This window comes from Hyperoodon ampullatus, assembly GCF_949752795.1.
Source record: "Hyperoodon ampullatus genome assembly, chromosome: 6".
Lineage (NCBI taxonomy): Eukaryota > Metazoa > Chordata > Mammalia > Artiodactyla > Ziphiidae > Hyperoodon > Hyperoodon ampullatus.
Genome location: NC_136919.1, coordinates 118,670,799 through 118,814,977, shown reverse-complemented (window position 1 = coordinate 118,814,977; position 144,179 = coordinate 118,670,799). Strand labels below are relative to the sequence as shown.

Here is a 144,179-nt window from a genome sequence, read left to right as displayed (position 1 = left end):
AGACCAGCATCAGGGAGTGTTATTAGAAGGTTTTAACGGTAAACCATTTTAGGCCACCATTGAACACGGCCTGAACCAGAGTGACTGCAGGAAGGAGAGAACTGATGAATTTTGGGAGATATTTAATAAATAGAATTCTAGAAGATGTGGAATGAAGGATATAGAAGAGTCAGGGATAGTCTCCAGGTTTCTAGCTTGACTAGATGTTTGATTGGTGGTGTCATTTCAAGCAACAAGCAATAGTAGAAGAGAAAACCTGAATGTGACTTTTGGAAGTGTTGATTTTGAGATGCCTTTGAGATACCCAAGAAGAAATGGCTAAACTGTATATAAAGTTCTCTCTGCAGCTCAACAGAGAGGTCTGGGCTAGTCTATAAGTGGTAACTGAGGCTATGGAAATAGATGAGCTTGCCTATGGAGTGTGTAATGATAAGAAAACAGGGCCTGGAGCAGAACTTTGAGGAACTTGAAAACTTTTATTAGAGGGCAAGAAGAAGCCTCCAAGAGACTAAGAAGAAAAACCAAAAGATGGAGGTGTCAAAGAAGCCAAGGAAGGAAGTGTTTCAAAAAAGAGGCATGATCCCTAACAAAAACTGTTGAGATATCAAACTGGAAGACTGAAATTTGTCCATGAATATTAGTTACACTGCAGAAAAGAGTTTTGGGGATTAGTAACAGTGTACACCAAATTTTAGTGGATTGGGGAGTCCATAAAAGGTCAGGAAATGGAGGTGAAAGCTGCCTATAGTCCATATTGCCTGTAGAGGACAGAAGAGATATACAGCAGAATCTAGATGAGAAAGTGAGGTTGGAGGAAGCTTTTTTCTTTTTCTTTTTAGATGTGAAATACTTCAGTGACTTTAAACACTAATGAGATGTAGGATTTATCTCTTATTAAGAAGCTTGAAAATGCCAAATATTCCTTTGCCAGCTTCCTTTAGAAACAGAGCATTGGCTGGCAGAGGTACCTGCCTCAAACTTTGAATTGGGAATTTGTGTCACAAACAACCAGAAAACATTCTTTGTTTTTGTTGTGTGTGTTTTTTTTTTTTTGATGTAGACCATTTTTAAAGTCTCTATTGGATTTATTACAATATTGTTTCTGTTTTATGTTTTGGTTTTTTGGCCACGAGGCATGTGGGATCTTAGCTCCCCGACCAGGGATTGAACCCGCACCCCCCTGCACTGGCAAGTTAAGTCTTAACCACCGGACCACCAGGGAAGTCCCCAGAAAGAACATTCTTAAGTAGAGAGGACCGTTGTAGCAAGATTAAGTTTCAGGGCAGCAACAAAAGTCAAGCAGCAGCATCACTGGTCTAGTGCCAGCAGTAGTAAGGAAGCAACAATAATGCTGTCATAACCAGACCAGACCTGAGGTGTGGTCCTGGCTGTGGTTCCTGCCGGGGAACAGCCCGCAACAGCTCTTCCCCTTGTACAAGGCTGGTTCTCTAGTCTTCCTAGAAATGCTGAGAACTTCCTAACATCCATTTTATAAATTTACTTTTAGTTTAAACAGCCAGAGTCAGTGTTTGTTGCTCCAACTAAGAAACCTGACTACTTGAGGAATTACAACAAAAGGCGATGTTTATGTCAATGTTATGTTGGCAAAACAGCTCCCCGAACACATTACCAGGAGATCTGGTTTGAAATAGTGATTGAGTTATTTAGCATCGTTCAGCAAGCAAATTCCAGCATTATGTAAGTACTTTCTGAAACAGGGCTGAAGAACAGACCCTGCCACTGATCTCCTATTTCATTAGTCCTGTGATTCTTTAAAATAGGGACAATTTTACCAAGAATTGAAAGACTCTCATTTCAAAACACATCAATAAGAGAAAGAAAAGAAAAAAGCCAAAGATTAGAAGAAAACATCTGAAAATCATGTATCTCATAAAAGATGTGTATCTAAAACACAAAAAGAACTTTCAACTCAATAGGAAAACAAACATCCTAATTATAAAATAGGCAAAATACCTGAATAAATATTTCACAAAAGAAGATATATGAAAGAGCAAAAAACACATGAAAAGCTGTTCAGTGTCATTAGCAAATTAGCACCACAATGAGATAATACTTCACTTCCAGAAGAATGGCTATAACCAAAAAGAAAATAACAAGTGCTGACAAAGATGTGAAGAAACTGCAACCCTAGTACATTGTTTGTGGGGCTGTAAAACAGCTTGGCAGTTTCTTAAAAAGTCAAACAAGAGAAATGAAAACACGTTCACACAAGTTGCATGCAAATATTCACATAAGCATTATTCATAATATCCTCCAATCTGGAAAAAACCCAAATATTCACCAGTTGGTGAATAAACAAACTGTATTATTTCTATACAATGAAATATTATTCAGTAATAAAAAGGAACAAAATACTGATACATACTACCCTATGGATCAAAATAAAAAATATTATGGTAAATCAAAGAGACCAGACACAAAAGACTATATACTGTATGATTACATCTACATGAAATGTCCAGAAAAGGCAAATCTGTAGTCACAAAAAATAGATTAGTGCTTGACTGGGGATGGGGACACGAATGGGAATTAAGTACAAAAGAGCATGAAAGATCTTACGGAGGTGATGAAAATGTTCTAAAAATTTGTTTATCCATTCATCAACTGATAGACATTTGGGCTGTTTCTACTTTTGTCTACTATGAATAATGCTGCTATGAACATCTGTTTACAAGGTTTTGTTTAATCACCTGTTTTCAGGTGATGTTTTGCATAAGTTGGCAAATTTACTAAAAGTCATTATATACACTTAATATAAGGGAATTTTATGCTACATAAACCATACCTCAATAAAAATTTTTTAAATTCCCATTTCCCATTTTTTGGTCTTCACAGCAGGCCACTCGGCACTGTAGGGTGAGGCCTCTGTGTATTGTTTGCAGGAGCAGTATTTCCTGTAAGAGAGCTTCCTAGTCTAGGAATGACTTCTAGTACACAGTATTTGTAATACTTGTATATTCTAGAACAGTCCTTCTCAAAATGTGGTCTGCAGACCAATACCAATCTATGTGTACTGTTAACTGTCTGAGACTGTCCATAACTAGGTAATTACAGAAGTTAAGAATATGTGTTTAGAAACTTTAACAGCAATTTCACAAAACAATATATCTGCTGAATCTGATAATAAAATATTTGGACTTGTATCTTATATTGTTTAGGTTATTTTTTTCCATTTCCAGCCATTCATTTTTACTGTATTTTCCATAACAATCAGTCAGCCAATGATTGGAAACTTAATGTTTAGACTTTTTCAGTGTGTACCACTTTTCCACTATCTTACAATTGGCCATCATACCTATCAGTGTAGGTCAAACTCAACATGCTTTCAAATTTTTTTTGTAAACATGCTTTCAAATGCTCCAACAACTCTGGTGGTATATTTATCAATGCCAAATTTTAAGGCCTTCTGTGTAACCCAGATTTTAATAGATGTTCATGTATCTTTCTGTTTTTATCAATATATTTTCGAGTTTATAATTAAAAAACAAAAATCTTCAAACTATATATATTTAATAAATGTACATTTTCTTCCCTTTCCCTCAACTAAAAAAGGCTTGAATTTAAAAAAATAACAAACCTAGTCTTAAAACTTCGATAAATTATGGTCCTAGGAAAGGTTCTATAAATCATTTTAAAATAAAAGTACAAACTAAACCAAAAACATGTTTCTATGCTCATTTGTAAATTAATGCAAAAATGCTATTTAAATCAATATAAACTAATATCTACACATTATATCAATACAACGTGATGCCCCAAATGTGTATCAATGAGTTAAATCAGGCAATATAATGACTACATATACTACTTAAGAGATCTCTAGGAGAAGAGCTTCATAATGTAAGGGTCAGCAAATGGTTGGAAGACTCAAGACAAAAGTAGAACAGTAGCTATACCTAAGATCCCAGAGTGAAGTTGAGCAGCCTGAAGGCTTCCTAAGACAACACAGTCAAATGCAGAGGCATAAAACAAATCAATGACTGAACAAATCATTTTTATACTACCTGGATGAGACTGTTTAGATAATGGATACTATACAATGAGGTAATAATGAAAACAAAAGAGAGATAAACTGAATTACTGTTAAAAATCTAGACCCATGTATAAAAAGGAAGTTATTCAAATCCCCTAAGTGCCCATCACAAATTTGCAGAATTTGAGCAAAGTCAATTAGAAAGTTTATTGTCTTTGATAACAGGTAGCACAATGGAGAGAGTGTGAAACAAGGAGATAAGTGACCTGAGTTCTACCTTGGCAATAAGACTTTAGAGGAGAACATCTTTATTCATTTCCTTATTGGACACAAATGATAAACCAGATTATTTCTGGTCCCTTCCTTTCAAGAATTCTACATTACAGCTTATTGATACAAGTACCAACAACGCAAGACATCATCACCACACACATGGAATAAATTGTCCTAAAATGTTTACTATGCCTCTTCTAAATTGAACCCTATGTATATGGTTCATTTGGAAAATAATCTTTCATTTAAAAGAAATTAATTTTCCCCCAAAATCCCACTTAATTATTTTCCAAATAATTCTGATAACTTAAAACATATTTGACTTAAAATTTACTATCTTTATCAGTTTGGAATTATTAGTTTGGTAATCCATTCAAAACTATCATCTTCAAGAAGTTTTTCCTAAGAATCTCATTATGCTTGAAAAGGGAGAGGAGATGGATACGCAAAGTTAAAAAACGTTTAGATATTGAGTACTTTATAAATGTAATGTATTTTATAAATGTCTTGTAAGACAATACATAAATATACAAAACATTTTTATACGATGAATTTTGTTTTTATATAAGCTTGAGGGGAAGAAACTGATAATTTTTAAAAATCTCATTAAGTAAGAGTTAAGCTCAGTTACGCTGCTCTAAGTAATCTCTTATCCTTCTCTTACAAGTTTTTCTCCATAAAGAAATCACCACCATTAGCAGAAAGTGCAGGAAAGAAGACCTAACATTTCCCCCCAACAACTACAGAAATAGTAATTAACAATCCTATGCTAATTCAGTTTAATCCTCTAGCTCTGAGATTAACCATCTATTCAGGCTATATTTCCCACTGGGTACTAGTGACTAATAATTCATTAGGGTATCTAAAATGCCAGTTTCTGGATTTCTCTGATTAATCTCTGATTAAATTCTAAATAACACCATTTTTATTAGGCAATGAGTCAGCTTGCACAAATTCATGTAACCAAAATTATGCATATATTCTGAAAATCCATATAATCAAAACTGAAAAAAGTGCTAGTAATGCAAAGATCAGAAATATATTAGAATCAAGTCTTTAATTAACTAGTAAAATTGAGATACTGAGTTCAAGTATTTTAAAGAAGTATAAGAAATGTTTTAGTAAAAGGCAAGAGACTGGCTGATGGAGTTTAATATGCAAAGGTCCAGATGAAGGTAATCTAGGAAGACAAAAGACAATCATGGAAGTTAGCCTGCTTAAAACAGAGATCTGTTAAATAGAGTAATGCCAGCTGGTGTTTGAAGCACAAAAAAATATGATTAAATATATTTCACGAGAGGGACTGCAACCCAGCAAAATGATTTAATAACTTCTAAATAGAAGAGGCTTCCTGATTATCCCAAATACCAAAGATCACTGAAATCCTACCACTAAAGCATATAAATCAAGAGTGAAGACCATTATTCTCTTTCAAAGGCTACTACTGGTATCGCCTCTTCCAGCTCTCCTCCATCACGTCCTTATAAATCCAACCAATTGGCGGCAAGACAAACGCAATTGTAATATAACGTTATAATATGCTCATAGGTTTTTTTGTCTGTCTACTTTTGCTGTGTATGTGTGTGGTTTTTGTTTTGGTTTTCTGGGGTTTTTTTGGCCTGTTTAAGAATTAGTTTTCAGTGAACTTACTTTGAAAACAATTCTTTTTGATAAACAAAAAGATTCTTCAGTTTCTTACTGCTCATATAGAAGCTCTTAGCCAACATACAATTAACCATCACAATCAACCAACACCTTCTAGATTCCCCTTCTAAAACAAACTGACATGGGATACTAAAGGCTAATATCTCACATACTCCTCTGTGTGCCAACCAAGAGTAGGTTGGTTTGCTCCCTCACCGTTTACATCAGTTGTTCTTGCAACTGTGGAATTTAATTATATCTTATCTAAACTAACAAAATATGAGTAGGAAGAATTGTTTCTGTAAAAATTAGGTTAAAAAAAAGATGGGATATTTTGGTATAATAAATGATTTACTTTAAAAAAGAAATGCTATTGAATTGGGTGGGCGTGAAACTACTGTAGACGTAGGGAAAATAATAAAATATTAAGATTTGACTCACAGATTATATAGTAAGTGTCTTTAAGGTCTACCTCCATTTAAAAGAAATCAAAACTTGAAATCATAAATAATACATTATGGGTATGGTTTATGCATGAAAATCTGATGCAGAGTCCCAGTCTGTGAATTCACGCACCCAGAAAAGATCTTGGCCGTAAAGGTTCCTTGACCCCAGCACTATGGACATTTTGGACTAGAGAATTCTTTGTCTGCAGGTGGGGGTGGAAAGCAACACTGTCCTGAGAATTGAAAGATGCTTAGCAGCCATCCTACCAGTGGTTTCTCTACCACCCACTTGATGGCAACAGCAGCACCCCTGCCCAGATCTGACAATCAGAAGTGTCTCCAAACACTGCTAAATATCCTCAGGGGGTAAAATCATCCCAATGGAGACCCACAACCCTATATCAAATGGTTGATAAATACATGTATATTTATATTTTTTCATTAAAGTGAAATGTATAAGTAATCAGCTTTTAATGATTTTTACTATAGCCAATTTTTTTGATTAATTGATCAACTACTAGGTGAAATTAATGGCTTCTCTATACTTAACAGGAAGAAAGAAAAACAATCCTTGAATTGGTAAAGTGCCAAATAAGATAGCTTTACTTTATATATGATGATAGTCCCATTTCTTCCACATCTTTTCTGAGATCAAGACAGAAGCACCGAATTACTGAATTAGTCAGACCAGGGAGAGGAAAAGGAGGCAGCAGCAGCAAAGGGAAAAAAAGAAATTTAAGAAACAATTTCCAAATGGTTGGAAGAGCAGCATGAGGAAAAAGCTTATTATCTCTTGACTACGTAGTCCTATTATTGCAACATTTACTGCAGGCCTATCGACTACCAGTCAAAGAGGTTCCTATACATAAACTCCAGAACGCTTAAATGTCTACTATTAGATGAAGTGGTTATGGCAAATTATGATTCACTAATTTATGATGTTCAAAAAAAATAAGGTGAGTAATGACAACATTATATGTTGTTAAATAAAAAATAAGTTGGTTAATTAACTATACTCCAATATAAAATAAAAATTTTAAAAAAACAGTAACTCTAACATCTATCAAATAAGTTGTTTTACCTTTTAGAATATTAAATATTTATTTTGTCATGTAATGGGATAACATATATCCATGTCAAATATAGCAAAGTTACCTAATGACATTAAAAAAAAAGTTGGAGTATGATAAAATCATGTGTAGACAGTTGGAAATATGATTTGTACATACAGAGAAAATGATTTAACAGTAAAACAAATTATTAACAGCATTTATCCCTGATGTTTTGTATTTTCCATAATTGCCACAACAATATTTCCTTCATACATATTATTCTAGAACGTTGTCACTCCCCCTATCAAGAGGTAGACTCTGTCTGTGTTCCCAGCTCTTGAACTTGGGCAGGCCAGCATGACTGCCTGGATAAGTAACATTGTGTGGTTTCCAAGGCTAGGTCATAAAAAGTGATATGCTTAGCTTTCTTTCTCTTTTGGGACACCTGCCTTTGGAGCCAGCCCTGGGATACCATGTAAGAAATCCAACTATCCTGAAGCCACCATACTGGAGAGACCACATACTGGAGAGACTGAGAGAGGTGCCTAAGAAGCTGCAGCTATCTCAGCCTTCAGTTGTGTGAGTTCTCCCAACTTGGGCATCAGACACATGGGTGATCTAGCCTTCACATAACTCCAGACGAGAGAGCCCACGTGAGAACCACTTAACTGAGGCAACTCCCAGAACCCTGAAAGAGGATAATAAAATGATTATTGCTGTTTTAAACTACTATGGTTTAGGAAGGTTTGTTATGACCAATAGACAGGAACCAAGGTAGAATGCGTTGGGAAGAAGAGGGGGAAGCTACACTTGTTATTTTATACATACTTTTCCATTGCTTAGATTTTTTTCTATATAATAACTTCATAAATGCAATCTTTAAGTCCCTAGATCTCCCACTGCTCTGGTAAAATAAAAGAGGGAAAAACTGAGCTTATCCCCAGAAGACAGTGAACCTAAAATTCCTACCTATCATCTACTCTGACCATTCTGAACCACTGTCATTACTACCAGCATTCTATAGCAAAAATATTTGTCAGGAACTTAGACTCAGCAATCTATTGAGTGCTAATTACTATTTTTAAGGGTGAGTCAGAGAAATTAGTGAATCAAGAATAACTCAGATATAGTACTGAGATCTTGTAACTCAGGATTGAGTCCTCCTTCTGATCCTATCAAAACCAAACTGTGAGCTTCCTAAAGTCTAGGCCTAGGTCTTACATAATATGTAATCAATATTGGTTGGATGAAGGAGACATAGTAAATGAACTATGAAAATTAAAGGGGGAGAGAAAAGAATGCAGAGAAGGATAAGCCAATAGGAGACACAAGGACTTTACACTTCAACTAGGAATCCAATTCATACACATGAAATGAAAACTAAAATATTTAAAATGTGACATACAAGTAAATACAAAAAATTATATAAACTAGTAACTGAGTATGTAAGTGCAGCTCATATACAGAGAAAATGACGGGTCCAAGTGTGACAAGGTTCACTGGACAATGTCTCCTCAGACAGAGAAGGCTTTAAGAAGAACATTTTTACTGGAAAGATAAGGATATAGCAACATATTAAATGGAGAAAGTAGCAAATACCAAGAAATAAAGGCTGAAAACATACAGCAGGAAGAAAGGTGATTTACCTGAATGCCATACAGAAAACATCTTTAAGAATAAGAAGATAGAATGCTGGTAAGGGAGGGAAAAAAATGTTAGAAAACCTTTAAAAAAAAAAGCACAAGGATAAAAAACTGAAATATAACACAATTCGAACTAAGGTGCTTCTTGAATGACTTGATGAAAAGTGTCTGATGAAAATTATTCTAACAGTACTGTGCAGCATGGAATAGAGCAGGGAAGAGGCAGGAAGGCCAGTTTTGCTGCTGCAATCATCTCAGCAAGAAGTGATGAGGAGGGCGACTACAGATGTAAAAAGGAAGAGAATGATCTAAGAGACATGATGGCGAAAGAATCAGCAGAACATTGCTGATAAATTAGATGGGGGAGGAGGGAGAGAGGTACGGAAACGAAAGTACTAAACGGGTGATTTAAAGGTTTTAAATGTAGGAACTCTAAGACCAGAGGTAAATTTTAACAAGAAAGGAAAAAGATGACGGAAGGAAGAAGACCTGGATAGAAGAAATTTTAACTAAAAGGAAATAGGCATTTGTGTCAAAGGCAACTAAGGCCTACAAAAGGATTGAGAAAAACAAATCAACAAACAAAAAATAAGTTAGCTAGGAAAGGTTTACTTCCAACATATGAGAATTCTATTTACAGGAGAGGAGTAAATACCTTAGACACAAAGGCAGAGCCAACTAATAATAAGATAATAAGGTGTGCCTTAATCTGTGCCAACCACTCTCCTAAGCACTTTACAATATTGCCTGATATGCTCACAACAATCCTATGATATGGGTACTTACATTTATCTCCAATTTACGGATGGAGAAACTGAGACATAGCAAGGTTTAATAAAGTTACAGAGTAAGTTGTGGAGGTCAGATGTGCACCTAAACAGTCTGGCTCCTAAGTCCATGTCCTCAACCAGCTCAATATTCTAGGATTAATTAAGACTCTGAGAAGACTGATGACAGACCCCCAAAAAAGTAAGTAATTAAATTTGTGAGGGCAAAGTTTCAAAATGGCATACTATGAAAAAATCTTGCTTAATGGATCCAGAAAACTAGAATAGGAGAGAATTTATTGGGGGAAAAAAAAGAAGGCAAGACTGCCTTAAGAGTTGAAATGTGAAAATATAAAAGTTTAAGAAAATGAACTGATGATATAACCATAAAAGACTCGATGCCTGGGCATAATATTGGGTTGGCCAAAAAGTTCGTTCAGGTTTTTCCATACGATCTTACTAACCATTAAGTATAACATCTAGAAAAACAGCCTTGCTTAACCAGAGCATATCCCATGGCACAATTTAGTGGTATAAACAGTTATAGAGGATGGATATGCAACGTTTAACATAATGCAGGCAAATGTCGGGGAGAAAACATTTCGAGTTTCAAACAGGTATTTAAGATTACCAAGCCCTCTACCACAAACCAAACACGTAGAAGGTTCTCAGTAGGTATTATGCTTGTCCGTGCATTTTCCAAATGTTCTGAGGACCACATTATCAGAGTTTTCTAGTATGTTTATAAAGGATGCATACTCCTAGGCCCATCTAAGATTTTAGGAATCTGGTGGTAGAGCTCAGCAAACTCAAATTTTAATACTCTTTCCAGGCAATTCTTTTGCACAAAAGTTGCACTGCCTTCCTTCCTCTGCTGCAGCCTGTGTTAGAAGTAAACACTCCACAACTGTTTCTCTCCTGTGGCTTTGTATTGACTCAGATCTTCTAGGTTCTTTCATTGCCTATGCTTGACTTGTGTTTATTTCTAAAATTTCAGTCCTGGTTTGGTAACATAATCAAGACTTGGTTCTGGAGTTATTAGCCCTGAAATCCATATCGACTTCAATACTGACATTGGGTGGGGGAGCTCTAGTTCTTTCCCCTGACATCATAGATTTTTTTTTTAAAAATCTTATTTATTTATTTATTATTTATTTTTGGCTGTGTCGGGTCTTAGTTGCAGCACGCAGGATCTCTAGTTGCAACATGCGGACTCTTAGTTGCGGCATGCATGCGGGATCTAGTTCCTCGACCAGGGATTGAACCCAGACCCCCTGCATTGGGAGCGTGGGATATAGCTCCCTATGCTATACAGTGGGACCTTGTTTATCTGTTTTATATACAGTAGTTTGTATCTGCTAATGCTGAACTCCTAATTTACCCCTCCCCCTCCCCTTCCCCCTTTGGTAACCATAAGTTTGCTTTCTATGTCTGTGAGTGTGTTTGTTTTGTAAATAAGTTCGTTTGTATCATATTTTAGATTCCACATAGAAGTGATATTATATGACATTTGCCTTTCTCTGTCTGACTTACTTCACTTAGTATGATAATCTCTAGGTCCATCATGTTGCTGCAAATGGCATTATTTCATTCTTTTTTATGGCTGAGTAATATTCCATTGTGATATATATATATATATATATATATATATATATATGTATATATGCATGCCACATCTTCTTTACCCATTCATCTGTCAATGGACATTTAGGTTGTTTCCACATCTTAGCTACTGTAAATAGTGCTGCTATGAACACTGTGGTGCATGCATCTTTTCGAAGTAGAGTTTTCTCTGCATATATGCCCAGGAGTGGGATTGCTGGATCATATGGCAACTCTATTTTTAGTTTTTGGAGGAACCTCCATAGTGTTTTCAATTCCCACCAACAGTGAAGAGGGGTTCCCTTTTCTCCACACCCTCTCCAGTATTCAACATGTCAACTGTTATGTTACCAGATCTGTGTTAAAGAAGATGCTCACTGCTACAGACTCAGCATCTGAATTCCTGTTTATTGCCCCGAAGTAGAAAGGCGCAAATGTCCTGTCTTTGTCCTGATTTACCGCAAAAGCTTATCAAGGATTGAAGACATTTTCTAATCACTATGCAGACAGAGTCTGTGAGAATGCTCCAGTTTCTGGAATTGTGAAGGAGTGAGTTCTTCTAAGATGTCTTTTGACCCCAACGATGGGACAAATGGTGGCCAAAAAGCTGTCTATTGATATGACGTGGAACTGAAAAGAGAGCGTCTTTATTCAACAGGGATGCCTCATGATAGCAGCAATTAGGATCTTGAAAGAAGGGCTTCTAGGTACTTTCATGCTTTAGCAGATCTGTGATTCAGATTGTAGAAGCTGAAGCCATGTCTCTAGTGTTCCCTCTGGTTCTCTTTCCTTAATCCTGGCTAGTTCTGTAGTCCTACTGTGTCATCGTTCTGGCTGGCCTGAGGTGGCTAACATAAAAAGCTAACCTAAATTATACTGGGAGACTTCTGCCATTTCCTGAAAATTATTTGATCCTTGAAGGATGACATTCAATTCACCTTTGTATCCCAGAGTACCTACACATGCACTGCTAGTCTTGACATATTTAACTGAATGCCCTGTTCAATCCCCACAAAAGAATCCTCCTCATGTAGAGCACACAAAGGCATTAGCTTTATATGAAAGGTGACTTCCTCCTGCATCCTACTCACCAAGGTCATGGAATAGGAACAGACATCTAACTCATGGTCATGCAATACATTCAGATTTCTCTCTCGCCAACGGAACTAAAAGAAACACACTGTCACCACTAGGAGGTAAGCTTTAGCTGAAGGAAAGATCAGTTCAAGTCAGCAATATGGCCAACCAAATCCACGTGCAAGTCAAAGTTATGGAGAAGCAGAAACCAAGAAAAACGATAGCAAGGCAAATAGAAGTGGAAGGGAGAAGCGGGAAAGGTACATGAAGCAGACCTGTAAAGAGAAGGCAAGACGAGAAACCATATATCCCCAGAATGAGAGGCAGAGGGAGACTAGCTTCTCAGATCCTGACAGTTCTCCCATTTGCACAAGGTCTAGTTGTTCTTTATCAACCGAAAAGAGCTGGATCCCTACAACAACCTCTCCTTGAAGCCAAACAATTCCCGATTAAAGCACTGTTTTTTTTAGAATGTACACCAAGATATACAAAAAGCTGGCAACAGATAAATCCAAAGAGAAAAAAAAATTGTACCAGGAAGAAAGTGAAATCTCAGATAGCCAGCAAGTTCTCTAAATATGAATTTTACTTATCAGGAAGAACCACCAATATTTACCATATTCTTATCAATGAAACAAATTAAAATTTAATTGATGTTTTCAAAGAAAATTATCAGTGTTGACAAAAAAATTGTCTCAAACCCAGAAGAGACAAAAACCACATGACATATCTTTTCTGTTAATATATTTGAAAATATTTTGTAAGCCTACTTAAAGCAGACCTTTGTTGTTTGAGGTCTGTAACAATCAGTAGTACGTTGGATTAATAGCCTCATCTTTGAAGACAGGCTTTATAACTCATACAGCTGATAAAGGGGAGGCAAAGGCCAGCCCTGTAACTAGCCTTTAACCTGACTGATGGTCCTTTCTTGTACCTAGACTAACAATAGTATCTTTACCATTTTTTTTCTTCTAAAGATATTTTCTCTGAAAACAGTCTTTGAACTGACTTTCTCTGAAGAGTATTCCCATATAACAAATCCCAAATAAAACCATAACATGAGTTCACAATAAATTAATCCAATAAGTTTGCTTCAACACTGTCAAAGACCAAACTAACGTCACAATACCTATAATTTTGTTTATCTAATACAGATTCTAGCGTATATCCTCTCTGGCAAGAAATATATCATTTAAGCCTTGAATTCATTTAAATCATACACATTCGATTTACAGACATTTTTAATATTATTGTTAACTTTTTACTAAAATGTTTAATAGGTACTAATATTGTAAATCTTCAATTAAGTAAAGCTTGCCAATTTTTAAATTCTCATAAGAAAGCTTAATTGGAATTTTCCATAAAAACTTTCAAGATCGGCCTCCCTGGTGGCACAGTGGTTAAGAATCCACCTGCCAATGCAGGGGACACGGGTTCGATCCCTGGTCCGGGAAGATCCCACATGTCACGGAGCAACTAAGCCTGTGCACCGCCACTACTGAGCCTGCGCTCTAGAGCCTGCAAGCCAGAACTACTGAGCCCACATGCCACAACTACTGAAGCCCATGAGCCTAGAGCCCATGCTCCTCAACAAGAGAAGCCACCGCAATGAGAAGCCCACGCACCGCAACGAAGAGTAGCCCCCGCTCATCACAACTAGAGAAAGCCCACGCGAAGCAACAAAGACCCAGTGCAGCCAAAAATTAATTAATTAATTTAAAAAAAAACTTTCAAGATGTGCCAAAAGAACTTCCAAACCACAAAAGGCAGAAGAGTGACGTTACTGACCCAATAATTGGTATCTTTCTCCTTATGCTGACAAAACAACGGAATTTATGAATAAGGGGAATTATTTAATCTCTGGGGTGATAAGAGTTCTGTGTCTTGATTGCGGTGGTGGTTACAGAATCCACACGTGATAAAATGGCAAAGAACTATACATACACAGAGTACCAATGCCAATTTCCTGGGTTTAATATTGCACTCAAGTTATGTGAGATGTAACCATTAGGGGAAACTGAGTGAAAGGTACAGGGCCCTCTCTACTATGTTTGCAACTGCCTGTGAATCCATAATTATTTAAAGATTCCACTTAAACGAGGTACCTAGAATAGTCAAATCCATACAGTCAGAAAGTACACTGGTAGATGCCAGGGCCGGGGTGTGGGGAGGGGGAATGGGGAGTTCGTGTTTAAAGGAGACAGAGTTTCAGTTTAGGAAGGTGAAAAGTCTGGGAGATGGATGACGGTAAGAGGTACACAACAATGTCAATGTGCGTGGTGCCACTGAACTGTAAAGTTAAATATGGTTAAAATAGTATGTTTTATATTATGTGACTTTTACCACAAGAAAAGAATATTTTAAAAAAGTAAATGAATAAGCAAACAATCTTTAGTTTAATTAATAACAAAAATACCACAAATATAAAAAAATTAACCTAAATACCCTGTTTAGTAGACTGGAAAACTGAGACCTAACCAGGTAATACACACCAACTTTCAAGGTCAATAACAGAGTAAAGGCACCTAATTGATATGCTGTTGACTAAGGAACATAAGATTAGAAGTAACCAATCACTTGCGGCCATTAACAATATCTTGTTTTACGGAAGATAATCAGGTCGGTTGATGCCTGGGTTGCATTAAAATGCAATCAGTATATATATATTTTTAACTATTATACTTTATTTAAAGGAAAAAACTTTTTCTGAGGGGAAAAAAATCTCAAAAGAAATTTATATTCAACCTTAGAACTTCCACGTTTGAAGGAATATGAGTGTTTTGAAGAGCATGACACAGTATTCCAAATAAGATCATTGCCATCTTTTCAAAGAGGTCTTCCTCAGACAACAAAGTGAACAGCAACTATTCTTGTCCCTAATGGTTCTAAACAGCTACAACGTAAAACTAAACACAGGCTATCTTTGACTCTAGAAAATGGATTTTCAACCAAATAAAGATAATATTCAGAATAGCTACTTTCAAGTTCCCCACGGTGAACAATTATGTTCCATGAAGGCAAATGTTGGCTAAATTAGTGGTTGCAAACTACAGTCATAATATAGCCTCCTACAAAAATTACATTCTAAAGTCTGAACTGATACCTTAGCTATCATCCTGCTTCCTCTACACAATCATTGTGGGTAACATTTATCCTTATGAGACTCAGTTTGGTAAAAACAGGGCACTCTTTCTCCTCCTTGAGAGGAATGAGACAAAAATGTAAATCACCGTATGTATATCATCTACCACTTTGGAAAATCAACTGGAGCGGTCGAGCCACCCAACCTCAAGTATAAACATCAGCATGTAAATAAAACTGATGTCTGTCTAAAGTGGCTTCCAGATCATATAATGCAACCATGCAATTGTTCCAATAGCGATGTAAAGAAAACACATTACCTGAAATGGAACAAGGATTCAGATTTGTGGGGGGAAAAAGTGAAAGAAGCTACACAAAGTTAATAGGTCTTCAATGAAGTCAGTGAGAAGATAAGAAAAGTCAGATTAACAAGGGGAAATCTAGGCTAGAAACGTAAGAATGTATTAACGGGGCTAAAAAGTTAATTTTAAAATTGTAGCCTGAATTAGGCAGCAATTTGACTAATATTACTTTTTACTTTGGGAGAAAAAAATAGAAGCCAGAGAATATGGAAGCATTCTTCACATAGCAATATACTTTAAAGTTCACAATTCTTTACTTTTGAAGACATTACTAACAACTGCAACTCTCACAGATTCACACCCAACCCTCCTTATCTATACTAAAGAGGCTTGTTGGGCCTACCAGCAGTTTGGCATGGCTAAGGCATAGGGTCTGGGATTGGTAATGATAAATTATAAGGCAGGAACCAGAACATAAACTATCTGGTATAACATGATAATTATATAGTTAACATTTACGATATGCCAAGAGCAGTCTAAGGACTCAACGTCATTCTAAGGGCTCACAATAATCCTATGAAATAAGGAGTATTTATTCCCTTTCAACAGATGAGAAAACGGAGGCCCAGACAGATTAAATCATTTGTCTAAGGTCACATAGCTAGTAAGTGGCAGAGCCAAGATTTGGACACAGGTGGAATGATAGTTTGGATTTATCTGAAAGGCTAAGGAGCCAATGAAGGATTATAAGCAAAGCAAGACCAATATTCAAATTCCCATTTTATTTTAGCAAGATCTATCAGGTAGGAGTGAATAACGACTAAGGAAGAAAACTGAAACCTCAAAATTAGTTAAGAGACTGACGAGGAAAGACAGAAATGATGAAGGCCTCAGTTAAGGGAATAGCAATAGAATGAAAATAATTGAATAGATATATACAGAGGATATAAAATCAACTTGACTTATGATTGGAAAAGGGAGAGTGAGGATGATTCCAAGGCTTCACTGACTAGGCCCAAGCCAACAGCTTCACATTTTGATCATACCATTACTTTATCAAAAGCAGAAAGGTTTAGTATTAAATCATCCTCATATCAGCAACAGCCACAGTATTTGACTTTCTCCTCTCTGAAAAATGCGACTAAATAACTTACAATTACTGCCACTTGGCAACTCCACACTAATTGTTTAATATGCATACAGTAAAGACAGCTATTAAATATTTTCAATAAATGACACGCAGACCATCACTGAACATAACATGGACAGAGAAGCTACAGAAAATCTGTGAAATTTAGCAAACGTTCTTATAATCAGCACTCTAAATTTAAGAAAAATCTAAATGCCCTTTAAATGGATTAGAATCATTTTACCACTTATAGGAAGAGGTCTGTAGACACCTCTTTTAAGATTCAAAAAAAGTAAAACTCATTACTTGAAAGTTAAATCGACTAGGTTCTTTTCTCCCCTTCTGTCTGTAAATGTAAACAAACAAAAAAAACCCCACTATCCTTATAGTCCAAGTCAAGGATCTGTAAAATACTACATTAGGATTATAATAACCACTGGAAAAACTTACTGCAACTTCAACCTTATTACCACTGTAAGGGTAAAACTATGCTAAAGCCAGGGCCTTCCAGTAACTAAATGCTCTTAGAAAGTGTCCAAAACAATGTATAGTAAATTTCCAATTTGTTTCATCTAAGATCAAGAAAAACAAGTTATCTAAAGTACTGGGTTATATTTAAATAGGCTCTAACTAAGAGTTTTACATCACATTATCACTCAGAAAAATCTATACTCTTTACTTAGGATGGGACCTAAGACCAGTAAGTCAGCTGGGGGATAGGGGGTGGGGAGAGGAAGTTGCACCTAGGAATTTAATCACATATTACTTAATATTATTTTCAGAAAATTTTAAATACCACTAGCTTTCTTTTTGAGAGAAACAGATTTTGGCAGAATCTGCTAAAATTATGGTTTGCAGTGATACTGAAAATCTCCATAGCTTCTATAACGTGGACAACATGTGGTGGTGCTTACTCTGGTTTCTAGCTTGAGCCGTTTTTTAGAGTCTCCTATTATTTGTGGTTCAGATTCCTTTTTTATGGGTTGCATGCCTGATATACACCACTATCATATAAAAACAAACATAAAGGTGCTTTATATATGTGAGTGCATATGTGAATGTACATACATGACACTTTAGACAAGCTGTGATTTCCACTCATAAACAACTTTTTTTATAAAGTTCTACTAAATTGAGAAGTAAAAGCCAACAGTTAAGAAAATAATCTAACCATACAGCAAAGGGAGCTGTAAAATTAATTCTGGAAGCCAAAAAAACCTAAATAAAGCAGGTACACAAAACAAACCCAACCTACTTTCACTGAGCATTTTTAAGTTTACCTACAAATGTTAACATTTTTTAAAAGTTGAGGAGTATACCAACTTTCATTTATGAAAAATGACACCCTAGAATAAATTTCTAATTCCCAAGAGAAATAAGTCAAGTTTAAAGATCTGCATACAAAAATAATAGAAGAGCTGCAAAGAAATGAATCGAAAAAGCAAACATGGTTTTACAGGAAACATGGAAGCTATCTGAAACATTAAAAGTGGAATGGACTTATTATCAATATAACAAACAAAAGATCCAAAATGAACAAATTAAGCATAAATACTCCCCATGTGTTTAACTTCTTCTGAAACAAGCAATGCCATACCAATCAATACTTGCCACAAATATTGCCATAAATTGGTCACTTCTATCTTTTTAAAAGATGAAACAATGAAAGGTTTGTTGAAATATATTTATAACTTACCAATACTGAGCTATTAAGTTTCTATTAGTGATGCTTCCACTAAGGATTTGTGCTAAAAAGACTGAAATCTATTCATACAGCAGTGAAAAATGAAGCATCACTAAAGACATTCAATATAAAGCTGACCCCTAAAGGCTCCTTGATGCACGTTTGCAACCACAGTATTCACAGTATGCAGTACACTAGCAACAGATTGGTTAAAAACAGTTTGGATTTTCAACCTCCCATTATACAGGCAACATTTTTAGAAGCAATCACATTAAATAAATATGTCTTTCACAGTTACAGGATGAAATTCTAAGCTTGACAGGCACCAATGCCCTGATTTTCTACTTTTTTCGTAAACCATATGACTTCCACATGCTGAGAACGTATTATGCTTTAACCTGCAGTAAAGGCTTTATAACATTTTAATGCTCAGTGCCTAAAATGCAACAGAAGCACCCCACCCCATCGAATGCAAGAAATATATCTGGTTTCAACCAAAACACTAGTCAGAAAAAGTTTAATGAACGCCTTTCCCAGTAACTAACTTTGCATTTCCGTAGAGGAAAACAAACAAAAAGCAAATCTGAGGCGAGGGTGGGTGGAAGAGAAAATCTTCTTATATTTTAATATTTTTCCAACTCTTAACAAACATTTTAGTCTTTTTATTTCTAAAATAATTATTGAACATTTTAAAACACTATGTCTAATAGAATATCTTTCAGCAGAAAAACACTCTATTATGCAGTTACACAGGATTTTTCTCCAGTTTTTGCAAAGTAATATTTCAGGCTAAAATAGAAGGTAAAAACAAATAATTCTGGAAATCCTAGTCTATAGCAAACTGAAACCTCAACTTTGTATCAACATATTGTATGTTCTAAATTTGAGATTTAGAAAACATCCATTTTTTTTTCTATTCAGGTCAATCTAAATATATATGCTACCTCATGTTTATAGACAGCTTATCTGTGAATGACCAACTGCAGAAATTTCAAATCAAAGGTTATAAAACATACCATAAAATTACACACTATGTGACTTTCAGTTTTTATGGTATCTAAGGTCCTTTACTGATAGGTTCAAGAATTGATAAGTTTGGATATGTAAATATGTAAATACATTAAATTCTCAGCAGTCGAAAGAGAAATTATGCCAAATCCTTTAGTTATTTAAAAGTCCATTACACTAAAAATCTGTGACAAAAGAATGGTTATTGAAAAACTTATATTTCAGACCGAAAGAAGGACAAATTATATTATCTTAAATCTCCTGGTGTAATGTTTTTAAATATTAAACACTGTGAGAAACAAGAGATGTTGCAATCCTCTTTCCTTTATAACTCCAACTGAAACTAGGAAGAAAAAAAAATCAGAATTCAAATTTGCCAAACTTGACTTATACACAGAATTCAACTATGTCTATCTTAGTTGTGCAATTTTAAAATAAGTTTAATGCAAAGCACTGCGATCTTGATGTGATAATTACCTGTGGAAGAAATGCAAAATAAAAACAAATACAGGTCCTTTTCATCGAATGATGCATTTTACAGCAAAACCACTAAAAGCACAACCACGTAGCACAAACTAAATAAACAGGCACAGGAGGCAGCATGTCCATCCAGGAAGAGAAATGTACCACGCCAAGAAAGAAAGGAAAGAAGGAGGGAAGGAAGGCAGACAGGCAGGCAGGCGGGCGGGCAGGCAGGCAGGCAGGGAGAGAAGACAGAGGTTTCTATACCTGCAGGATCCCAGAGAAATGAACTAGTCACATCATTCTCTCCTATATGATACGTAGGGTTTTTAAAGCTCCAGGGTAAATAAAAACAGCAACCACTCTATACCACCATTCAACTTTCCATAGTACAGAATCTTTAATGCCAACTGCATTCTCCCCTTCACTCACCCAGTGTTTCCTCTCTCTTCCATACCAGCTTTCAGACAAATGCGAGACAGAACAGGGTGGGGTAGGAGAAAAATACAAGCAGCGCCTTTCCGCTACTCCCCCCGCACCTCCAACAATTTCCAACAGTTCTTCCTACTACGAAAATAAGTCGCCCTATCTCAGGATACACAACAGTCATTCCGTGTCTTCAGTAGACACACAGAGACGCGTACACATGGCAGCACTCCCGAAGCCCCACCCCCAAGCCCCCGAATCTTAAGTACTGTTTAATCTATATTGAACGCGAAGACCACAGCGAGATCCCTACACCTACTGTTTCGGGGTGAGGGTGGGTGGAGGACTCCTTTCAAAGTAGCCCCAACAGTGTAACCAAAACACGGTTCCGGAATAAAATATTAAGAACACTTTTCCTTTCCCACCTAGCTGCCGACTTCAGGATGCAAAAAGCCATCTCCACACCCCCGCATCGCTCCAGGGCTCCTGCCCGGAGTTTGAGGTGGAGATGCGTCCCGGGAGGCGGGGAGGAGTGTGAGCGGGCGATGGGACACAAACGAGTCGCTCACCGCGGCCACCCTGCGCCGCGTCGCCAGCCCAGAGGTTCAGGACCCGCACCTCGCGCACGCCTCTCCGCCCAGGCCCAGCTAAAAGCTCCGACTCCGGCTCTCGAACTTCCTCTCCGGAGTCGTTTATTCAAGGCGAACACATCACCCAAGTACACGTCACCCAGTTTCAAACACAGTTCTGCACCCCAAACAAACCCACACACCTCAAATTCCCCTCACAGTTTCCCAAACTCCAAACATGAGACCCCACCTCCAGGATTCAAACCTTCCGCCCATCGGGGAGGCAACCAGGAGGAAAGAGTTGGGGAGCAACCGACGCCTTTCCATTACCGCCCCCACAAACTGCCCCACCCCAGACCCTGCGTCCGGGTCGCCCCCGTCGGAAGCCCCCCGCTTCCTCCCTCCACTCAGTCGGGCCGCTTAAGAGACCCATCCCCAGCCCACTCACTTTTTCCCCCAAACCCCTCCAAAAAAAAAAAAAAAGTGAAGAGAAAGAAGTGAGGAAAGAGACTTGAGATAGTCCGGCTTCCAAACCGCTCGACTCACCTCAGAATCCTTGCTGAGTTCTCTCCGCCCGGCACAGCCCCCTCCCCAACGTCCCGGTACGAAGGGCTGAGGTAGGGAGGAGGGGAAAGCGGGAGGGGGAGGGGTGTCTTCCGCGTGGGGCGCCCGTCGGGAGGGGACTGGGGAGGGGTTGAGGCCGGCGCAGGAAGAGGAGAAGGGGGAGGGGAGGCCCCTATCTCCCAGTCTCCCCCTGAAAACCTCCCTTGTCTCAATCACATCAGACTGACTGTCTTTGTCTGGCTGACAACCGCCATATTGATATCAACAGCCCCGCTCCCACCTGCTGCCGCCTGGCGGCCCTGGGAGTTGTAGTTCCTGCCTCCCTTGAGTAAAGGCGCCGGACCGGGCGTCCGGAGGCCCCAGGGAACTACAGCTCCCGGCAAGTCCCGCGCCCATCCGCCTTCCCACAGGGAGGAGGGGAAAGGGGCGCCAAAGCCGTAGGGACTACACATCCCAGAATACCATGGATCCCGGGCCCAGAATGGGGGACATGATATCATGCTGGGGTGGAGAGGGAGGATGAATTGGCGGCCGGGATGAATTTGAGCTGACGGAAGGAGGTATTCTGAGAGGAAAGGGAGGAAAAGGAAAGACGACCACAGTTCCCATGATGCACGGAGAGATGACTACATTTCCCATGATGCAGCGGGGGGGGGGCGGTGCGTAGCGAAGAAAGACTGCATGTCCCGCGATGCTCTCTGCAGGCCGGTGGCGGAGATTGAACCGGAAGACGCCTTCTGGGTCTGAGGAGTGGAGTGACTGGTTTTGAACAGCCAAAAGTCCAATATGAAACTGGTGAGTCTCCGCTCTTAGGTCAGAGGGCATATCCTTTTGGACTTCGTCGTTTCCACCTTGGGAAGGGAACCGTCGCAGAGGAGGGGTGTCAGTTAGGGACTAGAAAGTGGGGTGGATTAAGGAAAGCTACTGTTTGTTGCTGAGGAGTTTGAATCCCACCTCCCACCCCCGACCCCCCGTAACTGCCTGGTCTTATTCATTCCTTGGCGGGTCCCTTTGGTTAGATAAGAGATTGACTCTGTCACCTTTCTTCACATACAAACTAACATTGGGCTTAATGAACCAGGTTTGTTTCGCAGCCGCCACGTGAGTGTTATAATGGGTTAATTTCTTTCCACGAGATTGGCACTTGATAAGCGTTTCTTCCTACGGTTGTTGAGAAGGCTTTGGTTAACATATGAACAGAGTTTAGAAAATACTGGGCAGAGCGTAATCTCTTATTAAATTTTCCGTTATAGACTCCTAACTGCCCTTGCTGTGCAGAGAAGGACGAGGTCAGGGTGTGATCTTGGAGGATTTGAATCTTAAACCCTGTGTAAGATGGGCTGAAAGGAAGTGTTAAGGCGGTCCAGTCTAGAGCTGTAAGGGACTGCGTGAGCCAAGGTTAGATGGAGCATGCCAGGATACCTGGAAAAGTCTTTGCATCACAAAACTCAAACACTTGGCTTATAGGAAAGCTGCTCAGGCCTTTGTTTTGAGCCATTTTACTCTGTGCACACAGATTTAACTAGTTTACTCCAGCTGTATGGGATTAGTAATAGCATAATTAGAGTAGAGAAGCAGGTGTGAGATGCTGTTTCTCAACCTTTTAAAATTCATGTTCCTGCAGCCAAGTGTTGTCAGGCTTTACTTTCTGTAGTTTTTGTAGAAAAACAAAAGGTTTCTTTTCTTAATTATTTGAGCATGCTTTTGCAAAGTGCACGCGTACATACACACACACGCTACAGGCATATATACTCTGCACAGTGTCAGCTGTTTTCTGAGAAGTCAGAGAAAGTATTAAAAGTGGATTCAGGGCTTCCCTGGTGGCGCAGTGGTTGAGAGTCCGCCTTCCGATGCAGGGGACACGGGTTCGTGCCCCGGTCCGGGAGGATCCCATATGCCGCGGAGCGGCTGGGCCCATGAGCCATGGCCGCTGAGCCTGCACGTCCGGAGCCTGTGCTCCGCGACGGGAGAGGCCACAGCAGTGAGAGGCCCGCGTACCGCAAAAAAAAAAAAAAAAAAAAAAAGTGGATTCAACTCCAAAACTGTCTCTATCTACAGCTGCTTAGGTAAGGAGAAGGGCACAGATCAGTAAACGTTGAGAGTAACAATTTGCTCCTGGGTCAGATTTGGAAACATTTAAAAATGCAGAATTGAAAGTCACTACCCTTGCTCTAAAGAAGCATGCAATCTAATGAAGAAGATACAAAGGTAATGAAAAAGTTATAATTCACTGTGTTCATGTTCAGGGTTTGGGGATTGAGAGGATAATGAGGGTGCATGGGGAGTGTGAGACAGCTCCTTGGAAAGGTGACTCTTTAACTGATAAGAAGGGTGAGTAGGCTAGGACCTTCTTGAAGAGGGTTCAGTTTATAGAAGCAACAGAGCTTGGCACCAGAATGGTTGAAACACAGACCATGTTCCCTCAATAAAAGATAAATCACAATTGGTGTGCTTGGTGCAAAGGCAGGCAAGTGGGAAACAGTTTTTTTCCATAACAACTCATTTGCTGAGGGTATCAGAGAGTAGGGTTTAGTTTACATATACTTTGGTTTGCTTATAAACTCCTCCTGCTTATTTTATTTAGAGATGTGAAAACGTGGAAAAAAGTAGAAACTCACTTTTTTTCCTTTAAGAACCATAAAATGCCTCAGAGGAAGAGGAAGTATTGTCTATACTCCCTCCCTCTTTACTTGTCATCCACGTAGTACATAACTAAAAGTCATTTGGTAGTTGATGATTTGTAATGCAGAATATCTTTCAACACAGCAAAGTGGTTTCAAAAACATTAGCACATTAGCACTCAGTAAGTTAGACTTCTTTTTTTGTGTCATGCCTCCCATAGAGTTGGAATAAATCCTCCATGGCCTAAAAATTTTAACCTTGTTTACTGCATCAGAAATATGTAGTAAGCCATATTTTATATTTATATCATGAAACACAGAAATACATTTTATCAAGCACATTCTTGTTTTGGAGATGATGGCTTCTCCAAATATCCATCCCACGCCCAATGTATGACCACATCTTGTTGATTCTGCGGTTCTTGAACTGGTTTGTGTCTCTCCAGTCCCACTAATACTCTCTTTGTACGGGCTCTTTTCACTTGACACTTGGAATTCAACAAGGCCTTCTAACTGGTCTCCCTGCACTCAGTCTCAACACCCTCCAATCCATTCTCTACCCGGTGTCCCAGAAGTTGCTTGAAATTGCAGAGTTCCCTAAAACCCCTCAGTAGCTTCCTTTGCCCTTAGGATAAAGTCTTACAATTCTGGACTTACCTGGTCCTCCCAACTTCTCCAGCCCTCCTCTCTCTTGATCTCCTCATTCCAATTATATTGCACATCTTCCAGTTCCTTGAACTCCCCCTGCTCTCTTTTTTTTAATTAATTAATTTCGGCTGCACCAGGTCTTAGTTGCAGCATTCGGGATCTTTAGTTGCGGCATGTGGGATCTAGTTCCCTGGCCAGGGATCGAACCCGGGCCCCCTGCATTGGGAGTGCAGGGTCTTAGCCACTGTGCCGCCAGGGAAGTGCCCCCCACCCCACTCTCTTTTGCCTCTGGGACTTTAAATCTGTTCCATTGCCTCCACCTCTTTTTTGCCTGACTTATTTCTTCATATATTTCAGACCTCTGTTTAAATAGCACTTCTTCAAGGTTTCCTTGAATTAAGTACCCCTGTTATGTGCTTCCATGGCACACTTCCTTTTTTATGGCACTTGTAATTATTGGTTTTATGTCTGTCCTCCTTCTTGTGGACTCTTGAATTCCCAGGGCCCGAAGCATTGTGTGATGCCACTAAATAGTAGTTGAATAAATAATTCTTGAAAGATTGTCAAGGTCTGTTAATATTCTTGAGAAAAGATTAAGGGGTGAACTCAAAACATTACAATAAGCAATAACCATTGGAGTGAAAAAGAATGATTGCTGCCTTTTATGGAGCACTTACTGTGTGCCAGGCATTGTGCTAGGGAGGTACTTGCTATTTAGTGTCACATTTTATCCTTTGATCTAGATGATAGTGTTCCCATTTTATAGAAGAAAAACTGAGCCTTCAGGAGATGAAGTGGCTCGAAGTTACACAGATGAAAAGAGTGGTAGACCCAGGATCTGAACCCAAGATTCCTTCCTCCAAAGTCTGTTGCTTAATGAGGGCAGGGACTCTGGTGCTTTGCACAGGGACCAGCACATGCTGGGTTATCTCTCACAGAAACGAAGCCAGAATGCAGACTGAGAAAGTTCATTCAAGGATATTTTCTAAATTAGCTTTAAGTCTGAGTTTGGCTGAATTAAGATCTTAAGAAAGATTATTGGTAAGAAATTAAACTCTGGGTACTTCCTTGATCATCTAAAGGGCTCCATATCAGAGCATACCAGTTGAGTACCCAGGTTGGTGTCTATACTACCCAATCTAGCCTGTGTGATGCTATTTATAGTTCTCTAACCTTACCTATCACTGTCTTGGTGGCTTTTCACACACTCAAAGGAAGACGCTGGATGCCAATATAATGTAATCCTTGGATAGCTCCTTCTTAGAGAGATACCAGCTCAAAGGATTTTAATGACTGTCTATAATATCAGACAGCTTTATTTAACTAAGGAAAATTAATTGGCACGTTCAATTAATCAGAATAATTTTGAAAGGAACAGGAAAATTAGAAACGTGTCCTCTAAATTAGCACATTTTAGAACACGTTCTGCTTTTAGTATAGATTGAGCCTAATTGGGTGCACCCTGATGTCCTTCAGCAAAGGGTAGAAACTAGAATTCACCTGGGTCTTTACCAAAAGACCATGAGACAAAAAAAAAAAATACCGAATACATTGACAGAAATTGAATTTGAAACATCATGGCCAGGAATTTAGTCATTAAAATAGATGAAGGTTAAAGTGAATAAAATGATAAGAAGCAGTTCAAGAATGCATCGTGTGTCATACTTCCTATAGATAGTTCCAGTGATGGAGAGAATCTTCTAGTTTATTCAGTCAACAAAGATTTTATTATGCAACCACAGTATACCTTTGGCATTCAGAGTTTTAATACTTTCCATTCTAACTATTACATTTGACCCCAAAGATCGATGACAGGGAATTATTTGTAATTTTGCTGAGGCACATATTTGAATGTGCCTTTAAGATGAACGACAGCGGCTTCCCTGGTGGCGCAGTGGTTGAGAGTCCGCCTGCCGATGCAGGGGACACCGGTTCGTGCCCCGGTCCGGGAGGATCCCACATGCCGCAGAGCGGCTGGGCTCGTGAGCCATGACCGCTGAGCCTGCGCGTCCGGAGCCTGTGCTCCGCGATGGGAGAAGCCACCACAGTGAGAGGCCCGCGTACCGCAAAAAAAAAAAAAAAAAAAAAAAAGATAAATGACAATCCTTAGTGAATGAGCCTGATTGCCTCAGAATCCAGGGCTCTCTGCAGTTCTTGTGGCCCACTGTTAAAGGTCTGAAAGAAAGGTCACTTAAACACTTGTTACGTTATACTTTTTGAATTTGATGGAGGAAATTATATGCTGTAGTTTTATTTACAAATTTAAAGCCTCAAGAAGGCCTTGAGGTATATTCTTTGGTGGTCTATGCTCCTCTATGAAAATGCTGTTTCATTACTACTGGCTTTGGGGGGTGGCGGGGAGGCTCAAACTTTTAACTCACCATGTCTCTTAGGAGAACAGATGGAGCAAAGCAGTGGATTCATGGGCCGCTTCCAGCGGAGGACAAGTAAAGCACCAAGTGGAATTGTAGATTATAAAGAAAATATTGGCTTGAAAGGGGCAAATCCTGCTCCAAGGTCAATTTAACAAATCATTAGAAAGGGGTGTGGTTAATCCTCACCTTGGATCTGAGTGTGATGAATTCTTCCTGCAATTTTCAGACTTGCAGGATCCTTTTGGCTTCTTAGGCTTTGGATTAGGAACAGAAAATTTCTTGCTGTAAATTACAAACACTCACACTTTTACCAGGACTTAATTCACCTATTTCAGTACAGTTGTTAAAATGTCAACCTGATTTCACTATCTTTTCTGTGTTTCTCTTTGCTGGTTGATTAGAGTGCCCTCGTGTGTCTTTATGATTTAATATCATTTCAAGTTTTAGGAAGGTCACGTTTTATCATCACCACCTCAGTGTGATAGGTTTTTTCCCTTTAGAATGCTTTCCTCAAACCCTGAAAAGTGACATAAGGCCAAATCACATACATTGTTCAATAGTGCTCTCAGATAAAACCGGCTATTTTAGTCTTGGGCATTTCAAAGTCCTAATGGTTACCCTGAAGATTAAATCTTTTATACTTAAGGCAAAAAATATATATAGCAAGGTTTTTTTCAGTAACAGTTGACTTGAAAAGAAAATTTTATATTTGCATGCAATACATGTAGTCTGACATACGGAGCAAGCATGACAGCATTGCTGTTGCCTATAACTGCAGTAGCACATTTGTTTTGTGGCTGGCCTACTCTGCGTACTCAAATCCCTCTGCCATTTGCTCTGATGATCCGCAAAGTGTACTTGAAGGACAAGGGCCAAGAATGCATCATGGCCACAGGACTCAGTAAAACCTAGCATTCCAAATGGAAAGTTCTCTCCTGGCTTGCTGAATACCAGCAGAGGTCCAGGGGTAAACTGCTCTTCAGTCATCATCATCAATTTATTCATTCAACAGATCTTCCTGAACACCTGCCTCTTCTGTGCTATGCATTACCCAAGGTACTAGGCATGTTCCAGTGAAGAAAACAGATTTACTCTCTGCCTTTATGGAACGTAAAGTCCAGCGGGCTTACTGTGCAGTTCAAACAATATTACAGTGAACTTTCTGATGTAGTGATATTGTTGGGCCCTGGCTCAAGTAGTTTTTGAATATAATGCTTCAAAATGTATTTAATTGTATCCTAGAAGATGCCTTCTTAAAATTGTAACCGACATGGCCAATTTGCCCACTGGTTTACCATTGTACCAGTAATGTATGAGAATACGTTTCCCCACTCTTGCCAGGGATGCCATCTGTTTCTTTACTCTTACTATGTGTCTTACTAATGTAACCATCTTCTTTCATCAGTCCTCACACCCTCTTGTCTGTTAGACTTCGGCTATATTTAGTAAAAGGTCCTTACAGTAGTGATGTATGGATGTGGGAAAATGTACCAAAAAGAGGAGCAGATTTCTTCAGATAAAAAAGTGGTGCCGTGAGAATCTTTAAAAGGAATTTTTCAAAGAACCTCTGGTGTTGCTTTGAAAATGCTGATGCGTGGGAGCAGTAGTTGTTATTATAAGTATTACGGGGTCCGGCAGATTGGAGAGGCAGCTGGGTCAAGTGTGTGTAAATGGCAGAGGAGACCTCCATGCCCCCCAGAAAGGAAAGGGATGACCGGTGAGATGAAACTAGGAGTTGGCATATCAGGAAGGGCTAAGTCAGAAGGACAGATGTCAGAATTTGCGGAGATCCTGAGAAAAGGCAAGAATGCCAACAGAAGATGAGGGGGAATAGGAAAGACGTAGGAGAAAGGAGTTAGCTTGAAAGCCCCAAGGGGCTCGGTGATCAAGACTAACCTGTGGTGGGAATTTTACTGTGAGGAAAACAGGAAGTTTAAATTGCCCCTGATTGACCATATATCTGAAGGAAATGCCCTAAGGGTCTAAAACATTTTAATTTATTGAAAGCACAGCTGAATGAACTTTAGCTCTCTCAAGGATAGATAATCAGATAGATAATGTTCGAGAAAGCCATTCTTTAATAGGAATTGTAAAACTAACACCCTTTTTGCCCTTAAGGTGCAGTTTATTTTTCATCACTCATGCTTATGAATGGGGTGGGGGACCATGACTAATGAAAGGTCTTGCATAATCTATTCTTCAGATTTATGGCCTAAGCAGAGATTGGCTTTTCCTAAATATAGTATTTCTGCATTTTTCTATTCCAGTAAAATAGAGAAAGGCATAATTAGATGTTCTAATTTAATAAGTCTTCTTTCTCATATGTTTTTTCAGTGTATGAAAATACAGGTAAACAAGAAGTAGTATTAATAATGTAAAGGATATTATTATAATTGTTACTTTTTTTACATTTTTTAAATAGCTTTATTGAGGTAAAATTAACATACCACAAAACTCATACATTTAAAAGGTACATTGCAGTGACTTTTAGTAAATTTACAGAGTTATACAACAATCACCACAATCCAGTTTTAGAATATTTTCATTACTCCAAAAAGATCCCTTGTGCCCATTAGCAATCCCCATAACTACCTCCAGGCCCAGGCAACCACTAATCTATCTTCTGTCTTGTAGATTTGCCCTTTCTGGTCATTTCATATGAATTGATTCATGCAATATGCAGTCTTCTGTGTCTGACTTTTCATTTAGCATAATGTTTTTGAGGTTCATCCATGTTGTAGCATGTATTGCTCAGTAATATTCTATATGAATATGTCACATTTTGTTTATCCAGGTACCAGTTGATAGACATCTGGATTGTTTCCACTTTGGGACTATTAATATTGTGTGGACATAAGTTTTTATTTCTGATTTCTCCGTGTTTTCATTTCTTTGTCTTTCATGATTACACTGGCTAGAACCTCCAATACAAATTGAATAGAAGTGGTGCAAGCAATGGTGCCAGTCTTTTTTCCCCTTCCCAATCTTAGGGAGAAAGCATTTAGTCTTTCACCACTGAATACAATATGAGCTGTAGGTTTTTCATAGTTGCCCTTTATCAAGTTGATGATGTTCCCTTCTATTCCTGGTTTGTTGACCATTTTTATCATGAATGGGTCTTGGATTTTATCAAATGCTTTTCCTTTGTGTATCAAGATGATCATATGGTTTTTGTCCTTTATTAATATAGTATATTAACTTAGTTGAATTTTTAATGTTAAATCAATCTTGCATTTCAGGCATAATTCCCAGTTGGTCATGATGTAGAATCCTTTTTAGATATTGCTGGATTTAGTTTGCTGATATTTTGTTGACGATTTTTGCATCTCTATATATATATATATTCATGAGAGAAATTGGTCTGTAGTTTTCTTATGATGTCTTTATCTGGCTTTTGTATCAGTAATATTGTTCTCATAGAATGAGCTGGGAAATGTTCTCTCCTCTATATTCCAGAAGAGTATGTGTGAAGAATTGGTATTTCTCTTTAAATGTTTGATAGAATTCATCAGTGAAGCCATCTGGGCCTGGACTTTTCTGGGAAGATTTTTAAATGACTAAGTCAATTTCTTTACCTGCCATAGGTCTCTTCAGATTTTCTCTTTGTGCATTACATTTTTAAAAAATTGTGATAAAATGTACACAACATAAAATTTACTATTTTAACCATTTTTAAGTGTACAGTTCAGTGACATTACATTCACATTGTTGTGCAGCCATCACCACCATCCATTTCCAGACATCACTTAGCATAATATCATCAAGGTTCATCCATGTTGTAGCCTGCGTCAAAATTTCCTTCCTTTTTAAGGCTGAATAATATTCTATTTTATACCACATATGTTTTATACATTCATCTGTCAGTAGACACTTGGGTTGTTTCCACCTTTTGGTTGTTGTGACTAAAGCTGCTGTGAACATGGATGTACAAAAATCTGTTCAAGTTTCTGCTTTCAAATTTTTTTGGTATACACCCAGAAGTTGAAGTGCTGGATCATACAGTAATTCTAATTTAATTTTCTGAGGAACCAACATACTGTTTTCCATTTTTTACATTCCCACCAGCGATGCACAGGGGTTCTGATTTCTCCACATCTTCACCACTCGTCAACACTTGTCATTTTATCTTTGTTCGTTTAGATAATAGCTATCCTGATGGATGTGAAGTAGTATCTCAGTAAGGTTTTGATTTACATTTCCCTAATGATTGGTGATATTGAGCATCTTTTTGTGTTTCTTAAAATAGGTAATACATGCACATTGTTTAATTTAAAAAAATCTGTACACAAGTTTTAAAAAAAGAGAGAGAGAGAAGATCCTGTGCCACCTTTATGTTCCTCCTCAAGAGCAATCTCAGTTGTCAGTTTCTTGTGGATCCTTCAGAGATATTCCGGGGAAATATACACATGTGTATAATTTCCATCCCTTTTTTTGTTTTTTACATAAATGGTGAGATACTGCCCACACTAGTTTTGCATATTCCTCTTTCTTTTTTAAGTTAGAAATGCATCTTAGAGATCATTTCATGTCAAAATTTAGAACAGCTTCATTTTATAAAACACAGCATACCCACACCTAATTGAGTCTGCACTTAACAAGATCCTGGGTCATTTGTTTTCATGTTACTTTCATTCTAAACAATGAAATAGTTTCAGTACTCCTTTCAAAAATTTTTTTCTTTTTAATATTTGTAACAGACACTTTGTCTTTTCATTGTCTAAAGGAGGAGTTTAGAATCATGGATGTGAGGCTGGAAGGTAGAGTTCTCCTTCCTCCACATACATCCCTCCCAACCATTTGAGTATCATTCATTGTTACTTAAAGTTTAGGGCATGGTTTTTGTTGCTAATATAATACATAACATGTGAAATTAGTGTCAGCACGGCTCAAAAATATGTTCAAACTATTGCCAGAAAAAAAGTCAGTTGCACAGTGTTTTGTTATTTAGGTATACCGTAATTTATCTAACCAAACCTTCCTCTGTGAGCATGAGGTTGTTTCCAGTCTTTAGTGATTAGAAATCTCGTCGCATAGATAATCTCTTTTGTGAGCATTTTTGGAAGTATATCTGTAGGATATATGTCAAAGGGTACATGCATTTTTTATTTCATTTTATTGCCAAAATGCCCCCATCGCGACTTAGCAGATTACACTCTTGCCAGCAGCGTATCCCAACTCACCACTACCGTGTTATCATCAAGCTGTCTTATTTTTTTTTCCTGGGAAAGTGAAAAAAATGGTATGTCATTATACTTTTTTATGTTATTTTGTTCTCATTTTGTATAAGACGTGGAACATCTTTTCATATGTGTAGAAGAGCACCTATATTTCCATTTCCTTTTCATCTCTCTTCTCCCCTACTTGATCTATTAATACTACACTGCTAAACTATTTTACCTTCTGTAGCTCTAGAGTGTATTTTAATATCTTGTAGTACTTGTTACCACTCATTGTTCCTCACTTCAGAATTTTCCAGACTACTCTCCTTTATTTTTCATATAAAATTTAGAATTATTAATTTCCAGTAAAATCCTTTTCATATTTTGCTTGGAATCAGGTTAAATTTACAAAATTTAAGGAGAGAATTGACTTATTTCTTTCAACATATCATTGAGTCTATCTAAGAACAAGAAATGTCTTTTCCTTTATTTAAACCTTTTTTTAAGCATATCTTTTTGGTTGTTACTGTAATTGGAATCTTTTCCTACATTGTTTGCTTATAAGAAGGGTATTTCTTTTTTGCATTCTCTATACAGCCCTATGCTGAACTTTCTTATTTTAATATGTATTCATCTTTCCATTTAATTCTCTTAGGTTTTTAGGTGTATAACTTTGCAGATAATTTTTTTAACCTCATTTTTTTTTCCTGTGGTGTAATTACATTGGCTTATACTTCCAGAATAGTTTGGAACAGGAGTGGTGGTCGTAGACATCTGTGTTCTGTTTCTGATGTGAGTGGACATGATGCTTGAACTCAACATGGCACTGTTACATTGACTTCTGGCTTGAAATTTTTGTGTATTTTAATTTACATACTACAACTGCTTTCTTGCTCCAAAATTTTCTAGTCACTAAAAAAAAGTCAGATTCTTTCACATAGCCCAACAGTAAGTTATTTTCTAAGAGGAAGATCTATTTGTGTTTTATTGTTTGTTCTAGGGAGTTAATTATATCTTGCAAGCCCTTTCCAGACTTTTGAGAAAACAATGGTTTTTATAACTTAAAGTCTTAGGTGGTACGTAGCAGACTTGTAGAAGTAAAAGACTTCTATGACCTTAAAAGAAAATTGCAAGGTTTCCTTGGAAAACAGAACAGCCAGAAATAGTTTCTCTCTTTTTGTACTTAAGAGACAGGCCTGATAAAGGCAAGAAATATAAACAAATTGTCTGTTAAAATAAACATAATTACCACACCAAAAAAAAAAAAAATCGGTAGAAACAAAAAGGGATTCAGAGCCCTAGCCAGTGGCTTATTTATTTTAAACTCTATTTGAGTCAAGCTGCATAGATCCAATAGGAAGAAACTGTTGATGAACAACAGTGTGATAGTTAAAACTAACAGATAAGAGAAGCCATATCAAAAATCTATCGTTTGGCTCTAATTGTCTAGCCAATGAATGTTATTAAATGCCTATCTGGTACAAAACCTCCTCCGTGCTGTGGAGCAAACTAAAGATGAGTAAGACATAGACCTTACCTCTCAGTAACTCACTATTCAGCAAACCATAGGTAAGTGTACTGTGTATACTATTGATGTATGTGGCTGAGTGTATGTGGTTTTAGTGACAGACTGTGATAAAGGCAGTAGTAATATCAGGATTATGAAAGATGAATTCCAACCAGAGAATCAAAGTTTCCTAGAGAAGTAAAATTTGAGCTGGCCTTGGAAAGTACCTTGGCTGACAAATAACATCGGAGGAGGAACATGATGGTCTTATTCCAGGTAGACGGAACAGTTAAATTTAGAAGGATCTGGATTATATTCATAGTTCCTACCCTCTTCCCTACCACCACCCCCCCACAAAATAGTAGTAATAATAGTAGGAGTGAGAGGAAACTTTGAGAGGTGATGGATACGTTTATAAACTTGATGGTGGTGATGGTTTCATGGATGTATACTTATCCCCAAACTCAGCAACTTACTTACATTAAATACATCTTTTCACATGTCAGTCACACCTCAATAGAGTGGTTTTTAGAAAGATTTGGAAGTGAGGTGTTCAGTTTTCCCATAATGTGCATATACACTTTATATGTTTTTTGCTCTGTAGCAGTGTGTACAAAAATAGACACATTTCTGTCTTCTCATATTCTCCTAATTCATTACTTTAGAATATCAACATTTTTATTATATGTGTGTTGTTAACATCTGAAAGGTTTGTACGTGTGATTGGAGCTCTAGCTCACTGCAGTTGGGACCTTGCTGAGTGTATAAGGAATGAAAGTTAGAAAGGTAGATTGAAGCCACAGTGGTGGACTTGGAGTATAAGACTTAGCGGTTTGAGAAGTAACAAAATAAGGATTTTTTTTAAGAAAAAGTTTCAGGGAAGTTTAAGAATTTTTAAACACCTAGAGCCTTTAAATTCATCCCTTCTGAAACCTAGGACAAAGGAGTTTGAAGAACTGTATTTTACACACTTAAAAACTTTGGAATGTGAAATCAAAAAGTATGATTCATTGCAGTTACAGAAAATATTTTTAAAAGTGAAATATAATCAAAACAAGAAGCATTAGGGAGCTTAGCAAATGCATCAAAGTAAATCAAAGTCAGAATTACCTACTTAGGACAAGATTTTTCTAAGCACCTTACAAGGACCTCATAAACAGTAACAGAATTAATAAATACATCAAAAAGTGAAAGGGATCCAGAGAATCAGTGGGACCAGTTGTTGGGCACCATGTAAGAAGAGTGCCCAGATAGGAAAAAGGAGAGAACAGACACCCTCGTTTATTCCTTGACGTTCACCTTTACTGAGAAAGAGTTGGGGAGCCCCATTCCTGCAGACCTGCTAAATGCGTAGAATATTCTTGGTCACATCAACAGGTTGAGTAGAGAGAAATCACCAGAAAATGTGATGCTGTCCTCAGGGTATTTTTTAAATAACATTTTCAGATAGTAAAACTAACATAAATTTCAAGTGTGCATGCAGTTTGATGAATTTTTATCTAGTTACGCATCTGAGTGTGTTCTCTTTCGTGTCTGGCTTCTATAACTCAACATATTGTTGACCTGAAAGTTTTGAAGGATGAAATTGTTGCCTTGTTGGTTAAACTGTGTCACCCAGCTGTACATAGCAACCTGCTGGAGGACTGGCAAAGTGCCCATGGGATTACCATCTCCTTGGAGTGTTCTTGAGGGGACCCTGAGATATTCAGCCTGGCAAAACCTATTTCTGGGCTAGGCAAGCTACCGCCATTCAATGGGAGATGTCAGCTGAAACAACATGGTTTCTTTTATAAAGAAATCCATCCAACTAAACTATCAGAGTTCTTCAAAGGGACTAAATAAGAGAAAACTTGTTTCTTTAATTCACTTGAAGTTTTAGAATGCTTTTCTCAAAAAGCATTTTTCTCAAAACGATTTTCTCAAAATGCTTTTCTCAAAATGCTTTTCTCAAAAGTTTTAGAATGCTTTTCTCAAAAAGAACCAATACATACTCATAAATTTTTTTCTGAATATAATGGAAAGATATAAAGAAGAAAACAAAAATCACCTGTAATCTCACTACCTAGAGTAATCACTGTAACATTTTGGTATGTCATCTTTTATGATGGATGTGTGCACTGATATCCTGTAGTCGCTCTAAGGCTATAAATCTGTTAGGATCAGATTCAGCTCTGAGTGATAAGAAGCCTGAAGTGACCATGGCTGAACAGTTTAGATGCTTGTTTCTCTCTTACAAAGGAAGTCTGGGGGTAAAGAGTCCAGGTCTGTGACCATCAGAGACCCAGGGTCTTGTGCTAGCTTGCCGCCCCACCATCTTCAATATATGCCTTAGTTTGTGATCCAGTGTGAGTTGACCAGCTCAGGCCATCAGATCCTTTTTCTAGTCAGCAGGAAGGAGGAAGGGACAGGCAAAGGCATGCCCCTTCCCTTTGATTATTTCTCAGAGTTGTACACAGACTTCAATATATTCTTTGTGGCCAGAATTTAGTTACATGACTACAGTTAGTTGCAAGAGAGACTGGGAAATCTCTATTCCAGGTGGCCATAATTCCAGCTGAGATTTGGGGTCCTCCTGTGAAAGGGCAAAGGGGCATACAGATAATGAGACAACTTTCTGTTACAAGCCTTTCCATTTGGAATGTTCATGAGCTCATTTTGAACCTTTTTATAGTATTATGTTGTATGGATTTATTCTGCTATTGAACATTTTGGTTTCCATTCCCTACTATCCCACACAATACTGAAGAGAACATATTTTTATTTACATTTTTTTGCACCCATCTGGGTGTTTGCTTAGTGTCAATTCCTTAAGTAAAATTGCTATATAGGCACATGTTAAATTTTGATTCAGTATTGCTCTTCAGACGCTCTTTTCCTTTTCACTCAGCAGAGGTAAATGAGAGTTTCCATTTCCCCACATCCTCATGATCAGTTTCTTTATCCTGTGCGAGTGTGTGGAGAGGATCTTCTCTCAGTGTAGAGAGACCACCAGCAATGTTTGTTCCCAAGCCAACCCCTGTTTTCCCTCCCTGTCAACACTCCCACCCTTCGTGAGCTTCTGTTGGGGGGGGGTTGCTTTTTATGACGACTCTCTCCTTCTTTACTCATTTTCATGGAAAGCCGAGTCAGAGGACAGGATAAGCAAGAGGGAGCAGCCATAAGTGTCAGTTACCCAGCTGTGGGTGATGTTTAGCCACACTCCGACCAGAAAGTGGCTTCTCTGTGTTCACCATGCATGCTAGAGATTTGCTGCTCAAGTGGAAAATTATCCCTCTATTTTATCCAGCTGTGTAGTCAGTGTGACAGTGAGTGCAATTGGTACCTTTAACAGCCCTCCTGCAAGATAGAATCAAGAGACAAAGTGGAAGAAAGTGAAAGATTACCAAATAAAATTGAAATGTATTTATAGAAATCTCTGAGTGTTGGAGAGCCTGGCCCAAAATTCTTAGCAGGGGTAATAGTTCCAAATTAGGCAGATTTGGCTCAGTGGAAGCCGGTTTCACTCAGGATGCTGTGGTATCAGGCAGGGATTCTCCACAGAGTGTGCTTTCCCCTTCCCTGCCACACTAAGAATCTTCTTATACACCCTGTTAGGGCATGGCGTGTCTCCTAGCAAGCTATAGTTATCGATGGCGGTAAATATGTATAGTCAGGTGTGTAGGTGCAGAGAAAAGTTCACAAGCCTTGGAAGAGCTTGGTTCCTCATTTTTAAAAGAGGTATTTGGGCTAGATTATCTTAGAATTCCTTCCATCTTATAAATCATGTAATTTCTTATTTGCATAGAGCTAGTTGTAAAAGAACACAGTGGCATAGATACGTCTTGACTGGTTATATAAAAGACCAAAGAGTTTTGGTTGACCCAGTGAAATGATGGAATAATGAGAGACAATATTTTTGTGTTAAAAGAGAGCTTAGAAATAATCTAGTAGGGACTTCCCTGGCGGCCCAGTGGTTAAGAATCCGTGCTTCTACTGCAGGGGTAACAGGTTCTATCCCTGGTTGGGGAACTAAGATCCCGCATACCCCATGGTGCAGTGAAAGAAAGGAAGGGAGGGAGGGAGGGAGGAGGGTGGGAGGAAGGAAGGAAGGGAAAGGAAAGGAAGGAAGGAGAGGGGGGAGGGGGAGAGAGAGAGAAAGAGAGAGAAAGAGAAAGAATCTAGTCAAGTCTCTTCAGATGAAGAAATTTGAGGCCCAAAGAATTTAGGGATTCGTTTGGATTAACACTAATTTAGAGACAGAGTTAGAACTAATGCTTTATGACTAGGTTAAAGGAGATGTTGGATGCTATGGTGTACAGCTCAGCAGTAAGATCTGACTCTGGTTTATTTAAGCTAAAAATAAATTTTCACTTTGGAAAACAGTTCGGTAGTTTCTTAAAAGGTGAAACATATATAGCCTAGCAATTCCACTCTTAAATATTTACCCAAGGGAAATGAAATTGTATGCCTCTACAAAAATCTGTATGTGAATATTTATGGCAGCTTTATTCATAATTGTCAAAAACTGAAAACAACAACCCAAATATCCATCAGCTTGTGGATGTTATCAATAAACATCTATGGTACATCCATACAATGGAATACTTCTTAGCAATAAAAAGAAGTGGACTATTGATACATGCAACAACAAGGATGACTCTCAAAAGCATTATACTGGTAGCGTTCGAGATTTCCAGTTGCACTGCATCCTTGCCAGCACTCGTCAGTCTTTAGTTTTGATGCTTCTTGTAAGACTGTAGTGGTACCTCACTGTGGTTGTAATTGATATTTCTCTAAGGACTCATGTTTAGCATCTCTTCATTTGCCATCCATATGTCTTCTTCAGCGAATGCCTCCTCACATATTTTACCCATTTTTATTGCATTGTTTGTGCTGTTGTTGAGTTGTAAGAATTCTTTTTTTATAAAACAGATAAAAATGATACTTTATTAGTGTGAATTTATTTTCTAAGTTAAAAATCGTTACATTTATGTATCATAAAATCAATCAATGAGGAAGAATGAGGCTCTTCTGATAAACACAAAAATTTGAAATCAAGGGTCAGGGAACTACCTTCCTGTATTAACATTGAATTTATTTGTTTTTTTTTTTAAATAAATTTATTTATTTATTTTTGGCTGTGTTGGGTCTTTGTTGCTGTACGCAGGCTTTCTCTAGTTGTGGCGAGCGGGGGCTACTCGTTGTTGCAATGCAGTTGCTTCTCATTGCAGTGGCTTCTCGTTGCGGAGCACAGGCTCTAGGTGCTCGGGCTTCAGTAGTTGTGGCACACGGGCTCAGTAGTTGTGGCTCACGGGCTCTAGAATGCAGGCCCAGTAGTTGTGGCGCACGGGCTTAGTTGCTCCACGGTATGTGGGATCTTCCTGGACCAGGGCTCGAACCCGTGTCCCCTGCATTGGCAGGCAGATTCTTAACTGCTGCACCATGAGGGAAGCCCAATTTATTTGTTTTTTTACTTTGGCTGGAGTTGTAAGAATTCTTTTTAATTTTCTGTTTTCAAGTTCTTTATCAGATACGTGTTTTGTAAATATTTTCTCCCAATCTCTGAGTTACCTTTCGTTTTAAGGGTGTCTTTTGAAGAAGTTTTAAATTTTGATTAAGTTCAATTTATAGGTTTTCTTTTCATGTTCTTGTTCTTTATCTAATCTAAGAAATCTTTGCCTAACTTTCCCTCTTTTTTTCTAGAATTGCCCTATCCTATACAGTATCCTTCAGTTGCATGCGACTATTAAACAATAGAATTTAAAATTCTATTTTATTTTAATTAATTAAACTTTAAATTAAAAGCTGATACTTGATTCAGTTATTGAGGAAATTTTAAGCATGTTCAGAAGATCTAACTAGGGGCTTCCCTGATGGCGCAGTGGTTGAGAGTCCGCCTGCACATGCAGGGGACACGGGTTCGTGCCCCGGTCCGGAAGAATCCCACATGCCGCGGAGCAGCTGGACCCGTGAGCCATGGCCGCTGAGCCTGCGCGTCTGGAGCCTGTGCTCCGCAGTGGGAGAGGCCACAGCAGTGAGAGGCCTGCGTACCGCTAAAAAAAAAAAAAGATCTAACTAAAACTAAATTTTAAAAAGAAAACTTAAAATGACTTTATCATGGGACTTCCCTGATGGTCCAGTGGTTAAGATTCTGTGCTCCCAATGAAGGGGGCCCAGGTTCAATCCCTGGCCAGGGATCCCACATGCCACAACTAAGAGCCTGCATGCCGCAACTGAAAGATTCCCATATGCCACAACTAAAGATCCCGCATGCCGCAACTAAGACCCAGCGCAGCCAAATAAATAAATAAATTAATTAATTAATATTTTTTTTAAAGAAAAGTTAGGGACTTCCCAGGCAGCACAGTGGTTAAGAATCTGCCTGCCAATGCAGGGGACACGGGTTTGAGCCCTGATCCGGGAAGATCCCACATGCCACGGAGCAGTCAAGCCCGTGTGCCACAACGACTGAAGCCTGTGCTCTAGAGCCCGTGCTCCTCAACAAGAGAAGCCACGGCAATGAGAAGCCCGAGCACCGCAAGGAAGAGTAGCCCCCGGTCAACTAGAGAAAGCCCGTGCACAGCATTGAAGACCCATCGCAGCCAAAAATAAATGAATTAATTTTTTTTAAAAAAGTCAGTTCACTTACCCCACCTTAACAAGTCAAATTGTTGTTGTTGTTTTTTAAATGACTATCATTAGGAAATGGCACATTTTTTAAATGTTAAAATATACTAGCATACAACTTCTCAGGGATATGGAAAGGACTGTCGGCAGTCTTAATTAACTAACTGAATGCTCTCCCTTCTTGGTCTGTTCCAAGCTGTCTGTCTTAGAAGTAACCTAACAGGGGTTAGGTAGTGGTTCAACAGGGAAACAATATTGAGGGAGAAGTTAGAAAAGATGACTAGAAAAAACTATAGTCACTTTTATTGCTAAGATTCTTGGATTGTTTTTTCTATCCAACTATCCTATGCATATCAAATCTGTTGCTCTTAGTATAATACACTGTTATAGTTTTTCTTCTTTCTAACATATTAGTGGAATGATTTAAGAGAAAGTATTTGGAACTTGTACTCGTTTGAGTGCAAAATCAGTTTGTTATTAACTGGGTGACCTTGGGCCTTGACAACTGAATTGGTATCGATAGTATTTACTTCACTCAGTTTTGGGGTAAGAGCTAATTAAATATTGGATAGAAAATATTTGTTGATAATTCTTATTGTTAGTGAAGGTAATTCATACAATGGTATTTTCAATTCCTACTCCTTTCTAAGCAAGGGTCTACTTTTATTTTTAGAATTCCCTTTCAAGTGTCAGCTTTGATGTGTATTTTTATGAATATTTATGTTTTATAAATATAACTATCATTAATATAACATTTCTGGTAATTAGATAATTATCAATATCATTTGAAAATCTTCTCATAAAATTAAAAAGCTTTGCTGAATCTTGTTAGAGAAGTGTTTTGCCAAACTGCATAACACTAGAATGCATCAAGGAGTTTATTAAAGTTACTAACATAATATCAAAAATTTAGACAAAATCTAGAGTTATTTTTGTTTCCTTCCTTCCTCCAAGACAATATCTTGTTGAATCATGAGGTAGCAGTCTCACTTTATTTCATTTCCATTGCCATGTCAGTAGTTGTGTTGTTCACTTTGCATCAGGACAAATATAGTATCAAAATGAAAATCATGAACTATTATCATTAGTAGTTCCTTGAAAATTAGCAAGTATACCTAGCAAATGCTATACTAATACTAAAATATCCATTAAGATCTCTTAGATTTTATTTTTGTACCATGAGACTTTTGTCACAAGGAAAAGAGCACTACAAATTTTGACAATAGTAGGAAAGGTGTAGTTACATAATTCTAATGTCTGCGGAGAGGTGTCTCATAACCATACAGAAAAGACACTCTTGGCCTCATTACTAACATTAAATAGATGTTAATAGTTTACCTTTGTTTTTTTTTTTTTTTTAGATCAGATCTCCTTCCTCCCCTTTGTTTTTTTTTTTTTTTAAGATCAGATCTCCTTCCTCCCCTCCCTGCTTTTGACAGAAGTTGTATCTAAAGCTAAGATCCCCAACCTTTACTTTTCCTCCCTCTCCAGAGGTTACTACTTTCTTCAAGTTGACGTGTATCGTACCCATATATGCTTTTATTAGTTTAGTATATGTTAAGGTGTGTGTAATATTCAGTATTATTAGGTATTGCCAAATTATCCTCCAGAATGATGTACATTTTGACTACATATTTCCAATACATTGTATTATTAGTCTAATTTTAGCCTAACTAAATTGTCTTATTTAGCCTATCAATTATTGTCTTATTTTGCATGTCCTTGATTCTAATGATACTGAGTTCTTTATATCTTTATTTTTTGACCACTCTCGTTTTCCCATTCTGTTGGGTTTTTTTGGTTTTTGATTTTTTTCTTTTTGGTTGCGCCACGCAGCATGCCAGGGATCCAACCCATGCCCCCTGCAGTGGAAGCGTGGAGTCTTAACAACTGGGCCGCCAGGGAAGTCCATTTCTGTTGAGTTTTTAAATCTTTTTATTGTTGATTTGTACGAGCTTTTTATACTGAATAGGTTCCCAATGCTTTTTTTAATAACACATAATGGAAATATCTTCTCTCAATCTCTGGCTTGTGTTTTCACTCTGTTAATGGTGTCTTTTGAAGATTTTCAAAGTACCATAGTCAAATATATGAATCTTTGTCTTATAGTTTGTGCTTCTTGTCTCTTAAGAAATTCTCCACTATCCCAGAGTGATAAGGTATTTTCCTCTTTTTGTTTTATTTTTCAATACAAGTTGTAAAGTTTTTGTCTTCATATCTTAAGTATTTAAGTCATCTGGAATTAATTTTTTTGTGTGGTGTGAAATAATTTTTTCCAAATGGGTTACAAACTTTCCCAGCACCATATGTTGACAATGGTACTTTTATCATATGTCCTAGACATGTATGTGCCTCTTTTCTGGACTGTTTATTCCTTTTCCGTTGGTCCATTAGCTATCTTAGTGCAACATCCTACTGTTAATTACATTATAGTAAGTTGTAATACCAGAAAACTTAAATCTTCTCTAATCATTGTTCTTTAATATTTTTTAGCTAATCATAGCCCTTGACTCTTTCACATGATTCTTTTTTTTTAATTTAATTAATGTATTTATTTATTTTTGGCTGTGTTGGGTCTTCGTTTCTGTGCGTGGGCTTTCTCTAGTTGCGACGAGCGGGGGCCACTCTTCATCGCAGTGTGCGGGCCTCTCACTGTCGCGGCCTCTCTTGTTGCGGAGCACAAGCTCCAGACTCGCAGGCTCAGTAGTTGTGGCTCACGGGCCGAGTTGCTCCGCGGCATGTGGGATCTTCCCAGACCAGGGCTCGAACCCGTGTCCCCTGCATTGGCAGGCAGATTCTCAACCACTGCGCCACCAGGGAAGCCCTCATATGATTCTTAATTTCCATAAAAAGTAGATTAGTGAGAACTGATTTTTTTTTTTTTTGGTAGAGAGATTTATTTTAAGGAATTGGCTCACTTCACCTATAATGTAAGAACCTTACAACAGTGTACTTCCAAGTCCTCCCTCCCATTCTTTGTGCTGTGGTGCTCACACATTTTATTTTTATACATGTTATAAATTGCACAATATGTTGTTACCATTTTTCCTTTAGACAGTTAATTATGTTTTTAAACAATTTTTAAAAGAAAAGTAGCTTTTTATATTTTCATTTATTTTCACCATTTTCAGAGTTCTTTTTTTTATAGATTCTATTATAATAATCCTTCTTTCTAAAGAACTTCCTTAACATTTTTGTAACACAGTCTGTTGGCAATGAATTCTCTCACCTTTTATTTATCTCAGTCTTTTTTTTTTTCAGCTAAGTTTCCCTTTTTTTTCCCTTTTTTTCCCTTTTTTCTTCAAGTTTTAATGAGATATAATTGACGTACAGCACTGTATCAGTTTAGGGTGTACAGCATAATGATTTAGCTTACATATATCCCAAGATGATGACCACAGTAAATTTAGTGAACACTGATCATTTCATATAGGTATAAAATTAAAGAAATAGAAAAAAATTTTTTTCCTTGTGATGAGAACTCTTAGGATTTACTCTCTTATCAGCTTTCATATATAACATAGAGCAGTGTTAATTATATTTATCATGTTATACATTATATTCCTAGTACTTACTTATCTTATAACTGGAAGTTTGTACCTTTTGACCACCTTCATCCAATTCCTCCTCCCCCCACCCCCACCTCTGGTAACCACAGATTTGATCCCTTTTTTCTATTAGTTTGTTTGTTTTGAAGTATAATTGACGTATAACTATTAGTTCCCATTACACAACATAGTAATTCAGTATTTCTGTATATTTCAAAATGATCACCATGATAAGTCTAGTACCATCTGTCACCATACAAAGATATTACATAATTATTGATTATATTCTCCACACTGTATATTTCAAACCCATGACTCATTAATTTTGCATCTGGAAGTTTGAACCTCTTAATCTCTCTCACCTATTTATTTCTATTTTTAACAACAGTTTATTTTCCTTTCCAATTAACCTTATTTTTAAGGAGAGTTTTATAGGTTTTTTAAAGTTTTTATATGATTTTATACTTTTTTATTTTATGATAATTTAATTTTTGCCATATGAATGGCATTCTCATTTTAATTCTTATTACTTTTACTGATCGTTCATGGCTGGCATGTAAGAACTCAATTTTTGTGCATTGATTTTTTCTATCTAGCAATCTTGATGAACTCTCCTATTAGTTGTAATAGGTTTCCTTCAGAATGTCTTCTAATAATATCATCTGTGGACAATGACATTTTATTTCTCCACTTCTAATCATTTCATCCTTTATTTTTCTTGTCTTATTGCATTATATATCATTTCTAGTATAGTATTAAATTTAAGCAGTCATAGTGGGTATCCTTTTGTTCTTGACGTTCAGGGAACTGTTTCTTATGCTTCATCATCAACTATGATGTAGGATTTGGTTAGAACCCTTTATCAGATTAAAGAAATATTTTTCTATTTATAGTTTGGTAAGAGTTTTTGCCTTTGAATTGATGTTGAGTTTTTTAAATACATTTTTGGAATCTTTTAAGATTTGTTTTTCCCTGTATTCATTTATGTGTGAATTATGCTGATAGGTTTTCTAATGTTGTGCCAGGAAGCAAAAGCATTACATAAAAATCAATTTGCTAGACATATCTTTTTAATGTTATATTTGAATCAGAAAGAACCAAAGTCTATTCCACTGCCAGAGAGAAAAGAAAACTGAACCTCTTTTCTCTGCTCATAGGTCTCCACAGTGAATATATGTGTTGATTAAATAGAAAAAGGAGAAAAACAGGGAAAAAATAGTGATGTCATTTACAACTTACTTCATTAACACTCTTACCTGTAAAAAAAAGTTCCTTTATGGTGTGTACAATTCTCCTGAACAAGATTAAAGAGCTTTTGGCATTAACTCAACCTAAAGGTTATAGGTTACATTACAGATATTTAAAGGTAGTTTCAGGGCCTCCCTGGTGGCGCAGTGGTTGAGAGTCCACCTGCCGATGCAGGGGATGCGGGTTCGTGCCCCAGTCCGGGAGGGTCCTGCGTGCCACGGAGCAGCTGGGCCCATGAGCCATGGCTGCTGAGCCTGCGCGTCCGGAGCCTGTGCTCCGCGACGGGAGAGGCCACAGCAGTGAGAGGCCCGCGTACCGCCAAAAAAAAAAAAAAAAAAAAAATTAGTTTCAGCAGTAAAACTGCTTTAGAGTGAGAGAATCTTATCACCTTTTTTTTTGTTTCTTCTTTTGAATGGAAGGGAAAACTCAACAAAAGAAAATTACTGCTTATGAGGGATTGCAGACATATTTAATAATTTAATCTTTGCTTTATCTTATATTAGCCAGCTAACTAATTTTCTTTGTTCACTAGCTTATAAATTCAGTCTATATTCTTATCAACTCAAAGTATGGCCTTTTAGAGCACATCATCTCTGCAAATTTTTCTTAGTCTCTGACAATTCCTTTCTCTCTGTGTAGCATAGCATGCTGTGGTGGTGAAGTGTACTCTCTCTGGATCTCATTCGCCTGAGTTCAAGTCCTAGCACAGCCTTTTCAGCTGTGGGACCTCATAATTTCTGTGCTTCATTTTTTTCCTCTGTAAAATGGGAATATAGTTCCTACCTCATAGCATTCCTGGGAGGATTAAAGGAATTAAATGTAAAGTTCTTGCGGAGTGCCTGACATTTAATAAATACCATATCGTAATAACTATGTATATTATAATTATTTTAAATAAGACTAGGAAAGAGAAGAACATATATGATGTTTTAGTCCATGGTTCTTTCTTCAAAAGACAGACTTAAATATTTCTCAAAGGCAATTCACTAAAATTGAATTTGCCATATGATGAAATTGCCAAGTTTACCAAATGTACTAATTTGCCAAATTCTTTATTTTTTATTTTTTTTATGAGATATAGTTGATTTGCAAAATTCTTGTGTTGTTGTTTTGTTTTGTGTTTTGTGGTTTTTTCTTTTTTTTCTGAAGTTTACAGTAATTCATACTGCTTTTGAAGATTTCTGTGAGGCTAGATTGGCTGGTTGTCATTTTGTGTTCATCACAGCTTTTTTAAGTGTTAGATTTGCTGAAATCTGTGGTCATAATATGAGTCTTCTTAGTAATAGTTGTAATATTCAGAAATACATTTCAAAATCAGTAACCAGGGGCTTCCCTGGTGGCGCAGTGGTTGGGAGTCCGCCTGCCAATGCAGGGGACACGGGTTCGTGCCCGGGTCTGGGAAGATCCCACATGCCGCGGAGCGGCTAGGCCCGTGAGCCACGGCTGCTGAGCCTGCGCGTCCGGAGCCTGTGCTCTGCAATGGGAGAGGCCACAGCAGTGAGAGGCCCGCGTACCGCAAAAAAAAAAAAAAAAAAAATCAGTAACCAGAAACCCCCAAGAGCTACGTATGAAAGGAGTACTAGAAAAATACCATTTGCTTGCTTAAGAGGTCAATAAGGAAGATTGTGCAAGGAGCTTGTGCCAGTGCTTTGAGAGTGTGAAAGTCTGATTTGTACGCTCCCCTATAAGTACGAACATTCAAGCTGAGAAATCAACTTAAAGATTGATCTCAAGATATTTCTTGGGGACCTGCCTCAACCTGTTCTACATAGAATTCCCACAGATGTAGCCCCACCAAAGATGGGCTCACCATCCAGAATTTTAAAACAACAGTAATGAAATCCACCATGAGTTAGAATCAGCAAACATAACAAGACTCCCAAGAACTTCAGACAATTGTACAATCTGATGGAGATTCTAAAATTAAAACGTTAAAATGATCAAAGACATATACGAAGATATCAAACCTATGAAAAGAGCAAGATGCTATTTTTTAAAGAGAACTTCTAGAAATGAAAAGCAGTCATTGAAAAGTTGAGTTAAATAGCAGACTTGACACCAATAAGAAAGAATTAGCAAATTAGGATAGAGCTGAGGAAAGTATCCAGAATGCACTGTACAGGGCTAAAAAAGCAAAATATGAAAGGATAATTTAGTTACAGAGACAGAGAGTAAAATGAAACATTACAATGAATATTTAATAGGCATTCCACTAGTAGAAACTAGGAAGAATGGAGGAGAAATGGTATTCAAGATGATAAAGACTGACAGTGTTTTTCACAGTTGTCAAAGATGAGTCTTTATATGTTAGAAGTATAATCCCCCCCCAAAAAAGAAATTCATACCAATGTACATCTTAATGAAAGATCAAAACATCAATGGCAAATAGATTTTAATAGCAACCTATAAGGGATTACCAGTTAGACTGGCAGCAGATTTCTCATCAGCTATGATAGATGCCATAAGACAGTTGGATTAGTATTTTTACCGTTCTAAGGTAATTTGCTACCCTATAATTCCGCCACCATCACTGTTGAGTAAATTCAAAATTAAGAAATTTCCAGACTAATAATGGCTAAGAGTTTACCTTTTGAACACCATTTAAAGGAAGTAGACTAAAGGATGTATTTCAGGGAAAAGGGATTGAACCCAAGAAATGGGATACAAGAAGGATTGGTGAACAAAGAAATTGGTTAAAATGATGGTAAATAATCATTAACTGTGAAAAATAGTGTAAAATAATTCATTGACTCTACAGTACTATTGTTAGGACATATCTTTCTTTTATTTACATAGCAATGAGGGAAAAAGCAACACTGAGAATTGAACCATGACAACTTGCTTTAATGATGGTGTTGATCAGTACATGAATCTGTTACACAAACTTCTCTTTCCTTTTAAATTTCTTTTATCCAGTCCAAGGAATTTGGCAGTTGCCTTCACGTGCATTGCTTCAAATGTGATAGGGAATCCTTTTGTACATATCTTGGTTACAGACCATAGCAAAGTTTCATCTGTTTGTAAATAGCTTCCATAGTAGAAAAAAATCAGTAACAACTAAAATTCGAGAACTCAGGAAATAACAGGATAACAATATTATTGAGAAATACAGAGGTAACTAGAAGAAATAGCTGTAAGAGTCAAAAGTAGTTGCCTTTCAAATCGGTGATTCATTTTTTGTTTGTTTGTTTGGTTGGTTTTTTTGCATTACGCGGGCCTCTCACTGTTGTGGCCTCTCCCGTTGCGGAGCACAGGCTCCGGACGCGCAGGCTCAGCGGCCATGGCTCACGGGCCTAGCCGCTCTGCGGCATGTGGGATCTTCCCGGACCGGGTCACGAACCCGCGTCCCCTGCATCGGCAGGCGGACTCTCAACCACTGCGCCACCAGGGAAGCCCTGGTGATTCATTTTTAACTGTGTGTGTATATGTGTAAAATTTCATTTAAAAAAACAAGACTGTTGACTGAAGGAAAAATTGGTATAGCTATATTATTTAGAAATAAATCTAGAAATAGATCATAAGACAAAGAGCATTACATAATGGTAAACCATGCACTAATATTAATCCTGACCATTATGTACCTAGCAATATAGCCTCAAGGTGTATAAAGCAAAATATGACAGAATTACAGAAAGAAATTGCCAGTTTCTTCCCTCCTAAGACTCAAAGTAGGTAAGGATATAGGAGATTTAGATAAGATAATAAACTTAATCTGCTCTGTATACAACAATTAGATTATATATTTCCAATTTTCATGCACACTGGATCATTTGTAAAAATCAGCTATTCACAGTGTAGACTTACAAAGCAAGTTTCAATAAATATCAAAAAATATTATAAAATCTGTTCCCTGCCCACAAGAAAATTAGAAATCAGTAACCAAAAGATAACCATTTCCACCTTTATATTTGGAAGTTAAACCAAACACACACACACACAACACACAGTTCTTTTGTAGCTCAAAGTAGAAATCACAATAGAAATTTCATTGTATTTAGAAATGGGTAAATTGAAAACACAATGTAAACTTGTAAAATGTATCCAGAGCATCACTTACAGAGCTATATGTAGCCTGAATGTGTATTTTAATCAGCTACACATCCAACTGCAGAAATTTAAAAAGTATAACAGATAAAACTTGAAATAGAACAATAAAACTCAGAGCAGAAATTAAATAGAAATTGAAAAGCAAACATATATTTATGTTAATGATAATTGACTTGTTGGTTATGAGCTAAAGGAATACAACATTTTAAACTGTAAAGGAAGAAAAAATAAAATTAATAAAAGAGAAAGCAGTGCATTGCTCCTGGTTCAGAGAAATTTTATTGTATAGTAAAAATGGCAGCATTCACTAAATATATAGATTATATGTAGCTTCCATTTACATCCTTAGAAAAACTTTTTTTTAGAATTGAAGTCTAGTCATTCTAGCTTATTTTCAATTATTACAAAGTAAAAACATTACAGCATTGAGGTGAAAACGAAAAACAAAAACAAAAAAACAGTGGACAGAATAGATTTCAGAAATATATTCAAACTACTAAAGGACTCAGGTGTTGAAAACCAAGGATAAGTTAAAGGTGAAGGGAGTTGCCTTTAATGAATTCTGCAAGGACATTTAGGAAAATGGACTCATGTTTTTGTCCCAGTTGTGCATAAGAGATCAATTTAGGACTATTTATGAAAACAGTATTTTCAGAGATCAGATTGGTTTGTCAACATAATAGCTATTCCTCAGAAGTGTGTTAGCATCAAAAGGAAAGCAACAAAGAGAAAGGCAGAATATGGATAGTTGTTAAATCTGAGTAATGGGAGTTTACTGTACTAATTTTGCTTACTTGTATGTTTGAAATTTTCCATAATAAAAATTTTTAAAATGAACGTAAGAGAATGAGAAATATATGTACTAAGTATAACTGATAAAAATTTTTACCCAAAAATATAAACAATGCCTATATATGTTAAGCATATGTAAGTTCTGAAACCAGATTTATTCAGTGGTAAAAAGAAATCAACAGGCACATGAGGAAATATAGATAATAAATTATTACACAGAAAAATCTGCAGCTTTGTTATTAAGTAGAAATAAAATTAACATGAAAGCACTGCTGTGTGCTTATTAAGCTAGAAAAAATAAAAATTGTAAAACCTTATGTTGGCTACAATATTCGCTTCTGTACTCAGTAGTAACTGTATCTTCCTGGAGGGAAAACTAGCAATAGAAAAATATTTGTAAAATCATTCACTTTACCTAGTCTTATGAGATACACAGATGTCTAAAACATTAGTGAATGCCACACAGAATAGAATTTCTTCTCTAAAATCCTGTAAATTTAGGTGCCCCCCCAAAAAAAATTTAGGTGACCTCTTCAGCCTCTTAATGATTTTATAACTATAGCAACAATGAGCACATACTATGTGTCAGGTTCTGTATCTATTCATTTAGTCCTCACAACTTTAGGAGGGTAACTTCTATTACTGCATCCTACAGATAAGGAAGCTCAATCTTGGCGAAGTTAAGTAACTTCCCCAAATCACACAGTAATGAGCACAACCAAGATTTGAGCCTAGGCAGTCTTACTTCAAACTCCCTGCTTTAAATCATTTCTTCAAACTGCCTCTCAAAATTAATTCATTTATCAAGTAGTTGATTTCCTGTTTAGGGCCATTTAATTGCTCCTAGATAGCTGCTACTAACATGTACTAACATTATAGAGGCATTTTGGTGTAGATTCTAGATGGTTTTGACCATAATGCTGATGGGAATAAGCAGTGAAACAGATCTTCTGCTATATTCCTGATGACATTGTAAATAGGCGCAGCCTTTTTTGGAAAGCATTTTGGCAGCATATTTCAAAAGCCATAAAATGCTCATATTTTTTGACCTAGTTAATGCCACTTCTGGGAATCCTCTGAAGAAACAGTCCAATATGGAAAAAGCCTTGAGCACTAAAGTTATCACCACAGCCATGTTTGTAATAAAGCAACTGAAAGCAACCCTAAATGTTCAACAGTAAGAGAATAATTAAACAAGTGATGGTATATTTACTTAGGCAGCCAATAAAATGAAGTGATATGCAACATAGACAAAACACAGCCATGAATCTTAAAAGCAGCATACAGAGCAATAGGTGCACTAAAATTATAGCTTTTACAAATATGAAAAAAGACAGGGACTGTAGAAATGCTGTAGGTAATATTTTTCTTTCTGGTATTTTTCAAATTTTCTGTCATATTTCTAATTGCAAAATTAAAATCACATGATTACTTAATGTTTTTGTGTATTAGTCCCTAACTCTCACTAGATTATAATCTGCTTGGTGACTGTAGGCAGCATATTAGAAACGTGCAAAGAGCACCACTGGAGCCAGGGAAACTTCGGGAACCTTGCCAGGTGCCTCATTTACTGGTGACAGTTACTCTGTGTCTCAGCAGACTGAGTTGACCCACAAAGTGAGCAGTGCACTTTGGGAAGCACAAGTAGGATCTATGGAGTCAGGAGACCTTGCTGTGTGTCTTTGGCTGTCTCTTCTCAGACAAGCCCCTCAAACTGTGTAAAACTCAATTTCCTGATCCATAAAATTGGAGCTAGTGAGATCAAGGTCTGGCACTCTTTCAGTAGACTCTCTGAAAATGTTTCTCCCATTCAGTTATGGCCCTTATAAAGTGTTCCTCACCTTTCTTTATCCTTGGACGATAGGAGCAAATGTAGAGTCTGTTGGCAAACTTCCTTTGCCTGAAATCTTTTGAGCAGAAGCTTTTACATGTCCATCTTCTGTCTTCTGTGGCAACTTGTTATCCATGATTTAAAGATGAAGATGAAAAAGATTTTGTCATTCAGTGTGACTGGCTAAATTTTCAGTTTTGTTTTAATCATATTTTTTTTCTGATTATAAAAGTATGGTAAATGCTCATTGTCAAACGTTTGGAAAATGCAGAAAGCTGAAAGGAGAAAATTACACCATAATCTTTAAACCCAGAAATAACCATTATATACATTTTATTTATTTTCTTTTTAGGTTTTTCTGAGTATCTGATTTTTTTCTTTATAAAGGAGAAATATAGGAAAGTCCTCTGTCATGTTTGGGGCAGGTTTAACAGGGTGCTTTGTGTTCATTTTGAGATAGTTCTTCTTTAACAAATACGTAATTCTTAGATGGGGTAAAGACCAAGCTAGCAATAGGGCACCAGATGGAGAAGGGTGGGGTAGGAATAGCTCTGCCTTGATTAGTAGGGAAATTTTTCCCGTAGTTCTGATACCTATCAAAGAATGAACTTAGGTAAAGAATAATTACCCAAATCATGCTTCCTGGACTTTTTAGTATTTTTTTTGTTACTGTTTTCATTGTAAGTAACCGTGTACCCTTTCAGGCCACGAGTTGTGATTATGGATTGGGAAATATAATTATCTTTCACAAACTTGGAATAAAGAAGCTCGCAAGGGACTTGCCTGGCAGTCCAGTGGGTAGGGCTCTGCGCTTCCAGTGAGGGGCTATGGGTTCGATCCCTGCTCGGGGAACTAAGATCCCACAAGCCATGCAGTGTGGCCATGCAGTGCGGCCATGCAGTGCGGCCAAAAAAGAAGGTTGCAAAATACTCATATTTCTTGGCTCCTGACCTTTTAGAACCTGCAGTTTTAAAAACTCATCAGTTCCTATAATGTCTTCTGGAGAAAACTAGGAAATTTATCCAGTGACAGAACCAACGAGCCGCGAAGACTTGGCATGCGCTGCGGTGGCCGTGTGGGGGCAAACACTGATGTCGCGCTACCCTGACTTGTGCTTAAATCCGAAAGAATGTGTCTGTCAGGAGATGGGAACCATTGACCCCTCCATCTTCTGGGCTTTGCTGTTCAAGGGAGGCTTCTACGGAATGAAGACGAGAGAAGTGGGAGCAAAGGTCTTTTCCCTCTTCTTTCATTCATTGTCTTCAGAACCGCAGTCGAATTCTGAAAGGTGACACAGGGTCCATCCCATGTAAATAATTTTCAGGGTGGCGTATCTGTCATCCCCGCTCCACTGAGGAGGACCTGAGGGATGTTTGAGGTCAGTGTGCTGGTTTGCCTCATCACTCCCCTCTGAATACGCCTTTGTGGCTCATGCCCCTTTGACTTCTGAGGACTGCGGCCACAGGCAAGAGGCTCTTGATCGGTTGGGAATGGGTGTCCCTCACTCCTGCCTAGTATCTGCACGTCAGGGAAGTCACTTGTCCTTTGGAGTCTTTTCTTCTGACAAGGCTGAGCCATCACCCCCTTACTGATGCTTGTTTGTTAACCCTTCCCAAGCATCTCCTCTTGGAGGAAAGTCACCCGACTTATTTACAGAGGAGCAAACCTAACCTGTAGCACAGTTTGAGGTTCCAGCTTAGAATTTTATTGACTTTACACAGTACTTAGGTCTGACAGGATAGTGGGAATTTGCAAGTGTCATGTGAGAGTGGAACAGAAAACTACAGCCAGGAAACCTTCTGTTTAGAATAACCTTGGCCCCTCCAAAACTCTACTTGCCTGAGGTGTAAGTTGGTACCCCGCAAAGAACTGGGTACGATCTGAGATTTTTGAGGATGCTGAATGCTAGGGGAAGTGGTATCCAGCACTGTAAAAGGGAGGAAGGCATATAGAAAGTTAGCTGAATTTACACGGTGCTGTAATGAGAGAAGATGATCAGCTTTATTTAATTCACTTTATTTTTTAGGCTTTTTCTGTAACTGATTATTGACAAAAGTGATTTGTTTGTTTTTCAGTATTGCCTGTCAGGGCACCCAACCTTACCATGCAATGTACTCAAATTCAAATCAACCACCATTATGCTGGACTGTGGACTGGACATGACTTCCACCCTCAATTTCCTTCCTTTGCCACTTGTTCAAAGGTATGTGCTGATGCATCTGAGACAAAATGAGCTTTGGTTTGCTGAAAAATGGTACGCAATAGCATCAAGATGACCACTACCTTGTGTGTTGTCCTAAGTTTACTTTGTTCCCTTAAAAGTGTTCTTCATCAAAATAATTTCCTTTGGCTGGGTTGATGGAAAGTGTTGTATTGATTTATTGATTGACTTCTTTATTATAACTTCTTCTGAGCTTCTGTTAAATGTTCCTGCAACTACTCAGTGCAAGTGAGGTCATATATATTTCATCTTTCTTGCTAATTCATGTAGGAGCTGATAAATGGTCAACTGATGAGCCCCATGAATTGAATTTTAGAATCATTTAACTGCCTTTGCAGGGCCTTGATATCATAGAGCCTGACATTTCTTTTTGATAGGTATCTATGCATTATTTTCATACTAGTCAGCTGTAGATATCATAGAATCTTACATGAAGCCAAAGTCCATGTCTTAAAGTAGACAGATTACCCCAGGCCTACGGGCAGCACTGTTTACTCTTACTAAGACCTTGTCTAGGAGATTGGTTTTCCAGCTTGCTGTTATTTAGAAGCAGCACTTTTAAAAGGAGTGGGTAACTTTTAGAAGCCGATATACTCCCAGCAGCAAAAAGTGATACCGCATGAAGGAGGGGAGACAGAAAAGCTATCTAAAGCAGATTTAAGAGCTTAAAAGCATAACGAGCTAGTTAAACCATCTAACGTATCTCATTCACTGCTGAAGACTTCACTGTGTGCAATGATTATTCATAATGATAACCCCGTGAACCATCTAGGAAAAGTATAATTAAAAATCAACGATTGGGGCTTCCCTGGTGGCTCAGTGGTTGAGAGTCCGCCTGCTGATGCAGGGGACACGGGTTCGTGCCCTGGTCCAGGAGGATCCCACATGCCACGGAGCGGCTGGGCCCGTGAGCCATGGCCCCTGAGCCTGCGCGTCCGGAGCCTGTGCTCCGCAACGGGAGAGGCCACAACAGTGAGAGGCCCGCGTACCGCAAAAAAAAAAAAAAAAAATCAACGATTGACTTTTTTCTGAGATAAGGGATACAGTAAGGTGATGGGGACAAGGTCAGAGTTAATTCCAGATTACATTTTATGCATAGCTGATAAAATTCAGTTATAATCACATCCAGCACTTAGAAATACTTTTACCATCCATAAATATTATCCAGAAGGGAAAAATAAAATGTATTTAGAGTTGATTTAGGGACTATAGGTGTCATATATATTTCTCAACAAAAATGACTGCATGTTTTTTTATTAAAATAGCCTGATATCATTGTCTATTTCCTTCCAAAGCTTAAAATGTTCATTCACTTGGTGTTAAGAATCTGCAGTGTCCTAGACCAGGGTATACAGACATGAACAAGACAACTTTTCTTTCCTCATGGAATTTATAGTCTGTCAGGGGAGAAAGAATTACACAGTTGAAGATTTAATTATACTTGTGGTACAAAAAACAGCTATATACTTGTGATAATTACTAAAGAAAACAAAATACGGGGTATGCTGAGGGCTCCCAAAAGGGGGCCTACATGCTCTGCAGGGTCATGAATCATCTAGGTGTTCAAAACCTGAGTTGGGCAGACAGTCCTAGCTACATGTTTTCCCTTTCCTGTTCGTTCCTGTCTTTACCTAATTCTGTATTCTCAAGTGAATACAGAATCCACTTCTATTCTCTCTTCCCCTTGTCATTGTTTTTCTCTCAAAGGGAGGTTATACTAATGGGATGATTAGCAGCCCATGGCAGTTCCTTACAAAAAGTGTCTTCATTTGCTCAGGCCAGAAACCTCGGAGGTCCACTTGGCTAAAATAGTATCCCCCGTCCCTCTCTGTCCCCTCATCCTGCTTTACTTATCTTCAGAGCACTTCTCATTACATCATATATATATATACTTGGCTTATATATTGTCTTTCTTCTCCACTAAAAGGTAAGTTTTATAAGGCAGAGATTTTGTTTGCTCTCCACTGTATCCCCAGTGCCTGAAAGAGTTCTTGGCATGCAGTAGCTGCTCCGTAAATATTTGTCATAGGAATGAATCCCTTGTCTTCTCTGGATTTCAACCCTTCTCTCCTTCTGCATCATTTCGCTATTGTAATCTTTCCTTTATCTTGAATCTTTCCATCTTGACTCAGTCCTTCCCATTTAATTATGCTGTCACTTCTAACTTAAGATGTAAAAAAAAAAAAAAATCTTTTTAACCTTCTCTCAACCCCACTTTCCCCTTCAGCATTCCTAACTCCTTCCCAGTCTGCTTTGCCCACACCAACCACCAGAACATCTTTCGGTAGATCACAAATGACTTCCACATCATTAGCTATAATACGCATTTGTCATCCTCACCCTCCTTAGCCATTCAGCGTCACTCTCCTCCATGATAATGCAATTCTGGTTTTTGTTACTTCTCTGAATCTTTCTCTTCTATCTACTTTGGAGATTCATTTTCCTCTAACTGGCCATCACACATGAGAATTCTTTAGTATTCAGTGGTTGGCCACAGAGGCTCCACCAAGGGAATTTAATAAATGCTCAGACGGACTTCCCTGGTGGCGCAGTGGTTAAGAATCAGCCTGCCAAGGCAGGGACACGGGTCCAAGCCCTGGTCCAGGAAGATCCCACGTGCCGCAGAGCAACTAAGCCCGTGTGCCACAGCTACTTAGGCCGTCGTACCTAGAGCCTGTGCTCCGCAGCAAGAGAAGCCACCGCAATGAGAAGCATGCGCACCGCAACGAAGAGTAGCCCCCACTCGCCACAAGTAGGGAAAGCCCACGTGCAGCAGCAAAGACCCAACGCAGCCAAAAATAAATAAATTTTTAAAAATAAAATAAAAAATAAATGCTCAGGGCCTTGATAACCATCCAGACAATAACTTACAAATGTGTATTTTTAGTTAAGTTCCACGTGTGAGTTCCACATTCATAAATCCAAAATGCCTACTCGGTTTCTCTCCTCGGATGTGCCTTTGAAAGCACTTCAGAACTCACCATACCCCAAACTGAGTTTATGATTAGACTTGGTCCCGAAGAGGAGAGTACACCCTCCCAGACCTGGTTTCCCCCCATGCTGCCCTATCTTAGGGAATGGCACCCTGTTATAAAAGCCAGAGAGCTGGGAGTTCACTTAGACGCCCCCTTCCTCGCTTCCCACATCCAACCTTTCATTAAGCATTGTCATTTTTACCTTCTAGATAGCTCTAGAATCCAGTTACTTCTCTCAAGTGCTACTGTGGTAGTCATCATCCTCTTTTACAGGCATTACTGGTAAAGCCTCCTAACCAGTTTCTTCAATTCTGTTCTTGCCCCTGTCTGAATCCAGAGTCTTCTTTTTGTGTAACTTTTTATTTTGAAATTGCTTCAGATTTATGGAAAAGTTGCAAGAATAGTTACAGACAATTCCCAGTTACTCTTACCAGTTACTAACATTTTATCGCATTTGCTTTATCACTGCCTCTTTATATTACATACGCATGTAGTTTTTTCTGACCCATTTGAAAGATAGACACCATGCTCCTTTGCCACCTAAATACTTACACGCCTGTCTTATAAGAAGAAGGACATTCTCTTACATAACCACAGTACAATAAAGAAAATCAGTTAACTTGACGTCGATACTATACTAGTATCTGAGCTGTGTACCTTATTTACATTTCCCAAGTTATACCAGTTCATATTTCACTGTAATGCCTTTTAGAGCAAAAAAGAAAAATAACTTACTGGTCTAGGATCCAATCCAGATCACACATTGCATTTGGTCACGCCTTTAATCTCCTTTAATCTGGAAGAGTTTCACAGTCTCTGTGTCTTTCATGACCTTGCCATTTTTAGGAGTGCAGGCCAATTATTTTATATAACATCTTTCAATATGGGTTTGTCTCACGTTTCCTCATAATTAGGTTGGGGTTACTATTTTCAGTAGGAATACCACACAAATGATGGTACGTGTTATCAGAAGGCACTTGATGTCAATTTTCTCCAAAATCACCTTTTAGAAATACAGATCTAATCTCGTCTTTCACCTGTTTAAGACCTTTCAGTGGTTTTTCCATTGCTTTTAAATGTATTTATTTATTATTTTTGGCTGCGTTGGGTCTTCATTGCTGTGTGCAGGCTTTCTCTAGTTGCGGCAAGCAGGGGCTACTCTTCGTTGCGGTGCGCGGGCTTCTCATTGCGGTGGCTTCTCTTGTTGCAGAGCACGGGCTCTAGGCGGGCGGGCTTCAGTAGTTGTGGCATGCGGGCTCAGTAGTTGTGGCACACAGGCTTAGTTGCTCCGCGGCATATGGGATCTTCCCAGACTAGGGCTCAAACCCGTGTTCCCTGCATTGGCAGGCAGATTCTTAACCACTGTGCCACCAGGGAAGTCCCCTCCATTGCTGTTAGGATAAATACCAAGTCTGTCTTGGTACATTAGGCTTTATGCCTCTCTTTAGTATCTTGCTCTTTCTTTTCTTTCAGTTTCAAAGAAGTCTTATCTCCTGCCTGGGAGCAGTCACACAGATTGTTCCTTCAGCCAGGAAGGCTCTTCACCCCTCCCTGAACCCACCTTCCTTTAGCCTATTTAGCGGGAGCTCCTTTCTCAGATCATTTATGACTCCAGTTTCTATATGGGAAGGACAGAGAGAAGGCATTTTAGTTGGATGAGGGGGAGGGTGTATATAGGACCCTCCTTGAAATTTCATTTGGATAACCTTTTTTTTTTTTTAAGATATCCATGCCAAAGCCTGGTGAGAATGGTTGGAGGAAAGTCCTGCGCCTTGTAGCTGCCTTCTTTCTTTATTCCCTCCAAACCCTGCCCCTTGACACAGTTTCCTCTTGACTCTGCTACCATCCAGATGTCAGCTCGTTCTTCAGAGACTCCAGGAAGTCTTGATGCTGCCTAGACCAGTCCCTTGTTAGGAGACTTTGTGGTGCCTTGTGCTGTGTGCTGCCTCATCATTCGAAACAGCTTGTTGTCTGTGTGACTACTCGATCGGTCTGTCTTCCCTAACCCCTCAGGAGGACAGGCGCATTTTGCTCAGGGTCGTATCACCAGCATCTGAGTACTCGACACATAAATCAAGGTTCATTAATGAATGAGTGAAGATGAATACCTTGTCCTCCTTCAGTACTTCACCAAATGACGAGGTTGTTTCCTGTCCCTCTTTCTGGAAAATCGCCCTCTGTCTTCACCTTGTAACTCCTGTTCCCTCTCAAATTCTGTAATCATTAGGAACAAAGTAATAAATCTCTTCCTCTTTGGTAGCTTAAAGTTTACTAACTCTTCATGGTTTAGTCATTAACTTGTTGGACCCCAGTAACAAAATATTTTCATCTCTGTAGTCAGCATCCATTTGCCATCTGATGACACATTTGTGTGCCCCTTTATCTTTGGCACTGTTGTTATAACGTGGTCTTGCTCTCCTTTGAGCATTCAGTACCATCTACTAGCAATTTCTTAAATCCAGAATAACTACAGATATTTTATAGAAGGCTTTGACGTTATTAAAAATGTTTAACAAGAGTTAAAACCACAATACCTGAAATTTTTACTTCTTAAAAAAAATTTTTTGATAAGCAGTGTACCATTTCTTTTTTTGTTTTTTAATTTTGCTGCGCCAGGCCTTAGTTGTGGCACGCGGGATCTTTTTTGTTTAGTTGCAGCATGCAGGCTGTTAGTTGCAGCATGCGGGATCTAGTTCCCTGACCAGGGATCAAACCTTGGCCCCCTACATTGAGAGTGCAGAGTCCTAACCACTGGACCACCAGGGAAGTCCCATAAGCAGTGTTACCATTTCTAATCACTTGTTGAGGATAAAACTAATTGAATCAGTCATCTGTAATTTGGAGGTTGACTTGTGTGTGTCCGTTTGAGAACAGGCAGGATGCATGTCCTTTGATCCAGCTCTCTTTGTAAAGGGAAGTGGATATTTACAGCTTCTTTTAGAGAGTTAGTGTGCATGAAATGAGAACAGTATTCAAATTGTCTTGTCATTACACTTTTATTAGAATGCTTGGTTTTTTAATCTGATCTGATAGTAAATAATATTTTTTAAGAAGTAAGAAGTCTATAAGTGAAGGTATATATGTGGCTATGAAATGAGATGGGAATTAAACAGCTAATGGTAATAGAGTATTTTTCTAGGAAAGCTCCCAGAGTTTTAAGAAAAGTTTTTCAGGTATAATTTATGCCAACCAAACTTGATTCTCCTAGCAGTAATTTTCATTCTCAAGAATGAAATCCAAAAATTCTCACTTTTTGATTAATAAAGGCAAAATGTAAACAGAGAATCTAGGCAAAGGGTATGCGGGACATCATTGTACTTACATTCTTACAGCTTTTCTATGAGCTAGTAATTATGTCAAAATTAAAAGTTACCCCTTAAATTCTCACTTTTTTTCTAAAATTAGATGCATGTATATTTTATTCAGGTTTTTAATCTTTCCTAGAAGATTGACAAATACTCACATATCTATGTTGCAATTTGACTTTCGTACCTACCACCTAATTACAAAGTCAGAATTTGATAAACTTATTTTAGAGAGAGGATTCAGTACTGTACGTTAACTTGATTTCTGATTATAGAGTCTTTTAGTCCCACGCCCATACTTTGCCTTTAATTTTTACTTCACTGACTAATTTTGTGCTGAAGTGCTAAAATCCTTTTGCCATCCAACTTGTACTTCTGTGTGCTTTTCTTCATATATCACCTTGATCGTTAAGTTTTTCTTTTTACCAGCATTTTTTTTTCTCCTGAGTTATTTGCATTTTCAACCTCCAGTATAATTCTTCTGGTCAACCAATAGCACACAGTTAAACCCTGAGCTTACCAGAGTGAATGACTTCTGATTCAGACTTCTTTAATGTAATGTATATGTGAAATTAACCTCACCTTCTAGAAATTACTCACTTAGGTATGTATTTCATAACACTTAGGAAAACTAGCTTCATTTTCCAGAATTGGAAACTCAAGCCACAGGTAACAAGTTGACTAATTCATTTATAAGCATTGAATCCAGAAGGTGGACTCAAGCAGAATTCAGATTTTTATTTGTGGTGAATTCTGGCTGGTAGGCAGCTTAAGTGCTCTTGTCAGACACGTGACCCCTCTGAGTTTGTTTTGTCATCCACAATATAATGGTCCCATTTGGCCTTCCCCTCAGGCTTGTTGTCAAACACAAGCAAGGTGAAGTTGGGGCCAGTGATGGGAAAACTGTACAATGCTCTGGTGTCTCATCATTCTTTTTTCTCTTTATCATTCTGCATAGCATTCTTTTAATTTTCCCAATTTAGCACAAAACTATTTGGCTTTTTAATGTTCCATTGCCACTAATTCTTAAGCTTGATACCACATGGTTATTTTTCATCTTTTTGATTAGTATTTTGGGTAGGCATTGCTGCCAGTAATTCCAAACTGTTTTTCACTTTATGGAGCCAGTACAGTCACCGTGAAATCACTGAGGATTATAATCTATTTAGGATAATTTAATCTTTTGTTTTGCAGTCCCAGGCTGTCTAATCTTCCTGGCTGGTCCCTAAAGGATGGAAATGCTTTCTTGGACAAGGTAATGATTAGCTGAAGCGTATCTACACCCACTGGAAAGCCATCTTGTCATACCGGAGCCACCCGATAATAATGTGACTGATGGGCTCATGTTTTCCCCTGTGTCTTCTCCCTGAAAAATCCCACGTAAAGTCTTCAGTACTTGGTAATTATTGTTTTTAAGAGCTTTTTAAGGAGTCTCAGTGTTCAGGTACAGATCCAGTTTTCTCATGTGTAAAATCTAGGGAGAGGAAGAATGATTTGGAGGCCTAAGAATGGCATGGACAAGCTTTACAGTTTTTTTTTTTTGGAGGGGGGCCAACTTCTGCTTCAAATACATTTTATCACCACGAAAAGAAAACTGTTATTTCTAGAATTGCAATGAGAGTTTCAGTGGTGATGCTTATTAGAGAATTCCATCTAGCGCATTTCTTCTTTTTTTTTTTTTTTTTTTAAGATTTTCTTTTGATGTGGCCCATCCCCAAAGTCGCTATTGAATTGGTTACAATACTGCCTTTTCTTGGTTTTTTGGCCCCGAGGCATGTGGGATCCCAGCTCCCTGACCAGGGACCGAACCCGCACCCTGCATCCCGCACCCCCGCCCCCCATCGGAAGGCGAAGCCCCAACCACTGGACCACCAGGGAAGTCCCTAGCTCATTTCATTTTGAGGCTATACTGACTCTCCACCTGTAAGGAGTGAACTTTTTTTTTTTTAATAACTTTAACCCCCCTGCCCCCCCGCAAACATTGTGAGTTTTAAACTGCTCTGTCGGGTCAAATCAGCTAGGGCTTTGTAAAGAGTCTGAGTCTTATTCTTTGGGTGATGAGAGGCCACAGAGGGTTGCAGCAGGCAGTGTCTTCCTCTGCTCAGACCGCTTTGGCTGCCATGTGGAGAACAGACTGAGGAACTGAGTGTTTAACTGCCGGGCAGTGTGCTCTGGGGGGAGTGGGAGGGAAGCATATTTTCAGGTAAATATGAACAAAGGGTCTTCCAGACTATGATCTGTAATCCTGGTAGCCTGGAGTGGACACTCCTGTAGGTTGTGAGAAAAGAACATAGTTCTAGGAATCTAGGATTTGGGGTCCTATTATCACTTTAATCACTAACTAGGCCTAAAGTAAATGACTCAAATTACTTTTCTTTTTTTTCAAGGCTATTAATTTTTTAACATTAGATTATCTTCACAGTAATTCCTTCCTCAGATCAGTTTTTAGGCATTTAACATACACATGAGAGACCAGAGATACAAAAAAATGTTAAAACTATAATCTAGTCAAATTTTCTCCTGAAAAAAATCAGAGGGTAAAGGAAGATTAAAAATTGTAAAGCTGGGCTTCCCTGGTGGCGCAGTGGTTGAGAGTCCGCCTGCCGATGCAGGGGACACGGGTTCGTGCCCCGGTCCGGGAAGATCCCACGTGCCGCGGAGCGGCTGGGCCCGTGAGCCATGGCCGCTGAGCCTGCGTGTCCGGAGCCTGTGCTCAGCAACGGGAGAGGCCACAACAGGGAGAGGCCCCCCCCCCAAAAAAAAAACAAAACTGTAAAGCTTGTCCATGCCATTCTTAGGCCTCCAAATCATTCTTCCTCTCCCTAGTTTCAGAATTGAAAGAATGAATAAGTGTAAGGATCCTTAAAATGATTCATCTGAATTGAATAAGGCATATCCTTCTTGTAATCGGTATTGTTAAATAAAGAGGTGCTCTTTTTACAGAATTAATTCCTGTACCTACACCCCAACCTCGAGTGCAAGCCAAATGCATGATTTGAAACCAGATTTCCCTCATAGCTAACTGTAAAAATTATGTGACAATCAAGAATCTGTGCACCTGATGAAATTTCAGCCTAACTCTCTGCTGGCTATTAATCATTGTTCCCTGAGAAAGGCTCAGAAGCATCCCATTACCTGTGCATTGTGAGCAGAATGACTTGCATTCTATGTGGGAGCATTTCATGAGGAGGGAGTGGTGAATAAAATAGAGTAACATTGTGAGTGCGTGGAATGGCAAATATGCTGCTCCAGGCCAGGAAGGATAAGAGCCTCAGAGGAGGCTCTGTCACGTGAGGTACACATGCCCTGGTACATGGCAATATGGGGAAGAAGATTACATAGTCAATTTAAGGCCAGGCAGCGCTTCGAAATTTCCCATGATTTGTCTTTAATCATTTTTAACCTCATCCTAAGGGAGCTGGGAGTCTTCTTCCATTAAACATAATTGCTCATTTGTTTTTAGCTGACAGGTACATTGTAATTAAGAATGGTTTTCAGGGCTCCCCTGGTGGCACAGTGGTTGGGAGTCCGCCTGCCGATGCAGGGGACACGGGTTCGTGCCCCGGTCCGTGAAAAGATCCCACGTGCCGCGGGGCGGCTGGGCCCGTGAGCCAAGGCCGCTGAGCCTGCATGCCCGGAACCTGTGCTCCGCAACGGGAGAGGCCACAGCAGTGAGAGGCCCGCGTACCGCAGAGAAAAGGAAAAGGAAAGAAAAAAAAAAAAAAAAAGAATGGTTTTCAGTCTCTTTCTGACTCAGCGCTCTACTGGTTAAATGGTACTCATATAAGGAGAGGAACCAGAGTTTATAGTGGAAGGCAAGGGGAGGAAATATTCTATCAAGGTTCTGATAGGAGACTTGTAAAATTCAAAAGGAAAATAACATACAGTTAATACCTTATTTTCAGGTAAAGATTGAGAGTAAGATCATTCAGACTCCAGTATATAAATATAGGTACATATATATGAATATATAGAAATTTATGTTTGGTGACTAATGAAAACACAATGGAACAAAGTTCTAACAGTATTTTTCTCTTTCCGGAAAGAAGAAACTGTCAACCAAAATCTGTCTTTTAGTGGTTTCATTATAGAGTCATAGATAGCTTTAACTTCGGAGCAAAAACTCCTGCATAGAGTTCAGTATAAAGTGTCATCAAGGGAAGGCAGCACCTCTGGTGGCCTCCTGGGGGCATTGTAGCAGACTCTGTTGGTGGCCCACTCCTGTCTCTTCAGTGTCCTATGTCATAAATCCAGCTGCCAATACTCGTATGGCTTTGCCTGACAGTTTTTTCCTAAAGCTGCCCCAAATGCACGAGTTGCTATATAAATATCCCAGGTCCCTTGCCCCTGAGTGGAATAACTCCCAGGTATAAGTTTGATACTGTTTCTTAGAGTTTCCCCATGGGAGTGACTCCCTGTTGCCCACAGCGGTATGTAGCTCTGTAACATATCCATTATCGGTCACCTGCTTTTCCCTTTATCACTTGCCCTTCCTCCTGCTGGGTTTTTTGTTGTTTGTTTGTTTGTTTGTTTTTAGCACCTCCCTTATAAGCTTTCACACACCCTTTCTCAGGATCTGTTTGTGAAAGAATCCAAAGTAAGACAGGCACATTAAATACTGTAGGTCACGGGCAGAGTGGGAGCTGCACTAAATTCTCTTTCTTTATAAGTACACTTTTTTCTTTTGAATGGTGGTGGTGGTGGTTTAATCCCTACCCTGTACTCTTCATCTCCCTCCTTATTTGCCCCTCAAACCTTGGTAGAAAGAGAAAGGGGCTCTAAATCATTTGTCTATGCCCTGGACTCCTAACCTAATTGCAGAACAAAATCACTGGAGGTGCTTGTTATAAACACAGGTTCCATGGCCTCATCCTTAGTTTCTCATCCCTTAGATCTTAGGTAGGGCCCAGGAATCTACTTCCATCAGTGTTCCAGATCATTCTGATATTGCTGGTATGGTCCATCTAACAATTATTTGGAAAGCTTTGGGTCATGAGTTATGGAAGCAGCATGTGTCCACACATGGCTTCCTTGAAAAGGCATCAAGAAATGTGCATTCAAGTCCAGAGTCAGCCACCAGCCAGCATTTTTTTAATCCTAAATAAAACATTTAGCCTCCCTGAGCTTAAACAATGAACAGTTGGCTTCCCTCCAACTCCAGCAATCTGTGATACTTCATGGAAAGTTTGGTTTGGGGATGAAATTTCTTTGGCGCTGTATCTATTGGATATTACTTCCTAGAATTTTTTTCTTTTCATGTCTTTTAGGAGCTAAAGGAGTGCTCAGGTCATGTGTTTGTGGATTCTGTGCCCGAATTCTGCCTACCAGAGGTAAGATTAAAGTGAATCTTGTTGTAGAAACAAAGCATATCTTATCTCTCAAAGTGAAATCAAGATATAATTTTCAGGGGCTTAGCTTCCTATTTTCAAATTGAAATGGATCTGTTATTCTAGGCACTTTGTTTTACAGCTAAAATATGATCATTTAGGAGCTTTTTATATTGTCTGTAAATCACTGAAGTCACTCTCTTCTTCCTGTCCCTAGCTCTTTCTATAATCCACATTGACACTCACACTGGAGCATAGTTTTGAGCAAGGTAAAGAAATATCTCAGGGGCTTCCCTGGTGGTGCAGTGGTTGAGAGTCCGCCTGCCGATGCAGGGGACACGGGTTCGTGCCCTGGTCCGGGAAGATCCCACATGCCGCAGAGCGGCTAGGCCCGTGAGCCATGGCCGCTGAGCCTGCGCGTCCGGACCCTGTGTTCCGCAGCGGGAGAGGCCACAACAGTGAGAGGCCTGCGTACGGCAAAAAAAAAAAAGAAATATCTCAAGCCTTTTAATTTTGTAATTACAGTCATCCCTCGGTATCTGCGGGGGATTGGTTCCAGGAGCCCCTGTGGATACCAAAATCCATGGATGCTCAAGCACTTTATATAAAATGATGGAGTGCAATGAATAGAGTCAGCCCTCTGCATCTGCAGGTTTCACAACCACAGATACAGAAGGCCGACTGGATAATGCCTGTGTCTTAGGTTAGCGATACTTTTCTAGTCTTGGGTAATTTGGAGTTGCTGTTATCCAGCCAGTACAGTAAACTGTAAAAATTCTTGCTGACTTGAAATGACATATGGAATATTGCTTGACATTCATGGATTCTGAACTGAGTCGTGGATATCTGTCTCTTACATATTATCATCACAGTGAGACTTGTTATAAGTGTTTGAGTCCAGTTTCATTGTTTTAAAGGAAACAAAGATCAGTTTGCATTAGTCTTAAAGGAAACTAATCTCAGCTGACAGGCCTAATTCCCAGAGTGGCCTAGATGGAGTTCTCAGCTCACAGATGAAGTATAGGGAAGCCAGTTGCCAGTCCAGGGTTCCTGAGGAAATCAATAAGAAGCTACCATTCTATTCTTTCCGTGTGCCCAGGGGATGTCAGTGCCTGTCGAAAATACTTTCACATTTCAGTGCCAGAGAAAAAAGAAATTGGGAGTGCTGTGTCCCTTATTTTTGTCCTTTCTTCCTCTGTTTCTTTCCATTTCTACAACTTCCTTTGACACCCTTTAGATAAACTTTTTTTTTCTCTCTTTGAAGTAGATGATGTGCCCTTTTAGGACACCAGAGTGAAAGAGAGGAAGAAAAACAAAGAAGGACATGGTAATTGAAATTGGCAAATAAGGGAGAAAGTTTAAGGTAAACTAGTAGGAACGAGTGTGAAGGTAGACAGTTATTGAGAATACTGAGCTCTCCCTAACTGCTAATGAAATCTTTTTCGTGATCTTCATTTGTCATTTAGGAGTTGGTGGGGCAGTTCCCCATCTGTTCAAAGATTCCTAATCGTAGGTGCTACATTTATTGTCAGTTTACTGCCTCTGGCACTGACTGCTGCAGGCTTCAGCTTGTGGCCCGCAGTGGAGGATTCCTGGCTTGGAGTTCTGGTGACTTTCTGACTTGCTCCATCAACTACTAAACTTTGAAATTAAACAGTCACCGTTTCACAGTTCTCCTTTGCCAAGCTAAAGCAGCACTGTTATATTTAGGGTCCTAAAGCCATAAAGGTTTTTTCAACTAGTGTCATAATTTGTGGTTTATAACAAGTTATTAGTAGTCACTATTTTAAGGGAAACCAGGGCATTGTATGATCAGGAGAAACTACGAGATTGTTGAATTAGGAGAGAGGGACTTACTACACTGTCCAATCTTGGCTGACTTGTGGCTGAGCCAGGCAGAACTGAAGTCCCAGTCCTCATGGAATTTATAATCTAGTGCAGCTACCTTAAATATCTTTGTATTCCCCCAAAGTCTACACTGTAGACTGTGCATAAAGTCTAGGACAGTATAGTAAGCAACCAATAAATTATGATTGTTTTGACCCAATTCATGGTCTGTAGAACCCAAGTGTCTGTATATAAAAGTTTAAAATTAAAATAGTCTTTATGTTTTTTCATTGAGTGAAAGTATGCAAGTAAACATATAGATGTGAATATATAAACATAGTTTGGGTGTTAAATTTATTTCTCAGGAAAATTTTTTATGTAGGCACTCTTGATATATATACAAGCAGAAAATATATATATATATTTTTCCCCCCAGCTGTCCTCACCAAATTTCTTATCATTCTAGACTCTGTGGGTTGATTCTTAAATAGTAAAGAGAAATTTCAAATATTCCTACCCAGTTTCTGTATAGGTAGAAAGAAGGTAGGGATGCTTTTGGGTTTTACGGATGCTTTTGGGTTTTACTGTTGCTTCAACTCTTCTTCCCTTGTTTTCTTCTGGACGTATCACTCTGCTACTATGTCTTAATCTTCTCATTTGTTTAAAAATGGTTCTAGAGAGTTGGTGGGGAATAGGACCAGCAGGATGTCCCATGACCCTTTGTTATGTGAGGCTATTGTCTTGGAAGTGCAGTACACAACATGGAGTTATGTCCTTAGACATTTTATTCACACAGATTGCCATTGCCCTGGCAGTGAGTAGCTTCTGACCTCTAATCTCCATGCTGTCCTCAGGAGCTGATTATGCTTTGGTGGCTTTATTAAATCAACTTACTTTACACATAAAGTCACCAACCAGAAGATACCCCCAGCCAAAATGGCACACTGTCTCTGTTATTTGCAAAGAGGGCACAGACATCTTTGTTACTTCTACACCGTGGGGGACATAGTAGCTCTGTGACCCATTCTGCTAACTAAAACTCTTTCTTGAGTTACCCCATGCTGTCCGTACTGTACCATACAGTTTCCACGGGGTAAGTTCCGTGAGGGAGAGCTCAGAGACTAAGATGATGTCTCTGAACCGCTGCATCTCACTTTTCTCCACAGAGGGTGCTGCTTATAACGATGCAATCCTCCAACCACAGTGCGCCAAAGCCTGTGATGTCCTGGCTACCACAGCGGGGAGGGGAAAGAGATGAGTCACACAGGATTCTTGAGCTCAGAGACATTCAGTTTTGGGGGGACAAAGTAATAACTTTGAGCTGCCTGCCTTTGTACAGAATAATAACTGCCACAGAGGGATATTCATAAAGTGCCTTGACAGTTCAGAGGAAGAAGTGGTTTCTTTCGTCTGGGCAAATAAGGAAGGCTTAGTGCAAGAAGCGAATTGAGCCTTAAAAGGCAGGTAGGACTTAAATTTATGGAAAAAAAGTTCCCTTCTACTAAAAGAGTTTTCATAAAAATTTACCAAACATGGGTAGCATTTTTTTCTCAGCTGCTAACCTGTCTTTTCCCTTTTCACATGACCTTAATAATGGGGTGAAGGGTAGAGCGGGGGTTGTGATTAGGGTAGAACACAAGAGTATAACCTCCTCTTATGACTCTGCCGCTACATTTGCGGGGGACTCTAGACCCAACACTGGTGGTCAGAAGTTACTCCAAAAACAGTTGCCTCCCGCATTTGACTTCTGAAGAGCTGGTTTCTGTGTGCCTCTCCCTCACGGCTGATACTGTGCTGGCTGCTTCGTGTTACCTGGTTCCACCTGCCAGGCGGCAGCTGCTGAAGTGTCCTGTTGTTCATCCTCAAGTGTCTGACTCGCAGAACTCTGTTTTAGTAAAATCAGAGCACCTGTGGCGGACGGGCTGCACCCTCATCAGTAGCCATCCTGTCCTGCGGCGTAACATCAACATTAGGAAATATCCTAAAATGAGAGAATAGAAGTGTTGCAGGAAAGGCATCGTTATTCTGTAGTACCAAAGCCACGCCTCCGCATTCTGGCAGCAGCATTTTTCAGTCCCATCACGTTGATCTATGTGCCCCGCACAGATATCTATCATCCTCTCCCCTTTCTTTTCAGACGGAGCTAATAGATCTGTCTACGGTAGATGTGATCCTCATCTCTAACTATCACTGCATGATGGCTCTGCCCTACATCACTGAGCACACGGGGTTCACAGGCACGGTCTATGCCACAGAGCCCACCGTTCAGATCGGCAGGTGAGAGCGTTTCTTCTTGTGCCGTTAGAGTGGCTGGCGAGCCCCTCCCATCGGTGGTGACTGTTAATAGAGTGTTGTGCGACGAGAGATTGTTGTTTCCCTCTGAGCAGCTGACCCGGAGATCAGGCACGAAGAGACAGCCCTCCAGATAAAACAAATGTTCTCTGGAGTTGCCTGGAGACGGATGCTGCGAGTAATGGTCGTTAGTCTTTTTTAGAAAAACGGGAACAGGGAGTTTGCAGAGACAGCTCCTCTGTGCAGATGATACTAATTAGGGGAAGTATCGTTCAGTAGGATGCCACCAGGATGCAGTGCAGAGAGCTTTGGGAGAGAAAGGAGCACAGCATATTTAAGAAAAGAGGAAGAAATTTAACTACTTTGATTTCAAAATTTCCCCCCTTTTATGAATTAGTGCAGACTATAGATGGGGACGGCCTGTAGAAAACAGGGTAATTAGATGGTTACGTTGTCTGTACTCTTGACATAGTGAAACTCGGGACTGTATGGAATAAAAACCCCAGAGCCTTCCTCTGACTCTGAGAATGCTGTGCTGTCTCTTCCCCTGCCCCTCTCAAGCCTCCATGGGACAGATGGTTGTTTCAAGTAACCAGAGCATCATTTAGTGAGAAGACAATTACCCCAGAAGAAAAGAATTGTGTTGAAGCAAACAAAGAAATATGGTATAAGGTAATACTATCAAGACCCGAACTATGGGATCTAAGTGCTTTGGGTTCTAGAATCTGACTGAAGTCCAATACGATGGGATTACCAGAAATGAAGCAAAATATGTCCTTGTTTTTGTGTCAAACCATATTACCTGCCGTGTGTACAGAAAAACATAAAGGATCTGAAGAAGAGACATTGTAGGAAAGTAAAGCACTCAAGGTGATGTGACAGTTTTGGTGAGAGGACAAGCTGAAAACATTAGATTCTAGTCTGAAAAAGTTAAAGCCTGAGGATGGACCTACCAGACTGTTCTCCAGAAAGCTACAGCCAGAACAATAATGAGCCTGGATCTCGGATCTTAGAATGCTGGCACTGATACTGCTCCTTCAAGATGAAAGACAATTTTAAAAAAAAAAACAGATGAAGGACGATGAGAGTATTAGGAATAAGTAAATAAGTGGAAATGAAGTTGTTCAGCCCTCAGATGCTAATAAGTTTATGGCTGGCCATGTCTGCGTGTTTATTGGGAGAGGATTTAAGTCAATGTGGAACATCTATACTGGATAATGTAGGGGATTCAAGAGGTTGAAAGCCTGTTTCTAGCTTTTTGGTCGTCCCCTAGCCATCCAGGGTCCCATCAGTGCTCCGTTCCCGTGTATTCCTCAGAGCACGGGATCATGGATCCAGCTGAGTGGGGCATCTCTTAGATTCCCTCAGTTGTGATTCTGTGGTGATCCAGCTTGTGATCTGCAGAGCCTGTCCTTTGGCAAGTCCTTGAGTTAAAGTTTTAGGATTAGTCCTTAGAGTATTCTTCCACGTGGAATTTTGTTAATTCCTAAAATGTATATGAAGAAAACTTATTTTTCCAGTTTAAAAAGTCCATTTAATATTGTCATTAAAAAAAATCCTACCCCCACGTCTACTGCCACCAAAATCAGGTACTTCATGCTCATTTACCTATTTCTCCTTTTGTATTTTTAATTACCTAAATAAATAAAGGCAGAGGTCTTAAGAGTGAGAGTTAAACTGTAGGCTTATATATTTCAGTGTTGAGAGACAAGAAGCACACCAGGCTTATTTTAAAGGTGAATTAAATCATTTACATTCAGAATTTTTAACATGAAAATTCAACGCACAGGCTAGGTTTTTGTTCAGCTTTATGTAAAACAGTGCCCACATTTATGTGCAGCAGAGAGAGGAGAGACGACCGGGGAGGGCAGGCAGGCAAGCCCGCTTCTCTTGGCTACAGTGTTAAGAGTGCCATGTTTTTCTGATTCCTTTTTGAGTGTTCATCACTTTCTTTGTTTAAACTCAGGCTTCTCATGGAAGAGTTGGTGAACTTCATTGAACGCGTGCCCAAGGCTCAGTCTGCCTCCTTGTGGAAGAACAAGGATATTCAGCGGTAAGCAGCGGGCCGTCTACGCCCCATGGCAGTAGAGCTGGGGGCTTTGCAGAACAGTCTCACATGTTTTCGTATTTTCTGCTTAAACGTTTATACTGTTAGAATTAAGGTTCCCCTTTCCCTGTGTTATGGAAGGGTTGTGTTTGATTCAACTGTCATATTTGAGAGGCAACCATACCATATGCAAGGTGTAGTATGCTAGGTCTGGGAGTTTTTAAAAATAAGTAAAACAGGGCTTCCCTGGTGGCGCAGTGGTTGAGAGTCCGCCTGCCGATGCAGGGGACACGGGTTCGTGCCCCGGTCTGGGAGGATCCCACATGCCGCGGAGCGGCTTGGCCCATGAGCCATGGCCATTGAGCCTGCGTGTCCGGAGCCTGTGCTCCGCAACGGGAGAGGCCACAACAGTGAGAGGCCCACATACCGCAAAAAAAAAAAAAAAAAAAAAAAAAATAAGTAAAACAGTTGGCTGTCTCTATGAAGTGCTGAGGGGTTAATGGGAAATCGGACAATTAAACAGCTAAATTACAGTCTTGGGTGGCATGTATTATAAGAGATGCTTGGTTACAATGCTGTAGGCACTCAGAAAATGAAGAACTTCCTCTGCTTAGGGAACTGAGGAGGGCATTCCTTAGGAGATGACAATTAAGGTGGGTCTCAGAGGAAGGAAAGGACTTTTCCTGATAGAAAGGGTCATAAAGTGGGGTCCAGGCACAGCACCGTAGGGTATAGTATATTAGGGAACAGTGAGAAATTCAGGGTGGGTTAGAATTAGCTGAGTAAAGGGGTGAAAGGCGAAACCAGACAGGGACATTGGAGCCAGACAATGAAGCGTCTGCTGTGTCAAGATGGAACTTTTTATTATTGAGAGCGGGAAGCCCGTCAGGGGAGGTTGACAAGGCGGTGAATGACGTGATTGCATATTTTTTTAGGGGAAGTAACCCTGGAAGCATAAGAGAGGATGGATGGGGGTGCAGAGATGGGGGCGGGAAGCCCAGCGGCAGAGCTGATTCAGAAACCCAGGCGAGAGAACAGAGGCCTGGGCTAAGGCTGTAGATGACGAGGTGAAGTAAGTAGAAATGCAGTAGAGGAGGCGGGAGGCAGCTTGATTCTACTTCCACTCTCATATTTGATCGGCAGCAGAGGACGCGAGTCAGCCCTAACATACTGCAGTTGGTCCAGCCCTGCCAACTGCTGTCCTCACCTCCCGGCACCGCAGCCCCAGCCATCCAGGCCTGGCGTCCAGAGTCTGGAGTAAAAGCCCATCTGTGACTTCTTAGGTAACGTGTGTTCCTTACACTCCTACCCAAGTCCACTCTTCTCCAGCTACCTCGCCACTGGTTTCACTTTCCCTCTAGGTCCGTGATTTGTTTGCCATCTACTTACCTAAACTTTAGAATGTCTTGGCTTTTGTGACATTCTTTCTACAAGGATATGAATAGGTAGCTAGGAGAATATGCTGTGGTTTTTATACTGTAACTGTCTCAGAGTTTGAGCATGTGAGTCTCCTCCTTTATGCATTCCTTTTTGTGTTATTTATTTTATTTAACTTACGTAGCACTTGTTATGTGCCAGACACTCTTCTCAGTGCTTTATTTAATTCACTTAGTTCTTTCACATTATCATTTTACAGAAGAGAAAACAGGCACAGAGAGGTTAAGTAAGTTATTCAAGGTCAGCCAACTAGTGGGCAGTAGGATTTGGATTCAAACCCAGGCAGCTGGGCTAGTCTGGTTCCAGAGTCCATGCCCTTAACGCCTGTGCTGGGCTGCTTCTCAGCCACATACAGGCTTCTCACGGGCATGTGAGCCCCCTCTCATGTGAGGGGAGAAGTAACATAACTGTGCACGTTTTCTCCTGTGTTTTATGGATCTTGTTTCTCTGTTTCCTTGACTGGGGATATGGTGTCTGTCTGGCTTCTCATTAGGAAACGCCTTCTGGACATGCGTTTGTCTGAGTCTTCTCTGTACACACGGATGGCTTCCTTGATCTTTCCGCCCACCCGCCCGGCACAGGTCCCCTCCCGTCCTCGTTGTGAGTGCTTATTCTCAGCTCCCTTCCTCCTGCCCATTGCCTGCCTCCTGCCCCCTTTCTCCCTGTCCCATGTGCCCACTGGCCCACATTCAACTCACTTCTCTCCATCTCCCTCCTTAGAAACCTGAGGACTTTGTTTTCTTTCCCTGTGGAACACGTACACCTTGGCTTCCCTCACTTCCTCCTTTTAAATCTATACCCTTAAATATTCTGCCACAAATAATTTTGGCACACCAGAAATGATGTTCAAAGGTCACTGTTTCCTGAATCCCAAACCCTGGGCTAAGTCTTAAGGAAGTCCAAGTCCTTATTTTGCCTTTTTTTTTTTCTGTGGCCTTGGGCAGAGTCCTTGGCAGTTTTCTTTGCTTCCCATTCTTCGTAAAATACAAGATAACTGGCTCACCAAAAAAAGGGCCATCGTGTATTAGGGAAAACGGTGAATTGAACTTGAAGAAGCAGAGGCCTAGGGAGGGGGCCAGAAAGTTTATTTCTTAAGGTGCTTAGGAAACCGCCCTTTTTAACAAAGGTGCTAGTTGAAATGAAACCTTGAACTGGCTGTCTCGCCACCAGGTGGGCAAAAATCAGAAGCCGTTGAGAGCTAACTTGGTAGAGGAGCAAGGAGTTGGGCCAGTCGGAGACTGTATTTCATTACTTCATGCATCCTGACCATAGCTCTGATCCTGGTCGAGCATTTTGTTTTGGCTTTTGAGTGTGAGATGAGCCATAGTTACTGACAGACACAGAGAAGAGTTTAATTATTGGAAAGATTGTGCTGAGGTGTTAGACAAACCAAGAAAGCTGCATCCTGTTTTTCTCTTGGAGAAACTCAGCATAAATATTAGAAGTGGTAGAAAAATTTGACGAGCTATTTTTTAATTGACATCAGATAAGAGAATTCTTTTGAAATATTCACCTAGAATTTAATCTTGGGCCAGAATACTAAAAGTGCTGCATTTGAACATCTATGCTGAAGGATTTACACCACTTTAAAAGTTCTCTCCAGGCTTCCCTGGTGGCGCAGTGGTTGAGAGTCCGCCTGCCGATGCAGGGGACACGGGTTCGCGCCCCGGTCCGGGAAGATCCCACATGCCGAGGAGCGGCTGGGCCCGCGAGCCATGGCCGCTGAGCCTGCGCTTCCAGAGCCTGTGCTCCGCAACAGGAGAGGCCACAACAGTGAGAGGACCGCATACTGCAAAAAAAAAAAAAAAAAAAAGTTCCCTTTGTCATGAGCTAGTTAATATCAAGTGTCCCAAGATACTGTGACATACTGTACTGAGAAGCACTGGTTTTTTTTGTTTTTGTTTGTTTGTTTGTTTTTGCTGTCTAGTACAGTGACTAAGTGGTGTGGGCTTTGTCTTCTATTTATTTATTTATTTATTCATTTGTTAATTCCTGCATTCTCCTTGTCCAGTTCCTATAAAATAGGGGTCACAAACTCAGATGCCTCCAGGGATGAGGAAGGGGTTTATAGGTAAGTACAGGAGTGAGGTGGGCTGTCAGGAATTGTGGACCAGTGACCACACCTCTCTAAAGGGGCAGCTGACACACAGCTTCAGCAGACTTTTGGCCGTATGGGAAAGTGAGCGCATCACTGCCAGATCTTCCCTTTTACTTTTCTTTTTTTAAAGAAGCTCAAGATCTGGATGTGTTAAATGTGATTTTTTTTTTCATCTTTAAAAAATGTTGGCTCTCACATTAAAGTAAAATTCTGTATGATCCAAGCAAAACACCTCCATGAGTCGGATTTGAGCCCCCAGGTTTTGACTTATACTTAAACCTTTACAGGCAGTCTCTTGGTTAAATGTCAAGAATTAATGCATCTTAGTAGCTTAAGTTACTAATAAGACCAACTGAAAAAACAATGAATTAAAATCTTTCAGATTCATTGGTTTCTGACAAATTCCTTTAAATCACAGGAAGTTAGTTTGAATTAGCATTTCATTTAGTATTAGTAGGTTTACCAAAAAAAAAAAACATTACTCTTGCTTTTTGGCAGCTGTCTGACTCCCTGCCTCAGTCGACACTGCTCCCTGAGATTTATTTAGAAGTTAGCCATCCTTCTTCCTCATTTTGACATTGTAGCTTATACTTCTTGAAAAAGAGATTTTTGAAGGGTAGGAAAAGGAGAATCCCTTACAGTATAATTTTTGAGCCTCTGACATTCCCATACACACTTCAAAATTTAGGTTTTTAATGGGAAAATGTAAAGCACAATATTCCACTGAAGATACTTACCCAGTCTCTAGTATTTTTAATATAAGGGTAGCATTTTTTGTATAAGACTAGAAATTTACAATTATAATTAAGAATAAATCATTACAGGGTATTGTCATAATCCTCTGACAAGCATTAACGAGTTATGCATTAATATATTCCTGGCTGAAATGTTATGGCAGTTTTCAGTACTCAGAGCTTAAAATGTGGGTTTATATCTTTTAGAAGACATAAAATTTTTTTAAAAAGCATATTGTACTTGAAGTTCCTCTGCTCTGACACTCCTTGGGTATTTATAGAGGAATTTATCAGGTCTAACTATGTAGTAGGAAGAAAATTAAAGCTGTGGGCTTAGAGGTCAAATAGACTGGTGTTTGAGTTCCTTCCAGATCTGCTTCTTAGCTGCAAAGTTTATTTCTTCTAGGCTCTGTTTCCTCATTTATAAAATAGGAATAATATTAGCAACTTCACAAGGTTGTTGTGAGGACTAAATGAGTAATACAAGTAAAGTCCTTAAAACAGTGCCAGGCACAGAGTAGGTGCTCAGTAAACACCAACAGCCTTTCTCCCTTTAATGATACACTTGGCTCACATAACCCCCTTTCAGTAACCAGCACACGTCTGCCTTCCACAGCCTTATTTATCTTTCAGTGCTACCTTTCCTGATGAGAGCAAAGTAGTATAGTAGAAGGAAGATTGTTTTCCTAATCCCACTGTGGCCTCTAGTTAGCAGTGTCATTCAGATTCTGGGATTCAGTCTTCTTTTCTGTAAAACAGGAGAATTGAATTAAACTATCTCTAAGTTCGCTTATGTTATAGTTTTTAAAGATGCCCTTAAGCAGGTGCTCAGAGAGTGGCAGTACTTTGATGGAGTCGTCACAGCTTTGCAGTTCTTCAGCTTTGCAGTTCCAGAAACTTAATCATTTCATTTCACTCAGAGTCGATTAGCCTCTGAAGACTGGTTTGGGCTAACTAAACTCCCAGGATACTGACTGAGAAACAAAAATCCCATTTAATTACTTTATCCTGAGATACCTGCCTAGCTCCAGAACTAGGGTGGTTCATCTGTCTAGGACTCTCTGTTCCGAGTAGCAAGTCCAGTTAAAGAGATCAAGTTATAGGTAAGAGGTTTTTGATGAGCATAAAATTAAAGCAGAGATGGTTTAGGCCCTCTCAATAATTGTTTCTATCATGCTTCGGTAGCCTAAGCAATTGCCTTTGTACTTTTGAGGGAGAAATTGATCTAAAACAAAAAAACAAGGATTATAATCTGGTTTCAGTTTAGTATTGAGACGTGCTTGATCTTCAGGCTTTACTTTTGGTAAATTCCATAAAGATCACTCTGCTAACCCATCTCCAACCCAGCCCACTCACGTGTATAGTAAGCACACTTCACTGTAATGAGAGGAAAGAAACTTTTCTGCTTCTTGTATTCTTTGTATTCTACTCTTACATTTATTTTGTTCAGTCATTCATTCATCAAACACTTAGAAAAAGCCCAACCAGGGGTTTATTTATAAGCTTTTAAGTGGTCCCTGTGGACCTAAAAGTCCTGCTCTTTTAAGAAAACACATGATGTTGTGCTGGTAGGATGGAAGAAGAGACTGGCGTGATGTCAAGCCCTGGGAAAAAAGTTTATTAAGCACTCAAGTGTGATAAGAACAAAACAAAAAAAATGAAATCTTTTAGAAAGTACTTATTAAGCATTTAGACTCTGAGAACTTGACTTTGATAAATTGGAAAGTCAGAAAAAACAGAACTAGTTCCCATTGGGTTTCCTTATCCGACTTATCCTTAATCAGCCAATAATCCTAATGGCTTTGAATGGCTCTGTAAATGCCTCTTTAATTATGGCCTCAAGCATAAGGAGAGTTTTAGGGAAAGCTGAGTTAGACAAGATGTTAGGAGATAGAAGGAAGGAATGAGGAAGTGACTAAATATCTCAAAAGAGTAAAAAAGGTGTTAGCGAAAGAAATTTGGGGGTATAAATAGGAAATTTAGAGGACTTCAGTCTCATTTGCTCATTAACTACCAAGTGCCTGGCATTCCAAGTTTTCAGGGAAATGCCCCCAAAAGTTTAAGGCATAGTGCCTGTACCCAAGGAGCTTGTTGATCAGAGATTACGTACTAAGTGGCAAGACTCACGCTGGGTTTGGCAGGTTAAGCAGGGTTTGAATGAGGGAAGAGATCGCTCCAAGATAAGAGAACACTGTGGGCAAAAACATAGCAACACGGCATGACTGAGAGGGGACTGGCTTGGTTAAAATCAGCCAGTGCACACCAGGAAGGAGAGAAAAACATTGAAAGCTAACCTTGTACAAAAGAATATTGAAAGTTTGTTCTTTTGGAAAAGCCAGCAATACATTTGACTAATTCCTAGTTTAAATCTTTTGTCTAGCTGATAGAAAACTTATCAAAATTGTTTGTGAAAACATAGTCACCAAACCTGTGTGATAAAGGAAACCTCTAAACATTTCCAAAGAGAGAAATGACAAATAATTCGTTTTAGATCTGAAAGTAGTGTAGTCCATATATAAGGTACCAGAATAAGATACCCAAAGAATTTAAGCATAGAGTGAAGAGGAGGAATTCATAGGCACTGAATATCATAGATATATAATGTTAATAATATATATTATATATACACATATGTGTGCGTGTGTGTGTGTGTGTGTAATTTCTCATTTGCTGTGGTCTTCAACAGTTTTTGAAGGAAACATTTTACCCTCAGTTTAGATATATGAAGAGAAAAAAGAGGGTAGGTAACTTATTGAATACTGCAACTAAAGCAACTAAATTAGGTATGAAGACCCAACCTTCTACAAATGTTCTGTACAATTAGAGTTTGTAAAAATGTCATTGATGAGACCCGAGCAAAGCCCAGGCTGAGTTGAGGTATTAAAACACTGCCTCTGCACTAGAACATGGCCCAGAACACTTCCTAACTTATTAGCAATTCTGGGTCTCCCTCCAGGCTGCCCTTGTCTCAGGCTCCACCGGGAGGATCCCATTCTTGGCTCACTCCCGCGGTGGCTGGCAGGATTCAGTTCCTCAGGGGTGGTGGGTAGCCGAAGCCTCCCTCGGGTCCCTGTCACATGGGCGTCTCCTCAGAGCGTCTCACCACATGACAGCTGGTTTCATCAGAGTGAACAAGAGGGCAAGGGAGAGACTGTGGACGAGCAGGAAGTCTCGGTCTTCTGTAACCTAATCTTGCAAGTGACATCTTGTCGCTTTTGTCACAGTCTCTTCACTAGAAGCAAGCCGGTTGGTGCAGCCCCCACTCAGCGGGAGGAGCCCACGCAAGGGGGTGAATATGGGAGGCAGGGAGCCTGGGGAACCCTGTCAGAAGCTGCCTGCCACCGAACCCTAAGCTGAGCAGGTCAGACTTGACACCAGAGTCATGGGGACCTGCTTGGCCTTCCTCTTCCGGCTCACCGGTCTGTGCCTCCCTGGCGTTTTTAGCACCTCGGCGCACACTTACTGGTGCCCTTCAGATAAAACAGACATATGGATCAGCAGAACAGAATAGAGAGCCCAGAAGTGAACCCACACACCTACGGCCAGTTAAAGAACGTGGGTCTAACCTAGCTGGTGTGCGACTTATTAGCTCAGCCTGGAGCCTGAGGTGTCTCAGTTGCAGGGCCTTGGCAGAGCTAAGGGCAATTAAAACAAATCCAACTGAGATGAAGGATGTGGTTGGGCTGCATTGTTACTCACCACCCTCCCCACGCTAGCCACTCCCATGACAGCCTTCCAGCTCCGGTGTAAAGTTAAGAAACACTTCTGCTCCTATCCAGCCCACAGTAAGAAGTCTTTATTTTTTGTGAGGGGCAGTCCTAGGAAGCCCAAGCCATGGGGCTCCCTGATCTGGAGGAATGTAAAGGAGGAGCTAAAGCAGGGGAGTCATATGGGTTCTTCCTTCAGCCCCTCTAGAGCAGTGCCTGGGCCGCTCAAGTTCAGAGTCATTGCTGCTCATCAGAGTAAATCACCTTGGGTGACTTCAGCACAGTCACCTGTACTGAAGTCCACTACAGTATTGTTGGAAAATGCATGTTCTGGGGCCACGATGGCTGTGTATGTTGGAGACGGTTGGAGACAGTCCTTACTCAGCATCTGTTCTGTGCCAGACGCTTACGTGCATTGTATCATTTATCCCTCACAGAACAACTCTAAAAAGGAAGTGATACTCTCCCTGTTTTACAAACGAGAAGACCGGCCCAGAGGTGAAGAGGCAGTGATGAGATTTAAATCTAGACAAGTCCGTAAATCCTCCACTTTGCCCATGATGTGCCTCTGAGAGAAACCTCTCCTTCCTCAGAGTGGGTGGCAGAGAGCTGCAGGGGTGCGGAAGGAGAGAGAAGCAGTAGCAGCGGCCCCTGCCAGTAACCTCCTCCAAAGAGGGCTTCTGTGCCACTTCCCTGGCTCCGAGACTCAGGCCATCTTCCCAAAGAGCACAAACGATGTGTACCTGGCCTAGACGAGTATCTCAAGACCTGAGAAAAGGTGACAGGTGGTCTAGATTTTAAAGCAAGAGTGTTGTCCACACAAAATATGACGAAGAGGACTGTGGAATGTTACAGGCTTGAGGGAGCCTGGCGCCGCGAGAGCTGTTTATAGCTCAGTACATAGAATGTAGGCCGAGGCAGGACCTCGATAAAGAAGGCCTTATAAAGTCATGCTGAGAGTCTTGGATTTTATCCTGAATGGAATGGTGCACTGTTAAAGTGGAAGAGGGGAGTGTGTGTATGTGTGTATATGTGTAGATTTGCATTTTCAATATATCCTTTAGGCCCTTCTGGGAGTGAAGGCAAGTCTGCAGGCAAGGATGACTCATGGCTTTCCACATCTCTTTTATTGCTTTGTACTGTTGTAAAATTTTTCCTAGACTTAATTTCCTTGTGAGCACAGGCCTTTATGTTGTACCTGTTAAATCCCTTACAGGACTTAAATGCTATGGCCGTAGTCGGGGCTAAGTAAATATTTATTGACTAAATATTGTAAAACCTAAAGCAATTCACTACACATAGGACAGATAAGTGAAATAAGAAAATCCTCAGATAAGTGAAATAAGAGAATCTTCACCTGTTTATGCAGAAGGTAAAGAGAAGAGTCAGTGATACTTTGTTGCTGGAGAAACAAAGGTGAAGAGAACTGGAACATCATGATCTGTGTGCTATTTTGGCTAAATCTCTGTTCCATGTTTATATGACCACAAACATGCAATTCGCTGGCCATACAACATTGTTACGATTTTTTTTCTTCTTCTTGCACAACTCTTTGTTTTCCCTTGAGTTAGTAATTATCTTGTCTGCTTATTTGCTTAGTTTTCTGTGTACATATTACTAATTTATCTCTAACCCCTCCCGCATTTGTCTAAGTCTCTCCTCAGTATGTTCAAACTCGATGGGTGGCCTAACAATTTTACCTTCTTGAAAAGTCATCTCCCAGAGCCTTCACTCACCCCCTGCCTGGTGTCGGCTGCTCTTGGGCCTATTGCATGGCATTCAGTTTAGGACTTTCTCCACTGTGATCCTGAAGATTTCTTTGCCCCGTTCTTCTCTTAGAAGCTCTGTTTTCTGGGCCTTTCTTTTTTTTTGTTTACGCCTTCATTTTGCAGGGCACATCCTCCAACAACTCCCTGAGAAAGAGCGCACGGGAGGTAAATTGTCTGAGACCCTGCACGTCTAAAACGTCTTCATTCTCCTCTCACGCTCTGATAGAAGTGTGAGTTAGATGTAGTTTTCTCATAGAATTTTGAAAGCATTGCTCTATTTTCTTCTGTCTTCCAGAAATGCTGTTGAAAAGTCCAATGCTATTGAGTCTAGGTCTTCGATATGTATCCTGTTTATCTCTCTGTGGACTTTTAGAATCTTCTCTTGTTCTTAAAGTTTATGATGATGATGTGTCAAACCTAAAGACAGTTTACATTCATGTGTTGAGCTTAGTGGGCCCTTTCAATCTAGAACAGTGGTGGCAACTATGGCCAAGTCTCTGTTTTATGGCCACATCTGGCCTGCCACTGTTTCTATAAATAAAGTTTTATTGGCACACAGCCAAAGATTTATTTGTCTGTTTTCTTTATAATGTAAATATTTTCCCAGAATATATCTGGTGTTAATTCTTCTGGGTCAGTATTTTCAGGTATGCAATGTGTTCTTTCAGTGTATAGTTTCTTCTTATTTCACAGTTATGGTTTTTATTATTCTGTTCCCTTGCTTGGATTTCTGTAAGGAGCTCCTGTTATCTGTATGTTGTATCTTCCTTGCCTCTCTTCAACATTTGTCATTTTTTTCAAATTCTTTTTATCTCTTTATTTCTTTTTAGTGTTGAATTTTTCCTTCCAATATTTTACTAAACAGTATTATCTGTTGTGTTTATCCACTCTTGTGTTTCTATTAGTTTAGTCTTCATCTATGAATTCTTATTAAGTTTCTAATTCTTTATTGAGTTCTGTTCCCTCATTTTTAAGCTCTCCCGATTCTTCATTTTTGTGGGTCTTTTGTGTCTTGTATAGTTTTTTAATGTTTTTAGCTTATTTTGAAATTTTGATGTTTTGTTGGGATGTTTTCATTGCCTGTATGTATCATATTTTTATTCCAAGAGCTCTCTCTTTTTTTTTTTTTAACATCTTTATTGGAGTATAATTGCTTTACTGTGGTGTGTTAGTTTCTGCTTTATAACAAAGTGAATCAGTTATACATATACATATGTTCCCATATCTCCTCCCTCTTGCGCCTCCCTCCCTCCCACCCTCCCTATCCCACCCCCCTAGGTGGTCACAAAGCACCGAGCTGATCTCCCTGTGCTATGCGGCTACTTCCCACTAGCTATCTATTTTACATTTGGTAGTGTATATACGTCCATGCCACTCTCTCACTTTGTCACAGCTTACCCTTCCCCCTCCCCATCCAAGAGCTCTTTTTATTCTCTTCATGCCTCCCCCAGTTTTTAGTAGGAGTCTCTTCTCATTTCTTAGATATACTGTCTTATTTATCTCTCCAAGGAGAATAATGACTGTTCTATTCTACCTACCTAATTCAGTTCTTCTCCCTCTTCCTCCATTTGTTTTGGCCTTTATCATTTTAGAGACTTTACTCAAATGCATGGTAATCCTGGGTTATTGGTTCATGTTTAAGAGTTAGACACACACAAAAAAAAACTGATTAGAAAGTCTGTGTGCCATAAGTAGGTCTTGTTGAATTCTAGACTTAATAGAATACGCTATAGCATAATCTGGTTCGGCAATTTCATTGTGAAACCCCTGGTGTGAGTATCTTTTCGTTGAGTTTTTTCTTTGGTGCTGATCATATTTTTCAGAGAAGCTTCTTCCAGTCTCCTACCCTGCAGGGTATAAGCCTAACTAATGGTGTTCTGATCTGAGGAGAAGAAAATTGTTACTCTCAGTATGTAAACTTTTGCTTAAGGTGGCTGCCTCTAATTGTCAATGGTTTCTCCTAGTCCGGACTCTCATTATTATTCTCTCCAGAGAACAATCTGGTGATGTGCCTGGGAAGGGAAGGGTCAGTTGCTGGGCTATATGGAATAGGTGAAGAGAATTGGAAGGTTCTATTTCTTCATCAGTTTTTTCTAGGAATTTTCTCTTTTTTTAAATATAAATTTATTTATTTATTTTTGGCTGTGTTGGGTCTTCGTTTCTGTGCCAGGGCTTTCTCCAGTTGCAGCGAGCGGGGGCCAGTCTTCATCGCGATGCGTGGGCCTCTCACTGTCACGGCCTCTCCCGTTGCGGAGCACAGGCTCCAGATGCGCAGGCGCAGTAGTTGTGGCTCACGGGCTTAGTTGCTCCGCGGCATGTGGGATCCTCCCAGACCAGGGCTCAAACCCATGTCCCCTGTACTGGCAGGCAGATTCCTAACCACTGTGCCACCAGGGAAGCCCAGGAATTTTCTTGTGTTTAGGCTCACCTTCAATCTCACTTCAAGACATACCTATTGTTTCCAATTGCTGAGCTTTTTGTGGGTTTGCAGTATAAATTAAGTCACTTGAATTGAAGTTTCCTGGGTCTGCTAAGTCAGTTATTGTTTGTATTTTTCCTTTCCACTTTCTAAAATGCTGTTGCTATTCTCTCTTCTCTCATCTCTTTGTCTGAAGTGGTGTGTGTGTGTGTGTGTGTGTGTGTGTGTGTGTGTGTGTGTGTGAAGCCCTTTACTGTTGTTCAGTGATAGTTTAGGAGACAGCACAGAGCTAACATACAGGTTCAGTTCTCCAGAAGGCCCTTCACCTGTACTGTACAGAGAATCTCAGAGAAATCACTCTTCAGGCCTATTCTTGATTGTGTTTGAGCAAATGATAACATGTTTTTCTAATGACACATTTTTGTTTGTTTGTTTTAATGGATGCTCCTGATGCTGGTCTGGAAGGCTGCAAAATGTTTTTTTTTTCTCTTTTCTATATTTACATGAAAATAATTCATGCTTCATGCTAAATACATTGTTTACCTTACAAGAACTTTATTTTTGAATAAAAAAAGTTTGTGTTTTTGTACTTCTTTTCTTTTTTTTTCTTTTTTCAAAGCAATTCCATGCATTGGGGATCAGAAATTTCTGCTGGCTACACTGGCTGAGTGTGGAAATCATTGATTTTCACAAAGATGAATCCTGACTGACATTAATTGCAAACTCCATTTTGAGGGCAGTATAGGAACTTTTTTTCCTTTCTTTTTTGCCATGTTTTACTTTAGTTTGTCCATCAATGTGCCTTTCATCTTTTAAAAATACACCACAGTGCTAATGGCATGTTCTGTAGCTTTTTGTTTTGTTTTGTTTTCACTTGGATCAAATGGTTTTGACAGACAGGAAAAGATTTGCACCACTATTTCCTTCGTTAACAGCTATTGTAATTTCTTGGAACTTGATTTTCACTTGGGCAGTTAAGAAGACAACACTTGTTTTTTGCATCAGTTTTTTTCTCTCTTTCTCTCTCGTGTGTGTGTGTGCGCGCACACACGCGTGTGTGCAGGACCAACCTTCAGGCTTATGGCTTGTGGAACCTTCTCTTAATTTAATGTAAAACAGAATTCAGTGATTAGCAACATCACTAAAAACTGACCCAGTCTCTTCTCATGAGTCACTGATACCTGTTGAATATGACGGGTCCAGTGTCCACCGCGGAAGATGCTACTAGGCTTCACAGTTAAGAAGCACAGAGGACTGGTGACCGCCCCCGCATCACACGCTTGGGGCAGTGCCAGGGGTTTTCCTGGCACAATTTGATGCCCAGTGCCACGAGCTTGGGTCTGCTCCTGGGGCACCAGGGCTCCTTCCTTCTCCTCAGTTGCTTTATGGGCATTCACTCAGCGAACCCAACTGGGTGCACATCCTGACCTTTTAAACCTAAAGGTTGGGCCTGATGAATGGTTACTTTGCACACGTGCCTTCTAAGCGCCGGATGTGTATCCCCGTGGCATTATCGTTGCCGTCCCTGTGGATTCAGCCACGGGTTTCTGACAAGCTGGAGGAAACAATGGTAATTTCAGCTTTTTCGGTTTTGTCTTCAGATAATGAAAAGCTTTTGTATAACAGCTGAGTGTCGATATGAGTTCTATGGCTTCAATCTCCTTTAAACATAATATTCTTAAGGGTCCAAAACAAAGGAGGGGGGCAAATTAAAAAAAAAAAAAGAAAACCAAACCAAAAAAAAAGAAAAAAGAAAAAAAATAATAAATTGCTGATATTGCCACAAATCATTAGAAATCTCCTGACATGCTGAAACCAGATGGCCGTAAGTTCAAAACAAATCAGTGACTTGCTTTTAACTTTTCGTGGTTTCCTTTTGTTCTTTCTGCCCCTTTGCCATCAGATTGGTGATGTTACTCAAACAGGACCGAATCCCCGCCAAGTGCAGGATCGACCCCGCCGCCTCTTTCATCTCCTCGTCATCACTCTCGGGGGGCTTTTCCATGCATCTCTTTTTGAGAGGCAGCACGTCGCTGGGGACCTTCCTTGCCTTGGCGAAGTGCTGGTGCTTCTTGTGCTGGGGCGCATAGATGCTGTCCCCCAGAGCATCCTTGGCCTCCTTCGGGCTGCATTTCCGGTCATCCTCCTCCATCTCGCTGTGGCTCTCGTGGCTCTGGAAGCTGCCCTCGCTGCCCTCCTGGCTCCCCTTGGTGGCAAACTCGTAGTGGTCATTGGCCAGGGACGAGGAGATGGAGTCGCTGGCGGGCGAGGTGCTCCTGGCCCTGAAGGACTTGGCACTGCTATAGTTGTCTTCCTCCTTGGGTCTCCACTGCCCACTGAGGAGCCACAGGACGGCTCACTCACAGTCCGCGTCCGGCAGCTGGTGAGGCCGTTCTGCACAGCTGCTGTCACTCCAGTGGGAGTGATTGGCAACAGCCGGACTCCAGGAAACAGGCCTCGGCTCCGAACCCGCGTTCCGTTCTGTATCACTCTTGGAGGAACTGCTTGTATCTCGGGGAGTATTCAAAAGCATCATGGCGCTGGCAGCATCAATGTCAGGATCTTGTAGAAAGGCTCCATTTCTCTTAAAGAAGGTGCTGTCTTGCCAGAGGGGTGGACCTGATGTGCTTTGTTATGCCTGAGGAGAGGCGGGAGGTGTGTTGAACATATTCGAGTGTGGGTGATAAGGTGTCTTTTTCAAAGCCTGAATTAGACTTTGTCTGTACTCTGGATTAGACTTTGTCTGTACTCTGGGTCTATGCACCACAGTGACCCTTTCCCGATACTCTGACCCCTCTCTTTGTCCACTTTCTTAAAACACTTATTCAAGGACAAATTATGTCTCACTGAGTTTCTCCACCCAGTAGGTGCGTTGGCAAAATACGGAAAATGTTCCAAGATCCAGTTGTAGATATCCTTTCCCGGCAGGCGCTTGGTTGGAGAGTCCTCGATGGCCATAAATATGAGGCAGCTGAAGGAGTTGGGGGGGCTTGCCGTTGGGGTTCTGCCTGGCATTGTAGGGCTTGTCCGAGTGGGCAGGGGATGGGGGCATGTCATCGTCCAGGTCCTGGACGGGGCTGACGCTCTGCAGGACCGAGTCCCCGAAGCTCTTCAGCAGGTTCTTGCTCTCGTGCAGCCACTTCAGGTTGGTCAGCTGTTCATCTTCCATGGCCCCCTCTTCTAATCGGATGCCAGGCAGAGAAAAGTCGAGGTCATCGTCTTCCTGAAGGGCCTTGGAGAAACCGCTGCCCCGGTAACACTAACTCAGCCCACTGGAGACACTAATCCCTGAGCTTTCTGGTTTCTCACTGGGAGGCATGACTGGACCCATTTACACGAAGGCTCCTGGCCGGAGCGGGGCTCGGGGGCTCAGGGGCGCCACTGCCCTTCAGCGGGAGCCGACAGACTTTCACAGGCGCCCAGCGGGCATCGCTTGGTGGACCGGCTAAGGACGCGAGGGGCGGGCTCAGGCGGCAGGGGCGCAGGGGTCGCAGCGCGGCACGGGACCTGCGGCGCGCCACGCGTCCTCCCGCCAGCCCGGCGCTCTCCCCACCCCCCCTCCCTGCAAAATATGTTTTATTTTCCACTTTCTGCCCAGCCTCAGTTGTGTTTAAGCCAGTTCTTTTCTATAGCTTTGCAGGCCCACGAGTAACATTTATTTCACTTATCTTTTGTGAACAGGGAAGACAAGGTGAGGTGTCATACAGAAATGCTCTATATTAAGATGTATATGATAAGCCCCAGAACAACCACTAAGGAAATAACTAAAAAAAAAAAAAAGTAAAAACTCATGAAAGGAATTAAGAGGCTATATCAGAAAATATTCGCTTACTGTTTTTAAAAAGTAGTAGGGGAGGAATAGAGCAACAAAAAAGATATGTGATATATAGAAAACTAAAATTAAATTGGCAGACATAAGCCAACTACATCAGTAATAACATTAAATGTGAATGGCTTAAGCAATTCAATCAAATGACAGAGATTATCACATGGGTTTAAAAAAAAAAAAAGACAAAAAAAGAAGACCCAGCTAGATGCTGGATAAACAAAATAGAGGATAGAAAAACAATAGAGAAAAATCAATGAAACCAAAAGTTGATTCTTTGAAAAGATCAACAGAATTGACAAACCTTTAGCTAGATTGACCAAGAAAAAAAGGAGAGAATACTGCAATTACTAGAGTCAGAAATGAAAGAGGGGGGAGTACCACCAACCTTACAGAAATAAAAACAATTATAGCAGATTCCTGTGAACATTCAGATATGCCAGTAAGTTGGACAGCTTAGATTAAATGGACAAATTACTTGAACAGAATCCTCTATAGGTAAGAACTGACTTTATGATACATTTGCAGGCTGCTGCCTTCTCCTCTCAAGGATGCAGTAGAAGTATCAACCTGGAGAAGATGCTATACAATGCAAGAGGTGAACTCTGCCCTTAGTAAAATCCAGCTGGTGGGATATTCTCAGAAAATTGTGAGTGTAAATATGATTTTAAGTGACTGATGAATGCTTTCGATTCATACTGTTGTTCTTTGGAAGGATCCTATACTGGCTTTTTTTTAAGTATCTTTTTTTTTTTAATTTATTTATTTTTTGGCTGTGTTGGGTCTTCGTTGCCGCATGGACTTTCTCTATTTGCAGTGAGCGGGGGCTACTCTTCGTGCGGTGGCTTCTCTTGTTGCAGAGCACAGGCTCTAGGAGCGCGGGCTTCAGTAGTTGTGGCTCGGGGGCTCTAGAGCGCAGGCTCAGTAGTTGTGGCGCACGGGCTTAGTTGTCCCATGGCATGTGGGATCTTCCCAGACCAGGACTCGAATCTGTGTCCCCTGCATTAGCAGGCGGATTCTTAACCACTGCGCCACCAGGGAAGTCCCTAGTTCCCTTTTTTAAGCCACTCAGTCACTACAAATCTTGTACTAGTACATAGTGAAAAGATAGAACATCTGTTGTTTTCCTCCATCTTTCCCAGGTTCTTATTGGCACTCTTTCCTAGCCCTTACATTCCCCATTGCTAGCTAGCATGTAGTGAGTCAGGAGAAAGGCATCTCATCCTGTTTACTTTAGAACAGTGACACCACTTTACAGATTTTGGACTAGTGAAATAGGAAACAGAAATAATAAAAGAGATCAAGAAATAATTTGGCAAGTATAACTTTAGAGCTCTGACCTGATCATGATAAGGGTTCCCGTTCCTGTTAACTTGTGCCCAGAGCCACTCAGTACAGAACAACCAAGATATTAATTCCTAACCTGAAAAGGGAACCAAAAAAAGAAGAAGAAGAAAACCAAAGTATTTGTCTCTTCGGCCTGTTTCATAATATAGCATCTCTGCCTTTTAATGAGTGAGGCCTAGGTGCCTGGTGCCATGTGGATAGACTGAATCTCTCAGAGATGTGACAAGTAAAGCTGTCGGGTGTGTCTCCCAAATGGTCTCCATCATCTTTCTGTTTTACTTTAAACTTTCTGGTTCACTTGAAAATAGTTTCTAAGCGGAGAAGAATGTTTCTGTTATTTTTCCCTGCGAACTTATCTGGCATGACTGTACTGCTGAATGCTCATCACACATTCTTATTGTGGTTCTTTTCTAGGAGCTTTTTGGTGCAGTCCAGGTGACTCCTTTAAGTTCTGGCTATGCCCTTGGAAGCTCCAACTGGATTATCCAATCCCATTATGAGAAAGTGTCTTACGTCTCTGGATCCTCCTTGCTTACCACACACCCCCAGGTAATTCTAAATTCTCTTTTAACAGCTCAGCTTTTTGGTTATTTACCCTAAATTCAGAATGTGTCCAAAGTACCATCAACTGTTTTTAAATCTTCCTAATTTCAGTTTCTACAAACACTCTTTTTTTTTGTGGTACGCGGGCCTCTCACTGTTGTGGCCTCTCCCGTTGCGGAGCACAGGCTCCGGACGCGCAGACTCAATGGCCATGGCTCACGGGCCCAGCCGCTCTGCGGCATGTGGGATCTTCCCGGACCGGGGCACAAACCTGTGTTCCCTGCATCGGCAGGCGGACTCTCAACCACTGCGCCACCAGGGAAGCCCAAACACTCTTTTTTTTTATTGTGGTAAGAACACTTAACATAAGATATACCCTCATAATAAATGTGTAACTGTACAATACATGATTGTTGACTATAAGTGCGATGTTGTATAGCAGATCTGTAGAGCTTATTCATCTTGCTTACCTGAAACTTTACGTCCTCCTTTTTATCAGAGTTAGAGTGTTCGTGTCCATAGTTCCTCTGTAAGATCCTGCTGCCTTTAGGTCACCTCTAGGATTTAGAGGTTTCCCAACACTTCCAATAACCAGAGCCTGATGAGTGTAACAGATATGATCACTTGTTTACTCAACAAATCTTAATTACTTAATATTTACTAAGGGCCTGCTATGTGTCAAGCACTCATCTAGGTATTAGAGATTCAGTGGTGACCCACAGACGAAGTCCCTTCTCATGAATCTGCCTTCATTGATGTATAGAGAGAGAATGGTGTGCTAAAAATAAATGAGCAACGTAATTCCAGATTCTGACACGAGTACTGAAAACAACGAAGCAGAATTATATATAGAGTGGTGGAGACTAGTTTAAATTGGATGGTCAGAGGAAGCTTCTAGGAACAGTCTCATTGGAACTGAGACCTGGAGAAATGAGGCATGTAAAGCTGTGGACAAAGCATTACAGGGACATGGCAGATGAAGGGCTCCTAACACCAGAACAAGCTGGGCACGTCTGCAGAGCAGAGGAGACCATTGTGATTGCAGCATACTAAGTATGATCAGGACACATCCAAGAGGTTAGCAGACACCAGGCCATGTAGGACTTTGTAGGCCATGATGAGAAATTTGGATTTTATTTGAATGTATAGACTGAAGCTACTGGAAAGTTTTAAGGTAGTCATTCATTATCAGTCATGTTGGCAAGCACCTAAGTGCATAAATATTGTTATAAATGTTAGTTATTCCATTTTAGGTATTTGTAAAGAATTTATTGTTCATTTCATAAATCTTGGTTCTTTCCATGTTTGTAAAGGAGGGCAAGGGAGATTAGATATTGTTAGTTAGATATTGTTAGTTAGCCGGTGGATGGGTGGGTGGATGGATGGATAGATAACTTGGGGGAGTCCATGTCCCATTTTAATATAGGAAAAAGAATGACTGCTGTAAGTCTAGAACAGTAGGATTCTTCTGAGCTGCCACTCTGCATTGTTTTTGTACCTTTTTTATAATCAAGTTTCATTTCAAGGTCTAGAGGGGACAAGTGGCTATTTTTTCCTATAGCTAGCAGAATTCTGGGCCTTTCCCGCTTATTGAAATCAAAAGCCCATCAGTGTCATCCTAATCTGCTTCATTGAAACAAATTTTTTATTGGCAGCTTCTATCATTCCTGATATTTTCTCCCATAAAAGACAGAAAGATGACTTGGCTGCCAACTCTTCCAATTTGTCCTGCCTTTGCGATACTCTTGATGTAATTTCCAGTAAATTATACTTACAAGGTCTGTAAATTTAAAGGGAAAATAAGGTCTTGAAAGTAATGAGCAGCATACCTAAGTAATTAATTTTAATCTCTAGCTGGCAACCACTATTGTATGTAAAAAAGAAAGTAAATTAGATTTTCTTTTACCCAGATAATTGGATTCTATATTGAATTAGCAGGGATAAGGAAAGGTTTGGTTTGAAAAAACTTGATATTTTACTTCAGAGGTCAGCAGACCACCTGTTCTGATAAATAATGTTTTTTTGGAATACCAGCACACCCATTTGCTTCATGGGTTGTTTGTGGCTGATTACACCCTATCATGGCAGTTATACTTTTCGACTTTATAGAAAAGGGCCAATCACAGATCAGCTTTAGTAATGGAACCCCATGACCTAGGAAGAATGTGGCAGGCAGCTATACTGATCTAATAAGCATATGGAAATGAGGCTTTGGATTAAGCCTGTTCCAGTAAGAATGGAAATGTAAGTTAAAGAAACATCGGCAGATCTTTAATTCAACAAACATTTCTTGAATAACCGCTGTCTTCAGGGAAGGAAAAATACAAGTCAAAGATTTTATGCCTGGACGACACTGAGAATGATGATAATGACACTAATCCAGTTGACAAGGAGGAGTTGGCGGGGTTGGGGAGGCGGCTGCGGTCATTAGTTTCAGAAGGGGGTGGTGTGTGTGATGAATAGGAATTAGAGAGAACATTGGACAGATGGAAATGCAGAGCTGGAAGCTGGATATGAAGGCAAGCCTGGAGACAAATTGGAGAGCCATCAGATTTTTTTAAATATATAACATGCTGAGGATTAAAGACTGAGCTGTGGGAAACAGTGGAAGGAAGAAAAATGGTCTTGAATAAGAATGTTTGGAGAATTGAGGCCAAAAAAAATACAGCATCCCAAATGGAAAAGGAAGAGAACTAGCCTTTACTGAGCACACCATCTCAGTATTAATTTCTTAAATAGATCTAATATTCAGCAACCATGGTGAATTCTCATAGTAATTCTGATATTTATCTGTTGATGATAGTATCTGCAAAGAAGTAACCGTTTTGTCACTAAGCTTCCAATCCTTGTATCTTTTCTTTTTCCCATCTTGTAACTAAGCTCTCTAGTTCCATGTTAAACAGAAGTGATGATAGCAGCATCATTGTTTTATATCTGATTTTAAAGGGAATGCTTTCCTAGTCTCTTCATTAAATATGATGCTTATATGTCTTTATTTGTCAGGTTAAGGAGTTTCTCCTCTGGTCCTAATTTTCTGATTTTTTAAAACCAGATATAGGTGTTATTTTTATCAAATACTTTTTCTGAGTCTGTGAGTTAATCATGTGATTTCTTTCATTGAGACCATTAATGTAGGGAATTATAATGTTAACTTTTCTCGCATGTAACCATCCTTGCATTCCTGAGATAAATCTTACTTGATCATAGAATTTATTCTTTTTAAAATACCTTCCTGGAATCATTTGGTCAGTATTTTATTGAAGTTTATAATCTGTATCCATAAGTGAAAAATGGACCCATACATTATTTTCTTGTACTATCTTCATTTGTTTGGAATCAAGGTACATTAGTCTCATCAGATGATTTGGGCACCTTTCCCTCTTTTTCTGATGGCCAGAAATTTACAAGATAGGGATTATCTTCTCTTGAAAGTCAGATTCCCCATAAAATTGTCTAAGTGTCCATTTTAATTTTTTTCATAGCTATTGAATTATATTTTCTGGGTCAAAGGTATGCCAATTTTGCAGAGATTTGTCCATTTTTCCTAGGTTTTCAAAAATCATACACATGGAATTATATGTGTACAATTTATATTTTAAACTTTTGTGTAATTCTATTTTCATTCTAAATTTTTTTTCATTATGTCTTCTTTTTTTGCTCTTGTTCAGACTTGCCAGAGGTTTGCCGACATTACTGATTTTCTTCAAAGAAAAATTTTTGCTTTCAGTGGTTTTTGTTGTATTTCTATTCTCTGTTCTGCCCTTTATTATTTCCTTCCTTGGGTGAACCTTGCTGCATTTCTTTTAATACTTAGGTCATTTGTTTCAGTCTTTCTTTGCTCTCCAATAAGTATATTTAAAGCTGTCAGTTTCTCTCAGTATCATTTAACTGTTAAATGTTGATATGAAGTGCTTTGTCATTCATATCTAAGTATATCATAATATCCTTCTTTATGTTCCTGATTTAAATAACCAAAGGTTATTTTATAGTATACTTTTGTTTGTTTCTAGTCTATCCCAGTATGGTTAGACTTAGCGTCAGACAAGACTTTTGTCATGTAATACTTACATTTCAGGATTCTTTTCTAATTTTCTTTTACATTATAATAAGAGTATACTGATTCTTTGAAATTTGTTTAGGCTTACTTTGAAACACAATCCTTTTTGGTAAATGTTCAACATATGTTGGAAAAGACTGTATTCAGTGCTGAGTGAAAATTTTTTCTGTATGTATTTATTCATTTGAGTCTGTTGTGTTTTTAAGTCTCCTATCTTTCCTTAGCTACCAGTTTCTGAAAAGGATGTGTTATTTGTTGATTTATCTATTTCTCCTTAAAGTTTTACTGATTATTGCTTTTTATATTTTTAAGCTGTACACTCAGGGGTATACATGTTCATGTGATCATTGTGTCTTATTTATCAGTTATTCCTTCTATCAGGATGTTTTCTTTTTTTTCCTCTATCAAAACTGCATTAAAAGCCAGAAGACTTTTTCCCCTTCCATACTTGCCTGCTAGTGTTTTTCATCCCTTTTTTTTTTTTTCCCACTCTTTCTGTGTCCTTTTCTACCGAATCCCTTGTAGACAACATAGTAAGGGATTTTTTTTTTTTCCTTTTTCAAGCTAGAGAGTCTCTTTGATTAGTGAAACCGTTTATGTTTCATCTAATCACTATTGTATTGGGGGCTTATTTTTGCTATCTTCATGTTTTTTTAGTTTACTTCATTCTTTTCCCCATGTTTTCTTGCCTTCTTTTAAAAGTCTAAATTTCTTTCTGCAAGTTTGAAGACATATATATCTTTTAACTTTTTATTTTATATCGGAGTAGAGTTGATTTAACAATGTTGTATCAGTTTCAGGTGGACAGCAAAGGGATTCAGTTATACGTATACATGTATCTATTCTTCTTCAAATTCTTTTCCCATTTAGGTTGTTACATAATGTTGAGTAGAGTTCCTTGTGCTATACAGTAGATTCTTGTTAGTTACCCATATATATTTTATTTTTATTCTTCCGGGTTATTCCTTCATTTGTCCTTCCTGTGAGTATCTTATCACTGTCTGTATCTCTCCCTCCAGAGCCACACCTTCCTCTTGTCCCTCCCATCTTTTTCCTCTTCCTTCCTGCCACCTTCCCCCCCCCGCCCACCATTGTCAGTAGTGTCTAGAAATGTAGTCCCAGGTTATTTAAAATATACGTAGGGTGGTGAATATATCGCGTATTTAGACAACAGTGAACTTTGTTCGTTTTTTCTTTCTTCCCAACCTTATTTCCCATAAATCTCATAAGCCTTCGAGATTTACTCTTCTTTTTCCAAGAATACTTGAGGAATGTTCACCAAGAGGTAAACCGTATAAGGCCATGAACTACTAAGAACATCTTACTAGATGGGTGGTGGCTATCAGGAAGAATGAGGCTAGAGATGTCTTGAGAGCAGGAAGCTTCTCTCCATTTGGGAACTTCTGCCTTAGAACAGTGGTTCTTAACATTTTGTGGGTCATGGACCCAAAAGCCTGGTGGTAAGAATTTGATGAGAACTTTTTTTTTTTTTTTTAATCTGCACACCTACACAAGATTTTACATTTATTTTCTGGAGACTGTGAGTTTATAGAGTCCTCAGAAGCCCATTGTGATACATCAGGTTAAGAATCCCTGACTTAGAACTTTGGAAAGAATCTTTTTTGTAAGAAATAAATTTTTTTAATTAATTGAGAATTTCTACCCAATCAATTCCCTGAAGCTTCTGATGTTCACGGTGGGAATTCCTTCTTGCCCTTGGGGTTGGAGGAGGCCGGTAGCTGGCCTGAGAGAACGTTTCCTTCTACCCGACACGGCCCATATTTACTCTCTCCCCTTCCTATCCTTCTCCCTTTGGAGTTCAGGGAGATGCTCCTCCTGGTTTGTTTTCCTGAGGTCTTAAAGACTTTGGCAGTAATACATGTAGATTCTTCCCTTAAATCTAAAGAAAATATCTTAAATTTGGAGTCCTTGAATCAGGTTTTTAGAGCTCAGGCAGTTGCCTGGGTAGGTTTGTTTTGCTCTGTTTTGTTTTTTATATTTTTCTTCTTCCCTCTGAATTCCCCAAATGTTTTGTTATTGTTTATGCAATTCTTTAATCTAGATGCTCTGCAGTAAAAGGTTTTTTTGGCTTTTTGGTTTTTCTACTGTATTTTATTTTATTGTAATAAATCAGTGACTTGCTTCAAATCTTCATGTGGATGTACATGTTAGCATTTTTCAGCTAGTCCTTAGTCTTCTGATGGAAATATCTGTAGGCTGCTACTTCTCCCTCCAGGCCTGGCTTCATGGGGATCTTACAGTCAATCAGGTTCAGTCCTTGGGAATTTTCTAGGAGTGTCAGACTTACCCTGGTACAGAACTGGGGGGTTAAAATCACATGGTTACCCTCATGCACAGAGCAGAGCTGGGGTGAAGGTCAACAGAAAGACATTGTCCCGCATCCACAAAACTCATGTTAATATAGGTGGTTGAGGCTTCCTTTGCTCCCCTGATAACCTGGTCCCCGTGGAACACCTGGGCTTCAATTCTGCGCTCCCTTCTGTAGCATCAGAGCCCACTGCGTGAGAGCCAGGCCTGGGCTGAGTGTGGACCCGTCAAGAGGGGGCAACCTGAAAACTATCACTTCTCTGGGCCTCAGTTACTCTATGGAGACGGGATGACTGACATTCTTCAGCATCACGTCTCTGTATAGCTGTCCCTGGGATATGTCCATGAAGGGCCCACTCTTCCTGGGTAAAGGACACAGCCATGTCCCCGAAATGTTATTTAGGAAAAATGTCTGGGACAAACCGCAGCATACAGTTCCTTCCTCAGCTGCCAGGGCTGTGGGCAGGAAGCTTGTTCCTGTCCATGGATGCAGCCCCAAGTTGTCCCAAAGCCTCGGCCTCCTCATGTTGGTCCTGAGGAAGCAAAGCTCTGTCCTCACTGGCAACGTAGCACCAACCAGTAAAAGTTAAACTTGATATATTTGGGGGCGGGAGCGGTGAGGAAGCTGAGCTCCACACGGTTTGTGATTGGTTCGGAGAATCGGGCTCAGTAAGCAGATCCCGTGAAGCGAGGAGGGAGAGACTGAACAACTTGCTGGACTCCTGTCTGTTTCTTTCCACACTTGCTGTTTTGTTTCCTCTCTGGCAGACAGCTTCTCTCTGCAGAGTATTTCCTTCTCTCAAAAGTAATATATGCTACTTAGGTGCATTCATTTGTTTATTCATTCCTTCCTTCCGTCATCTAGTCTGTTGTATTTCCTAAACCCCTGCTTTGGGCAGTGAAATGTGCTAGGCTGCAAGAGGAACATAGATGGGTAGGTGCTGGATTTACACAAGTTATCATAGAGAAAGAAGATGAGTGCACACAGGGCTTTCCTCCAGGGTACAAGGGATTGATCCTTTCAGATTAGAAATCCAGCGAAGTGCTGTGGGATTCAGAAGTGGGGTTGCACCCCTTCCTGTTGGGGACTAGGAGACCTCTTGGAAGAGTGGGCTTTTAATTGGCCTTAGAAGGCGGGTACGATGTGCTTCATGATTCCAAATATACTTCCTGCTTTCTCTCATCAAAGAAGCATAGGTCATTGGGTCATTAACTTTTTCACTGATTCCTCCTTTTCTACCTTTAAGCAAATCGGAGGGGTTTTAATATGGAAAAAGGCTTTCAGAAGACAGGTCTCATCACCTGCTGCCATAGTCTGTCTCTTAACCATGATGAGATTTCTCCTATTCACCTTGTTCAACTCGGTCTGTGAACATTACTTTCTCATCTTTTACCTCCTGGATTTATTTCACATCTCTAGCTCAACAGTGATCAGTTTCTGGTCAAACTGAACTTTTTCTGTTTTCCACAGCATCTCACAGCGGCACCATTCATCAGTCTCTTGTTGACATTCCTTTTAGTCTAGGCTCCTGTAGCAATCTTTTTGTTGTTGTTGTATTCCTCTTCTTGCTCTACCTGATCTTTTGCCATATTACAGGGTGAATGCACCGTAAACTTGATCTTTCCCAAACCCCTGAGTTTTATAGGTAGGAAGCTCTTCACTGCATTTCGTACTTCTCTTGTCTCTGCCCCTCTCCTACGTTCCTTACAGCGTCCCTCCAGCCTTGGCCCTAGACCCACTTTTCTTTTCCTCACTCCAAATGAACGGACATTTCTGTTAAGTACTTTTTTTTTTTTTTTGCGGTACGCGGGCCTCTCACTGCTGTGGCCTCTCCCGTTGCGGAGCACAGGCTCCGGACGCGCAGGCTCAGCGGCCATGGCTCATGGGCCCAGCCGCTCCGCGGCATGTGGGATCTTCCCGGACCGGGGCACAAACCCGTGTCCCCTGCATCGGCAGGCGGACTCTCAACCACTGCGCCACCAGGGAAGCCCCTCTGTTAAGTACTTTGATGAAGGTACCTAGCAGATCTCCATATTCATCACATGCCACTGTTTTATCTTTAAGCCCAGATTAAATCATTTCCCTATCCTCAGAACACCTGCAGCTTGCCGATGCTGGACTTATTATTGCCTCCTTATTCTTTTAAATCACTGCATCCAGATTTCCCTTTGACTGCATTTCTGACTTCAGATTTTGGAGCATGTTAAAGTCTGCTTTCTCCCTTGTCCTGTATATTCAATCCATTCCCCAAAGTCTGTTAATTGTTTTGTATGATGTGTAGATCTGCTTCTTCCAGCTCCTCAAATGCCATGAAATTGTCATTTTTTTTCCCTTTATGTCTGTCTGGGCTGCCTTCAAAGTGTTCTCCGTCTGTTTGGTCTCACCCCCCTTCCTTCAGCTATTGTCTGTGTTTGTTTAAAAATGTCATCCTCCGGCTGGAGACCATTGACTCCTTATTGCCTAGCCTATCAGTCTTCACGATTCTGACCTTTTAGGCCCTTAACCAATAATACTTTCTCTCTTCTTCCTAATTTCTTTTCTCAAATAAATCCGTTTGGCATCTACAGGCTGCCTTCCCCTGCCCTCTGCCCTCCCTGACCCTCCTCCTGCTGCTGACATGCTTATCTCATGTTCCTGACTTGTAGTGCCCATTTCCTAGCATGGAATGTTCTCACTTTGCTTACCAGAATGCATGTTCTTTTCATGTGTTCATTTATTCAATGAATGTTTATTTACTATTTGCTGTGTGCCAGGCATCTTGCCAGGAAGTAAGGATACAAAGTCCTTCCTCTCAGGGAGCTTCATAGTCCCATGGGGGACACAGACAGGTAAACAGGCGATTACAATTCAGTGTGGTCGGTGCTGGGATAGTGAGGCTTGGAGGCCATGAGGGCACATGTAGGAGGGACGTCTTGGTGTGGGGGGTTTGGGGGGAGGGGTGTCACTCAGCCATTCCAAAGTCCGCCTGAAATTGAGTCTTAAGTTCCTTAGCCAAAGAGAGAAAGAAAACTAGAACCAAAACCTCATCTGCCAAAAAGCCATATACCAGTAACCTCCCCTGGCCTAGTGCAGCCCTCTAGTCTGCATTCGTCCTGGCACTTAGATACTCAGTGCAGACTCAAGAAATATGAATTACATTTTTTATGGCTTTTGGGAAAATCCTCCTTTTTGATTATACATACTTGTTTTCTCTTCAACTCGGTCGTAAGCTTCTAGGGCCTAGAAACTGGATCTCCTTTTTCTCATGCCCTGTGCAAAGTGTCCAGTAAAAATTAGTCAGCAGAGGGGACTTCCCTGGTGGCACAGTGGTTAAGAATCCACCTGCCAGTGAAGGGGACACGGGTTCGATCTCTGGTCTGGGAAGATCCCACATGCCGTGGAGCAGCTAAGCCCGTGTGCCATAACTACTGAGCCTGCACTCTAGAGCCCACGAGCCACAACTACTGAAGCCCATGTGCTCTAGGGTCCGAGTGCCGCAACTACTGAGCCCACATGCTGCAACTACTGAAGCCTGCACGCCCTAGACCCCACGTACCACAACTACTGAAGCCCATGCACTCTAGGGCCCGAGTGCCACAACTACTGAGCCCACATGCTGCAACTACTGAAACCCGCGTGCCTGGAGTCCTGCTCCGCAGCAAGAGAAGCCTCAGTGAGAAGCTCGCACGCTGTAACTTAGAGAAAGCCACGCACAGCAGCAAAGACCCAACACAGCTAAAAAAATTTTTTTAATTAAAAAAAATATATATGTATAAAAAAAATTAATCATCGGAGGACCAGCACAAAGACCACAGCATCCTTGGACCTATGATTTTTCAAAATTTTATTCCACAAGTTTGATTGTGACTGTCAACTTTGTAAGGTATTTTTATTTGATTCTTGGACACAGTGGAATTTTCCATTTTTGTGAGTTTAAACAAAATATTCCCACTTCAGGCACTCAGCGAGTGACCACTGACGCCAGTAATATATGCATTTGCCCTTTGGTGGTGAAATGGAGATGGTGGTGGTGGTGTCAGCTTGGTTTGGAGAGTGTCACTAAAGGCCTTTTAAGACTACTTTTTTTATAGTAGCCCTGGGAATCCACAAGAAATGTCTCCCAAGTTTTAGGGCTAAAACTATGAACATCTAGTCTGACTTGACCATGAAGTATCTCAGTGTCCAGCTCGGTGGTAGTCATGTTGTAGTACTGCCTTTGTTTTTTATTATGAAGGAAGGCAGTGGTAATGGTTGAGGTTCAGAGATGATCATGTTTTCAGTGCCAGAGTTTTCTCCCCACTGAGTCTTTGTTTAGATCAGTAGTCCTTAATTAACCTTTTGGGGGTCATGGCCCCAAATGACAACCTAATTAAATCTGTGGAAAAATGTATACAGGCACACAGAATTGTGTGTACCATTTCAGGAGGTTCCTAAGCCCTCTGAATCCCCCATCAGCCCTGTGAATCATCAGTGGCTTGTTCTAGTAAGATTCTTATAAAATTGTTGTGCTTTTAAGCTGAATATGCTATCCAGTGAAGCTTGGTCCTTTTGGTCACCGTTCCAGTTTCCTTCTGCTTGGTGTGTGCACACAATGAACGTTCCCAGGCTCTTTACACATCAGCTGCTATAAACCTCTGTCTTTACTTCCCCTTCCTCCTTCTCAGGAAACAATGAACATATATATATATATATATATAAGTGTGTGTGTTTGTTGGAGAAGTGCAAATTGGTAGATTAGTTCTGCCTGAGCAGAGGAAAAGCTCTTACACGCATTGTTATGTATCTGTGCAAATAGGAATTAGAAGCTACTCAGTGTAATTGTCACAACTGTACTTTTCCTTTATTCATGTGAAAGAAGTATTTTTCAGGTTATAAAGCAGCTTATATAACCACATTCATGTTATTTTAAAAAATAATGAAGCCCATATATCCTTGTGTATATAAAATGCTAAAGGATGCTACATCAAAAGGCATGTATACTCAGAGATAGCAATACAGATGGTAGGTGTTTGCTGCACTGCTATTTGAAATTTTGGGGGGAATTCTGGGTGGAACAGAAAGAAGAGGGATAAGGCTTCTCAGTAAACAGTGTGTCTGGCTTTTTTCTTCTGATGTTCTGGTGAGTATGTTAAATGAAACTGAGGAAAAGATACATTACAAAGTGAAAACATTGATGAGCTCTCCAGCATCTCAATCCATGGGCCTTCATTTTTTTCCCTTTCTATTCCTCTTATTAAGTACTTTTTAAATTTTTTAAAAATTTTTAAAGGTTACTTTCTATTTACAGTTATTGCAAAATATTGGCTATATTCCCCATATTGTACAATACATCCTTGCATGGGCCTTCATTTTTGTTTCCAATTTTAATCCTGATTTATTTGGGAAAAAGTAATTAGTATTTTTTTGAAATGCTCTGAAAACAAAGTTAAATTCAAAAATAAAACATCCTAAGGGCCACACAATAGTACACCATAGGACTTCATAGGCTACGGGAAGATCATGTGTATTAGCACATGAGACTCTCAGAAGCCACTGAAGGGATATGGGTCAAGAAATAGGCCCATTTTATTTTATTTATTTTTTTATTTTTATTTTTTGCAATACGCGGGCCTCTCACTGTTGTGGCCTCTCCCGTTGTGGAGCACAGGCTCCAGATGCGCAGGCTCAGCAGCCATGGCTCACGGGCCCAGCCGCTCCGCGGCATGTGGGATCTTCCCAGACCGGGGCACGAACCCGTGTCCCCTGCATCGGCAGGCGGACTCTCAACCACTGCACCACCAGGGAAGCCCCTAGGCCCATTTTATAAGAAACCCAGCTCGGAGGCTTGGCTGAGGTCCAGTGCTGGTAATGGAATTGAAGGAGGCTTTACATTTCTGGTTCCTAATCCAGGGTCCTTCTTTGCTCCTCTGCCACTGACTCTTAGGGAAATGCACCCCAGCTCTTTGAGTCCCAACTTCTGTATTTTCAAAATGTACCCTATTTCATGTACTTGGCAGAGCTGTTTTGAGAACCAAATTGTATAGTGCAGTGGTTCTCAAGGCATGATCCCCAGACCAGCACCAGGACCATCTCCTGGGAGCTTGTTAGAAATGCAGATTTTCAGGCCCTCCTCAAACCTGAATCTGAAGCTCTGGGTGTGGGGCCCAGCGATCCACCTCCAGGTGATTCTGATGCACGCTCAAGTTTGAGGGCCACCAAGGATATGTGTGAGATAGCCTTTTTTTTTTTTTTTTTTTTTTGCGATACGCGGGCCTCACTGCTGTGGCCTCTCCCACTGCGGAGCACGGGCTCCGGATGCGCAGGCCCAGCAGCCATGGCTCACGGGCCCAGCCGCTCTGCGGCATGTGGGATCCTCCCGGACCGGGGCACGAACCCGTGTCCCCTGCATCGGCAGGTGGACTCTCAACCACTGCGCCACCAGGGAAGCCCGAGATAGCCTTTTGAAAAGAGCAAAGCGTTACAGAAATATAAGATAATGTGCTTATTTTTCATTGAGGTAAAATTTATGTATAGTGAAACCCAAAGATCTTAAATGTACAATTCATGAATTTTCATATCATGTCATCACCATACCAAACAAGACATAGAACTTTTTCATCACCCCATAAAGTTCCCTCCCATGGGTCCCCATCCCCCTTGGGCAACCGCTGTTCATTGATAGACTTTTCCTTAGAGGAGGTGAGATGACTTGATGATGAGTTGGATATGGGAAGAGCAATAACTGTATTCTCTTTTTCCTTTACTACTTATATCTAACCTTTTTTTTAAAATTACTAATCATAGTTCTCTCTGGTTTTTCAGCCCATGGACCAAGCTTCTCTCAAAAACAGCGATGTTCTCATTCTGACAGGCCTTACCCAGATTCCCACCGCAAACCCAGACGGCATGGTGGGAGAGTTCTGCAGCAACCTGGGTATGTATCCAATGCAAATCTTAAACAGGATGAAATGTTTTACGTTTATTTTTTGATACCTTGATTCTGTGGTACTTTTTGTCCCTTTCCTTCACATTCACACCCTCTGATGCCCCTTATTAAGGCCTTTCCCCCCATTTATTCCCACCCTTTCTGCTCATCCTTCAAAGCCTTCTGTTGTCAACAAAAGCAATTCTTAAGCAACTTAAATCTGAAGGCACAATAGGAATGGTGGTTATAACGGTAAATTAGAATTTTTAGCACTTTATACAACAAATGCTCAACATTCGCCCACTTGATTTATGTAGAAACTCTTATTCTTCTTGCTTTCTGGTGGGATTTGGGAGTGGGTCAGGGATGCTTATAGGGTAAGCAAAGTTAAAGAAGGAAAGAATCATATCTTTGCTTTGCAAATAATAGCACAGAAAAGACTGTTGATACTTTGAATTCACAACAGTGATACAGGTGAAACAGGTGTATTTTTTTCCCCACTATTTGGTTGGTATTATTTTTTTTCTTCTTTTGGGAGAAGACTGAATTGAGAGACTTGTTGAGTATTTGCTACCTGGAAGAAATGTATGTTTCTTTGGATATAATTGTCAGTAAAATCCAGAAATGCTACATTTCTTTTAAAAATGTGTAGGTTGCTTATTGTCTTAGCTTAGGCTACTGTAACAAAATACCATAGTATGAGCTTTAAACAACACTGATTTCTCATAGTTCTGGAGGCTAGGAAGTCAGAAGGTTGCCAGCATGGCTGGGTTCTGGTGAGGGACCCCCTTTCTGGCTTGCAAACGGCAGCCTTCTTGCTGTGTCCTCACTGGTGTAGAAAAGCTGTTCTGGTGCCTCTTCCTCTTCTTATAAGTGTGCTAATCCCATCATGGGGGCTCCACCCTAATGGCCTCATCTAGACGTGGGTACCTCCCAAAGGTTCCCCCTCCTAGTACCTAATTGGGGGTGAGGGCTTCAATACATGAACTTTAGGAGACACAAACTTTCACTCCAAAACCGTTGCCAAAGAGGAGTTAATGCGCTCAGGCCCCTCACCCCTGGCAGCTGTACGTGATATTACCTCAGCTCTGGGGGAGAGAAGTGGTTGTCATCTAATATTTACATGGAAGGCACTATCCTTTGACATTTCACTTGCCCTTGCCAATAATCCTAGTCTTTTTTTGTTCTTTGCTGATTTTAAGACAAAGGTAATTTATTCTTAGCTTGGAAAAAGTATCGGGCTGGTCTCAAATAGAATCTTTGATTTGTATGTTTGTGTATAATCCAGAATCATGGACTCAAAGAACTTCAGGTCTTAAAGGAACTTTACATCTAATCCACTGTTTCTCAAAGTGGGGTCCACTAACCACCTGCCTCAAGATCAGTGAGGCCACTTCTCAAAAATGCAAACTTTGAGGCCCCCCCACAGACCTAGTAAGAGAGACGCGTAGAAAAGTTGCATTTTTAACATGTTCTGGCGGTTTTCATGCAAAATAAAGCTTAAAAACCACTGATCTAGTTCACTCCTCTCATCAGCGATGAGGAAGCTGAGGCCCAGGAGGTTACAGTGGCCTAAGTAAGGTCCCATAGCTTGTGACAGAGGCGGGTCTGGAGCCAGGCCTCTTGAGCCCTGATGGCTATCTGGTCTTTTCCGTGGTTCCGTACTCTAGTAATAGCAAGTCGGCCAGTATTCCAGGCACAGCATCCAGGAGAACCTGGATGTCAGAGTTGGGAACATGTAGGAGGAGGATAAAAGGCATCAGAGACTTCAAGTTCTGTACCCAAACGCTGCTTGTTTCAATCTATGTTGGAAACTGAACAAAAAACAAACTTAAGAGATCTTTGGCCTTTTTTTAGCCAGTTATAGCTTCTAATATGATTTTACTACCGTAAGTTGCATTTCCTCATTTGATAACTTATTTTAAGTATTTAAAGTATAGAGGATTTTCTTATAGCCAAAACATTAATGAAAGAAAATGCCACTAAAATGAGTCAAACAGAAAAAACTTGGCCTATTTCCTTATAGGTCATTCAGCAATGGTCAGAGGCTGAAGAGAGACAAATCCAGCAAAGTTTTGAGCAGGAGCTAAAAAGAGAAAGAGCTTGGAGGGTCTGTCCTGAAGCTCATCTGCCATTGGGAACCTTGACAACCCAGACCCCTAACTGCACACCCTGTTCCCAGGCACTGAGACATTGGTTAAAAACTCAGCTGATCATCAGTCAGCCTCTGGATCCTCCCACTCTGGTGCTGGTCTTCAAAAGAAGTAAATTGTTATACATATGAAGTGAATTATAGGAACAGATGTAGGAAACGAGAGAAATGCAAATATTATTTTTAAAGTTCTGTTCTCCCTGTGTTAAACTGTTCTTTTGATACTACTTTTTCCCCCCTCTGGCTTCAACCTTTCTTTTCTTTTTTTTTTTTTTAATTGAAGTATAGTTGATTTACAGTGTTGTGTGGCTTCAACCTTTCTAGCACTGACAGTCCGGAATGGAGGAAACGTGTTGGTCCCCTGCTACCCTTCTGGAGTTATCTATGACCTTCTGGAATGCCTGTATCAGTACATTGACTCTGCCGGCCTCTCCAGCATTCCTTTCTACTTCATCTCCCCAGTGGCTAACAGTTCACTCGAGTTTTCCCAGATTTTTGCCGAGTGGTATGTCTCTGTTCTTCCTGTGATTCAGTACATTCAAGCAGGAAGAAAAGAAAAATGTTCTTAATTTTAATTTAAAAAGAAATAGAAGTAATCCTATATTTTTCTTACATTACTATGAAACCTTCATTTTGTTGTTTTTCCCTGTCTGTGATGTGAAGATTATATTAATGAAAGCCAAATCTGTGATATTGCCAGGGTTTAGAAGAATTGTTATTAAGAAGGGAAGGAGGGAGGGTGGGAGGGCAAAGACGTAGCTTAGCCAGCACTTTGAAAATCAGTAACAAAACTATTATACACTTACCTTCTCACATGCTACCCTCTCTCTATTACAAAAGCTAAAAGCTAAAAAAAGTGCAAAGCCCAAGCTCATGTTGTCTGAAATTTATAATACCAAATCAGATAGGAAAAACTAGCTTATTTTTTCATTTCAATAGTATATTTGGCACAATCAAGTTTTACTACAGCAGGAAATTGTTTGATCAAATCCTAGGATGGGTAAATTATTGAACAATATCAAGTGGGTGAACCTTTTTAGGATTATTTAGATGGATATTTGAATTTAACTCGCCTGGCCAAAAAAAGTCAGGGGTAGGAAGAACTACAGCAACTTAACTTTTACAATGGATCCAGTAGTGTCTTAGGATGGGACTGTGACATACATATATTTGGGTGTGATTAATGCCCTTTAGTGGTGTGATAGCCTAATAGACACAGTATTCTTCTACGAAGCTTCTACTTTAAAAGTAGTTTGTACATCGCTCTGTACAACATACGTCATTTGTACAACATATCCCAGCATTATCGTGTGCACCCTTCCCTCCCCACCTTTTTAAATACAGTTTTTTTCTCTCCGTTTTAGTTGTGGTGAAGATCCTTTTTTTCTGTTTTTAGATCCAGGCAGGCTTCTCCATCCCATGTGCATATTATTCATGTTTGTCCATAGGACTTTTTGTTGTTATTTATATTTGACTTATTGTTAAGTGACTAACAATAAAAAGTCACTTCTATTGGTAGCCATTGAATTTTATCCTTTGCTTAGAGTTTTTTCTCCCCCAACATAGGAAGGTAATCTTGAATAAGTGGTAGTCCACCCTAAGGATGACTTGCACATTTAATCAGCATGTTCTGAATTTCTTCATTCAGATCCTCAGTTAAAAATATTGAAAACTACAAGCTCCTGGGCAAGCCCTTGTGGGCCCCTCTGGATGGTGTCCTAGCCGAGTGTGTGCCCTTCAAGTCCACTCTTGGCCCATTACATGCTTTTCTTATTGTCAAAATGTCTGATTGGGTAGAATTCAGGACTGCTAAAATAAGAGTAGTTTGTTTTTGAGTTTTTATTTTTTGATATTTGTTTTTAATATGTGTGTAATACATGTTTACTATAGAAAAAGATAAAAGTTACAGAGAACAGTAAAAAAAAAACTGAACCCGTGATCCCACTGTCCAGAAATAATATCACTGTTAGATTCTGATGTATTTCTTCTTTCTATATAGGGATCGTGCTGCATATTTAATTGTGATTCCTGCCTTTAAATTTTTTAATACTAGATTAGAGCATTATAAAATCTTTGAGACCATAATTTTTGCTTGACTGCATTATTACATCATTAATCATCATTTATATGTAGTATAATTTACTTAACTATTGTCTGAAGGGGTGGACAGGCTTTTCCCAATTTTTTTCCTTTTAGTGATAAATTTTCAATTAATATCATTCTGTGTATATATGACTACATCTTTTGCTTTGGTTAGTTACTAAAAATAAGATTACTGGAACAAAGGGTATAAATAGCTTTTAATATTCGTTATACAAATCTAAACTGCTTTCCAGAAAAAATTTTATGTCATCTATAAATTGTTCCTTTTTTGCCCATTTACTTATCAGAGGTGTTGTACTTTTATCTATTTATTTGGACTCTATATATGTATTGAAGATCCTAACACTTTGTTATATCTGCAGACATTGTTTCCCATTGTGATACTTTTTTCAATTTTGTCTTTGATTTTGTTTTTTGAATAATAACTTGTTACTTTAGTAAATAATTTTAGGCACAGAAAAGTTGCAGAGATAGTACAGAAACTCCCATATACCTTCCACTCAGTTTCCCCCCAGTGTTAACATCTTACTGGGCCATGCATTCTGTACCAAAACTAAGAAATTAACATGGGCACTCTATTATTAACTGAACTCCAGTCTTTATTCAAATTGCACCAGTTTTTTCACTAATGCTTGTTTCCTATTCCAGGATCCAGTCCAGGGTACCACATTGCATTTAGCTCTTTGATTTTTTTGGCAGAAGTATTTTAGTTTGACAGCTTTATGTATTGATGCTAAGTGATATAGCATATTATCCTTTGCAACAATCGAAATTAAACTTTTAAACTAAGAACTTTTGTCTCTCCTCCTGAGTTTGAAATAAAGACAGTACTATTGTCTGTTTAGATATTATTAATAAGTAACCCTTCAAAAGTATCTTGTTTCCATATGTACAACTTCTTCCAAAAAGGATATAAAGTAATGTTTTTGAAATCGAGTTAAACTAAAGAAGGAAAAATTAGATAATTGTATTAATGAAGTTCAGACAAAATCCAAGCCCCAGAGTTCTGAACTATTCTGCCAAAAGTAACATCTATTAGAATTGTTGAAATGCTTTAGTTCTATTTTGACAGAATTCTTAGAAGCAGGCTTTAACAAACATAATCACTACATATATTTTTTCCAACTTTTAAAAATGTCAGAGCTACAGAACACCCACGTACTTTGATTTAACTATTGTTAACCTTTTGTCACATTTTGCTTTTCCGGAAATCTCCATATTTTAAATGTCATATCTGGCTAGGGAAAAACACAGACTACCTAAAACATTCACAGTGTCTAGATTAAGATAGAGTTAGATTTATTATTCTCCAGTTTGAGTTACCAATTCTACTATTAATGAAATGGTGCATGTATAAAATAGAAAACTATGTCTCAAAAAAAAAAAAACTATCACTTTCTCCTCAAAATTGATCACAACTAGGGAATTCCTTGGCGGTCCAGTGATTAGGACTCTGTGCTTCCACTGCAGGGGGCACAGGTTCGATCCCTGGTTGGGGAACTCAGATCCTGCAAGCTGTGAGGTACAGCCAAAAAAAAAAAAAAAATTTTTTTTTTTTGATCACAACTAAATGCAATATGGTATCTTAGATTCGATCCTGGAACAGAAAAAGAACATTAGTGGAAAAATTGGTGAAAGCTGAGTAAAGTCTAGAGTTTAGTTAACTGTAAAGTACTAATGTTTATTTCTTAGTTTAACAAACATTAGTGGGATACCAGCTGAAAGGTACATGGGAACTCTGTACTGTCTTTGCAACTTTTCTGTAAATCTAAAAGTACTTCAAAATAAGAAGCTTATTTTTTAAGAAAAAAATGTATTGAGGAATTTCAAAGGTTAAAACTGTGCTCACAAGTGACTTATGTCCTGATTACGCTATAAATGCTGGTGTTTTATTCACAGTGAGATACACTGACAGGAAAATTTCAAATAAACTTCGGTATTAAGTATTTGCGCTGCTACCACTAGGTGGCAACAAATGCCACTGTACGCCCTTGCCTAACCTGCTGATCTGTTTTTCCTCCTCAAAAGGCTTTGTCACAACAAACAGACTAAGGTGTATCTCCCAGAACCGCCTTTTCCTCATGCAGAGGTAAGAAAATGGAATCACTGGGTCAGAGCAAGAACAAAATGTAGATAAATAGATATGGGTGGATATAGCAGGTCATTAGATTTAAAAAATCCAAAGGTAGTTTTATATAGCCCTTTGTTTCCCTTGTAAGATGGCAGTGAAGTACTCAAGATTCGTTACTTTCTCTTCTTCTTAACACATTATATTACCCGTATGTTATTCAGTTAATAGCCTACCTCTGTTTCATTGACCGAGTGAGGAATTTTATTCTACTAACTTTTTTGCATAAATGATTTACTTATTGCCAAAGTCTTCTTTTTATTTGGTTATGTCTGTCATTGGTATAAATTTTTAATGATGAAAATAAGAACATTTCAGTTTAGGAAACAGAAAAACTCCCCCTTCCTCACAGAACCAGTGAGTGATTTTATATGGCTGTGTGTGTCCAATTTTGTTTCTACTGCTTTTTTTGTCACCCAGTGGTGGGTGTATCATGGACATTTACCTGTGCACCTCACTGTTATTATTGCTACCTAATATTCCGTAGCATATCATATGAACATATATAGTGTACTTAACCATTCCCTTCCTATTGGACAATAGCGTTACTCCCAGTTTTTTGTTATGTTTTTTAAAAAGGATGTGTAAATTGCTGTAACCACTTTAGGAAACTGACAGTAAAGTTGAACCTAGGACTGTGACATCTTCTGTGCCTCAGCAGTTTCGTTCCCAAAGTCTGTACTGAACAGAAATGCAGGTGTGTCACCCAGAGATCTGCACGGAAATCTTCGTAGCCCTCTTGGTAATAGTGCTGAAATGTACCCAAATGGCCATCAACGGGTGAATGAATTTTGTGGTATATTCACACCTTACATCAAAGAGGATGAAGGGACTCTGATTATATGCAACAATGTAGATAAATTTCACAAACATAATGTTAGTGAATGAAGCCAGATATAAAAGAGTAGATATGGTGTGATTTTATTTATATAAAAGTTCAAACACACAGACAACTCATCTGTGATATTAAAAGCCAGGAGAATGGTTATCCTGGAGGTAGCAGTGGGGGCAGGAATGGGACAAAGGGGGATTTCTGAGGATCTGGTAATTCTGTTTATTGATGTGCATATGGGAATACGGAAGTTTTCCGTTTGTAAAAATTCCATCAAGTTAGGGATGTCTGTGCAGGTACTTATGCATAGGGATTTTGTTGACTTCTTTGCTATGCAGTTAACTATTCGGCTCAAGAAAATTGCAACAGTTGTCCTGCTGATTATTTTAAATCTGACTACTGTTTTCCTACTCCAAAGGACAGGTCTTTCATGAACCAGAATGTCAGGTGGAAGGTTTTGAGGAAGTTATTTACAGTCCTCATACTCTCTTACGGCAGCCAAGATTTTTGCAAGCTCTGTCATTGCTACAGTGAAATTCAGGCTACATATCTTGTGTCAGAAAATTAAGTGTAGCAAAACATACTTTGTGGTAGGCTTTACCACTGGAAGTCTGTTTGCCTTTTTCCTAATGACAGCCTTGCTTCAGAACTGGTTCTCTAAGGGTGTTACCATGTTCTTACCCACAAGTATGTCATGGATGACCTTTGTCCCATTTACAGTTAAGAATGTGAAAAGACCATAGGTGCATGATCAGGATTCCTGAAATGCACTTGTCAATATTAGGGCGTGATGGAGTTGATAATCGGTGTTATGTGACCAGTGCCCATGAGAAAATACAGTTCTGCCCTTAGTACTGATTTTAAAAATTGCTTTATGGAATTCCTACCCTACAGCTTCATTGCCTATAAATCAGCACAAAGGTAATCCTGGATGGTCAAAAAGGTAGTAAGTCCGCTGGAAAAGTAGATCTGATTGGCAAAAAAACAACTTCAGTTTGCCTTAAAAAGTGACTTAATTTATGTGCAAAGACCTGCTGCTCTTCTTAGAATCCCATTCATCTCCTTGACATCTGTGGATACAGTAGAACTAGTCCTTTAGTCAGCCATTCACCTGTTTAACTGGGGCAAGTAATGATTTTGGCCAGATGGGTTATACAAAGAATGTCAGTTTTATTTGTATATAACTTGGAAGGGAAGTGGGAATGCAGTGGTTGTTGCATCTTTACTACTCATATCCCATCCAAGCATGTGACACCTAATTAAGATCTCCAGGGTAGTCTTGCTAATGAAAGCAGTCTCTCTGAAGTAAAGATTAAATCTTCAAGATGAAGAGAGTCAGCTTCCATTTGTGGGCGGCCCCATTCTGGCCGCATCCTCACCGTTGGGGTGACTACAGTGGGCTTGGGGTTGTTGGCTGGGCTCCCTTCTTAGGCGTTATGGGTGGCTACAGGATTGAGCTGGGTCACAGACCAATTCTTTACCCATCAGACAGCATCTCAGGGCACTACTAGTTGCTATTTAGGGTCTCTGAACTATGGGTGTTTGCCATCTTTTTGGTGCTAGAGTGGGGCAGTGGGGGCAGGGCTGAAGCAGCAGTCAGAACTTCTGAACAGCGCCACAAGACGCCATCTGTGGTTGTAACTGTATATGGCGTTGCCTTGGGTCGGGCCCGGTGTTAGGAGAGTAGTTCCCAGTGTTGTGCTAGAAGGAAGACCTTTTTGGTTCAAAACATTCACTTTTGAGACAGGTTTGAGACTGTGCATGGCCTGCTTCTTACTATAGCTCTCTGTCGTGAGGACATCACATCTCCCGCGTCGCTGAAAGCCAGTTTGTTCTCGTGTTTATCAAGTCCCCTGCCCCTCGCCACAGTAACTTAACACGGCTGTCCCGTCTCAAGAGGCAGTCCTGTGCTGGTAAACAGTTTTTCTTGTGTGAAGTGTTTATTGTTGACAGAACTCGGTGATGCACAGAGTTTGGGAAACTTGTACTTCAAACAGTAACTAATACAGGGGACTTCAGGGCCTGGAGCTTGGAGCATCAGGAAGCTATAAAGGAAGGGTTAGAATCAGACCATAACAACCTGAAAAGAAGTTTCCATTCAGTTTGGTAATTTTACCGAAAGGTCCCATCTTTTGAGAAAGTCACATTGTAGGTAAAAAATGTGGATCTTTGGCTAATATTAAGAGCATTATCTTGTATTTTTAATTTGTTCACTCTCCCATGCTGTGTTTCTTCCTTCCTGGGTAGGCTAACATCTCTTCATGTGCTTTTGATACGTATTCTAGCTCATTCAGACCAACAAGCTGAGGCACTACCCCAGCATCCATGGAGACTTCAGCAACGACTTCAGACAGCCGTGTGTGGTTTTCACTGGACACCCTTCCCTCCGATTTGGGGACGTGGTCCATTTCATGGAGCTCTGGGGAAAATCTAGTCTCAACACTGTCATATTCACAGGTAAATAAACCAACAAAACAAAACCCTGTGACCATCCCTGCATACCTGGTAGGATGTATCTACCAGGTAGAGACGCTGGGAAGAATTTGACAGTAAGGTATAAATATGATCCCTATTCTGTTGTAAATACCAAAGGATAAAGCAGCTGGAAGGGAAAGGGTAAGAACAAAGCAAAATGTCCTGTTAGATCACTGTGCACTGGACAGAGCTTTTATATCTGTTTTTGTAGATTTTCCCTGAGACAGATTTCTGGTCTAGAACTACTTTTGATAGGATTTTGTAAGCTGTTCAAGAACTGCAGGAATTCTAATAATCAGTCTTGCTTTACCCTTTAGGACTTACTTACGGAGATGGATCTTTCTCCTGTGGTTATAGTTTACTCTGGCTTGCCGTTTTTCTTGTGGAGACCAACCCCTCAGAATAAAACTAATCCTTAAATGAGGGCAAGTTAGGGGTTTTACTTAGTCACTATCTTATTTTATCAATTCACGGTCTTCAGACAGCCTTGGGATTTGAAAAATCTCAGGGCAATGAAGTAAAAAAACCTTGATCTGAAATCTGGTCCGAGTTACTGTAACCTCAGCCGGGTCACTCAGCGCTCTGAGCCTCACTTTCCTCTGTAAAACGGGGTTGTTGGTGGCTCATCCTCAGGCAGCTCTGTGCGTTTAGTGAAATGTTACAAGAAAGCACTCCTTATGGTGCCTGGCACAGAAGCCTGTTGAGAAAGTACCAGTTGCCTTCTTAGAGTTCTCTAATTACCTTTAAGACATGAGCCATGGGCTGCCCTGGTGGCGCAGTGGTTGAGAGTCCACCTGCCGATGCAGGGGACGCAGGTTCATGCCCCAGTCCGGGAAGATCCCACATGCCGCGGAGCGGCTGGGCCCGTGAGCCATGGCCGCTGAGCCTGCGCGTCCGGAGCCTGTGCTCCGCAACGGGAGAGGCCACAACAGCGAGAGGCCCGCGTACCGCAAAAAAAAACAAAAGACGTGAGCCATGGAGGAGACTCTAGTTATGCCCAAAGCTTTGGGGTCAGGGACGCTTGGGCCCTTCCCTTTGCTCAGCCTGTTGTGAGGACCAACCAGGGGCCACCAGGAACACAGTAATGGAACAAAGTTGGGGTACTGACTCCTTGCAGTGAGGGGGTACTGCCATAGGGAGGCAGGAGGCATCGCCAGGCACGTTCAGAAGAACTTACGGGCTTTGGCTTAGGTGATTTTAGAGGTGGGTTCATTGTTCTGGCTTGGGTGCCATCAGGAAGCAGTAGTTCTCTGGTTGGGTATCTTAGTGATTCTTGTCTAGAAGGTGAGAAGAATGGAGCCAGGAGAGGGCAGTGTTTGCTTGTTCGGTGGTTCAGACGTGCTGTGGTCTTATGTTCAGGCATGGTTAGGGAGGGTCTTGTTTTTGTCTTGATCCATCGTGGTCACTGCGTGGCCTTTTCTCATGTCAGCGTCAGGTGAGGTGGTTTACGTCCAGTAGGTGGGTGCCACCGTGGCCTGGCTGTGAGTGCCGGGGGCGCTCAGAAGAGCAGCCGTCGGGTGCTGCTGTTCTCCCTCGCAGACCCCCTTTCAGCCACAGGCAGAGGAAGTCAGGCCCTAAGACGTTGATTCACGCTACCCAGAGCCTCACCATTGCCAGGTTCTGCTAAGCAGGAAGTCATCCAGAGAATGCTGTCTGTAGTAGGACTGAGGGGGTCTCTCCTGTTCTTTCTGAGGAGATGTTGGCTCTGATGTGACAGTGGGTCCAGTATTACAGAGACACAGAAGAGGCGTTGCTATACTGCAAACCTCCCTCCAGCCAGCTAAGAAGAAAGCAAGGGCTATGTGATTGCCCATGGCATTCATTACCAGACATTCATCTGGGTAAGGAATATACATTTAAACTGGTGTGTTGCACTTCCAGAGCACAAGTTGTGTCGTTGACAATATCTGCGAGGTTTTGGGCCACCTTATCTGGTTGTATTATGACTGTGGGAGTTGTAGCTCACACAGTATCCATACAAAGAGAGGCGCTTATCCCCCAGGCAGCCGTGCTGGCCTCATTTGGGTGGTTTCTGGGTTCTTCCTGGGTAGACAGGATCCACTGCAGGGGAGGTCATTTTAAAAATTGGGAAGTTCTATGAGTTGCCCTGAGGTCACCGGGTAAGTTCCTGGGAGTGGTGTGTGGAAAGCTGGGGCCGTAGGAAGTGGCGTCCTCGCAGGGCATAGACTGTGTCAGGAACCTGCGTGTCGTTTTTCACACCAGGAGTGAGCCACTGCTTTTGGCCCGAGGTGGGCAGCTTCCTCCAGCGGAGCAAACAGTCCCCGCCAGGCCAGCCGTGGTGAGAGGCTCTGCAGAGAACAAACCAGCCAGCGTGGCAAGGGCGGTTCCCAGGCGCTGCACTGGCTCTGCTGATGGGGCATCGCAGCCTCAGCACAAGCATTTTGTTGACATGGGGACAGGATCCTTCTTTTTTTTCTTCTGGGTGCATCCTGTCAAGGAGGAGGCACGTGGTCTGTCTCCTCCCTGGGGGTGATCTTTGAGCGCTCCATTCTAGTGGCCTGTGCCGGATTTCTCCACTGTGAAGTCACCGCTCTGTGTCAGTCAGTATCTTGTGGGGGACACTTCGAGCCTATGTACTTATCCTGGTCTTCCCCAGACGTTTATCTAATTTTTTTTAGCATATATTGATGATTCTGATCCAAATAAATTATTACTGTGATGGTTGCCAAATGGTGAAATTTTTTTTCAATTTCATCGCTTCTTTTACATTTATTAGTTGGCATTTTGTTGTAAAGAAGAGCTTGCCTTTCTCCCCCATTTACTTATTTAGCCCCTCATTTGTCTCATCTCTCTCTCCATCTGTGTTGAAAACCTGGAGCTCATGTGCGTCCCTCCAATTCCACATCCATCCTGCAGCGTTCAGTCCAGCCTCCCCTCTCCTTATTTGTAAATCACTCCTCTCTCCCGTGATGGGGAATCTGGCTCCTGTAACCTTCAGTGCCTTTCCTGTCATGCTGCCCGTCTGCTGGGCCTCGACCACGCCAGCTGCTTCCTCACTGGGCTGTTCCTCTGTTGCCTGCATTTTAAATTTTCTTTCTTGTGCTCCCCTTAGAACCCGACTTCTCATACCTGGAAGCACTGGCTCCCTACCAGCCCTTGGCCATGAAATGCATATACTGCCCCATTGATACGAGACTGAATTTCATCCAAGTGTCAAAGCTGCTCAAAGAAGTGCAGGTAATGGGGAAACTGTGCTGGCGGCTCCCGCGGTCCTGGCATCTCTGTGCGGATTGTGTCTGCGGTGTGAGGGCCAGGATGGCGAGCTGCACTGCTTGTCTTCCTCACCCGTTCTCGGTCTGCAGAGTGCTCAGCCCGGTACCCTCCAGACTCCAAACCAGTGGGCTTTACACCCTGAAAGAAGTTTCTCCTCTAAAGAAATCAAAAGTGGGAGGAAAAGAAAGTGTAAACAGTGTCTTATTTTTGATGAGGACCATTTGTGTCCAGTTAAAAGCAAATCGCCCCCTCCCACCACCAAAAAAAATCATTCTAGAAACATACTCGTCAAGCTGAAAGACAGCTGAACTGAAACATATGTTGGGCCCTTGTTGCACACGTGGGTTGGTACCACAGTGTTATGCTTTTGTTAGCGGATTGTTTTGGTTTGGTGGTTGTCGCTTTTTTGTTTGTTTGTTTCATTTTGCATTTTCTGCCTTAGAGAAAGGGAAGGAGTAGTTGGGGTGAAGCATAGGCGAAAGGAACACCGTTGGCCCAGAAGGAGAACGGGGAGGAAAAACTCACCGCCCTGGGTCACTTATCACTCGGGTGTCCCGTGTTTGGGGCTTGGAGGGGTGGTGGCAGTTGGCGAGGCAGACAGCTCAGAACAGGCAAGAGGAAGGGTTCTGATGTCCCATCACCTCGGTGTGCCCGGGACCTTACGTGAGCACCGGGGTGCCCTGGACCCTAGTCACTGAGCGAGGTGTGGTTGGCTCCCTACATTTCTCGGCCTGAGCTGGGAGATCACTTTCCTCCTCTTCACAGAGCCCCTGACCTCAGGAGGAGAGGCGCTAACAGGAAACTCTAAGGAAGGCTAGCAGGAAACAGAGAAAGCTGGAGGCCTCCAGAGCGCAGGGGTAACAGCTGACGGTGACCCCGAGCTTGCTGGGCCTTTCTCTAGACGTGGTTGGAGCAGTTAAGCCACTTGCGATTTCCATGAGCGATTTGATACACCCCTGTGTGCCTGTCCACTTGCTGGAAGAAACAGTTAAGAGCCTGTTGTTTTCACTCCTGAGTAATGTCACCCTCTGTCCCTGAACCACGGCGGACTCCCCAGCCCCTCGGTGGTGTGTGAATAAGTGAAACGGGGCCGCCTGGACCCCATTGCAGGGGAGGAGAACCTGGGGAGAGTCCTCAGGCAGTGGCTGTGGAGTCGACTGGCCTTGAGACAGTTCAGTTATAAGATGCTAACCAGGCAGGAAGGAGGGTGAAAGGCAGTCTGAAGAGGAGGAGAGGTGTCAGTCCTAAAGGACAAGTGCGGTTTGAAACGCAACCCGTTGGGTCTGTTGGAAGCCTTGTTCTTCCGGGAACTTGAGGCTCGGTCCAGACTCTTCAGTAAAGGCAGTGACAATGCCTTGACTCTCTGGGTGCCACGTTCGGTTGGCAGTTGGGTGGTATTTGGCCAAAGTAAACATTGGCTTACTAATTGGTTTTCTCTCAAGGTAATAAAAAGAGACATTTGTTAAAAAAATAAAAATAAAAAATTCTATCTGATTCAATGTGTCCTACACAGCTGAGGATAAGGCCTGACCATTGCCCACTGCCTAGTACCAGTAGACCTGCAGATCCAGACCAGAAATCCAAACTAGCACAAAAAGTCACAGTCCTTGCTAATCAGCCAGTAGTGGTACCAAGTCGATGATGGTAAGTGACGAGAAGACTGCCCTCAAGGGGCTCAGAGGTCATTTGAGGGTAGACCCATGGCTGTCACCATCAAAGTGACTTAAATATAATGAAAAAATAAATGCAAACCAAGACAGTAAATCCCTTGCTCATCAACATGGCCGGCAGATCAGGGCTTTTCCCTGAAATTTTTGTTCTTCTTTCCCCCCACTTCACTCACTGGTTACTTGGGTTTGACAGGATGAGAATTCGAAACGGCCAAGTGGTGAGCCTTGAGCACCTCAAAGGGAGGCTTAGCTCAGGACGTGGCCCCTCCTGCCTCACAGCCTCCTCTTGTCTCCTCCTCCTCTGCCCCCACCCTGCCCCGTCCCGCTGGTTCCTCAGCCCCTCCACGTGGTCTGTCCTGAGCAGTACACCCAGCCGCCCCCGGCGCAGTCCCACCGGATGGACCTGATGATTGACTGCCAGCCACCCGCCATGTCCTATCGGCGCGCCGAGGTCCTCGCCCTGCCCTTCAAGCGTCGCTATGAGAAGATAGAAATCATGCCGGAGGTGAGCTGTGCTGCTTCCCAGGGTCTCAGCCGGGTTTTCCACTTAAGTCTGCGGAAGACCGTCCCAGCAGTGGCTTTCTTTGGGGTTTGTATCACACGTGGATGAACCAAAGCACATCGACCCTTAAGCAAGTAACTGGGAAGAGAGATGGGATTTTTCAGAACCTCCTCATTTTTCCAGTAATGAAGTAACAGCGGTCAACATCAGGCCTGCTGGAGCACTGCTTATATTAAAGCTTAACGTGTGTGGGAGGCCAGGGCACAGGCCATAGCGTGGAGAACAGGTACGCCGGTGTCAGCTCTGTCCCTAACCGCCTGAGGGTGTGGGTTTCCTCGTCCCTCCTGGACCCCATTTATGAGTGAGGGCCAGGTTTCACCGAGGTCAGAGATAGATGGAGGAGATGAGAGTAACCAAACAGTAAGAAATGTAAACTTTGATTACTATTTGCATGCATTTTAGTATAACTTAAAGATTTTATTCTACTGAAGTCTAATATTTTTTAGTTCTGTGATACCTGAGCTTGTTTTAACAGGGAAAAAAGGTAAAAAGCATGTCGTGCGTGTGGGACAGCTGAGGTGGGTTGCGCCTCAGTGACAGGTGTGGGGAGGGGCAGTGGGAAGTGTGTGGCCCAGCTGCCGCAGTGACGGTGTGCCGAGCTCTGAGGACGCTGCTTTTGGCTCCCTGTTGCCCCAGGAGACGCTTGAACGTGTTTTTAGCAAACAAGAAAAGGAAGTAGGAAAACTTAAAAGCAGTGTCCCCCGATTCTCTCTGGAGCTCAGAAGAGTAGCCAGATCTTGGACTTTGAAGGCTGAGCCCCTGAATGTTGCCCATTTCCAAGACCCTAACAAAGGCTGGTGGTGGAACAAGGCCAGGTGCCATCAATGGGGACCCAGTGTCCAGTACATTCAGTCCTTTCCACAGTTAACCTGAGTTGTTCTTTTTTAAATTAAGAACAATGGACAGGGGCTTCCCTGGTGGCACAGTGGTTGAGAATCTGCCTGCCAATGCAGGGGACATGGGTTTGAGCCCTGGTCCAGGAAGATCCCACATGCCACAGAGCAGCTAAGCCCATGGGCCACAACTACTGAAGCCCACACGCCTAGAGCCCATGCTCTACAACAAGAGAAGCCACCACAATGAGAAGCCCGCGCACCGCAACAAAGAGTAGCCCCCACTCGCTGCAACTAGAGAAAGCCCACGCACAGCAACGAAGACCCAGTGCAGCCAAAAATAAATTTAAAAAATTTTTTTAAATAGAGCAATAGACAAAGGAGATCCAAACAGATATCTGTAACTAATTTAGATTAAATTGATTCAGCAAGATAAAACTAGCAAGACTTGTTTGCTAGATAAAACTAGCAAGTGGTCGTGTTTTTCACTAAGACACATAGAAGTAGGTGATCGTTCACATTTCACATCCATTTTCATTTCACTCTTGGTTCCCGGGGAGGGAGCCGTCATAGCACGTGTCCCCTCAGCAAACAGCATGTGGCCGGATTGAGCAGGCAGAAGAGCTGCGTGTGAGCCCAGGCTGGAGAGATGAAGTGGGGAAAGTTACAAAGGTGACTTTTTTAAAGGGGCAGTTTATCGCTTATTGGTAAGCAGTAAACCGGTGGAGAGATATGTATGGTTGACTGCTTTGAGCGTCATTGGGATGTTTGTGGTCTGCTAGTTCTTTAAAAGAAAAATAGCCATTTTTCGCTGGAGCTTGTGAGAGCAGCGGCTCACACCCTCGTATCTCGGCTCAGCAGCTGACTTGCATTTCTCTCTGATAACAGCTCCTTCACAAGAGAGGTGGCCAGGGCTACCTGTGTCAGGAGTTTCCTCGCGGCCTTAGTACACCTGACAGTGAGCACGGAACTGGCCTCTACTCTGCTCTTCCCTCTGAGGCCACGTCCTACTGAGACCCAAGAGAATGAAGAAAGTTCTTTCAGCTCTGAATTCCGGGTTATCCTTTCTCCATATTTCATTGGCCCAGCCCTTTGGCTCCCCCGTTTAACTGTAATGCCAATAATATGTTTATTGAGCTGTCACTGTGGGCCAGGATCTGTACTCAGCACTTTCCATGGACTGTCTCACCCATCTTATGAGATAGGTACACTTACTCAATTAGACCTGGTCTTTTCCATCCCTGAGGAAACCTAGGTGATCACCAGTGTGTGCCCTTTGTGCCCCAAAGGTCATTCCTAACATATGTCACAGATTTTGTCCTGTGAGTGTAGAGCCCCCAGTTGATCTGTGCCGCTGCGGCGATGGGGCACCCAGCCCACGGCCCTCCTGTGGGGATCGCAGTGCGGGGCTCCGTGTAATCCGTCAGCAGCCGCAGCAGCAGCCCTGGGGACTCGTCAGAAGTGCAGGTTAGCCCCACCTCAGACCTGCTGAATCGACACTCCAGGGTGAGGCCCAGCAGTCTGGGTTTCAGCCAGCCCTCCCCGTGAGCCGATGCTTGCTAAAATTTGAGGACCGCTGGTGTAAGAGACCTATTTCATATATGCCAGTTTTCAATACAAAAGGCAAAAAGAAGGGAGAATGTTGAGTTTTTAAAGACAAAAACAAAATTACTAGCCATCTACAAAGAAACAGTCTTACTAATAAGCTTCTGGCATTTCCCATGCCCAAGTTTATCCTCACCGTGATTAAACAGTCCACGTTAAGCTTGTCTGTTCCCATTTTAAATTTCCAAAATAAAAGCTAAATCTCCCTCTTTTATGCCTTCTGACACTGAGCCAGAGAAGGAAGGGATTGGCTTTGGGGAGTGCACAGCACGCCGTTCTGTCTTTCATGAAGCTCCTCCCTCAAGTCCAGTGGGAGTAGACCGGCAGCCTTGACCCTGAGACCTGCCCCACGCCCACCTGTGTGTCACTGCTGGTCTCTGGGGGATCACCTCCGTCTTCCTGCAGGTCGGCCAGGGCTCTTTTTGACCAGCTGTCCTCCTGAAGCCTCCTGCTAGAACGTTAAAATAATCGCTCTTTGCTTTAGACTTCCAGTTGCCTAACCCATCAGGTTAATATTGCCTGTGTTGGAATTTTTTGTTTCGTTTTAGTAGGTTGGCATTGATGATGGATTTTTTTTTTCTTTTTTTTTTTTTTTTGATTGGGAGGGAGAGATGAAAGCAAGTTCCCCTCCAAAAAGGGGCCAAGTTTTTGTTTTGTGGTTTGTAGCAAAGAAGTGGCACTACCCATCCCCACTTCTAGTTATTTTGGTTGTTTAATGTGTTTTTATGATTGTGCTTTTCATTTTCTCTGCATTTTGCTCATCTCAAAGTGAAAGGCTCTGACCCAGTATCTTTGCGTTATTTTTGTCTGGTATTTACCTTCTGGCCAAGGTCTTACTTACAGTGGCTGGGCTTGAAGGCTTAGGGTTAGATTACAGTACTCTAAGCCAGCAGTCCTCAAACTTTTTGGTCTCAAGACTTCTTAAAAATTAGAACCCCAGGGGCTTCCCTGGTGGCGCAGTGGTTGAGAGTCCGCCTGCCGATGCAGGGGACGGGGGTTCGTGCCCCGGTCCGGAAGGATCCCACATACCGCGGAGCGGCTGGGCCCGTGAGCCATGGCCGCTGAGCCTGCGCGTCCGGAGCCTGTGCTCCGCAACGGGAGAGGCCACAACAGTGAGAGGCCCGTACCACAAAAAAAAAAAAATTAGAACCCCAGAGAGCTTTTGTGTATGTGGGTTATATCTATTGATATTTGCTATAGTAGAAGTTAAAACTAAGACATTTTAAAAATATTTAATTCTTAAATGAATAATTAATGAATTATTAAATAAAAAATAATATAAACCCATTAGACATTAACATAACTAAAATATTTTTTTAATTTTCATTTATTTTTGGCTGCGTTGGGTCTTCGTTGCTGCATGCAGGCTTTCTCTATAGTGGCAGAGAGGGGGCTACTCTTGGTTGCGCTGCACGGGCTTCTCATTGCGTGGGCTTCTCTTTGTTGTGAAGCACGGGCTCTAGATGCGCGGGCTTCAGTAGTTGCAGCACATGGGCTCAGTAGTTGTGGCTCACGGGCTTAGTTGCTCTACAGCATGTGGGATCTTCCCAGATGAGGGACCAAACCCGTGTCCCCTGCGTTGGCAGGTGGATTCTTAACTACTGAGCTGCCAGGGAAGCCCCTAAAAGGTCTTTTTTGGAAAATGTTTCAAAAAAAAAAGATAAAGAGAAGAAGGGCACTGTTTTATGTCTCTTTAACGTCTGCCTGTTGAAGACGGCTGGGTTCTTCGGTCCCCTTTTGCTTTCAGTCTGTTGTGATACACATGTCATGTAGCCTCTAGAAAATTCTAGTGAACCTTGTGAGAGAATGAGAGTGAAAAGGCAAAACATATTATTATTAATGACAATCATACTGACCTCGATGCTGCAAAAGAGCCTCAGGAGCCACAGGGGTCTCTGCCACCACATCTGAGAACCAGCGCTCTGGATGGTCTTCTTTTGTTTTTAAGGCCCCTCAGGCTTCTCAAGCTTTTATGTTTATGACTGTCATAAGATTCATTTTTCAATAAAAATAAGCTTGTTCATTCTAGAAAACTTGGAAAATAAGGGGGAAAAAAGGATAAAGACAAAAAAAATCAGTCCTAATCCCAATACCAGACATAATTACTGTCCAGTTTTTTTGTATTTGCTTTGTGCGTTCACTCTGTGTGTGTGTGTGTGTGTGTTTGAATCATACCTCGTATAATATCTTTGTAAAGTAACAGTATATTGTCAAAAGCATCTTAGGTATATAATGGTCTATCATAAATGCATCGTAATTTAACTGTTCCTTTATTGGTGGACGTTTATCATTTCTGCTTTTTCAAACTATAAATACTACTTTCAGAAACATTCTTTTACATAAATCTTTGTATGTGGACTGTAGATATAGAACTAAAAGTATCATTTGGTTTTGCCTGGGAAATGCATGTGGGACATGAAGGGGTTAAAATCTGCTGCTGTTCTTTAGGTTTTGCTCCTACTAATGGATGCTTGTTTCTCCCCCAAGTGAACGTGTGTCCTCTGCAGCGTCCTTGTAAATCCTACCTCTTTGTGCCTGTAGGTGCAAAGTGGGGGAGCTGACGTCAGTCCTGATGGCATGCGCTAATAGAAAAATTCTATTTCTGGGGTGGCAGGTGGATCCGTCCTCCTTCCCAGAGGTGTCTGGCTGAGTCGTCTTGTGGGCTCTAGGTAGACTTCCCTTGTGGTAGAGCTGCCACTTCAGAGAGTCTTCTTGGAGATAGAATTTATTCCTGGGGCTGCCCAGGGAGAGTCTCTCACCTGCTTGGTTCCCACAGTGCTATCTGCAAACCTCCCAAGCCAGTTCTTTGGCTTTAAAGTTCTACCAGACAACCTGACCTTTGATCCTTTGATGGGAACAATACAGTGTAGGAAGGAAAAGAATATTTATGGATGGGCATGGTCAGGAGCTCAGAGCACACACGCATCTCAGTGGGAACATTTCACACTGGTTTCATATGTTTTCTCTTTTTATCCCTTTTTTTTTTAATTGAAGTATAATTGACCTACTGCTGTGTTAGTTCCTGGTGCACAACATAGTGATTTAATATTTCTGTATATTACAAAATGATCACCACACTAAGTCTAGTTACTGTCTGTTACCATACGAATTTATTACAATATTACTGACTATATTTCCTGTAATGTACATTTCATCCATATGAATCAACCTCTCTTACCTATTTCTCTTACCTTCCCCTCTGGCAACCTCCTGTTTGTTCTCTGTATCTATGAGTGTATTTCTCTTTTTTTTAATGTTTGTTCATTTGTTTTTTAGATTCCACATATAAGTGAAATTATGGTATTTGTTATATTATTTCACTTAGCATAATACCCTCTAGGTCTATCCATGTTGTCACAAGTAGCAAGATTCCATTCTTTTTTTTATGACTGGGTAATACCCCACTGCATACAGACACACACACACACACACACACACACACACGTGTACATATACAGACCACATCTTCTTTATCCATTCATCTGTCAGTGGACACTTAGGTTGCTTCCATATCTTGGCTATTGTAAATAATGCTACAGTGAACATAGGGGTGCATATATCTTTTCAAATTAGTGTTTTGTTTTCTTTGGGTAAATACCCAGAAGTGGAATTGCTGGATCATATGGTAGTTCTATTTTTAATTTTTTGAGGAACCTCCACACTGTTTTCCATAGCAGCTACACTAATTTACAATCCCACCAATAGTGCACAAGTGTTCCCTTTTCTCTACATCCTTGCCAACACTTGTTATTTGTTGTGTTTTTGATAATAGCTGTTCTGACAGGTATGGGGTGATACCTCATTATGGTTTCAATTTCCGCTTGCCTGATGATTAGTGACGTTGAGCATCTTTTCATGTGTCTGTTGGCCATCTGTATGTCTTCTTTGGGAAAATGGCTATTCAGGTCTTCTGCCAATTTTTCAGTCAGGTTGTTTGGGGTTTTTTTTATGTTGAATTATATGAGTTCTTTGTATATTTTGGATATTAACCCTATCTGTTATATTGTATACAAATATCTTCTCCCATGCAGTAGGCAGCCTTTTTGTATTGTTGATAGTATCCTTCACTATGCAAAAGCTTTTTGTTTGATGTTGTTCCATTTGTTTATTTTTGCTTTTGAATCCCTTGTCTGAGGAGACATCCAAAAAAAAAAAAATTGATAAAAGACTGCTGTCAAAGAGCATATTGCCGGGCTTCCCCGGTGGCGCAGTGGTTGAGAGTCTGCCTGCCGATGCAGGGGACACGGGTTCGTGCCCCGGTCCGGGAGGATCCCACATGCCGCGGAGTGGCTGGGCCCGTGAGCCATGGCCGCTGAGCCTGCGCATCCGGAGCCTGTGCTCCGCAACGGGAGAGGCCACAACAGTGAGAGGCCTGCATACTGAAAAAAATATATATATATATAGCCTATGTTTTCTTCTAGGAGTTTTGTGGTTTAAGGTCTTAGATTTAAGTCTTTAATCTATTTTGAGTTTATTTTTTATATGGTATGAGACATGAGACTTCTGCATGTGGTTGTTCAGTTTTCCCAAAAACATTTATTGAAGAGGCTGTCTTTTCCCCATTGTATATTCTTGCCTCCTTTATCATAGATTAAATGACCATATAAGCATGTGTTTATTTCTGGGCTCTCTATTCTGTTCCATTAACCTATATGTCTGTTTTTGTGCCAATGCCATTTTGTTTTAATTACTGTAGCTTTGTAGTATAGTTGAAACTCAGGGAGTGTGATACCCCAGGCTTTGTTCTTCTTTCTCAAGATTGTTTTGGCTATTTGGTGTTTTTTGTGTTTCCATATAAATTTTAGAATTATTTTTTCTAGTTCTGTAAAAAAAAAAAGCCATTGTTATTTTTACAGAGTTTGCATTGAATCTATAGATTGCCTTGGGAAGTATGGTTATTTTAACAATATTCTTCCAATCCATAAGCACAGTATTTCTTTCCATTTGTTTCTGTTGTCATCAATTTCTTTCATCAGTGTCTTAGAATTTTCCAAGTATGGGTCTTTTATGTCCTTGGTTAGATTTATTCCATGGTGTTTTATTCTTTTTGATGCAGTTGTAAATGGGATTGTTTTCCTAATTCCTCTTTCAGATAGTTTGTTGATAGTGTATGGAAAGGCAGCAGATTTCTGTATAGTAATTTTGTATCCTGCAACCTTACTGAATTCATTTATTCTAATAGTTTGGTTGTGTCTTTAAGATTTTCTATATATAGTATCATGTCATTTGCCAACAGTGACAGTTTTACTTCTTCCTTTCCAATTTGGATTCCTTTTATTTCTTTTTCTTTTCTGATTGCTGTGGCTAGGACTTCCAGTACTATGTTGAATAACAGTGTCGAGAGTGAGCATCCTTGTATTGTTCCTTATCCTAGAGGAAATGCTTTTAGCTTTTCACCATTGAGTATGATGTTAGCTGTGTGCTTGTCATATATGGCACATATATGTGCCCTATATTTAGTATGTTCCCTCTATACCCACTTTCTTAAGAGTTTTTATCATGATTGGATGTTGAATTTGGTCTGAAGCTTTTTCTGAGTCTATTAAGATGATCATGTGATTTTTATTCTTCTGCTTGTTAATGTGGTGTATCATGTTGACTGTTTCGTGAATATTGAACCATTCTTGCATCCCTGGGCTAAATCCCACTTGATCGTGGTATATGATCCTTTTAATGTATTGTTGAATTCGGTTTGCTAATATTTTGTTGAGACTTTTTTCATCTATGTTCATCAGTGATATTGGCCTGAGATTTTCTTTTTTGTGTGCTGTCTTTGTCTGGTTTGGGTATCAGGGTGATGCTGGTCTTGTAGAATGAGTTTGGAGGCATTCCTTCCTCTTCAGCTTTTTGGAATGGTTTGAGAAGAGTAAGTGTTAACTCTGATTTAAATTTTTGGTAGAATTCACCAGCGAAGCCAGCTGGTTCTGGACTTTTGTTTGTTATTACTGATTCAGTTTCATTACTGGTAATGGTCTGTTCATATTTTCTATTTCTTCCTGATTTAGTCTTAGGAGATTGTACATTTCTAGCAATTTATCCATTTTATTGGCCTGTAATTGTTCATAGTAATCTCTTATGATCCTTTGTGTTTGTGGTGTCAGTTTTAACTTCCCCTCTTTCATTTCTGGTTTTATCTGTTTGGTCCCTCTCTTTTCTTGATGATTCTGACTAAAGGTATATCAATTTTGTTTTTCTTTTCAAAGAAGTAGCCCTTAGTTTCATTGCTTTAGAATTTCTTCTGCTAACTTTGGGTTTTGTTTTTTCTTTTTCTAGTTCCTGTAAGGATAAGATTAGCTTGTTTGAGATTTTTCTTGTTTCCTGAGGTAGGCTTGTTTCACCGTAAGCGTCCCTCTTAGAACTGCCTTTGCTGCTTCCCATAGATTTTGAATCATTGTGTTTACATTTGTCTCCAGGTATTTTTGAAATTCTTCTTTGGTTTCTTCATTGACGCACTGGTTGTTGAGCATATTGCTTAGCCTCCCTGTGTTTTGTGTTTTTTGAAGTTTTTTTCATGTAGTTGATTTCTGGTTTCATAGTGTGGTTGGAAAAGATGCTTGATATGGTTTCAGTCTTCTTAAATCTAATGAGATTTGTTTAGTGGCCTAGCATGGGATCTATCATGGAGAATGTTCCATGTGCACTTGAAAAGAATGTATATTCTGCTGCTTTTGGCTGGAATGTTTTATATATATGTGTGTGTGTGTGTATTTTATATATATATATATATATATATATATATATATGCACCATTTGGTCTAATATGTCATTTAAGGCCAGTGTTTCCTTATTGATTTTATGTCTAGATGATCTATTCAATGATGTGCGTGGGGTGTTAAAAGTCTCTTAATATTATTGTATTGCTTTTGGTTTCTCCCTTTAAGTCCATTAATGTTTGCTTTATAGATCTTGGTGCTTCTGTGTTAGGTGTATATACATTTATGTTACATCTTCTTGCTGGATTGACCTGTTTATCATTATGTAATGCCCTTCTTTTATTACAGTCTTTGTTTTAAAGTCTATTTTGTCTGAGTATAGCTTTTCATTTCATAGAATATCTCTTTCCATCCCTTCACCTTCAGTGTCTGTCCTTATTCCTGAAATGAGTCTCTTGTAGGCCACATGTAGATGGGCCTTATTTTTTAATCCATTCAGTACTCTATGTGTTTTGAGTGGCAAATTCAGCCCATTCACATTTAAAATCATTATTTTATAGGTATGTAGTACTTATTGCCATTTTCTTAATTATTTTATGGTTGCTTTTGTAGTACTTTTGGAAAAGTTAGCTAATAGTCTTATGGGAGTTCCTTTGTATGTAACTAGTTGCTTTTCCCTTGCTGCTTTTAAGATTCTTCATCTTTAATTTCTGCCATTTCAATTACAATATGTCTTGGTGTGGGCCTCTTTGGGTTCATCTTATTTGGGACTCTCTGGGCCTGCATGTCTGTTTCGTTTCCCAGGTTGGGGAAGTTTTCAGTTATTATCTCTTCAGACAGTTCTCTGCCCCTTTCTCTATTCTCCTTTTAAGTTCCCTATTATGTGAATGTTAGTGCACTTGATATTGTCCCAGAAGTCTCTTAAATGATTTTCTTCTCTCTTTTCTTTTTTCTGTTTAGATTAGGTGATTTCTACTACCCTGTCTTCTAGTGTGCTGATCTGTTCCTTTGTGTCAACTAACCTACTCTTGATTCCTTCCAGTGTATTTTTTGTTTCAGTTACTGTGTTCTTCAGCTCTGGCTCTTCTTTATATTTTCTAACACTTTATCAAAAACTTCTAACGTCTCGCTGTGTTCCATCCATTCTTCTCCCAAGTTCATTGAGCATCTTTATGATCATTACCTTGAACTTAGCAGGTCGATTGCCTGTCTCCCCTTTGCTCAGTTCTTCTGGGGGTTTATCTTATTCCTTTGTTTGTAACATATTCCTCAGTCTCCTCATTTTGCCTAATTCTGTCTTTATTTCTGTGTGTTAGGTAGGTTGGTTACACTTCCCAATCTTGGAGAATTGGACTTTTGTAGGAGACGTCCTATGGGGCCCAGCAGCACACACCCCTCTGGTCACCAGATATATGCTCTAGGGTCACCCCCTTTGAGGGCTGCATGGGCCCTTCCATTGTGGTAGAGCTGACTACCACAGGAACACTGGTAGGTGGGGCTGCCAGGTCACCTACCCGAGTGTGTGGGTCTTGACTCTACTGTGTCTCTGCCCCACTCCTCCTCATTGTGACTCCCTCATAGCTTTAGTTGTGGAAGATTCTTTCCTGCTAGTCTTCGATCCTTCTCATCCGTGGTTGCTCTGTCTACAGTTGTACTTGTGGAGTGCCCACGGAGGAGGTGAGCTCAGGGTCTTCCTACTCTGCCATCTTGGCCACCCCCCCACCCCCGTTTTTTGGTTCATGAAATAGTCCTCACATCCGTTTGCCAGTCATTTCAAATATCCTCACCTGCTTCCTCTGCCCATTTGATACTGATCTTCATGTTTACATAAATGGCATCTTGCATATTTGATTTTTTATAAAGGAGGCTTGGATAGGTTGAGGTCTGCATGCGTTTAAGAGCAGTAGTCAACTAAACTTGAGTGTTAGGGCCTCTCATAAGATCACACGTCACTGCTGGTGGCTGGGTCAGGGGACTCTGAAGTTGTAGAGGAGAACGGGTACACATCAGACTCTGGCGTTAGAGAAAGAGATGGCCCACAGGTAAAAGCTGTGTACTTCACCTTTGGGAGAGGTCAGATTCCCAGGAATTAGCTCACTCCGTCCAAATGCTGCTGTCCCTACCCTTCCTGCCCGTCACTAGTCCCTGGAGAGGTGACGAAGATGAAGGCAGAGGCTGGCATGGGAAGTCGGCACCTGGTGTATATTTTGAGTAAGGAGAACCCGTGTGTGTGTGTGTGTGAGAGAGAGAGAGAGAGAGAGAGAGAGAGTGTGTGAGTGAGTGAGTGTTAGGAGACCTGCAAGCTGGATAGAGGTTGTGCCAGGTCACACAGTGAGCTCTTGGCGGGGTGTTGGCATTTCATGGTGTGGCAGCAGAGGGGGCAGCACCCAGGTCCCAGCACGTGGTGGCACACGCCTGTGCTGGGTGACTTGAGTCTCAGGAGAAGTAGTGCAAAAGACATTGTACCTCAGAGCACTGGGTCGGCTAGTTCTCTTCCTCTTCTCAGCCTGTTTACCTGCTGCCACCACCCCCTTTTCCTCTATCTGCTCTTCTCTCACTTCCTTTCTTCATCACAGTTGATTTTGTGTGTGTGTGGTGTGTGATGTATTTTTGATTAAAAATGATAGTTTTAAGTTTACTTCTTAAAGTTATTTGGTCATTTTAGACTGCAGTGATGTAAATAAAAATTCAGAAGAAAACGAATAATGGTGATCACTAAAGGCTGTTTTGACATGTGACGTCTGGTACCGTTCCACCAGACTGGCAGGGGCACATGGTGCTGCGGGCCTGCTGGCCAAGGTGACCCTGACCCTGGGCATCACCATCCAACCCTGGGCCGTGCACGGGGGTGGCACTGCCGCCCAGTGGGGCCTCCTAGCCCCTGCCTCTGCACAGCACGGTGGCAGCACCCTCGTCCCCCCAGTTTACAGGGAGCCTGACTGAAACCCCTCTGTTTGCTCCCAGCTCGCAGACTCACTGGTACCCATGGAGATCAAGCCTGGCATTTCCTTGGCAACCGTCTCGGCCGTGCTGCACACTAAAGATAACAAGCACGTTCTCCAGGTACTGTCGGGGAGGGCCAGGGCCCTGAGGTACAGCGGACCTGCGGGAAGAACCCCGTGCAGGTGGGGGCCTCCCCCTGGCGCCTCGCGCCTCACTTCATGGCACGTGTGCGCCTTGGGGGCGGCCCTTGGGCCCTTGTCTTCACCCCCCCCCAAGAAAAACCCCCTTCAGGGTTGGGCTGTGTCGCTCTTGTTCCTCTGCATCACGTGCCCATAGCGGCCACTTAAAGTGCGCTGGACCCCGGGCCAGGGCCTCACCGGGCGTTGTCTCATTTAATCCTCACAAAGCTCTCTGCCATCACCGTCTTAGAGGCAGTCTCTCTGCCCCTCATTTCCTTGACAGAAGAAGCCAGTCAGTCTGACCCACAGCCAGTGTTCTCGGAGCTGCTGCCTCTTCACCGCCAACACGGGTTATGAAGACCTTACGCAGACAGCACCGAATTCAGTCAACTGGAAATTAAGAATAGATTTGGATAAAAGGAAGAGATCTTTGCCGAATAAGGCGTTGATTCTATGTGGATAGTTGGCTTTAGCTTGTGTGCATTATGTGGAAATCCAGCTGGAGCCCAAGCTGATGGTGACCCTGAACGCAGGCCCTTCCAGGAAGTGGGTCCCGCAGGCTGGGTAGCAGGCTGGGTGGGCTCCCGGGTGACTCATTGACAAGATCCCTGTTTTCCTCCCACCCAGCCCCCGCCCAGGCCCGCCCAGCCCACAGGCGGCAAGAAGAGAAAGCGGGCCAGTGACGACATTCCAGACTGCAAGGTTTTGAAGCCTCTGCTGAGCGGCTCCATCCCCGTGGAGCAGTTCGTGCAGACGCTGGAGAAGGTGAGTGGGTGGGGTGCGCCGTCTGAGGCACCACCGTCCGGCTCTGCCCACAGCGGCCCCGCTCCCGGGAGCGCGTGCTGCTGCTGTTCGCCGTCTCCACTGTCTGCGCTGCTGGCCCTGCAGCATCTGCTTGCTCCTCGGTCACGGCGGGGACAGAACCGGGCGAGGGCCGCGGAGACTCAGAGGAGAGCGGGCCCCCCACCCCCACTTCTTCTCGTGGGAACCAGACCCTGGAGGGGCCTTGCTTTCTTCGAGGATGTAGCTGTGACACATGGGGCAGGGGGACAGCCAGGAGAAAGAAGGGTCCGCCCCCTCTAGAGCCCCACTTTCCTACGAGAAGATCCCTTGCTGTCAGAGCTAGCATGGCCAGGTCAGAGGAGATACGAGTCTCGGGCGAGACTAGGGGGCACAGGGGTCACTGATGCCAGATCCGCAGGCACTCAGGCAGCAGAGCCAGCGATTCCCAGACCGGGTGGGAGGAGAGAGAAGCAGGCAGTCATTGTGGAGGACGGTGGTGCCTGCACTGGCCCAGCGGCCATCCCGCCCCTTGTCCCTGCTGGCTGCTCCCCGCAAGGCACAGGTTTCATGACTACAAGTAAAAAGAAAAAAGTTTAACCTGAAAAGATTTTGTAATTCTGGCTTTAGTCACAGGACTTCAGAGATCCCTGTTTTGGCATCAGAATTATAGAATCCTTGATAGAAAAGAGGAGGAATTAGGCTAAAGATAATATTATTCGTGTTGCTTCTTGCAAGAAGAACTGCAACTATAGTAGATCATTACAGGAAAAGAGACTTTCTTCTGTTAAACTAGTTACTGCCTTTTGTCCAAACTAAATAACTCAGTCGCTGAGTTCTTTCAAATCTTAAAAGCTTTCTCTTTATTGGGAATTGTTTTCTTCAGTAGTCGTTTAATTCTCCCTGAAGGGAGGGGTTTCCCCGAGTTGTGTGGCTCTCCTGGCCCCTAGTGACATGGGGACACCCCGTGGGAATTACCCCAGGGAGCCCCATGTGCCGTGATCACACCAGTACCAGCTTCCTCCCAACCATGCTGCGCCCCCCAGCCCTGCTGACGGGACTCACGCTTGACTTGTTCCTTAAAATCTTGAAACCACTTGCTTTCCCCGAAAGACCTTGTGTGGCTCCTCTGCCTGGGTGCCGGGAGCTGACCCCAGGCCCCGACCCTAGCCACTCCCCCACCATTTCGGCCCCACCTCCTCTGCGGGAGGAATATCCGTGGCCGCCCCAAACTACACGTGAGATCTCCAGAGCCAAGTGTGGAGAATCTCCCTAGGTCACGTTCAGTACCTAGCCTGTGTCCTTTTCAGGCAAATTAGTCCTCTTTCCATTTCTTCTTTCTCAACCTGACATCTGATGTGTAAGAAAATTCTGAGTTAGCATTGGAGGTGGCCCTGGAGAAGTATTTGATATGCTGCCTTATCTGTCTTCTCCTTTGGGAGGGATTTGCCACATCAAAAGGTCAGTGGTGGGGCTTCCCTGGTGACGCAGTGGTTGAGAGTCCACCTGCCGATGCAGGGGACACGGGTTCGTGCCCCAGTCCGGGAAGATCCCACATGCCGCAGAGCGGCTGGGCCCGTGAGCCATGGCCACTGAGCCCGTGCGTCCGGAGCCTGTGCTCCGCAACAGGAGAGGCCACAACAGTGAGAGGCCCGCGTACCGGAAAATAAAAAGGTCAGTGGTATCTTGCTGTGAAGAATGGCATTTTCCTGGGACAGGATGGAGCTTTTTTACGAGGGACCACAGGCATGGTATGGAGGCTGGTATGGAACAGCCTGGCATCCAAGGCTCCTGAACTCAGGTGCTTAGATGTGCTCCTCAGATAAAAGCTTAAGCAGGTTGTAGGAATTCTGCTGTGTTTTGCATGAGATTTTTGCATGTTTAGGGGCTTCAGTTTGAATTCTGTTGCTGTAGCTGGTCCTGTGATTAGTCTATAGAATTGTACTGAGTGTCCAAAACGCCAGTCTCTAGGATGTTCAGTTTAGCCAGTTCTAGGAAGTGTGATTTTAGAACTCTCAGTTGCTGAAATATCCTCCGGCTTTTCAGAGCACCCACCATCCTCCTGTCCCTTTTCTTTTGGAGCAGCATGGCTTCAGCGATATTAAGGTGGAAGACACAGCCAAGGGCCATATCGTCCTGCTACAGGAAGCTGAGACGCTCATCCAGATCGAGGAAGATTCGACCCATATCATCTGCGACAATGACGAGATGCTCAGGGTACGGCTGCGGGACCTTGTCCTCAAATTCCTACAGAAGTTCTGAGTGGAACACGAAAGCCATCTCCACTTCCCTGAGACCCTGCTGCAGTCCTTCACTGTGGCTGCCCGGCACCCAGCGGAGGAAGGCCATGCAGCCTGGCAGGTCTCGGTGGTGGTGGTCTCTGGCTTGAGCAACGTTCTCGGGAGTTACAGCCAGAATCTCCCGGTCTGGCTTCTTAGCACTGTTTCCGGCAAGAGCTTTTCCTTTAACCTTCAGCCTCGTCTTCTTCCCAGTCCTGCCTCTCTCGGGTAGCCAGGCAGGTGAGGCAACAAGCCAAGGAGAAGGCTGAGAGCTACAGCAGCTTTCCAGGAGGTTAATAGTGGAAGGAGAGGTAAAAAGATGAGGACTTGTGACCTGTTTTTCATGGTTTCACAGGCCTCGGGCAGGGGAACTAGTCTTTGAGTTTGTTTTATTGTCTACAGTGCTGTACCTGATAAGAAAGATGATCCCCCAAAATTAGCAAAATGAACCCATCTATCTGTATTTTACAATGTGAGCTCATTTTGTTAATAAAACTTATTTTTTATAGAAGTAGCTGTGTTCTGGTGAACCTACAATTTATACAGCCATTTAGTATCTGAAAGAATATGAAAATATACAGAACTGAACTTAGAAAACACCACAGCAAATTTTAGTTTGGTATGTTCATTAGTATATTTCTTAAATTGTACGAACGGGTGCTTAACTTCATCTGAGCTGTGTCAGTATGAGAAACACCAGCACAGAGCGCTGACACTGACCTTGACCTTCTGGGGGAGGTCAAGCATCTCAGGCTGAACCAGCATCTCAGGCTCCACTCACAGTCTCGGGTCACCACTGCCTCTCCCACAGATGATCAGGATTCTCCGCATTCCACTGAGCAGTAAACTCAGACGCCTGTGTCTGAAATAATGGAATTGCTTAAAACAGGTATTTACCAGATTACATCAACTCTGAGATAGCATCAGTTGTAACACACATGCCAATTCTGCAAGTATTAAAATGTGGGGAGTAGCATACAAGTCTTAGAACTGGCCAGCAGTGGAAGCAGACGCTTACCGTCTTTTCGGACCAGTTGAAATTCAGTCGGAGGTCAGTCCAACCTGGCCAGCAGCAAAGCATCACAAAGGGCTTTAGTGACCCAAGAACTGTAACACTGTAGAACTACTTCCTCAGGTTTCATGGAGAGTTGTCTGTCAGTTCTGTCTCTGGAATGGACATGTCAGTGGGAAGCAGTTCTTCATTAGAGGAGGAAAAAGGCAACTTCATTTTTGTCATCTCCAACTTCACCAGCCTTGGGCCCAGGAACGGTTCAACCGTTCTCTGTTTCCCGATGTGCAGATCATTCCAACCGAGGGGCCTAGGGTGTGTCTACAGAATAAACTTCGGGAGAGGATTAACATTACAAGAGACGGACATGCCCTGGTTATGAAAATTTAGTTTTGTTTTTAGTAGGAGAATTGTAAATATGCAGCCCATGTAGGCATACTTCCTAATAAAACTTGAGAGAAATCAAGTTTTTTACAGTTTTCTTAACATCTTGAAAAATGCAAAAGCAGTATGAAATAGGAAGAAAAATCAAAATGGTTATTTTACTTAAATGTTCCAATAATGATACGTCCAGGAATGACTTGGATTTGTCCAAGTTGGATTTCTGTAAAGGGCTTGATTAATCCCAGGGGATCAATGAGAGGTGGTTACTAAAGAGGCAAATAGTCCATAAACTGGTGTGCAGGAAATAAGAAATGATGACGGTTTTAATTGTCATTACCACCTACTTCATGGCAGAAGCTAGAGACAGGAAGAAGCAAAGAATCATTTGTTAGAGCAGAGAAATCTAGAGCTGGCCCTCCCAAGTATTGGGAGAGAGCAGTTCTGAATAACTCCACCTAGAGGTCAGGTATTTGGATACCAAACCAGGTTGGTGAATAGAAGACCCAGAAGAAATGGTGGAACCTGCTGTCAGCACTAGAATTGTACCACCCATAGTGGCTTTGTAGCTTGGAAATGCAGCCCGCTGACTATTCACACCGATCTGGGGAAGAGACTGACATTTAGAAAAATTTCTACTCATAAGCCCAACAAACGCCTAATGATTAAATAGTAATTGAAAAACCATTAAAAATAGTGAGGAGGGACCTGATTTTCTTATTTCTTTTGATCTTTCTGCAAAGTAGTATATCTATCGCTGTGTAGCAAATTAGCCCAAAATTTAGTGGCTTAAAATAGCAAACATTTATTATCTCACTGCTTCTGTGGGTCAGAAGTCTGGTGTGGCTTAGCTGGGTGCTCCTGGTTCAGGGGCATCTCTCCACAGGGCCACAGTCAAGGCGCTGGATGAGGAAACTGAGGTGCAGCAATTAACCTTCCCCAGAACCCATCGCCGGTAAGTGGCTTCTGCCTTACCTTAACGTCGTGTGTGAGCACCAGGATCAGGAGCTGGGGAAGGGACTTGAGGCGTATCGTCCATTTCTTTTTAAGTAATGGTAACAACTATCTGTCGTCTTGACCCCTGGAGAGCTTGAAGCCTTTGGGCCTCACCGTTGTCCTAGAAAGGCAGAAGTTGGCTTTTCCAAACTATAGACATACCTTGGGGATATTGCTGGTTTGGTTCCAGACCACAACAATAAAGCACATTATCACAATAAAGCAAGTCACATGAATTTTTTCATTTCCCAGTGCATATAAAAATTATGTTTATACTGTAGTCTATTAAATGTGCAATAGCATTATTTAAAAAGTGTACAGACCTTAATTTTAAAACAATGCTGCTGGGAAAATGGCACTGATAGACTTACTTGACGCAGGGTTGCCACAAACCTTAGATTTGTATATAAAAAAAAAAAGACAGGGCTTCCCTGGTGGCGCAGTGGTTGAGTGTCTGCCTGCCGATGCAGGGGACACGGGTTCATGCCCCGGTCCGGGAAGATCCCACATGCTGCGGAGCGGCTGGGCCCGTGAGCCATGGCTGCTGAGCCTGCGCGTCCGCAGCCTGTGCTCCGCACGGGAGAGGCCACAACAGTGAGAGGCCCACGTACCGCAAACAAACAAACAAACAAAAAGACAATATTCCTATATGTACAATATGTACAATGGAATATTACTCAGCCATAAAAGAAGAAGAAAATAATGCCATTTGCAGCAACGTGGATGCAATTAGAGATTATCATACTAAGTGAAGTAAGTCAGAAAGACAAATACCACATGATATCACATACGTGGAATCTAAAATATGACACAAATGAACCTATCTGCGAAACAGAAGCAAACTCAGAACAGACTGGTGTTTGCCGAGGGGGAGGGGCTTGGGGGAGGGATGGAGTGGGAGGTGGGGCTAGCAGATGTAAGCTTTTATATAGAGAATGGATAAACAAAGTTCTACTGTATAGCACAGAGAACTATATTCAGTATCCTATGATAAACCATAATGGAAAATATTTTTATAAAGAATGTATATGTATGTACATATACATATGTATGTATGAATCACTTTGCTGTATAGCAGAAATGAACAACATTGTAAATCAGCTACACTTCAATTTTTTTAAATTAATTTTTAAAAAGTGGTTAAAATGGTCATTTTAAGTTCTGTGTATTTTACAAGAATTTTTTTTTAATTTTCAATTCCAGCAGGACAGAAAATCTTTTTTTTTTTTAGAAAAAAAGATTGACAAACTAATTCTAAAATTTATATAGAGAAATACAAAGTAACTATAATATCCAAAGCAATTTGGAGAAAGATGATCAAGTTGGAGAATTTACACTACTTTATTTCAAGATGAACAAGAAAGCTACATTAATCCAGACAATCTGGTACTAGTAACAAATCAGCATGACAGGAAAGAGAGCTCAGAAATACCCCCACTTACACAGTCATTACGTTGTCAACAAAGGCCCAACCAATTCAGTGGAGAAAGGAAATTCTTTTTAACAAATGGTGCTGAAACAACTAGATATTCATGTGCAAAAAAAAAAGGAAAGAAAAGAAAGAGGACTTCCTTGGTGGTGCAGTGGTTAAGAATCCACCTGCCAATGCAGGGGACATGGGTTCAAGCCCTGGTCTGGGGAGATCCCACATGCAGTGGGGCAACTAAGCCCATGTGCCACAGTACTGAGCCTGCGCTCTAGAACCCTCGAGCCGCAACTACTGAGCCCACGTGCCACAACTACTGAAGCCCATGCGCCTAGAGCCCGTGCTCCACAACAAGAGAAGCCACCGCAATGAGAAGTCCACGCACCGCAACAAAGAGTAGCCCCCCCTCACCGCAATTAGAGAAAGCCCGCACACAACAATGAAGACCCAACGCAGCCAAAAATTAATTAAAAAAAAAAAAGAATAGAACTTTGACCACTACCACACACCACACACAAATATTAACTTGAGATGGAGCCTAGACCATACAGCTTTTAGTGGAAAAATTAAAAGAATATCTTCATGACTTTGGGTAAGCACAGGGTTCTTGAGTCACAGAAAGCAATGACAAAAAAGAAAAAAGTTCTAAATTAGATCTCATCAAAATGAAAAGCTTCTGCTCATCACACGATACCATAAAGAAAATGGATAGGCAACCCCCAAACTGGGGGAAATATTTACAGCACATACATCTGACAATGGACTAGTATCCAGGCTAAACAATTCCCACAACTCAACAATAAAAAGACAAACAATATATCCATACAGTGGAATAGTATTCAGCAATAAAAAGAAATGAACTATCAAACCACAAAAAGGTGGAGGAACCTTAAATGCATATTGATAATTGAAGGAAGCCAACCTGAAAAGGTTATCTATTGTATGATTTTAACTGGCATATGACATGACATTCTGGAAAAGGCAAAACTAAAAGACAGTAAAAAAGAACAGTGGTTGTCAGTGGTTGGAGAGAGGAATGGGTGGGACACAAAGGACTTTTAGGAAAGTGAAACTGTTCTATAGATACTGTAAGTGGATGCAGGTCATTATACTTTTGTCAAATCCCATAAGAATATTCTGCACAAATAATGAAGCCTAACGTAAGCTATGACTTCAAGTAATATGTCAATACTGGCTTATCAATTGTAATAAATGTACCACACTAATGCAAGGGGAAAATGGGGGAGGACAAACTGTACTTTTCACTCAATTTTCCTCTAAACCTAAAACTGCTCAAAAAAAATTAAAATCTATTAAAAATGTTTGTCACACGGTGTGTGGGATGTTAGTTCCCCGACCAGGGGTTGAACCCGGGACATGGCAGTGAAAGCACTCAGTCCTAACCACTAGATCACCAGGGAATTCCCAAAAATGTATTTTTTAAATAAAGCCATGATAAAAAGGAAGACAAACCAAAACAAAGTTTAATGGGCAAAAATTTCACAAAGGAAATACATATAAACGGAGTAAGCACATGAAAAGGTACTTATCACTAGTCATCAGGAAAATGCAAATTCAAACTACGAGATACCATTACTCACCAACCAGAATGGCTAAAACGACAAGGCCTGACACCACCGCTGGCGAGGCTGGCGAGGATGCACAGCAACTGAAACACAAAATTACTGGTGGGAACACGATTGAGTACAATCACTACGGGAAAAGGTCTGGCCGTTTCTTATAAAACTAAATATGTGTATCCCTACCTTATCACACAACAATTCTCCTCCTAGGTATTTACCCAAGAGAAAAACATAAATCCACAAGAAGACGTGCACATGAATGTTCTTAGCAGTTTTATTCATAACAGCCAAAAAATGGAAACAGCTCCAGTGCCTATCAAGAGAATGGACAAATGTTGTTAATCAAGGAAATACCTCTCTCAATAAAAGGAACAAATTACTAATACGTGCAACACTGGATGAATCTCAGAAACACAACGCTTGAGTTTCTAGAAGATTTGCACAAAAGAGTAAAAATTGTATGACACTATTTAATGAAATTCTAGGAACAGGAAAACTAATCCAAGGTGAAAGAATAAAATCACTGTGGGGTGGAGGTGGAGACTGACTGAAAAAGAACATGAGGGAACATCCTGGGTTTGACAGAAATGTTCTGTATCTTGATGGGGTTGGTTACACAAGTGTATGCATTTGTCAAAAGTCAAGAGAAAGTACACTTAAGATTTGTGCATTTCAATGTATAAATTTAATATGGAAATTTTACATTAAACACATAGAGACTAATATTGACCTCCAGTTAATGATGTGTGTGCTTATGTATTTAGAGGGAAGTGAATTAATGCCAGTAATTATATACTTAGAAATGCACCAGAAATAGGATGGATAAAAGGGATGAGAAAAAATGAATAGAGGGATAAAAAAAATAGATAAAGGAATGAATCTATAGATAGCTTTATAAAGCAAGTGTAGTAAAATGACTGTTAGGTATACAGGTTTACAGTATAAAAATTATTTAAACTTCCTGTACATTTGAAATTTTTCATAATTAAATATTAGGACCAATACGTTAAATAAATAGAATCTAAACAGATTAAATTTTCACATAACCACCCTACCATATGACCAAGACTCGTACTCTTTCACAATACAAAGACAAATGAAGGATAAAACAATTTGCCTAATTAAAACAGGTGAAATTAAACAGCAACCCAAGGCGGGTCCTAGTGCAAGGCTTCCCACCGTACTTCATGAGTTCTTCTGGAATCCATTCTGGGTGTTCAATTCTTCTTGCCATGCTCTCTTAACCCCCTTTGTCAGTGAAGATTTAAATAATAAAAATAGTGAATATAAGACTTCTTAGTGGTCGCGTGCCAACTTCCTGCAACACTCTGGTAATCCCACGTTAGCTATATTCCAAAAGCACCACGGTACCGATTACTATTCAGCTTGCTGCCAGCTATGATTTCTATGTGACCCCCCCTTAATTTTGTCGTCAAATCATTTCATTCATCAAAACACTATTTCGCAAGGAGGAAGAGAGGGAGGGAAAAGACCGTTTAAGGGCTCTATTCTCAAGAGGCTTACAAGCTGGTGCGGGAAGCAGACCCATAACCATTACAGTGCGCGGTGAAGTAAGACAGGTCAGCTGCTGTAGCAGGAGACGGGCCAGGGGCGGTGGCGGCTGTTAGAGGGGGACAAGCAGCAACTTCTGAGAAGGGAGGGTTTCTTGAAGGCAGTGCTTCAGCTGAGCCTGGAATGAGCTGGAATGCAAAAAGTGCCACCAAGAAGTTTCCAGTAAGTTACCCCAATGACAGCGCATTTCTGTTGTGTGCCACACGGTGGACTCTTCACGTTTATTATGTTTACTTTCGACACATCTTCAAGACGTGGGCACACTACCTGCCATTTTATGGATGAGAAGTTTAGACTATAACGTGCTCCCCGCCAGTTTAATGGGGGACCCAGGATCCGAACCCACAGAGTCCACTCCAGGGTCCATGTCCTTAACCACAGCATTATCCTTCTTAACCACATTTTTGCAAATATGGTGGAATCTTCGATTTCAGTGACAATAATATCAACCGCTAACACGGACCACTTTAGCTTACCTTGTCAAGTCCAAGCCAGAACCAGCAGGAACAGAACCTAAGTTAGACGTGTTATCTCTGTGTCTAGTACCACGCCCATCTCGACAGCCCCTCTGGCCCCAGCACAAGTGGTAACAAGGAGATGGATGGCTGCAAGAATAGGAGCCTGGCAGCTCCAGCTCCAGACCAAGTAGGCATCCCCACCCAATACGACATCACCTTCCCCCCAACACCTGCCACAAACCTACCGCATCAGCTGTCAACCCTAGTCTCGGAGTAACACTGAACTGTGGGTCCCAGGCATTCTTAGTCTTGTTAGTACAAACCAAAGTCCCAACTGCAGAACCCAGCTGAGGAGCAGCTTTTCTCTGCCTTCCATCCTCCTTCCTGTCTCCGTCCGTCTTCTCCAAGCCCGTGACTCGGTGCTCGCTCCCTGAGGATGGCTCTGATCCACAGCTGAGCAGAAACCAGACATCAAAAGGACTGGACTCGGACAGTCAAGCACCAACTAGATGCAGGAGCTTTCTGTGGCTCCTTGGAAGTCAGCAAATAACCCCCAGAACAATAGGGCCCTTCTAAGCCAGCCCTCTCCTCTGGGCTGGGAACACGTACCCTTGAGCTCCCCGGCACCACACCACACACACTGAAAAGTTACCGTGAAAAAGTAAAGGTGGCCAACACGTGCCACGTGCCATCCCACATCCCGCTCAAACCAGTTCGGTGACACCTACATTCCTCTCTCCATAATCAAGTGACTAATCCCAGAGACGGACGCAAACAAAGCTGCCCGCGTCCACGCACACTGACGGCATCAGCCGGGCTCAGGCACGCAGGCTGCTCCAGGACCAAGTCACAGCGTACAGTCGTGCTGGGAGGGGCTTGCTGGCCGTGCATGGGTGGCTCCTGGAACCGGGCAGACACCTTCCCTCAGGCCACTCTAGCATCCTGCAGAGGAAAACCACAAAAGACTTCCAAGCTGCATGAGTTAAAGTCTCCATTTTATTTTTTTACAAAAATCCAACGTAAGACCATTGTGCTCATGACTGGAAAAGGGGTGGGGTGGATGGACACGGCATGAGTATCAGAGCGCTTCCCCCTTCAAACGCCAGCACTGCAAACAGGAGCTGCCGGTGCACACACACAGGCAGGCTGCTCACAAGGGGACCACTCCTGCACGCCCAGCGCACGGGCCCTGGCTTGAGGTGCGGGCCACACAGGCGGAGGACACGGCACAGGTGCAAGAGCCCAGCAAGGCCTGACGAGCACCTTGGGGGCTCCCCCTCACGTGGGCGCCTCTCAGTGAAGAGCAAACTGGCCAGCTGGAGAGCAAAGACGCGCCGGGCCCTGGGAGCAAAGACGGCAGCGGGGGTTCACGGGACAGCCGAGGAGGCCCACGTGCATCTGCAGGGCTGTCCCGTGCTCCAGGTGAGTCAATCAGGTGGTGCAGGTGACATCTGGGCTTCCCAAGGTGACCGATCGGTATCAAAGGCATTCGAGGCCTGGACCTGGGCCTCTACCTAACCCGCCTTGCAAAACGCAGCGGCCATTCTCCTGGAGAACTAACCACGCCTCCGAAAGCTCCCACCGCCCTCCCTCTCACCACGAGGAGGGTCCTTTACGAACGTGGCCGGTGTCCACCAGAGACTGCTGTCTGGAGTCCTTCAAGTCAGTGTCCTGTTCAGGTCCAAACAGTGCCACCCTCGTCTGTGCTCTGACATCACCACACCCCCTACAGTGCCCCGTGACGTCATCCACAGCCTCAGGGTACCAGCTGCTCCGGATCTGCCGCCAGCGCTCAGGGACCCCGCGCTCTGGCTCCAGTGCAGGGGATCCTGACACGGCTCCTTTCTCACCAGGCCAGCTCAGAGGCAGTCTAGGAGCTCCTCACATTAAAAGAGACAAGATAAAAATAGCAGCCACATTTATAGCTCAAAACACCACACTCTTTGGCTTCCCAAAGGGAAGAAGGCTACTGCTAAAAAGAATAAAGTCCAAGGTCAAAGAAGGAGTTAGAAAGTTAGGAAGCAGGGGGTCTGGACCCCTTCGCTGGGCTGCTGAGCAGCAGAGCTCAATTTCCTAGGTAGCTGCCTCAGCAGGGGAACCACAGGAAGATGCCAGTGGGAATGTCCGGAGGACGGAGCCCTGGTCCTATCCACCGACGGGGAGAGTCCCTTAGGTCAGGCGGCCCTACAGGTGGGTGTTACCCACAGGACAGAGCCTGGCTTCAAAATGATACTTGAAGAGAACCCATCTGGGGCAGGCAGGTCAGAGGAGGATGTGCCCCCTGGACACAGGAGCACAGGACGTCAAGGTCAGGGGAAGACGGAGCTGGCTTAAGGCATGTACGTGCCCAGGACAAAGCTGAGCCTTTGTTCAGTCAGTTGTGGGGAACCTCCTAGATTCGACTTCACTGGAGGAAAGTGGGGACCAGAAATACGGTAGAGGCCACAGGCTAAATCCCTGCCACCAGCCACGAACGCCCTCTTTGGTTCCCCTACTGCTGCCACCACCACACAAAGAAAAATTAGCTGACTTCTATTTCAGCCCAGGAAACAGAAATTTAAACCCAGAGCGGAACGTGGTAATGTGGGGTGTGAATGCCTATTAAATTTCAGGCTGGATTCGAGCTTCACCTAACAAATCCTATCCTCCCATCATTCTGACACAAACCAAACCTCAGGGGGTCCCAGAACCAACCCGGCGTGAGGGATCCAATAACTATGGGATGTGGGTCCAGACAGGGGTCGGGGAAGGTGAATTTCACCAAGGTATTATCCCAAGGCAGGTGCCTTGCTGCGACTCCCCGGCCAGCCGGGTGGGGATCAAAGGATACTCGCTTGCTCTGCGGCAGAGAGTAGGCCGGCCTGCAACCACTCAGACCACAGCTGAAGTGCAGCCCACCAAGCTGCTGTCCTCGTACGGGAGAGAACCTGCAGGCAAGTCTGTAGCCAAAGCACAACACGTCTTTCAAAGGAGGGTTGAACAAAAAGCCATTTGGGGGTCTGTCCGCAGGTCTCGGTCCTTCCTCAGTCTTCTCCCTCAAACAGGGGGCAGGGAGAGAGCTGGGCCGAGTACCCAGAC

General features: G+C 41.2%; 2 protein-coding genes and 1 pseudogene across 5 annotated transcripts in view; 1 reads left to right on the top strand and 2 right to left on the bottom strand.

The window, feature by feature from the left end:
• Positions 1-21,787, bottom strand: part of HMBOX1 (homeobox containing 1) — a 169,156-nt gene extending 147,369 nt beyond the window's left edge. The window contains exon 1 of the mRNA XM_079705773.1: positions 21,706-21,787. The gene's annotated coding sequence lies outside the window, so the exon portion shown is untranslated. The remainder of the gene's footprint in view (positions 1-21,705) is intronic.
• Positions 21,788-54,228: 32,441 nt separating this feature from the next.
• INTS9 (integrator complex subunit 9) lies at positions 54,229-133,789 on the top strand. 3 transcript variants are annotated; one of them, XM_079705817.1, is made up of 16 exons: positions 54,229-54,308; positions 61,801-61,861; positions 65,874-65,936; positions 69,898-70,037; positions 72,019-72,105; positions 88,618-88,738; positions 89,851-89,985; positions 103,146-103,257; positions 105,725-105,905; positions 109,532-109,592; positions 112,749-112,920; positions 116,012-116,136; positions 118,180-118,347; positions 130,460-130,558; positions 131,245-131,382; positions 133,483-133,789. In XM_079705817.1, the coding sequence occupies exons 1-16, from the start codon at positions 54,244-54,246 to the stop codon at positions 133,657-133,659; spliced, it is 1,905 nt and encodes a 634-aa protein (XP_079561943.1). In that variant the 5' UTR covers positions 54,229-54,243; the 3' UTR covers positions 133,660-133,789. The 3 variants fall into 3 exon arrangements, with proteins under 3 accessions (XP_079561943.1, XP_079561942.1, XP_079561944.1); XM_079705816.1 differs by having other exon boundaries at positions 133,408-133,789; XM_079705818.1 differs by lacking the exon at positions 65,874-65,936.
• On the bottom strand, positions 85,505-87,594 carry LOC307055132 (forkhead box protein N3-like; annotated as a pseudogene). The gene has a single exon. The product of its transcript is annotated as a forkhead box protein N3-like (transcript).
• Positions 133,790-144,179: the final 10,390 nt, after the last annotated feature.

What these genes read in the sequence shown, in the direction of transcription:
- INTS9 (XM_079705816.1), top strand. Translation starts at nt 54,244, where the DNA reads ATGCTGGACTGTGGACTGGACATGACTTCCACCCTCAATTTCCTTCCT. An exon ending in TGCTTACCACACACCCCCAG is followed by an intron (nt 89,986 to 103,145) that starts GTAATTCTAAAT and finishes CTGGTTTTTCAG; the next exon opens with CCCATGGACCAAGCTTCTCT. An exon ending in AGAGTTCTGCAGCAACCTGG is followed by an intron (nt 103,258 to 105,724) that starts GTATGTATCCAA and finishes CAACCTTTCTAG; the next exon opens with CACTGACAGTCCGGAATGGA.